Here is a 140,065-nt window from a genome sequence, read left to right on the forward strand (position 1 = left end):
GACCGTAGAGCGAAGCTCCGAGGATCCCATCTCCTGCTGAATTCTGTTTGGCCGCGTGTGTGCTGTTTTCGATTACTACTTGTGAGCTACTGTCTGCTGTAGTGTGCTGTCCTGTGTGTACGTCTCGGCTGTATGTAATTGTCGTCTGTGTATTCGTCCTCTTTTTGTGTTAGTAAATAAACGTCGTTGTTGTTTTCTACTGAGGCTTGCTGATTGTGTTTCCACACCATACACACACTATAAGCGAACCCGGTGAAATCCGTAACTGTATTTTACAGTGTAATCTAGAAATTAATGATTTATGCTTCATATAAAATGCTACTCTAGACATGCTGTGAAGTAATTACAGAACAGGAAATCATCAAACATTTTTAAAAATAAATTCTTATAAATTAAAATAAAATGGTTCATGAAAGATTTCTATTAAAATGAGTGGAATGTACATTCAATGCTAAATATTTTTTATTGCATAGCTAACAATTTAAAATACAAAAACAAGTATGATTTAAAAAAATAGATAATCTGCATTGATATGAGTTTGAATTCAAAACAATTGAAATTGATGAAATAAGGAAGAAAGAATGCAAATTATTGCAGCAAAATTTAAATTATAATATAACATTACTATAATTTTACAAAGATTCACTTTAAATAAATATTGTTTTTTTACACACAATATATTTTTTTTTCAATTGAAATACTAAATGAAAAATTTTACACAATTATTAGATTTTGTAGCAGCAGATTCTGCAATTCTCAAATTTACTAAATAATTGTAGAAAAAGTGTAGAAATCCAGTGGAAAAGAAAAATTATGTTTAAAGAGCAATATTTACACATTCATTCAATTTTCCAATTCTTTTTCAAAATTAATTACAATAATTTCACACTTTTATTAATTACACCATCATATAAAAAATTTACATTATATAAAAAATATTACACATTTGGGAAATTTTTAAAGTTTTGGTAACTTTATTGTGGAGCCAATTTTAACCAAATTAATGATTCCATTTGTAAAAAATAAATAAATAAAAATTTCAAAATGACATAAAATATAAGCTTCTTATTGTCTTTTTATAATGAAATCATAATTATACCATAATAAAAAATAATTAATTAAATTATAATTATATTTGTCATGTTACTAAATTATAATTATCTGAACCATAATCAATAGCTTAATCATGATTTAATATTGTCTATTGATAAGTGAATAAAAATAAATCTATTATCAACATTTATAACCATGTCCTCTGAGTATAATTTTATGCATCACAGAGTTCAGGGATCAAGAAATCCAAAAACTTTACAAACTTAAAATATTTTAAGTAAAACAAAAGTGCCAAAAATGAAATTTCATTTTGTAGCACATATGAAATTATACTAAAGAGTTATTTGAGCTTCATATGAGTCACAGAATGCTGCTTAAGATTGGATTTTGTAGTGAATCTTTTCCCACAAATACTGCATTTGAACGGTTTCTCTCCAGTATGAACTAGCATATGAGTGTGCAAATTTGTTGTTTTGGTAGTGATGTAATCGCAAATCGTACATCTGTGTTGCTTTCCTGGCTTCATCAAAATGCTCTTCTGGCACCACTGAAAAAAAGCTGCAAAATGTTTTTTAAAAAAATTATGAAGCTGTACATGGTCACCTTAAAATATCACAAAAATATCAGAAAATTATTCATGGTGATTTTGATTAATTCATAAATGAAACAAATAATACATAAGAGTTTTATGATTATAATTATACAGAAAAATGAGAATAATAAATTCCAAATGAATAAACTCCAGATTGAATGCTAATGACTTTATTAAAATAGTGCTTTTTACAGTAGAAACAATTTTGACTTTTAAATTAACACTGCACAGATTTTATTTTTGTATATTTAATATTTAATATAAAAGATTTTTTGAATTTATATTAATAGAAAGATATTTTTGTATATTTAATATTAAAGAACGATAATACATAAGTACAAATGATAATTTCCAAGTTAAATGTTTTGCTGCAATTCTTTGAAAATTAAAATTATGAAATTTTTATTTCATAAGTTTTTCTAGAAGTAAAAATATTAAAAACATCCATATCTTTAAAATCTGAAAGATATGAAGACAAAAAAGTAATCAGTGAAATAGATAATTGTTGTTTTCAATTTTAAGCAGATACATGAATAAGAGTTTTAAAACGTCTTATATAGCTATATTACTCTAAGAATTTTGAAACAGAATTTTCAAAAGGCACTATAAAAATGCTTTTTTGCACACAAAAAAAAAAATTCAAATGCAAAAATTTAAAAAAAATAAAAAATACAGTAATAAGCATTAAAAAAATTATATTGTGATGAATACAAAGAATTCAGTAATAAAATAAATAATCTTTTAAAATTGAAAAAAAAATGTAATTACTTTTGCACTCTTGATTACCTTATGACAAAATATAATTCCACTTAAAAATATAGCATTAACAAATAGTCATTCCATTTGGAAAATACTGATACTTATATTTTTCATTTGAATCACAATACTTTGGGATTTTACAATTATGCCATTCTAACTCCAATGTCAAAAAGAACCATTACAATTTGTCTTCATATGTAAGATTTTTTCCACTTTTGTTTTATTCTAATGTGCCACTTATACTCAATACATCTACCAAAGTGTTATTTGGTGTTCCTCAATGCAGAGAAAGAAAGTACTGCAAAATTATGAACTATTGAGCTTAAAATAAGTAAATATTATGCGTCATTTCACAATTATTTTTAATTAATATTTGGAATTCATATACCAAAGCCACTATATTTGATAGCTTTGTCAAACTTTTATTAATAATACTCTTACCGCTCAATAATAAAAAGACATTAATTATTTTCTCTGATGATTCCGACGAAAACTAAATTGAAATCAGCAAAAATGTAATACTCTAATACTTTATTTCCCTTTTAAAGCTACTAGATGTAGTAAATACTGTTGTTCTTTCAGTTATATTGATGGTAGTCATCCAATTGCCACAATTTTGAACATCCTAAAATGTTAATTCCTGATTGAATATTAGTATTAAAAAAAGTACGAAATCCGATATGAATCCTTGTACTACAAATAGATAAATCTAGAAAACAATCTGTCATGTGATGAATAAGCTATTTGTTATTTTACTTTCAAACAAAAAAAGAAGAAAAATAAAAAGAAGATATAAATTTTTCGCACTGAAAATTAGTTATGTAGCTGCAAGCCAACTTCAAAATCACTTCTATGAAATTATAAAAAATTATATTGCAACTTTTTAAAATATTAGTTAATGCATTATACGAATCTTTTGTGCCCGTAAAAAGAATTGTTTCAATATTGAACAAAAAATCATATTTAAGAATAAGTAATTCAGTAAATCTGAATAGTAGTAAAATCTGAACAGTGAAATAGTAGGTTATTTTCCAATTACATATATGTATTTCCGGCATCTTTGTATTTTTGCAAGAAAGAATACAATACAATGAATAAATAACGACAACAATTTTGGTAATAATTCAAATTATAACATTTGTAAGAAAAAAAAAAGATTATTAAGCAATTACAAAAGAGTTACGACTTTCTTTGTTTATAAGTTCTTTATATATATTGCAGATTAATTAACTAATTCATTTAATATGGACAATAGAATGCTGCTTCAAATTTCCTTTGGTAGTGAAGCCTTTCCCACAAATACCACATTGGAAAGGCCTCTCTCCAGTGTGAGTGAACATGTGACACCTAAATGTGCTAGCTTTGAAAGTAACAAATTGGCAAAATGAACATTTGTGTTGTTTCCTGGGTTTCCCCGAAGGTAGAAACTGGAATCTAGATAAGCTTCTTGTAATCGCAATTTGGTTCCGAGAAAGGGGTTCAGAAAGTGACAAAACTAAAAAGTAGAAAATATATATATCAAAACGTTGTAATTGCAAATATTACAAAATCAATGAATAAATCGAGTATTTAGTTGTATAAGACAGAGGAATATCAAATATAATACAGCCAGAATTTTAGATGTTATTTATTTGAAACTGTGTATTAACAAATGCACAGTTTGATATGATAAATAAGAAACAAAAACAAAAACAAAAACCAAGAACGGCCTGTTATAAATTAAAATCTCAAGCAGCTAAATACAGCCAATATGCTCAAAAATACATACAATTGTAATACAATGCTAAAAAAATATTACATCTTCATAAACACATATTAGTAACAAATTTTGATATCGAAATAAAATTTTAAAATATAAACGGAATTTTTATTCTTAGCTAACATACAGAGATGTATAAGTTCTATATATTCAATGAAGTATTTAGATAAAATAGATGGATGCCTATCATGAATTTCACAATTTAAATTTTATAAAAAGATATAATTGTCTGTTTTGTAATAGTAATAATTCTTGTATGATATATTGTTTTAAGAAGGTATACCAAGTATAAAAGATTTTCTTGAAATATGTTATAAGCTTATTATCAGACTTGAAAAAAAAGAAAAGAAACAAACAAAATAATAACAGCAAAAAATAAGATGTGAAAAAATTTACAATTCCATTAAGTATTATAATTGTTTTATGAGTTACTGTAGAAATCCTACACAAGAAAAATCAATGCAATTGAGTAATTAAAGCTAGGTCAAATAATATATTGGAAAAATGAAGAAAAAAATTATTGAAAATACATTTATTTCCACTCTCAATAATTTGACATTCAAGAAAAGAAATTATATCATAAAAAAGAAAAATGGTACCATAGAAATTTTGCATTCCATTACTAATTTACATATTATAAAAAAGTATAAAATATTTTTAATATCTTAATTTTAAACATAAAAGCAAAATTTTTCTAACAAATTATAGTATGAATATGGATAACTTTTTTAAGATAAAAATACTATCAGAAATGACTACTAAAAAATTAAGTAAAGAGAATCAAGTAGAATTCTTAAACTCAGTAAAATGGATGCATTCCCAAAATTATTTTATGCATAGATCTAAAACTGATAAAATTATTAAACTTGTAACACAAGTTAAATATTACTATTTTGTTGTGAATAAATGCTATACTATATTTCTTTATTGCACTAAAAAAATAAATATTTTTTTACTCATTTTCTTATTTAAAGAAAACCCCACATACCGTGGTTTGCATGGGAGAGTGATTAAACTATAATTATATATATGTATATATTTATAGTTTACTAAAACGTTCAATTAAATATTTTATGTAATTGCCTCTTAATGGCTTAGAAACTTTAAGCTTTTCTATTTATTGTGCTATGTATTTTCTAGTTTACATTTTAAAATATGCATTTATATTTGAAAAGGAAGTGATTAAACTATAATTATTACAAAAAAATCTCACTGCAACTATTTAAAAATGGATGTATTTTAAAATTTTCCGACATTTCTTACCAGTGAAATTCTTTTAATTGCAATTATAACAAAATTTCAAAAGATCTATTAAAAGCACACTTTAAATAGACTCATTAAGAAAAATCGCTCACTCTACTCATTAAGGAAAAATATTTGGCAGTCATATTAATGTAGTTAGAAGCTCAGGAAACCATCAATATCTCTCACAAACACATTACATTAAAATCAAATCCTAAAGTAAATATAATTATGTTTAAAATTATAAACATTAAAAATACTTTGTGTCTCCATTCATTAGCATCTGAGATATTGAAATAGGCACAGCTGTAAAAATGTTCAATGAAGCTGTATAAATGGCGATTGTTTACATTTGCGATTGTAGCATATGGCGATTGTTTACATTTAGTTATTGTTTTTCTCCGATATGAAATAAAAGCGATTTCTGAGTTGTATATATTAATATCTCACAAACATAGATAATTATATTGACTGATTTATTAATAGTCTCATGAAGATTATAATCTGATAACAATTTTATTCAGGAAATAAAAATGACTTCTTACTTAAGTAAACCTTCCATTTTATTTACATATTTTTTATGATAGATTGTAGTAAAAACCAACAGATTGAGGTCTGCAATTCTTATTATTTTATATTTATGCTGAATCATTATATTCTCAGTTTGTGGACTAGTTGGAGCTTACTGCTAATATTTTCTTTGAATATGTCTTTTTATTTTGTATTGGATATTGCATTTTTTTTTTCTGTCTATTTGTTTCAATTCGATTTTACTGATTAGTTTTAATTCAAGAGCTCATAAAAATAATATACAGCAAATACCCCACTGCAAGCAAACAAAGGTTAACAAGAGAGAGAATTGTACAGAGATAGGCAAGACAAAGCCAAGAGGTATTAAATAAGATATGAAACATCGTTAATGCAATAAATGGGCACATCTAATATATTTTAAAATCTCAGATTTACATGAAAACTATATTTTATGTTATGCCAATGAATTAAATTATAAGATGCCAACTTTATTTTAGTATCTCTTTAACAATGTTGAATAAAACTACTACAATTACTAATTTATATTCCCCATAAGTATTTAATGAATTATTAAGTCAAAGCACGCAAGCACAGATAGGAAAAGTGAACAGGTGAAAAACACAATCAATTTTTACATGGTATTTTATTTAATCAACAATACTTGAGAATTTATCCCAGATTTATTAAAATTTTCATTTAAAGACACTGTTAATGAAATATTCTCAAACAATATACACATTAGGTTATTTTTAAGCTAAAATGAAATTTCACACAATACAAAGAAATCATTAACAAACTTTTATCCAATAGATTTATTTAGAGTAAAAAACAATGCCAATAAAAAGCAACAAAAAAAAAGACAAAATATAGAAATAATATATAAATAAATAAATTTATGAACTGCAAGATATTGCTATTAATGGAAAAATTATAATAAATTGATTATTTAATATATTTAAGCCACCCAATAATGGCCAAAATATCAAAATAACTAATTATTCAAACTTTCACTTTTCAAGCACATGACAATCCATCTAACTTTGAGACCAGCAGCATTTTCATAATGAAGTACCTTTAAAGAAGAAAGAGGAAAGGCAACCTTTATTATTCTGATATCATTCATCATACATTTGTTAAAAAGGAATGAAATTTAAAATTAGCTCATACATGTAAGTATACATTACACTGGAAACATATCTCAATTAAAAATTCTGAAATGTACAAAAAAAGAATTCCAATTCTAAAATCATGCATGAATTAAGTATCCGTGCATAATCAAAACTACCCATTTTCAAACAATTTCAATGTTGAAGGTTAAGTGATATTCATTACAAAGGAGTGATCTCCCTATTAATACTCCATGTGTTTGCAAATTATACCATGCCTTTGCAAATCAAAAGGCATACCATCGAGGATCAATGGTATGATTTTAAAAGATATTATATTTTGAAAAATAAAGACAATAAAACTCTCAATATATAGCAGAGTCATTTTTAACAGAAAATTTCAGCCAAGATTCAAATACTATAAATGATTAAACCAAATTATGCTTTAAAGCATCAAAGAAAAGGCAGCCATATTAATTATTATTCTTTATTGTTAATTGAAAATCCTGTAATTATATTTCATAGCCATTATATGGATATTTGATTTGGCAATAATTAGTTCAATTAATAGTGCTTTGTTTTTGAAACAATGCAAGTGTAATTTTGGGATGGGTTTATCAATTTGATCTGCAGTCAGTTTATCAAAACAAAATCTGAAAAAGCAATTGCTCTCTGAACTTTGGAAACATAATAGTAGTAGAATGTTTGGCCCTGAGATTAAATATCCAAAAGGCTCATATAATTTGTCTAGGGATAATGAAGATCAGATAGAAAGTCAGTAACACTAATTTTTATCTTTACAACACAGAAAGCTAAAAAAGACTATTTTTTGAAACTAAATATTAAAATTTAATAACAAATTAATCCCTGTTTTGAATAAAAAAAATCAATACTTCCAGAAAGAATCAACTAATACTAAAGGCCAATGATGGATTACTCCATACACGCCAATACTAAATGATTGATGACTCCATATTGATGATTACTCCAATGATTGATTACTCCATACACACTTAGCAATAAGGATTATCTTACAATAACAAAATACTAACATCAAAGGATATTGCGCAAATATATCAGATCCCACATAATTTACTTTCAGTAGATACTATACAAGCAATATCCCAACTTAGTCAGTCATGTGGGAAACTTGATAGGGCCACCAATGAGCAATCCCACCTAGCGCGAAGACATAATCAATAGAATGTCAAAGTAAAAACCAAAATTTATTTATTATATAATAAATTTTGGTTCCTTTCCCACTTTTTGCAGTTACAACATTTTTTTCAAATGAACAAAAATCTAGTGATTTTAAAATAAAAACACAGATATGAAAACTAAGCATCATTAATAAAAAAAAAATTAAGATGGAAAGTTTTTTAGAAAATACTCTATAATTTCTTTCATCAAGATTATAATTAACGAGAATATTTTTATGCATAAATTGAAAGTTAGAAGAATCCAAAAGTGGATCTAACCAGTGAAAGTTTCTGGACCACAACAGCATTGTTCTAAATAACACATAATTCAAGAAATCCTGTTTTATATTATTTATCATAATAAATCTACTAAAAAAACCTTTTTATACATAAAATATTTTATAAAATTAATAAAAAAATATTATAAAATATAATTATATTATATTAATTATAAAATTAATAAAAAGAAAATTTTTATAAAACTTCCTTTTTTCCTGTCTGAAGCTTTAAATTAAGCCTCACATTATCCAAATCTAAAGACAGTGGTTTCAAAATAATATTTCATATTTAATGCTGATATTTTTTCTAATACACAATAATATATTTTATATAATTTTATAAAGCTATATTTTATTTTTCTTTATCCTTTAAGTACAAAAATGCTTCAACAAATTCAAAAAGCACTGAATATTAAAAAAAAATATATTATACTTTTGTTTTAAATTAAATGTCCATAAATTTAATTAAATGTCCATTAATATTAAAAAATTAAAAATAACAGCTTTTAATATAGTTTTATTGATCCGAAATATTTTACAAAATTCATCTATGATTATCATAATTAATACATTTTAAGTTAAAATGAAAAAATAAAATGATCCAATTTATTGTAAAACATAGAAATAAAAAAAAAATTAAAAATTACTTATATTACCTATATATATTTTTTATTATTATTTTTGAAATTATACAAAAATGAGAAATCTATAGATAACTTATATCTATTAATTAATAATTTGTATTGAAATATTTGTAAATATTTATATATATCTTGAAATGATCAAATAAAATACAAATGACAATATAATAATTAAATACACTTACAACTAGAAGAAAAACAATGTTTACAAAATAATAAAATATAAAATATTATTAAATCTTATCTACATAAATAAATACTTGTTGAAAAATTATATTCATAATTTTTAATTTAAAATGATCAATATATAAATATCATGGTGCTTCTTAGGCAGAAGAAATGTAAACAGAAAGAAAATCCTTTAATGAAAGCAACATTTATTCCTATTTTAAACAAATATTTCTATATTTGAAATTATTAAAGTTAATTACTTATCACATAGCTTCTTACTTTGAATCTTTAAAATAAAATAATATATTTTTTTTTTTTAATGCACAGATACATTTTCTGCGTAAGTTTACGTTTTTATACATAAAATAAATTTTTACATGTCCTCATTTTATAATTCTCAAAAAAAGACAAAATAAAGGGTGTTATATAAAAAGTACACCTTTTCCCAAATTAAACTCAGAATTTTCAGTTTAGAAACTCAAAGAAAAGTAAGGGTAAGCTTGAATTAGAAGCTCTTAAGATTTAGTGAAAAAATTAATCTCAGTGCTTGTTCAAATTTACAATTTTTAATTTGATAACATCAAATAATATACTGCCACACAATAATTGATATTACAGCACACTCATATCTAAGAGAACACTAAAATAATGTTAAATAATAACATAAATAAAATATTTTTTATTTCCTATATAAATGTTAAGTTAAAAACATAAAAACATCGAAATTATGTAAAATTTTTCATTATAATTCAATAATAAATTGTTGGTCAGTTATTTAAAGAAAGTAAAGAAAAATTGGTCATTTTTATTTAACACTTTTCACAAATAAATGTCAGGTTTTCTCAGCTACTGCAAAGGTAATTAATTAATCATGACCAAAGATCACTCGCAGAAAGTGTGTGCAAAATACTAAACTAGGCTGGATTATCAACCAGGCAAAAAGACAGGTAGACCTTGATGCCTCAAGATTTATTTTGCAGTATTTTAAGGTAATTTAATTTTATGCTTTCATCTGATTGACAACTTAAATATTCATATTTACTTGAATAAAAAATTGTTTAAATTTCAGAATGCTATTTTTTTCTTTCAAACTGATTTGCAGACCAATGTAGTTCTTAAATGCAGTTGGACGATTGAATTATATGTCAAAGCTAGAATATTAAAAAAATTTTAAATTTTTTTAACATTTTGTTGAAAATTACTTTTAAACAATTTTTTATATGTAATCATTGAATTCAAGGAGATTCACAATTAAAAGTTTTGCTATCTCAATTAGCAATAATAGCTATTGTTTAAAAACTGTTATAATTTTATAAGATTAAACAAAAATCAACAAAAGAAAATTTGGTAATGGAAGCTGAGGAGGGTAAGGGGATCTGCAAAACTTGCATTATTAGAAGCCCCTACATGACCTCATCTGGCAACAGATTTAAGTAAAGCCATTTAGATGATATTTTTCATTGAATGTCAATATTTCATATTTAGACACAGCATGGAATTCTAAATTCCTTTACTTTTATAGGAATGGATAAACAAATATGTAGCCTACTTCCTTTATTCAAAAATGTGTCATTTGTTAAATATGTATATACATAGTATTTTCATAATTAATATTCACTTCGCACTTATTATTTACATATCTTTAAACCTAAAAACTTACAATTTTCATGTTGACAAAGGAGTTCTACATTTTTCCTTTTCAATTGAAAACTTATACTTCTGACTAAAAATAATCATAAAGAAAATAACTTTTAAAAAGAAATATTAATAGAATATGAATAGATACACTATGAAGAAACATGTATACCATTGAATACCAACTGCATAAACAGATAATAATTTACAAAAATATTTCATAATTCAAAAGAATAAACATAAATGCAGAATTTTGTTAAAGATGGGAAGTTCAATGATTCCAACATGGAATTTCCATTTTTACAGATGAACAGTTATCCTTTTTTCCATCAAAGTAATATAATTATATCTTTTATATAATATTATTTTATAATTTATTTCATAAAAAATGACTAATTAGTAACCACAACTGCATCACCAAAACTTTACAGAACATAATTGCAGATACACCACAGATGATAATCTTGACAGCAAATTGACCATGTAAATTCATCAATTTAACTGAGATGGATAATATGGCAAAGAGTAAATTAAATGGATACTTCTTTCAAAATACTATGGCTGGTGATATTTTTGATTTGAATTTTTAAAAGGAAGCTTTAAGTTATGCATTAAAAAGATGTTTAGAAATAAAATTGCTTCTTCCTTTAGGATAGAGCACTCCTACATTATTGTTGTGACATGACAACTATTTTTACCCTCCAGAGTGTGTAGATAGATATATGGAGCCTCAATTCAAGGGCTGCGGCAGAGGTTTGGTAGCACGAGGAAGGACAGCAAGATAAATCAGACAGGGGGGCAAGCATAATTTCTCTAATATGGTTTCAAAATAATTCATTTTTTACATTTAATGAAAGGAAATTAAGTATTATTTAGTTTCTTTTTTTTGTTGTTGTTGTTCAGATACTGGTCCTTCCTTTCATTGTTAAAAAAATTTGTTTCTTTTACTGACCATCAATATTTAAGTATTTTTTTTACGAGAAACTTGCGATTTACTCGTTCTGAGATCTAATTTTGGTAAACAATACAGTATATTTCATTCTAGATTGTAGTACATGAATAAAACATAGATTGCACCAGAATGGCATGAATTTCGGATGCATTTCGAATCTGAGACGAATAAGCACACGTGAGCAGCAAAAATTTACTACAGTCCGGACAAGAGCAATATAGAATGCGAGAAAGATAAAAATATGTTTCCTAAGAAAGTTGGAGAAAATATTTTGCAAATATATGCACACACTTACTATTTTATGTAAGATATCAAAAATGTACTTGTGAAAAATGGGCTAATTAATAATTAGGTTTCCCATGTATTTATTTTCCAATGTATATTTAGGATTAAAAAAAGCGATAACGGTCTCCCCAAAACTTTTTCGTACACTTTCTAATAAACTTGCCATACCAGAGAAAGACTTACATGGAATTCGCGTGTAATAGTTGCGAAATATTAACTTTTGGCATGAATTTAGCATTTTAATTGAATCTATCTTGTCATCCTTGGTGAGTTATTTGGCGATTAATCTCTGACATACGTTAATAGTATCCAAAAATCGAATTTCTTTTTCTATCGAAATTTTTCTTAACCGACTGAATCACATTTCCACTTTTAGTCACAAAATCACATAGCAAATTTGATATAATTAAGTCACCATGTTTTTGAAATATTGAGCTTGCATGTTGAAAGTACATACCGACAGACAGTTAAACCGTGGTTGATTTTGCTGAAAATTTTAAAGGAATTTATATTATAGATGTTAATTTGTGTACTGAGTGTTACCGATCTAGATCTCTTCGTTTTGTAACTATCGTGGTTAACTTAAATTCGAACAGCTGGACCTCTGAGCAAATTTTACTCAAAACTTGATAGAAATCTGGAAATCTGGCGTAAAGACAGTATACTAAATTTCAACTATCTAGCTCAAAGTGATTTTCAGTTATCTTGGTCACAGACAGACAGACGGTTAATTTCTAAAAATGTGTTTTTCGAACTCAGGGAAATCTAAAACGTGGAGATTCATCAAAATCTCGAGTTGAAATTTTTTGACGATTACTATACTTTCTCTATACTGCGTATACGAGATAGTAAAAATTAATGCATTTTATTAAAAAACAATTAAATCTTGAATATGAAATCCTCTACCTCCATGTTTAGGCACATAATATTGCGGTTAAACACTTTTATCCTTCGAAGTCATTACAAGCTAATATTCTTCCTAAAAACATTAATTTTATTTTCCTAGTTACATGCATTGGTTTTTCTCAAACGCTCCGTATACAATGACAAATCTGAATCACATATTGAATCATTAATTTTTTTTTATTTTCAATTAAATGAAAGTATTAAATAATTTAAAATACAAAAATCATTGAAAACGCATCATTATCTCAAATGCCTTTATATTATTCTAAGGATTAAAATAAAATTAATTGTCCCAAATAAGATGTACCATCTAATTAGGAAGTTAATTAAATTCGTATGTGAAGGAGTTAATGTGCTATATATGAATATTCTATGAATAACTTTATCAAAACATATTTATCCAAAGTCTATTAAAAATTTAGAAACACCTGAAATTATATAGATTTTGCCACAAAGAATAATTGAAAGAAAAAAATGGAGAAGAAAATTTTTAAAAATGTGTTTCTCAATAACATAATTGTAATACTGAATGCAGAATCTGAAGAATTTAGGTAGTAATTCATTTAATAAATTTAGTGTATACTTGGATAAGCTCATTAAGTGTAGCTGAAAAGCTACGATACCACATATATTTATTTTTTGTTGTCAATTAAGTAGGTAATATTTCTTTAGCGTAATAATTGCAGCCTGTAAATAAGATTGCGAAAATCAGATATTTTAATGTTAAATAAGCTTAATTCATAGTTATACAAATTACTTATTCCAGTGATTTATAATGAATTCATATAATTTGGCTACAGCAAAGCAACTCATCTTAGCATTGCATATTGCATAAGAGTGTTGGGTGAAAAGAGTGTTTTATAAAATTTAGTTTAACCATTAACAAGATTTCAATCAGAGAATTCTCACAGTGAAATAAATAAAATAAATTTACTAATTCATTACCGAGGAAGTACAAAGCAACTGCCCCTCTTTCCCCCCTGCTACACCGTCTTTGCCTCAATTTGCACATTTTTCAAAAATTAATGGCCTATTGTTTGCTTGAGATGTTTCAAAGGAATCTATATGCATTCTTCAGCCACCTGAGAATAATACCAGTTAATCAGTTGAGAAAAGGAGAATATGGATATTGTTATGAGCCTAACTGACCAAATGGATCTCTTGAAACTCCTGACACAAAAATGAGCAGTAATAATATTTTTCTATTTTACAGCAATAGACATAATGAAAGTAAAATATATTTTATGTTTAAATGTTTTTCTCTTTACTGGTAGTCCTTGGTTGCTAACCTAACTCAAATTCGTCAGCTTTTTCCTTTAAGGATATCTACTTTGATCTATCAGGATATTATGTATCTCAATGATTTTTTATACCTAATTCTTGAAATATCCATTTGTGATATATCAAAAGTAAAATATATTAAAGCATGTTCCTAATTATTACTAGATGATGTTATTACCTGGAAATTACAAAAGATCTCAGGTAGAAACAGGTTCCTCTGCTTTCTTGAAGAGTAAAGTCATATCTTTGAACATGATAAGAGGACATCTCATATATCATGACCTTTTTCTAACTAATTAGAAAATTTCTATCAATGTGAATTATGAAACTTTGACATATAATGTTAAACATTTGAGTAAAAGTTATTTGCAATATATCTAAATTTTGGGAAACTATATATATATATACACATATATACTAGACAACATACATTTCTAGACATCTCAAAGGATTATTTATCTCCTGAATAAAAAATAAAATATTTAAATAACTTGTTTTGTTTTATTTATTTAAAATTATTTATAAAGTTATAAAAAAAATTCAATACTAAAATTCAGATTTCAGTCATGGAATTTCTTTTTTTAATGTTTTATCTTTTCAGAACTATATGTTTTAGATTTTTAAAACAAAAATGAAAGAATTCTTATTTGCTTCAAAAATGGTTTTGAATTCATACATACATAAAAATACTATGCTGCCTCAAAGAAATATGCAGCAATTTCATGTTTTACATTTCATATTTTCTAGAATATTGAAAAGTTCCATCATGCAAATTCTTTATAAGTTCTATTACATTAATAGAAATAAAGGGTTTGAAAATATGATCTTCTATATTTTTTTGAACACTAAAATTCCTTTTTTGATATGGTGTTATAATATCTCACATGCATCATGAGGTCTTTCTTTCAAATGGCCATAAATCATCTTTTACATGCGTTACAGAATGAGCTTGAAGATGAGACTTCTGTCTAAAGGACTTCCCACAAGTATCACAGGGGTACGGCTTCAATCCTGTATGTGTTATTAAATGAGTTTTTAGATTTGATTTCGATGTAAAACACATTTTGCAGATGGTACATTGATATGGTTTCTCACCTGTATGTTTCAACAAATGTTTCTGCAATGAAGTTGTATATAAAGTCATATAGGGGCAAACATTACATTTATGTACTTTTCTTGGTTTTTTAAAACTATTCCACTGATAATAGGTGCTTGAAAAAGCAGGTACTGAAAAATAAAGCAGAAAATTAATATAAATAAAACTTTGCATTTTTCATTTCAAGGATAATATATGAAAAGGAGAACCAGGTAAAAGTTACAATGAATTAAGCCCATATATAAAGAAAATAATACAACTGGAATACAATATATTGATGTAATATAGATCACATCTATCCCAAATAATTTTATGAATAATTCAAACAAAAGAAAAATACTATTATTATTTAAGATGCAATTTTACACATAAGCACATAATTAAAAAAAATACATTGGAGCTTCACAAACATCAAATTTAAAGTTATTGTTTTAAAATAAAAAAAAACGGATACTGTTCAGTTTCTATTCATTATATGTGCTATACAAAAAAAATATTTTGTACTTTAGACCACAATGCTCATACTCAATTTAGATTTTATCAAAATACATTGAAGGAGATAAAATAAACAACATTCCGATATATTGATATTTATTTAATTTTTTAACTTAATTCTTTTTTATCATAACAAGATAAATTTATTTTTTATTCATTAACAAAACTTATAAAGTAAGTCAAGCAAAATTATTTTCAAGAAAGGACTTTAAAATTATTTGATTAATGATTTTATTATAACAATAGGTAAAATTTTTACCATGATATTTAAAGTATATCATCTATAATCTGCTTTTATATTTGAGAAAAACAATAAAAATAAAACCAAGCAAATTAAAAACAATACATGTAATAAAATTTACAAAAACAGGTTTCAAAAATATTTTATTAATGCACTAAAATGTAGAATTTCTTTATTTTAATTATTGTTATCTCTATTAATCTATATCTCTAATAATAATAAAGATGAATGTGCATATATATTGGTGCTCTACAGGCCAAACTATATAATCTAAAGCTACCCAAATTTGGCACATATATATTTTGGAATGTGAAAATGCAAGTACTTTGGAGCAATGCTTTTGAAATTTTTATAAGAATTTTAATTAAAAATTAGCAACATTTTACGTTTTTCCACCATAATTTCAGAAAGTATAACTGTACATCATCTTAAAATTCGAAAAATTACCTTTTTAGTAACATTAATTTGAAAATCATGCAATTTTTCATGAATTTTTAAGATATTTTTTTACTGATTTTGTGATTCTATAATATTTATAATAATGAATTAAAAATTAAAGGCTAAAATGAGTTAATAATTTAAAATGTAGATTTTTTTTATTTGAATTATATATATGTAATTAAATTTGGTTATATTTAACTTCAGTTAAATTGTTCAGATAAATGTTCATGCCTATGATTTCATTGATGCATATGATCTGTTCATTAAGCACATGAATGAAGTCTATAGTATCATAAAAGCTCTAATAAAAACATAAAATTTTCTACCATTAGTGAAAGCTAATAAAGGAAGATTCTGTTAGTTATCTATGCAGTTACAAGATGAATAAAAAAAGTAAAACTACAAAATGTAGAAATTAAAAGAGAAAGAAGGATGTTAGTGTTTTTATTACGGTTATGACATCACAGGATTATTCTCCATTAGAAACATTCATACACTCAATGAACAAATAACATTGCTTTCAGGCCTGACAAGTTAGTAGAATTGTAGGCAATAAAATTTATCTAAAAGATTTAAATGGAGTTAAATATATTCAGATTTAAATATATATAATTAAAATAAAAATACCTACATTTTAAACTATTAATTAGACAAATTTTAAACTCTTAAACTATAACAAAAGACTTTAATTTACAATTTATTATTATAATTATTATGGAATCCCAAAATCGATTTTTCTCATATTTATTATCAGGAGTTATCATGAGTATTACTTTTCAAATTTTCATAAGATTGATCAATTAACTAAAAATTATATTTTTAAAATATTAAAGTAATGCATTTTTAATAAGAACAAGAAAGTATATAATTCAAAGGCTTAAGCATTTCACAGAACTAACAAATCATGAAGTATGTGAAAATCAAAGCAAAAATTCCATTTTTGCAAATATCAAGCAAATAAAGTTAAGTAAAAGAGTTTTATTCTTAAGTAAGTTTTCAGGCTCAGTATGAAACTATGCATAAAATTAATTTAAAATCTATTTATAGGGGGAAAAATAGATTTACAATTTTTTTTATTCTTCATGTCATTGTCAGCAAAATATACAAACAATAGTTAATTAAACAATCAAATGATCCATAATCATCATAAATGTTGAGCATATACTTTGGCTGCTTATTTTTTTTTAGGGTTGACTTGGTTCAGAAAAATTTCCCATAAATGAAAGATTCAAAGGTTTCTTTTTCAGTACGATTCAAGAATGAGCTCTTAAACTTGCTTTTTGAGTAAAGCACTTTTTACAAATAATACATTCATCTCCATCCGTCTTTCTAAGTGTGCAGTTTTGAAAGTAGATTAATCAAACATCACACAGGTGTGTTTTTCTGAGAGAAGAAACTCGGAGATTTTAGCAGCTTGAGAGGAATCTACAATAGAAAAATAGAGAGTAATGAATATAAAACTTAATAATATTTCTATAATTTATACATAAATGAGAACACTGACTTGAACATGATATAAACATGTTCAAAATAATGTTAATGTCTGATACTGCACTTTCTATTCAGCTAGTATTTGATCTTATGGAATTTAGATTCAATACAGCACCAGAAAAATATTAGAATTATGAAAATTTTCATAGGCGTTTTTCTTTCAGATTCTTCAATGCTGGTAAGTAAAACCTGTTGTGAAAAAGTCTCACTTTCAAATATTTCAACCATATCTTTATAATTTTTCTTTAAATATAATTCATAAATGCTTAGTTATCTTCACTTTTCAACATAATGGTAAAATTTTTCTAATGCAAATGACTGTTATGAAAGCTTTTTCCAACAATAATAATATTAAATGATTGCCAATTAAATGTAAGGTACTCAAATGTAGTTCCATCAAAAACATATTAAAATGAAAGATCAACTTTAAATGCAAGTTGGATATTTTTAATACTTAAATCAAATTCATAGTACGAATCTTCAATAAAATGGAACTGATAAAACAATGGAATTTCAACCTGAAGACTGCTTTTTTTCATTCTTTAAAATCAAATTAATATAATATCACTCTGACAAAATTTCATAAACATAAAAAGAAAACATTACAGTTTCACAATGAATTAAAATGGAATTTTCATTGCATATACAAATAGATGTAGAGAATAATAAAATTTATCATCATATTTTAAACTTTGTAAAAATAAATATTCATATTAACTACATATGTGCAGATTTTACTTTTATATGTTAGTAATAAGTTGCCTTTTTTCAACTTAGCCTTATAAAATGCAGTGTTTCAAAATTATTTCCTTGTAAAAATAAAAACACTTTCAAAAAACCCACTTAACAAAGTATATATAATTATACAAAATGCAAAACACTTTTATATACTTGTAATTATAACACTTCTATATATTTTTATACTTTTAAAAATAAATGTGTATTTTTTTCAAGTTTTGAAAAAAAAATACACACATCTTTAAACCAATTAAAGCTAATATTAATGTGAGCAAATTACTATGTATTTCAACAGAAGCATGTCCACATAAATTTAAAATTACTGTGACTAGGTCTAAAATTGAAAATTATTTTAAATTACTAATTTCATAAAAAATAAGCCAAATAACAATAATAATCAGCCTATCTTAAAGAGTCAAAAGCCTCTTGTAAATAAATATTACAATTTAAATCAAAGAACATGACATACAAATATTATATATAAATAATTCCTTAAAAAATTAATCAATAGCCTCAATATAAAAGAAAATAATCACAAGGGAAAAAATTATTTAAAATTTTAACATAGCTTACAGGATTAATATCCAAGGGAAAAGAAGAATTAAAAGCAAATGTCAGAAAAACCATTTGGATTCGATTGCTAATAAGAATAAGGTCCATAAAATTTAATTTCCTTGCTTCTACATTCTGGCTACAACTGTTTATTGTGAAAAGCTTGACAGAAGTGTAATTTATATGTATAATATTCATACTTTTTTTAATGATAAGTGAGCAGTAATACATTTCTTCTTGCCAATACAAATTTTTTAATATTTTAGTAGTATAATCCAATACAATTTTGTTTTGAAATAGCCTATGATTCATTATTTAGAAGAATCTTCTTATATATAAATAAAATAGAGAAACATTTAATTTCCTTCAGAATAAGAAAGAACATCATTAATTTTAATATCCCCTTTTGAACAAAGCATTTCCCACACAATTTACACTGATAAGGTTTTTCTACTGAATGTATCAAAATATGTCTTTGAACATCAATCTTTTTAAAAGGAGTAAATTCTCAAATAGCACATTTCTGAAATTTCATTATTTTTCCTGAAGGATCTGAAAGATACATTGCTGGAAGAAAAAAAAAAAGAATATTGTTAAATTTCAAACTCAAACAAACAAAAAAAAAATGTAGATAACCTATTTAGGTCTATAGGAGTACACAGGTTAAATTTCGTGAAGATTGTACTTATTGTTTCGATTTTCGGGGTGTCCCTGACCTGGAACACTGCGCTGCTAGAGCTCTGAAAAGTGCGACTAAGTGAACATTGCAGTGAAGCGCGGGAATGGGGAAAATCTCTAGAATTTGAATTAAAAAAAACACATTATACTTTTGTAGCAGATTTAGCATGATCGAATTTGCACCACAAGGAGGCAGGCTGAGATACACTACTGGAGGGCAATTTTTGAAGCATTTGTGATGTTTCGAAAAAAATTGATTTCTCCACGCCTTTTTCAATACAATTAATTTACTAAAAAAAATCCATAGTTATATTTAAAATAGAAAATAATTAACTCAAAATAAAGAGCAGGAAACGCTGGACAGCTGTAAGTAAAGATAACCAAGGCCACCGATAAAAAAAAAGAAAGAAAGAAAAAAACATCAAACTTTGGAGACATAATAAGGGTTGGTTATTTCAAAGAATTCTGACTCTCGCAAACACTATTCCTTAAATTGAGTTCATTTTCCATGAAAAAGTGAGAACAGGAAATGAAAAAACAGGTGTTCTCTTTCCAGCATAGTGTTCGGCAGAGTAATTGTATTGGTGCACCAATCCAGCTAAAGGAACATTATCCAATGATCATACGTATGTTTTCTATATAAAAAAAATTAAAAATATATATATAATAAATAGTTTAAGATATTGTCAGCAAAATAACATTGAAATTATTTTCCTAACAATTACTTTTACTGGAAAAAAATTAACAAAACTCCTTGAAAAAAATTAACAAAACTCCTTGAAAAATAGCTTCCTACATAAAGTGCTTTAGCTAAAAATTAGGGATAAGCTTGTTTTAAGTTGGTATCTATTATTAAAAAAAAAGGTTAAAAATGAATCTTAAACATATTTTTTCTATTTATAGTTAATTTAACGATTTTAGAAGTGAACGAAGTTAGGTTTCCATATAGTGGAACACTGAAACACAAAGGATTAATGGCCAGTTAATAACATAAAAAAGATCCCGACATAGTATTTCTAGAGGAAAATGTAACCCAGTTACTTTAAACACTTCATATATGTTCTTTATTAAATGTCGGTTAGAGGACATATCATGAAAAATGGATATTGTTATAATGAAAGAAAATTTTCAGAGACAAGTAAATCTCAAATTCAGCAAATATACAAAAAAGTTTATATTAAAGGGAAGGTGTTTTTTCCTTCTTTATCCAGCACTGCAATAAAGTAAAAAGAAATAAATACAATATAAATGCAAATAAAAATAGTAGTTGAAAACTAAAATGTGGTGCATTACCAAATTTCATAAAACAGAAACAGTGACAGTTAAACAAATTCAGAACTAAATAAATTAGACTCACTAATCTATGGACAAATGGCATGGCCATAAATCCAAATATTTTTTGTTTCTATTTTTTTATATGTGTGCATGATTATGATATGATATATATATTAAAAAAGATTTGCATGAATGTGAATTATAATACAATGATCTAAATACAAATGCTAAAAATTATAGTTTAAAAATTGTTTATGCATTTCAGAATAAAAGAAAATAAAATTTTAAAACCAAATAATAACAAATACTTAAAGAAGGATATTTAAAAAAATGTAACACATAATGTTGGTGCTCAAATAAATATTAATTTGATTTTAAATGGATAACTGATATTAGAATAAAATCTAGAATTATTGCAATTTACAAAAAGAAAATAAAATTGAAAAATACAAAATGTATATAGCAATAATATACTAAGATTTCTTCAATTATATGCTCCTGCTTGGTGATATCAAGAAATGCTACATACATAAGTTTCAGTGATTACAAAAAGACTGAAATAATAGTTTTTGGCAGATTCTTTAGCATACACTGTAATGGGGGAAAAAATGCAGGTAAGATTTCAAATACATCATTAAAACTTTACATAGGTAAAAACATTACAAATGCAAAATATTCTCTAGTTTATTAAAAAAAAAAAAAAAACCATTCCACTATTTTGTATTCCTGCTTACATTAGTGATCAAAAAAATTTCTTTTCATTTACAGATGTAGTCGTAAATTATCATTGCAGTCTAAGTGTAGTTCTGAGAGTTTAAGAATTTCTGCTAAACATAATGTTATATGCCTGCCATTAAAAAAAAAAAAATCTGTTGATGCATATATAACATAAATATTTATCCTTTTTGTAAAATCCGAAGTGAATAAGGGTGAATTAATTAACATGTATTAAAACTCAAATTTTTTAAGGTAAGATTCAAGATCTTCACTAAGAGATTCATTACTACAGGTTAATATATTCGAAAAGTTTCAGATTTTGAAGAGAAATGTAAAATAATTTAATGTATCAAAACTGAAGACAGTTTTGTAGAGATCTAAAATGAATCATTATTTTGACTTTTAGAATAAACTCCAGTGAAAAGAATCTGGATACAGACGAAAGGGGGGGGGGGATCATTTTAGCTGATATTTTCAATCTAATGTAAATGTAAATTTAAAAATATTTCCATTGCCATTTAAAATGCTATAATAATGATATTACAATTTAAAATTGAGAATTTTTAGCTTTGGAATTCTTAAGCAAAAGGTTAAATCAAAATAGTGCAGATGAAGTTTGCGATCATTAACACTCTGGAAGAATAAGCTTCTGTAGAATTCTTGCATGACAATAAATAATTCAGAAAGACAAAATGGTCTTAAATATTTTACTGAAATTTATAAATATCTATGTTCAACCAAATTTACTTCCACCAGTTATTAATTAAAATTTTACATGCTTTGTTTTTGCACATATATATATATATATATATATATATATATATATATATATATATATATATATATATATATATATATATATATATATATATATATATATATATATATATATATATATATTTGAAATAGACCAATTACTTTTGTACATAAATTGGGCTATAAAGAGTTTTTTTTTTTTTTTCTCTCTCATACCCAAAAGGGCACTGCAAATAGTAAAGTGTTATAAACCTGAACTACCTAATATCAATATACACTCTGCTATAAAAAATGTCAAGTCAGTCAGTGAATTTTAATAGTGAGTGAATTTTTATGTATTATAAAGAATTGTTGCTTTTTGAAATTTTCAAAGCTGAAACGAATTACAAATACCTATGATTTATCATAAACTGTAAAGAATATTTACAATAAAAAACCCCTAACAACTTTGTGTACTATATGGTTGATCATCATTAAGTAAAAAAGGACATAAATTTATAATTCAAGACTTGATAGAGGATGCTAACGTGCTTCAACTTAGATTGTTTGACAATTGTATGATTGTAATTGTTTATAGAATATTTAGAATTTCAGACATTTAATCAACTTATCATCCTTGGAAGTTTATTATTTTTAGAAATGGAGAAACATACATAGGGTAAGAGGTATATTTTTGATGATGGACTATGAATTGTTCTTATCTTATTGTGGATGGTCGCCAAGTAGTAAACAAAGCCTGCGATAGCTCACCGACGTCGGTTACCCATTTGTTTCTTCCCTGCGAGTATTACGATGTGTTGATCTGTTATTGTGAAACGTTCGATGATAATCTTGTCGGGGTACCCGTCTTTAGAGCATAGAACTATCTTCTTCATGATAGTGACCGATCATTAGCATGGCTTTTTGTGTGGAATGACTTGAAATAGGTAGAGTCTTGAGGACGCCAACGGCAACGTCGTGATGTTTCGGAGTTCCGCGATGTGACTAAGTGGTCACGAGCAGCTCCACATCATAATTTGGAATAATTACTTTAATTTGTTAGTTTGGGGAGAGTTAAAATTAATTGAAACTAGTTAAGACGAAAGTTCTAACGGCATAAAATTTGGCAACTAATTTTTTTTGATATAATTAATTCATTTAAAATAATATTTAGTTTATTTATGGGGTAAATAGAACTTTAATGGAATTACGTTGTGCGTGCCTTTTGTAAAATATCTTCAATAATTACTATGGATGTGATACGAGAGAACAATTTAATTGCGAATATTTACATAAAAAAGTTTCGAAAGCATATTTACATCGGGAAAACGAAATCTGAATTGATGCGGAGTTGAGGTGCAACTGGTATGACGCTTGCATAATCTCCCATTGTAATGTAATTTTATGGATTACCTGCAATGTACAGTAATTTTTCAGAACTTCTGATTTCCAAGGAATGAAGTCTCTGGAATGGTCTTAATTTCCCCCTTGAGCTGTTCTTACTCTGGCGTCTCTTGAATGTCTATATGCTCCAGGGGGGACTTCAGTTACAATTTCTAAGGGTCAGTGAAGGCGTTTTCCATCAGTTTCAAGGAGAATTATGTCTCCAACATTCAAAGATTCATCTCGGTTGTGACGACCTTTATACACTGACATTGCTAAGTATTCGTTGAGAAATCTCGTTCTTAAATCATGCCGTAGATTTTGAATAAAACGTAATCTTCTATTTTGGCTTTTGCTGTCGATTTCGTCTAAATCAGTTGTATCCCCACTAGGAATGTCTTGCAATAAACAAGCAGGTGGCAATGGCCTTAGACCTTCTGAATCATCTTCAATATATGTGAGAGGCCTGGAATTTATTGTAGCTTCACAGTCACATATAAGATTTTCCAATTCTTCTTAATCAATACCTTTTCTACCCAAAATTCTCCTCCACATTTCTTTTAGCATGCGGATCATCCGCTCCCACCATCCACCCCACCATGCAGCAGTTGGAGGATTAAAATTCCATTTAATTTTCTTGATAGTGGAAAACGACATGATCTTATCCCAATCTAGATTTTTGAAAGCATTACTTGAACCAACCTTGGTGCCTTTATCAGTTTAGATTATGTTAATTCAACCTTTCCTAGCAAAAAATCGTCTTAGAGTCATTATAAAGACTTCCGTGGACAAGGAATAGACTAACTCAAGATGAACAGCCCTATAAATAGCATAGGTAAAAAGGACAATCCATGTTTTTTCTCCAGAATGCAAAAACAATGGGTCAGTCAAATCAATCCATGTGACTTCAAATGCTGCAGCAACTTTTATTCTATTTTTAGGAAGAAGTGCTAAAGCTGGCTCAATAAGTTTGGCTTTAAATCTTTTACAAGTAATACAATGAGAGCTTACTTGTTTTGCTATTTTATTGACAATAATAATCCAGTAATTTTCCCTGAAATTGGAAATGAGAGTTCGAAGTCCGGCATGCTGCAACTCACAATGTTCTTTCATTTTTCTTTAAGGCGACAGATTTAATGAAACGTATTATTCAAGCCAGCATTCTCAAAATCTTCGTATATTTCGAAAAATAAAGTAGATTATCAGTAAGTTTAACTGATTCATGCTCCACATTACTGACTATTGTTTCCCTTTTCTCCGATTCAACTAAATTGTCATCAAAAATTTGTTTCTCATCCAAAGGCCAGAATTCTCGTGACTTTGATAACCATTCTGGTAACCTTCCCAACACTTGCTCTTCAATAAAATCTTTGCATCAATCTCTTGAAGGAGGGTCTGCTGGATTCATATGACCTGGCACGAAATGCCAGTTATCAGAATTGGTATATTTTCTTATTTCAGTTATCCTATTTCTTACAAATGTATTCTAAGAACTATCCCGTTTAATCCAAGTTAAGACAACAGTCGAGTCAGTCCAAAAGTATACCTCATTAAATTTTACCTCAAGTCCATTTGTAACTGGCAATATAATCGGGCTAATATAGGAGCTCCCAATCGAGGAATTGTAATTTCCTTTGTTGGTGACACTCTTGATTTACTTGCTACTAATTGAACTGAAATTTTCCTGTTATATTCAGCAAGTAAGAAAATACATGCGGCATAAGAGGCTTCACTGGCGTCACTGAAACAGTGAAGACTTATCTGACAATCTTTAAAAGGATTTGAAATGAGTCTTCTTAGAATTTTGCAATCTTTTAACATATTTACATGTTTGTACCAGGCTAAAAATTCATTACATACAGGGTGTCTCAAAAACTTTGACCGCGGCATTTATTCCTGAAATATTGATCGTAGACATATACTGTAAGTTACAAAGTTGCGTAAAAAAAAGGTACAAATTGCTATGAAATCAATTAAAGTTTTCAGGGGATTAAAACTTTAAAAAATACAAAATTTAAATTTTTATACTGACCTCGTACAAAAAATTCCTTGTGAGTAAACTGTGCCGCATCCTCTAAAAAGGTCATGTACGAAATTTCATCATCTTATCACAAAAAGTCTCAAAGATATGAAACTTCATAAATGCAGACTTAAACCACTTTTCGATGCCTGGATATGAGTTCGCAAAGAGAAAAAATCATGTCGAATATTCATGTATAAGAGATCGTACACAAATCAACAAAGAAAGTAATGATTGAATAAATAACTAATAATTATACTATTTATTGGTTCAAAAGTATTAAAAATGTGTAAAAGGAAAGATTACATAACTTAAAGGAAATATTACATACGATTTTTTACAAATTCACTGACTGTGCTATTTTTGAGTTATATTCTGTAATTCATGATATAAAATTTTAAAGTATTTTTCACGAAGCATATATTTTAAAATTTGTATTTAAAACTAAAGTTATGAAGCATATTTAATTTTCTTATGATGCATTCCTGGGTTGCGTTATCTGCACTGAAGCTGTAAATATTTGTATTTTAATTTGTGATTGATCCTTCTCCAACTTTGTTTTAACATATTTTTGAGAATTTCCATGATAAAATTCTGAAATTTTGTACATGATCTTATTAGAGGATGGGACACATTTTCTCAATGGGAATATTTTTGTACGGGGTCTGTATAAATATTTAAATTTTGTATTTTTTAGACTTTAATCCCCTGAAAATTTTAATCGATTTCATAACATTTTGCACCTTTTTTTACGCAACTTTGTAATTTACAATATATGTCTACGATCAATATTTAAGGAATAAAAACCGCGGTCAAGGTTTTTAAGATACCCTGTATATCTGGTGGAAGCACATCATAACAATTAATTTTTCTTTTCCATGTTTTTTGTAGAATGATCTTTGGAATAAGAGTAGTTGGACTCGTAAATCCTATTGGGTGGTAAATTCGTTGAGCAATAAATAATAATGTTCGTTTAGTCATATTTTCTTCTGAAATTTTAATAGTACTGTTACAAGAAAGTTCATCATTTTCAGTATCCCAGGAAAGTCCTAGTTTTGGAATATATATCTTTTTTGTTTCTTCTACAATTTTTTCAGAAGTAACCCAACCTCGTAAGTCAAATCTGGCTACAGACATCAGTTCTTCAGAAATAAATTTGGATGCTTCTTCCTTAGTTTCTAAACTAGTTATGCAATTATCTACATAAAAAGATTTTTGAAGTTGATGTGCTGTTTTCTTCCTAACATTTGGAACATTCTCGAGATGATGAGCTTTCGTTGACTCAAGTAAAAATGGGCCAAGAGGAACAACAAATACCACTTGGCAATATCTCAGGGTGATCAATTCCTCTCATCTTGAAAAATCTTATCACCATAAAAACTTAAAATTATCCTTTGGTTTCAGGCTGATTTTTAAGAAGGCCTTTTTTAATATCTGATGTTATACCAATAGCATTTTTACGAAATTGCATTACCAATTTTGGTACTAATTCTAATAAATGTGGACCCTTTTCTAAGCAATTATTCAAGCAATTTCCTTTAGAGTCTTTAGTGGCGCATCGAAAACTAGACGAATCTTTGTAGTTGTATCTACAATCTTTATTACAAGATGATGAGGTAAATAGTATCCTTTATTCTTACCTTCATCAACAATTTCGATAATTCTCTCTCAAATCCACTTATTAAACACATCATCATATCGCTTAAATGTCCTAATCGAATAAGAGATTTTGTAGTTGACATCAAACGCTTAGTGGCTACTTCTTTGTTGCTTTCTAACTCTGGATATCCACTTTTCCACGGCAAACATATTTCATATTTCTTGTCTTCATTTTTCTCAATAGTTTTACGGAAAAATTTAACTGCTTCTTCATCGGCATCCGGCCTTGATTTAATTTCTACAGAATCTCGTATACCGATGGCATATAGCCTCCATAATTCCATCAAATTTAAATTGGTAGCATAAATAATTTTCTTCAAATATTTTGACTGTTTCGCTTGTTTATCTTGAAGTGTTCATCTGAGTTTTGTTTTTATGGCTACTAAATTTTTATCAATGTGTTCAATTGATCCCGTCAGCAATGGACCAAGATAATCTGCTCCTATTAATAAATCTATTTCAGGAATATCTTCCCCTGTATTACTTAATTCTATATTTTTTCTCTTCAAAATGGGAACATTTTTCAAGATTACTTATACGAGGAATAGCACCACATATTTTCTTTTCATCTAAAACGCAAATGCTGTGCCTGAAATTTGAATTGCAATGTAATGTTATACACATTATGGGATTTTTGTTTAGTTTCATTGCACCCCCCAAAAGTCCATGACTTTATATTTCTTGATCTACTGGTTCCAATCCCACTTTATCCCCAATATCCTTTTTTATGAAAGATCTCTGAACACCGGTATCGAATAATCCTCGGATAATTAAAGATCTGTCTTCCTTGATGATTTTCATCAATACCATTGACAATAATGTAGATGAATTCCTTGGTGACAAGAGAATCTTACCATCTAATTCAGGTGATAATTTTATATATACATATATATTTGGACACATAATAGTATGATATTTTTCTTGCATATAATGCACTTCAAATAGGTCATACAAATCTTCGAATTAAGACCTGGTTTCAAACAAATAAAGCATGTACCTTTCTTCTTTAATATTTCTCTTTTCTCTTTCAGTGACATATCAGGAGCTTTAAAACATTCTGTTGTATTATGAAATGACTTAGTACAAAATATGCATTACTTGTTATTTTTATCGGCTTTTTTCTTTTCACTATATACAATGCAAACTGCCGAAAAAATTTTATTTTTCGATTTAATTTTTTGGAACTCTTGGTCCTTTGCAAAATCGAATCGAGCACGTTGTAATCCCTCATCACTTTCAATCGAAAAAATTCTAACAAGTTTCCCAAAATATTCGACTTGACTTTATTTTCAACTCTGCTACGTGTTCGTTCCCACTCTTTTATAAAATCTTCTGGTAGAGCTTACTCTACTAAAGGATACTTCGTACTTTTCAAATGTCACTCCTAATATCTGTAATGCTCTTTACTGGGTTTCTAATTTATCATAAAGAAAAGTGAAATTTTCTCCATTCTTTGCTTGCATTAAAACAAGATTCAAAAGTTCACGAACTTAAATTTGGATCAACAATTAATCTTTAGAAAAACGCGATTTCAACTGTACAATAGCTTTATTATAATTCGCGCCCGAAAGTGAAAAACTTTCTATTAAATCTCTTGCCGATGAACCAATTTCCGTCGTTTGCAAAAGATATTGAAATGTATCATCCGAATCAATGCTATCATCATTGTGAATTTTTTGAAATTGTCGCCAGAATCCGAGCCAGTTCTTTATATCGCCGTCAAGACGTTTTAATTCCAGCCTGGGAAGGCGAAAAGTTCGTTTTGTTTCATTTAATACACCGGACCGCTATTTTCTTCTTTCGTAGCCAAAACAAAATCAACTTTCGTTTCATAGCAATCCACTGATCGCGATAATTTTCCGTTATGTCAAGGACATTAGAAAATTCTTCTTCTTCAATATTTTCCATTTCTGACTGTATTACTCTAATTTTTTTCATCTAATTCAAATAACCTTTCAGCTTTATCACTTAAAATATTAAGTATAGGTATCAATTGAATTTCACTTACCGGTTCCGTTTTTACAGCATTTTCAACTTCTTTCAACGATTTTGTCGCTTGAGTTGTGTTTTCTCCCGTTTTAGATAATCCATAGTCCTATAATGGACGCCAATTTGTAAAATATCTTCAATAATTTCTATGGATATGAGAGAACATTTTAATTGAGAATATTTACATAAAAAAGTTTCGAAAGCATATTTACATCGAGAAAACGAAATCTAAATTGATGCGGAGTTGAGTTGCAACTGGTATGACGCTTACACCTCTTCCACGGGGACTGAATTAGCTATTTGGACTATTTGAGTCTTGAGGAAGATTGTGATAAATATAGTGAAGTTATGCACGAAGCTAGGATTGTGGTTGATCAAAAAAGTGGATGGAGCGATTCGATTGGTTATCACTGGTGTTAAGAGTGCGAGCCCGCGCTGTCGAAAACAAACGGTTACTTGCAATTTTCACTCTGCGTAAATTAAAGTTTTTAGTGATTTTTATAATAAAAGATGACGCTAGTAGTATTAGATATTGACTTTAATTTAACGGGTTAAGTGAGGGAGATAGAAGTCTAGAAATATCTCCCGGTTAGAGGAGGACGTTTAGAGATATGTGATGCGAGAGGATAGAACCTGGACCCTTGTGGTTTGCAGTGCAGTAACTAAACCATTATGCAAAAGCAATTGCCTGTGCAGCGTAGTTGTTAACTGGATTATATGCTATTCACCACAGACTCTCCCTCCAGTGAGTCGGAGGTGAGACGAACGATATGGCTATTGAGTGGTGATGTATTGATAGCTGTTGTCTAATGGGCCTGTACCCAGTTGAGTAGCAAGTGTGTGTGGGTGAGTGGTTGCTGATGCTGCATCACGTGAGTGTGACGACTTTGGGTTGCTGCGACTTTTTTGTATTGCTGCATCCAGTGAGTCTGACGACTTTGGTTTGCTGTGGGTAGATGGCGCCACAACAGCTGTACGAAGATTGAAGGTTCATTGTCCGAGGTCACCAATTTAGCGTTATGTGATTATGATGATGCTATTCACCACAGACGTTTTTAGATCTTTTTTTCTTTATTGCAAAAGTTTGTGGCAAGTTTTTTTTAACGAATTTTTTAAGAGAGGAATAATCGATCGCTTTACGAATTTCGTTATTCGAAAAATAGTTGGGGTCTTTACAGATATTTTTAACAATTTAATTTTGCTGTAGGCCTATTAATTTAAAGTTACTTTTGGCAGCGTACCCCCACACAGGGCAGGCCTAAATAAGTGCTGGACGCAAATAGGCTGTGTAAATAAGTAATTTATTTTCCCCAGTCATTTTGGAGTTCTTGATAGTAGCGGAAAAAATTTTCTTGCTAAATGTCGGAACTTATTTTCGATATAAAGTGTTTCCATGTGAGTTTTCTGTCTAAAACTAAGCCAAGATATTTACAGTTCTGAGACCACGGGATAATTTTATCATGAAGCGTAAGTTGGGGGTATGCGATATTAACAGATGGCTTCGGTTTTATTAACATTGATATCGATTTTCCATTTTTCGAAACAGCCTTCAAGCTTTTTAAGGTGTCGATTAAGGGCAATATGGATCAATTTGGGATTTTTATTTTTAGCGAGTATAGCTGTATCATCGGCAAAAATATATGGCACTGTATTAAATTGTTTTGAATGTCATTAATGAAGATGGAAAACAGAACCGGTCCAATTTTTGAGCCTTGGTCTACACTTGCTAATATATATATATATATATATATTTCATTTTTAATTTTTATTTTAAATGTATGATTTTTTCATGTATGAGATAATTGTTTGAATTAGGTAGTTGGAGATATTATAGTTAACTAATTTCTAAATTAGTCCGTATTGCTATACTCTTTCACATATTGTCATACACCTTTCTGTACATCCAGAAATACTGCAGCCGGTTTTTGTTTATTTTGGAACGCTTCTTCAATAACTTCGGTAACTCTATATAATTCATGTTGATAAGTTTTTTCTAATGCCAAATTGTTCTGGGATAAGAATATTATTTTTTTTGAGGAGAGAATTTAGTCTTTGAAGAATAATTTGTTCAGTTAGTCAGGAGAGGAGAGAGATGAGCCTAAAATTTGTTGGATCTTTGCCAAGTTTTGGGATTTGGACTATAAATGTTGTTTTCCGTTTTGTGGGGAAATAGTCAAAAATTAAAATTTTATAAATTATGAAGGTTATTTCAGAAATAATATTATAGGGAAGATTTTTTAACATTTTATTATTGGTTCCATATATTTTCACAATTTTTTAATCTCTCATTTAATTTTATTAGGGAGGGGGAATCTCTCATTTCTCTAAAAGAATTATGTTTAAAACGAAATAGCGCGATAGCCTCGTTGACAATTTTCTCAATTTCTAAGTCTATGGTTTCATTGTTTATATGTGTGAAGCGGTTCTTATGCAATCGCGTTATCAAATAATTCTTAATTTTTTTTTTCATCGTTGTAATGCGGTTTTGCGCTTCCGCTTTGGCATAAAGTTCCATTTAGTAACGATATTATTAAATAGAATATTAATAAAAATGAATAATAAATTTTCGGTTATATGCTATTTAGTAAATTAATTACTCATGTAACTAAACGTATTTTTTTAAAAATAAATTACTCCCTGTAGTAATAATTAATTTTTTCAAAAATATGTTATTATTTCTTAATGGTGTCAAAAATTTTGTTTATTATATTTTAAATATTTAATATCGTTAGTTTAGTCGCGTTCTATTCCTTAAGATGTATTGAATAATTATTTCCTGAATTATTTTCAAACTTATATTTTTTTATCACAATTAATATTTTCTCACAGAATTAATATTCTCCTTTTGATTATGTATTTTTATGAAAATAAAAAAAAATTCTGTATAAAAAAATTATTAAAATTTTTAATAAATATTATTAATTTTATCAGTAGCATGAACATTTTCAGCATATTGCCAAAGATTTTATACCAATAAAAAGAAGCATTAAATATGGCCTTTTTACAGGATCGTCTAGAAATAATTGTTTGATTAAATCTGTTTTCCTATAAATGCTTAAAATAATTACTAAACGTTTATCATAGAAAAAACATAAAAAGAAAGTTTATTACATAAAAATCAATTAAGATTCCGCAAGAATCGAGCTACTAATGATGCATTAAAAAGTATTTTCAATTATATTTACGAGTCAAAATGTAAAAACTTGTTAACCTGAGTAGTCTCTCTCGATATTTTCAATGCTTTTAACTCAATAAGGTGGATGGATTTAAAACAACTTTTTGAAAAATATGCCATTGCTGGTTCCTTGAGACAACTTTTGGAAGACTTTTTAAATGATAGAACGATATTATTAACAGATGGTAAAAAGTGGAGATATAAAATAGGAGTCCCACAGGATCTAGTTTAGGCCCTGTTCTGTGGTTATTAATCATTAACGAGTTATTGTCAGATAGAGAAATTAATAGTGAATCAGAGATTATGGTACAGGCATATGCAGATGACATTATTATTTTAATGAGAGCTACAGCATCTTATCAATTTACTGAAAAAAGCACAATAGTTATGAAGAAACTGGAAAATTGGGCAAATAAATATAACTTATCTTTTAATAGAAATAAGTCCGTATTTACTATTATAAAAAATAAAAAGGATATTACACACAATCCCGGTATAAAATTATATACTCAAAGGTTGTCCTACTCAAAAGCTATTAATTATTTGGGAATTACTATTGACCCAAACTTATCATTTTTGCCTCATTTGAATGCAATTCAGGATAAAATCATAAAATTGCAAGACAAATTACGCAGAATTGCTCGCCCAACTTGGAGTTTAAAACCAAAAGTTTTAAAACAAATTTATTTGGACGTTATTGAGAAAATTATAACTTATGGAAGCGAATCATGGTATAGGGATATCGTCAAAATAAACAACAAGTTGATCAGTATCCAGATGCAATCTATGTTAATAATAACGAAATGCTACAACACTGTTTCTAACGAAGCTTTACAAGTTTTGAGTGGATGCCCCCCATTGGATATCAAAATTAAATATTCTAATCTGGTATCAGAAATTATAAAAAAACCAAAATCAATCGAACACCTAAATGGAGTTACAAATCTTAATTACGTGACGTTAGTAGCCCCCTTGGAAAGCACAAAAAATAGAATGGACTTATTTTAATGAAATCATGGATGGGACGCAAATATACACCGATGGATCAAAACTTGAAGGACGAGTGGGGTGTGCTATTGTTATTTATCAACAAGGCATTGAGATTGATTATATGAAGCTTAGACTTAATGATAATAGCACAGTTTACAATGCTGAACTCTTGGCCATTATCACTGCAGTTGACTACATTATTCACAAAAAATGGCTAAATGTTTCCATCCTATCGGATTCAAGATCCGTACTAGAAACATTACAAGCGTCTAATGAAGATAGAAGATTAATAAGTGACTTGAAATCAAAAACAGTCAACTCAAATTTAAATATTAACTGAAAGTGGGTGAAAGCCCATAAGGGCATTGTTGGTAACGAAAGAGCTGACATTTTGGCTAAAGAAGCAACAAAGAAAGAAGGAATTTTGGACCTTCAATTACATAATTAAAAACAGAAGTAAAAAAATAAGATAATGGAAAAATGGCAAGTTAGATGGACAGACACCAAGAAAGGTGAATGGACCAAGAAATTTATACAAGTAAGTGTAAACAGATTATATGGAGACTTTTATATTAACCAAATCATTACAGGCCATGGAACTTTTAGAGCTCACCAAGCAAGGCTTTTTGGTAAATCAACTGTTTGTATTTGTGGAAGAGCCTCAAGGACTATATTACATGTGTTAATGCAATATGATCTTTGGAGTGATCTTCGGTGTAAATGGCCAAGAGAATGGAGCACTATGGAACTTGAAATGTTAGTCGAAACTCCATCTTTTCGCTCTAGTGCTTCTCAAATTATTTCTAAACTCCAACAAATGGAAATGTCTAGCCTTGATTGATTTTTATTTGTTCTGTTCATTTGTAAATTACTCTTGTAAATTATACGTTGATTTTTGGGTGTTTTTCACCAATCTTTATCAATTTCATCATTCTTTGGAGTGATATTCGGAGTAAAGGCCAAGAGAATGGAGCACTATGGACACTTTTTATAGACATTTTTTAATCAATTTTGTGTTTTATTACTTTGTAGAATGTATATTCATGTTTCGATTATTAAGTTAGAATTTAATGAGATATCACTGTAATAGTCTATTAGTAACATTAATTATTTGTTGTTTAGAGTATAAGTACTATTAGATATTAATCGGTATTGGAAGACGGTGATAGGAAATTAAATTTATATTCTTCTGGTCTGATGAATAATGAAAGTTATTAAGAGTAAATCCGGCGAAATTGTGCTGGGTGGGGTTGCTTCGCGGCGGCCCATCGTTTTATCCGAATGGCTTCGGCTGGGGCGAACTGTAGGTATGCCTTCCCATAATTGCTCGGCTTCTCCGACCGTCCGTAGGCACACAAAATATTGAATGATCAGAACGGCTCGATAGCATATTGGAAACAATAGTTGAGTTCTAAGAGCCATTACTGGCCCCGGTACAACCCTTCCCATGACAGTATTCTTAGCATCTCTAGAGGTTAGCTGATCTCACATCATTTCTGTACTCAATAAAATGGCGAGAACCAATCATCATGCAGGAAACTTCTCATCTCCGTATTTAAGTGTTACGCATATCATGTCAGTTGTACTGTTTATTTTGAAGTTGTGTTGCGAAATTATTGTAATTAAAGTTCTTTTTTTTTACTAATTATTCAAATTATTTATTGAATGTGGTTTTTTTTAAAAATAATTTTTAATTGTAAGTCATTTAATAAAATTATATTATTTATTCGTTAATTATTATATATTATTTATTCTTACTAATAAATAATTTAAGTTTAATTTTTTCTCTTATTCTTTAAACTAATATAATGTTTAGTCTCTGGTCTCCAACAGGTAATTAGATACACGATTATTTACTAAAAATAATGCCTCATGTTTGTTGCTCTCAGAAATAAAAAACACATTTCATTGTGTAGATTTTTTTTTTTCAGAAAAAATTGTGTGACATTCCTTACAACTCTACACTCTACTATACAACTCTAGAGATAATTTTCTTAGCTACTGAAATAAAGAAAAGTAAAAACAATGCACTACCCATTTTTTTGCTAGTACGATAATCATTGAAATTACTTACTGTCTGTCTCTAATTTTGCATTATATATATATATATATATATATATATATATATATATATATATATATATATATATATATATATATATATATATATATATATATATATATATATATATATATATATATATATAAATTTGCTCTTAACTATACGCCAGCAATAAAGTACTCACAAAACATGATGCATTTAATGTTGTCTAATGCCACACGAGTGCATGTGAATGCCTATACTTAATGAAAAGTCAATTTTGTGAAATAGTGTAATAAACTGGGGATTATTTGTAATCACAGTGGAGATTATACATAATTACAGAATTAATCACGACCATTGTAACATTCATAAAATATTTTGCAAAATTTATTAAAACTAGAAAAAATAATTTCACGGAAATAAAGCTGATATTGATTTTTTTTTCTTATTTCAAAGTAGTAAAAACTGGCTTTCGTTCAGTAGTAAGATTTAAAGTTGCTGTAGAACTTTAAAGTATTAATTCTCTAAGCAAAAATCTAATTGAATTTAAAAAACCTCTCTCAGAGAGCATCTCTAAACGAAGGAATGCCGAATTTGGAACCGGATGTTCTACTCAAAAAAGCGCTTTGAGCGATTTTTTCAGCATGCATTATTATTTCACATTATAATTTGATCACACATGTCACTATTTACAAATAGTATATCAGTGTATAAACACTATCATAATAAAATGAGCTGTTTCTGTTATTTTTAGTTTCAAATCAACACATTTTTGGTACTTGAAAATGAATACTAGTTTTGCTCTCATCGCTCTGCCGGAAGAAACTATATTCTTATATATTTGGCTAACCAGAGGACACTTATTTTTTTTAAATTTCTTGTGGTGCCTGTTATGTTCTGAACTGCATATGTTTCGCCAAGCAGTCTTACGTAAAACTGCTCCAGATAATCACTAAGTATGAAATGGAGTATCATAAATAAGATTTTATGATATTTCGATGATAATGAGAACAGTAAGCATAATAAAAGTATTACATTTATAAAGGAAAATTACATAAATAGGATGAAACAACTAAACGATACATTTAAAAGAATTCGTTATGATTTCACATACATGGCTTGAAAAGCATACATGGTTCGTTGAACTATTAAAAGAAATAAGATTCTGATACATTTACTTCGATGAATTAAATTATATATCAATATTATACGCAGCGCTTATTAAACAACAATTTAAAAGCCTTTGATGAATGGTTGTGTAATTCCATAAGATGTTCTGTACGATATAAAGGAATCCATCAAGTCTAATGTATAATAGTCTTAATGGATTATTTTCATGTAGATGAAATTTTGTATGGAACAAAACTTCATCCCACCCCAGCTTAAAAGTGAGATTTAATCTTCCATTATGACACGGAAAGCTTTCTGGATCATATAAATTATACTACTAACATCAAAAATAGAACATTCCGTTGATTTTCCATAAAAACTGAAAACAATAATTTTTGTGAATTATTTCCGCCTCACATCGCTCCACCAAAAAATCGCTTTCAAGATGAAATCGGGGAAAGCCCAATGCAAAAGGAATTCTCGCTTCTTAGTCCAGTTAGAAAAATAGGTATAAATTTTCCCAAATGCGCGAGTCTCCTGGATCCACAAATTATAAATACTTTTCAGAGTGCCCGACCGAGAAGCGAAGGAAAATGGCGTCGGTTGGATAGTATTTTCTGCGTCTTCAAGAAGTGGAGTCGGAGTCGATTCATCCCACATCTACTTTGTTTCTTTTGTAAATTATATCGTGTGAGCCTATTCAGATGTTCCAAGATAGGTTTGGATGAAAGTAATTCTGCCTATGCAGAAACCTAAATCAGAAACTTTTGATTTATTCTAGACAAACTTAAGTTTAACCCTTTCGCCATCCTCTCCTGTCCGCGAAAATTTCTAATTTTCCTCTGTTTTCCGTCGCATTAGAACAAACAAAAATAAAAACTCAAACAAGTAAACATTTACAAAGCGTTTTAAACGTTTACAATTTTTAAAATGTAGAATAACGTTTGAATGCTAAGGCATCCTGCAACCAATTTTACTTGAACGCGTCACGGACGACGAAGAGGTTAATATAGTATCAAGTTGGCTCACGTTAAGATCAAGTTTCAAGTTGAAATAAAATTGCTTTTTTAATGGATGAATTTTCTGTTTCATTTATTTGGGATTGTATGGAACTTTTTCACACAGGGTCTGTTTAAAGCATACTTTGTCAATGTGATCTTCCCATTTTCAATACTATTTGAAGGCATTAAAAAGAACTGAGAATTTTTTTTTAATGCTGTGACTTAAGAATGCTTTGAAAATATCAATTTTTTGCTCCCATTTCTGCAGCAGTGAATGTCTATTTAATTCTCTTCGTTCTTTTTTTGAAAGATGCTTTTAAAAGATAATAAAATTGACGAAATTATTAACCATCTATCGCTATATCCGCTAATGCACATTTCAAGAGATGGCAATAAAATAAAAAATGCCAACAGGCATTATTAATCGAAATTAATCTGTAAGAAATGTTTCTGCCTTCTTTCTTCTCGTTTATATTATTTAAAAGAGTCCTCAGTATGTCTTAGATGCTTTTGCATGTTCTCGAGAATGCTAAATTCATTGAAATTACAATTCAATTTTTCTCAATCTGAATTTAAAATAGTGAAAGTAAAGGAAAGAGAAAAAAAATTATTTTAAAGAATCATTGTGCGTTTGTCTGCGTGCGTGAGATAAATCCAAATTTTGAATAAATAACCCAATCTGATGGACACAGTAGGATTTCAGTTCCAAATTTTGTGAATCTAGATAAATTAGTTTTTCCTCTAACAGAATAAGTTGCAAATTTTAACATGTGTACGCGCACACACGCATCATGTATAATGAAAGAAAATCTTGTGTATTTTAAATAAAAGTATATGAATAAGCTAGTTCTTTTAAGATTAAGCGCATTAATTTGCTAAATGTAATCTTCAAATTTAGAATAATTTTTGATTAATTATGCTCCTAAAAAGCACTGACAGCAAATTTCTACACAAAACGCTAGCTATATTGATTTTTTTAACAGAATTATCTGGAGGATATAAATTCTTTCTAATTTTTTACAGGGTGTCTGTAAAGGGTGTCTTAAAAAGTGAAAAAAGCTTTTATTTCCATAAATATTGAACTAAAGTATATACTTTCAGTTACAAAGTTTCATTAAATAAGGTGAGAAATTACACGAAAACAGGCTTCTTTTGGGTTGATAGTAAAAAGTTGAAGAAATTAAATTTTTTTTATGTCCCTCCAAGTGTACAAGTATTAATTAACATTTTTATAAGGAACACTTTTCATTATACTTATCTGTGCACACACAAAGTTTAACATTTCCATCTACAAATTTGCAGAGATATGCTCATTTTAAAATGTTGAGGAATTTATCAGAAATTAGGACAGATACATTTATTTTAGAAATGCAAATTTATTCGATGCACAAAAACTGTCATATGCAGATATTTGTCAAATAAATATATCATCGAATCATCATGGCTTAAAACAGATTCGCTAATAATGCATAATGTTGTTCATTTTGAGGTTGTTAGTTGCAAATTCGGCTTTATAAGAAAAAGAGGAACTTTAGAAAGCGAACATTTAAAATGTTCCAGAGAAGTAATGGAATACCGAACAAGAAAATAAAACTTTTCTGTTCGCGTTTGTGCTCTTTCTAAAAGAAGGACATATTTCAATAACAAGGAACATTTAGAAATGCTGACGAATTATGTGGTATTTAATTATAACACTGTCCCAGTTGTAGAAGAATACAAACGTCGTCTTCTGGACCCCCAACATCATCAAAAGAAGTGTGCTTGCAGAATGATAACAAATTACAGGATCCTTGCTTCCCAGAAGAGAAACAAGATGATGAACGTTTAGCAAATGGTACAGAAATGGACAGTTTGGCTTATTTTTCAAACTCCCCTCGTGCTAGGATACGAACAGTGATTTCAGAACTCAAAATTCCAAAAACGGCAGTGTGGAGAATATTTTAATTTAATAATTGGCATCCAAGCATGGAATTCAAGGATTGCTACAACAGTTACATGGACAATTGATGCCCAAAATTTTAATATTAGATAAAATCAATCCTTCTTTCCAGCAAAATGTAATTTGGGTGGAAGAATATCAATTTAAATGAGGAAGAAGCATCAATCTGCAAAAAGATCACTATTAGAAAAGTAAAAAGCTGCTTTCGTACAAGAAGTTTATCATGGTGGCATTTTTTAAATAAATGTGCGAAGTATTTTTAGAAAGTCGTTATTAGTCCCATTTTGTACAACAGTATACTGAGTGGTTACCGATTTATTCAATTAGTTTCCATTTGCACTATGTCTGAATTAAGAGAGATATTAACCTTCAATTAATGTTTCGCACACTGAGTTAACCTTTGGCCCCACTCTCTGTAGATCTTTGCCGAAACATTCAAAAAGCTTGTCTTTAAATCGTAAATAATGAACTCATTCGCATATTCACACATATTGCTAAAAAATAAAATTTTGTATAGATTTAGAAGAATGCGTTATTTTCTGATCCTAATCTTTTAATAATTTTTTGTGATTTATATATTATATGTGAAAATTACAATGAAAAACGTGTTCATATACGGGTTAGAGGTATGGATAAAAGGCCATATTTTGCCATTTAATATCTCAAAATTTTTTACAGATACAAGTATGAAGCTTTGTGTCATTATAGATAAATATAAGAAAACATTTTACTCATCAATACTTTTTTTTCTATGAGAAGAGCATAAAAATGTTTTGTAAGTTTTTATTAGTATCCTCTATTGAAGCAAAAGTATTTTCATACATTTGGGTACCTTGTTTGAGGAAACTCTGGAAATGGAAATATATGTTTTGTTGCAATAGTTAAGGAAATAAAGTTGCTCCGATTTTTGGGGATAACCTGTATATATCAATCCTTAAGGCTATTTTATAATATAATTTTTTATAAGACTTTTATATAAGATGCTTTTTTATAAGATGCATATAGTAAGAGCTTATATGGTTACATGTACTAAAAGAGAATAAGTCGGGACACTTCATTAATATTTGAGATCAATAAACTTTTAGCTTTTCTCCTTTTTATCTACAACTAAATAAGAAAGTAATATAAAAAAATAACTGTATTCGGTGGCCATCAGAGGTTAATAAAAAATAAAAACAAATAACATTGCTGTTGATATTAAAAATTTGGCATTTTAAATTTATAGAGTAATGTGCACATATCTCGACTAGTAATCATTTTGAAATATCTGATGCTTCAAAATCTTCGACATTTGGCAGTCATTATAAACAATACTCAATATATTTAAAACAATGCAAACCTAATTTGCAGTAAAGAAAAAGAAATCTATTCATAGGATAAACTTATCAATAAAATGAAGATACAAAATTTCCAAGCACCAAAAAGGTAAATTTACTATCAGATCTCATTTATAAATAATATGATGAATAATTATAAAACATACAAAATTATACTAAATGGCATATTTTTTGTGATATAATCTTGGAAACTTTCAAAAATGCAATATGTTATCCATTAGATTTCATGAATAAAATTTATCAAACCTTTCACAATGTACAATATATATATAAAAAAATAATAGAGATTTTGAAATTTCTCTCCAGTGTGTCTTTTGCACTCTACACGAAATGTAACTTGCTGAAGTACCTATAATATAATGATTCATCAATAAAAAACATTAAAATAAAACAGTCGGAAATAATAAAAATAAAGAAGCTTAAAGACCTTCAAAATGATTACTGGTTTGTTAATGTATTAAAAAATATTGTATTTTTTCTTGAAAACCTAGAACTCAAAAATCGTAAAAATGAGAGGCGTTTGTAGAAATGTCTGTGAAAAATGGAACTTCAATCACATTCATAACATATTTTAATTTTTAATGAAAGTGCAGGAATTTTCATCTCTATGATAATCATTGAGGTTCAAGACACATTTCGAAATGAAATTTTTGTGAGTGCCTTCATCTCTAAAGGTTTGCTCCCTCTTCCTCAATCCACCCTTTATTTACATTAAAAATGAAAATAGTGATAATTAGATTGATGAAGATGGCTGTAAAATTCAACAAATTATTCTTTAAAAATTATAATGAATACTTTTGCTTAAAAATATGCGCAATAATAATAATAATTTATCCAAATAGAAATGTATTTGAATTGAAAATCAAAATACATTTATTTTCAAGAAACAAACTACAAAAAAGAACACTACTTACAATTCGGTTTTTATTTTGTTACTTATTTTTTTAATCCACTCTTTTTCAAAAAAATGAATGCCTCTCATTCAAGAAATATTTTTAAAAAAAATTTAAATCAAACTTTAAAAAATACTCTGCAATATATTACTGTTGAGTTTATAAAATGAAATATTTCCCATGAACATTATGTTCATAAAAGTTATATTTTATTGGAATGCAATACTCAGCCGTTGCATCAAAATTTGAACTATGCACCAGTTTGCTTATCAATTGATCAGGAAGTTCATTTTTTTTTTTTTTTTTTTGTATTAAGCGCATTGTAAGCATATTTTGTATAAATCTGCCATAGCCACAAAGTCCTCCAAGTCGAGACAATATCACTGGAGGTACTGGATCAGAGGTGATCGTTCTCTGATTCAGATCTAAATTAAGATGTGTGGATGAATGAATGAAATGCACGAATGAAGTCCGCCCAGTGAAAAGGGCTGTAACGCATGAGCAGCTGAGACGTACTCTTGGCCCTAGATTGTACTACTGAAACAAGAGACGCTAAAACTCGGCTTAAAATCGCTGACTTCGTCAGCGGGCTTGTCTATGACAAGTGCCATAAACAACATAACTTATGAGATGCATTAGTGATTTTCAAGCTGTGGCAAATATGGAATGACTTCGGCTTTTAGAATGCTGTGTTAGCGAATTCTTTCCCTATTCGGTACGCTGCGCCGTGCTCTTACCAGTGTTTGGACAGAAAATTGAATCCAATTTGATTATTTCCTAGAAGTTATGAAGAACACAAATCGTTAAAGAACTCTACGTCAGCTTCTTCAAATTATGTTTGATACAAACAAACGCATGCACGCGCGCGCGCACATACAGAAAACTTCTAGAAAAGTTTGATAAGTTCTTTAAATATAAGTTCTTTAAATGAATGCTTTACATTCTTTCGTGGTGTGCAGGCAACAAGTTCAACTTTTAGATGCTTCTTTAAAATTACATTTTAAAACCATGACCACCATTAGAGTAACGCACATAAAGAGCTGAAAGCGGAATAAAAAGAACATGAAAACGTACTCGGAACTTATATAATTCAAATAGGAATAAGCCGAAATTGAGCTGAGCAGACATTTTAATTTAGGCTCGAATACACTCTAAAGAGAATAGCAAAACTGCGCATATCTCAGAAGTTAAAGTGAATTCAAGCATTTAGAAAACAATTAATAGAATAAGCGCACACAAGTAAGAAGAGTACTTTTCTGCATTTTAACCGTACTAAATGTATGAAATTCATTTCTCTTCCACAGTCATTTAAAACAGGAGCACTGGTCCTCAGATGCACAAGATTTCTAACTGTTGTCTGTATCTTTCATTGAATAAGATCCTCAAAATATTATATTGCTTTGCAATTCTTTATTGTTCCTTTTTTATGTGCATTTTAATTCGTTTAGTGGTTTGCGCTCCTTATGCGCTTTTGACTCATGCACTCTGTAAATGGAGTCCATCTCTGTAGTGTGCTTATTTCGAATAAAAATTACGAGAGCCAGTTAAAAAGTTGGTTGCAATGCTTAAGAAAACTAAACCGAATCAAAATTTGGCAGTAACTTTATTTGTATCCTAAAGTCCCATGCAAAATATTCTTTTCGGTGTAATAAACATTTGTCGGGACGTGGTATAGGTTTTTCAATATCTTCTGCAAAGAAATTCCGCCCAATTGCATTCATGCAAGTAGCGATCTCAGAATTGGTTCGGAATTATTGCACGATCTTCCTTCGCGTTCGGCATCGTCAATACATGCACGTTCATTCTCAAATACTATGTTGAACCACTTCGCGATAGCTTGACGAGACATTGCACCTTCATGCAATTGCTAATGAGGTTCAGGGTCACTCGATACAGACAAATGTCGGAAGTGTTGAAATAAAGTTTAATCAGAATAGCATTTCTCCGAGAATTTTTAAAAAGGAGTGCAACTCATTTTTTGATTGACGCGGGCAACATCGAAATATAAATAGCGAATATTATAATTACTTAGTTTTCATCTGCATCCATTTCTGTAATAAAGGCACAAGAAAACTTCCAATTAAAATCTGCATTGGATGATAGACAAGCAGCGGGAATGATATCAAAATAAATCTAGCTTCATTGGCATATAATACTTTAAGAATTGGAAAACCTGAGAAAAAAAAAAAGAATAGTAGAAGGTATAAAATTCATTTTTTATACAGTAACAATATAATAAGCATCAATATTGGCAACTCATGCCGTTTGTCAAAATTGTGAAAATACAAGGTAAGATATGATGAATAGAGAGTAATATGGTCCCCAAGCATTTATTTTAAATCATAAAAAAAAGTAAAGATTGTCATTTTATTGCATAATTTAACTATATAAAAAAGTAAAGAAAATAAATACAAAGTTAATTACATTACATAATCAGAAATGGCAACACAAAATAAATGTAAAAGAAAATACACATATACCCATAAAAATAAAGAAAAATCGATACAAAATTTTAAAAAAATAAACAAATTATTTCATTATAATGAAAGAGAAATGAGAATGTAGAACTGAAAAAAATAGAGATATGAATTAAAATATTAACCTAAAGGTAAAAAAAAGTCAATGCTTTAAAAGAATAAAATTCAATCTATTTGCAACTAGATATTAATGAAATTGAATAAATAATTCACGATTATAATCACAACAATAAAAAACAAATTGAAACAAAATAACTGAGAAAAAAATCGGTGTGTGTGAGTTTTTATCGGTGCGACTTATTGTATTTGATAGAATATTTTTATTCACAATGACTTATCTCAACATATTTCATATTACATAGGAGCACGGCTATTTCAACGAAAATGTGTTATTACAAACCAATTAACATTTTTAGATTTCAGATTCACTATTTTAAATTCATCCACTACTAAATGAATAGCTTGTTACATAAAACGTATCTAATACCATTCAAACTATATAATCGATTGATTATATAACTTATAATCGATTCATAAAAATGGGGTCTATAATAATACGGCATTTCAATTTTCCAAATTATGAATAATGAAAATAATTTTATCGAAGAGTTTCGGCACTCGTTCCTAACCTAAGAGTGCCCATCTGGTCCTCAAGGCATATTGAAAAGTTCCTGGCGTGTCAGGGACACGCCCCCTCCCCTTTCAATCTCTATGATACTGGTTCATACATAACAGTTTTAAGAGACCGCGTACTCACCTAAAGTAAGGGATTTATGGGTGGAACAGTATAAAATGGCTATGACATCTTCTGCAGAAAAGTGTAAAAAGGAAGACGTCGATGCACAAAAGGCTAAGGCAAGGAAAATGAGCTGCAGCAAAACAACTGAAAAAAAAATTTCAACTTCATCAAAAGTGAATAAAAAATTACGATTTTAGGCCAGCTTAAATGAAACAGGGTTTTAAAGTCATTTCATTCATTCATTCATTCAATGTTTCAAGTCATAACATTGCTTTTTTTTTAAGTATGAGTCATGCAAAATAAAGCGATGCCACTTTCCTTAGATAGAAATGAATACACCTACATTACAAATTGGAATTAATTGTAAGACTATAAAATTATAAACCATATTTCATCTATCTAGGTCATTGCGTTTTCAGATACTTCTTTATAGGTAGACAGATAGACTAATATACGTCATTCGACAACTGGATATATAAAATAATGTAGCTTATGGTGAACTGGTCCGAGGACCGTTATCAATTGGTTTCTTAAGTTGTTAGACCTGCGCCTCCGCTCTGGATGGAGTTGCTTTGCGGCGGCCCATCGTTATATCCGAATGGCTTCGGCCGAGACAGAATATTGGTATGCCTACACGTAATTCGGAAAACGATTTTTCTTAAGTTCAGAATTACCATTCACCCATGGTTTAGCCAAAAGATGAAAATTAAACTGTGTTTTTTGGTTAGATAACTTAAAAAAACGCCTTACCGAAAAAGAAAAAAAGAAAAGGAAAAAAAAGCGAGACACAAGAGTTTCCGATAAGTGGATGAAATAATTTAAAGAAACGGATTCAGTGAATGATAATCACATTATTAACGAAACTTCAGCACCTTTAAGGGGAGGAGCGGGGACAATGGGAAAAAGTCTGTGTGTCCGATGCGCTCAGTGTCATTTGCACTCAAGCCTTTAAAAGGTTACTACATTATAATTTTTATCTTTGCATGTAAGATTTGGCGATTTTGCAATGTAAGCCATCTGGTAATCAGTCTCTGTCGGAGTGAGAGAGATGCTCCATGTCCCTGATAACGAAACGAAGCTTCCGTGAGAGAAATGCTGATGATCCTCACCGCGTTTCAGATGAGTGTTGAAAGTAATAAATAGAATGTGGGAAATTTGCTTTAAAAATTTATTATAAATGGACACTTTATAATTTTCCCACACAGAAGACGTTTATAAAAATTATAATTTGATGTACATAATATAAATTTAAACTAATAAAGTGAAGTATAATTTTCAGTTTTATGAGGATTTAATCTTTATATTTCTTGCGGTTTATTTAACAAAAGGAAAAAAAAAACATTAAGTGCTTTAAATTCAAATTTAAATGAATATGTAGTTCTTTCAATATGTATGCATGCATGCATGTATGTGTGCGTGTATATATATATATATTCCACAAGCTGATGCTTGAAATGAGCTAATGTATTTTTGACGTTGAAATGGTTCAAATAAGCTGCACTTTTTTTTTTCTTTTCAAAATTTTAAGCGCTTTGGTTAAAATAAATAAGACAGGAATCATATTAGTAATTTTAAAAATAACTGCTAGTTAATTCTCGGGAAAAAAACAATTTTTTTTTCAATAAGAAAATGTTGATAATTACTGAAATGCCTTCAAATCTGAAATATATTACTAAATTATTTTCTAGTTTATTTACTGTTGGATTTAACTATACATAATCCAATGTGCCAGTAATTGGCATGTAAATCAACATCTACACGTACTACATTAAAATTCTTGATTCTCAAATACAGGATCATGAGCTAAAGTTTTATCCGCAAGTAACTTAGTAGCAATGTAGTTTCTGCCTATTTTCTTAAAAGCACTGCCAATGATTTAATACTCATTTTCAATTTGTCCTAAATCTATGCTCGAAAGAAAGCTAGAAATGAAATATATTACTTTATATTTTATTCGTTTCCCCCCCCCCTTTTTTTTTCTTTTTTTCCTCCCTGAATTTATTGACAAAATACAGATTCATATATGTTGGACCGTTATTGCAATCAAAATTGAAATTAAAATAGTAAATGTTTAAATATTAGGCTGTAAGATGAGACTCATTTCACAGCTATGTAAGAATGGTTTCTGAAATCAATTTTTTTCTCTAAAAAACATTAGGTGGTTGCACTTAGGAATAAGTTCTTTTCCTTTTTTTTACATACATAAAATAATTTCTCTAGACAAACTTCGAATTACAAAATTTCCTTAAATAAGCTAGGCAATTGTACGAAAATGGCAAAAATTAAATTTTTATACATCAATCATAATTTCAAGTGTGAATTATTATTTTATTTTTTGTCTTATTTTCATCTTTACTTACAAAATTTCACATTTCTATCTAGAAAATTTGCATAGATAAGCTTAGTTTTAAATTTCTAAGGACCGGCCACAAATGTGGAAGAAAGCATTTATTTCAGAATGCAACTAGCACATCATCCAGTCATTATCTTTACAAAGGAGCGAAGAGAAACTTGAGGGACTGAACATTTAAGATATCTGAGAGACATACTATGTCTATACTTATAATAAAGCTCAATGTGTGTGTGTGTTGGCGCCTACAGGCTAGACCGTTCGACCTACAGCTACCAAATTTGGCAAAACAAACCCTGTCGATATTGCTTCGTTCAGTGGTGGCGGGGTCCTACCAAATTTGCGAGAAGAAGCTACCAAATTTGGCACGTGTATACCTTGGGGGTCGGAAATGTGCACCTCGGAGCGATTTGTTAAAATTTTTAATTAAAATTTTAATTAATTAAAAATTAAGGGAATTTTTGGCGTTTTCCCGCTATAACTTCCGAAAATATTATAGCACAAAATTGATTTTTACATCATATTGGAGATCAAAAAATTATCTTTTCAATGATACTAATGTTTTAACTAACAAATTAAATTTCTATTTTTGATGAATCTTTAAAAAATATTTTGATCATTTTTTCCAATAATTTATTTCGCATAAAATAAAAATAAAATTTAACTTGCACGTGCAAGTTACGAGTAAAAAGGGAAAAAAATAGCTTTTATCAATATGTTGTCAAATTAAAAAAAAAGCTCAAATTAAAAAAAATAAGTCAAATATTATTGCAAATTAAACATATAAAAATATAATTTTCAGCACGTGTCTGTATGAAATGAAATAAATATGAAATATGATTTTTTTTTTAAATGAAAAGAAAAGTTTTTATGACTTTTAAATCTAAATTATTAATTCAATAAAACAGCTTTATTTAAGACAAATATGGTTTAATATATATATCTTCAATTCAAGGCTCAACGGCTAATTTTTAAAACTTTAATAATATAAATACATTGTTTAAATAAAGTAAACAATTACATAGTATGTAACATGAGTCTATAAATACTTTAATAAATGAAGAATGTTTAGATTTTATCTGTATCCTCTGCTCTCTGAATCATATTTAACAAAATATTTTTCAGACACTAATATTTTAAATAAAGAGTTACACTTCAATCCACCCACTCAGTATCTAAAACTGACTGGTTTATGAATATTTGAACATCGCTATTCAATAAAAACGGGTCATTTTCGACCACTTCATCGAAAATTCCAAAGATGATGCCTAAGATTATAAAAATGTTATAAACTACTCAATTCAAAATTTCATAACTCGATCAAATTTGATGGTAGAAGACAGAAAAGTCCATTTACTTATTTAAAAGTTGAAATATCAAGAATATTTCGCAAAATATGATTCCTCAGGAACAACGACTGTATAAAATTTCATAATTAAGTATATTTATATACCGAAAAAAAAATAGTGTTATTCACGTCATTTAAATCTTTTTGAAAGTAAAACTAAAAACTAAATTTTATGACGAATCTGAGAAATTTTTGTTGAATAATTCTTGAGATATTATATACATTATGAAAATTATTCTACAGTACACATAAGACTCAAATGCTGAACGACTCTGTTTTTAATACTGATATTTGAAAAAGATGAATAGTTTCAGAAAAAAAAATGTTTTTATATTAATTACAGTTTAATCCTTTTCACTTTAATTTAATAATGGAATTTTACGCGAGCTGACAGAAAATGAGAGAGACAGTACATTACGGTTTAAGGCCTTTATAATAGTATGGGTGAATAATATGACTTTGAAGCTTCAAAATAGTTTGAAGAAGCTATTAAAAGACAAGTTACATAAAATATTTAATTGAAAATTTTAACGAGCATTAATATTGGCGAACCGGCTGGTCGCCAAAGGCGACTGGTACTTATAATAAAGCTCAATGTGTGACCAGATCGTAAAGCTCAGTGTGCGTGTGTTAGTGCTCTACAGGTCAGACCATTTGATCTTCAGCTACCAAATATATATATATATATATATATATATATATATATATATATATATATATATATATATAAGACAACAACAAGATACTTTTAGTTATGATGATGATTTATTTTGTACGTAATCGTAATAATTCCCTAGTTCTGGAACAATACAATTTTGTTTCCAGTTAACAACATTTTAATAGGCTGTATGATTTAATGATTAAAGATTGTAAGATCCGTGGTTCAACTGGACAGAAATGGCGGGAATGAAGTGTCATTTATGTAATGAAAAAAAAAAAAAAATGGACATTTTGCTCTATTTTTTAGGTTGCCCTTTTGCTAGATTAGGAACAGGCAGTCCAGAATTCAACATTCCAAAATTAATTGCGTAGAGAATATTTCAACTTTAATAAGTGGCAGTCATACAGAATACAAGATCGGCGTCTAAAATCCAACAAATAAGCCCTTCCTTATGCAAAATCAAAATTTTCTTTTCTGAAAAATGAAATTTGGAGAGACGAATGTTGCTTTGATCTAGATAGAAACATTAATTAAAAAAAAGTTTTCACGTTTGGCAAGGTGAAAACAATTCTTCGTGCAAGAAATTCATCATCACTCTCAGTTTTCTGTTCACATGTTACTTGCTACCGTTTTTAGAAGTTCTTTAGTTTGTCCCATTTTTTACAAAAGTATACTGTATGATACCGATAGATTCAGTTAATTTTTATTGGGATTATATCTGAACTAAGAAATGAATTAACTTTATATCAGTGGATATTTGATAAATCTTTGTTGACTAACTGAAAAAGTCAGTCTTTATGTCACATGAACTCAATCACATATGCCCAAGTATTGTTAAGGTAATGCAATTCTGTATGGGTGTTGAAGGTGTTAATTTGGAACCAATTTTAAGTACTTTAATTAATACAATACCATTCTATTTTTTAAAAAAAATATTAAGGAAAGTTAATAAATATGTTATATGCTTTGGAAAAGGAAAGATAGAATTTAAACCGCTTGAAACTAAGTATATCATTTGAAGTATATTAAGTATATTATGTTATATCATTTTAAAGCAAATTTTATTGATCACAGTTTACAGTATAATTCTTTCAAATACTTTAAAGATAAGGATGGTTATTCTTTTTTTTTTGGGGGGGGGGGGTCTTCCAAAAGGGGCCTACATTGGAATTAAAATTATTTCCTGAATTTGATGGTGAGATCAAGAGGTCTATCGTAGCTCTCAGAAAGCAGTTGTAATTATTATCATTTATTGGAATAGGAAAATAACTAAAGCAAAAAATAATAATGAATATAAAAAGACATCAAACAATAGAAAAACTAAGGTCGTGTGCTTTTATATCTTAAAGAAAAACAAATAAAAAAAAAGAAATGCTACAGTTCATGAAACATCAAATTTGTTTTCAGATTTTATATGCTGATATTAACTTGAAAATCAAAAAGTATTTTGCATTAATGAGCTTAAAGAAATGGGTGATGTCATTTGAGGAACCATTTTCTTTCATTGAACCGATGAAACAACTTTAATAGGCCGTGTTTTATTCTACTTTAAAGTGTATTTCTTGGAAAGTTTATTCCATTTTTAAAGGCAAATAAACTACAAAAAATTTACCACTTCTGCTTTATTGAAATTAGTTTTCAATCAGTTTCCATTAAAAAATATTTAGGTGATACAAAATTTTCTTATTTTTGTTATTTTAAAAATACTCCTTTTAAAGTAAGCCAAAACAAATTAATTTTCTTCTTAACGCAATAAATATAATTCAGAAGGAAACAAAATCTATAGAATGATAATTGTGTGGAACGCGCTAATCATTCTATTTACTGACCAATTACATTAGATTTTTTTTTTTTTTTGCTAATTTATATAGTTGTATCACTAAAACCTGAATTTGAAACCAAAACTTATGTCTTGTCATAATCTAAAAATTCAATTCCCTCTGTATTAGAAGTCTTATTCTATCTAAGAATTTTTAAATTTCGTATGTAAAAATGTCCTTTTTAGACATCTATTTTCTTTATCTTTTTTATAAAATATAATTATCTATCAGACATCATAAGACATTTCTCTGTATAAAAGCAGTATTGATTATATGAATAGAATTAACATAATTTAAAATATTTTTTAAAGAATATTTAATTTAAATGTATGTTGAAATAACCAAAGGTGTTTTTTTCCCCTAACTAATGTATTGAATAAAAAAGGTAAAAGAATTCTTGAAATCTATTATTATTTTTTAGCTTTTGTATATGACCCTATTTCGTCAGTATTTTTTAAGTAACAAAAAATGTAGCATTCAATAATTTAAAACTGGCAGATAATTGTCAGAATCCTATGATCGAAATAATCCCCTTATGCACATTTTATTTTACTTGAATTTCTTTTCCATAGCGAATTTGATTTAAATAAATGTTAAGACAATTTTACTCCTACTAAAACGACGAAAGCTATTGAGATTAACAATTTGTGACACTTTTATATCTAAACAATTATTATTCTAAAAATTTGATATATCTATAGTTTTAGCGCCTCATTTTTCAAACATTATTTCAAATTCTTTTTGGTTGTATTACAAATATTTTACTAATTAAAAACTATTATAGAGGTTTGCTATTCTAAAATTGGATATATCTATAGTTTTTAGCAATAATTTTTCAAAGATTATTTCAAATTCTTTTTGACTATATTACAATCAGGGTAGTCATTAAATGATTTTTTTTTTGTATATTTAGTATAAATTATAGCTCTGCATGGTATAACATCCAAAGAAATCAGGTGGTTAGAAAGGAAAGGTTACAAATGTAATCCTTATATTATTTTCATTGTTAAAAATTCGAATATTGATGATAAGAGACATTACTTGATAACTCTCCTTTTAATTTTTACTAAATATTTCTTAACGTCGATTTGAGCTTCATCCGGCTTACAAGAACGGTGCATGTCAGAGAGAATAAGTTGTCTTTTTTTTCCAGCAGCCCTTTACACTTTTCGTTTATACAGCGCCATGTTACCAAGGCTACAGCAATCCTTTCGATATTGATGTCCATTATATACAACTGATGGCTTTCCTTTTGATGTTTCGAAAACTTCAATACTGGAAAAAATCAAACACACCGCGCACCTAATCTAAAATGAACTTTCAAAAATGCTCCCAGCATTCTTAGAGAGAACTGATCAGTTTTACCGTGAGGAAAAAAAAGTGAATATTTCAAGAAAAGGGACCCTCATTCAGCAATCATTTTCTTATCAATACGAGAAATGTGCATTCTCTATAGCCGCTTTAGAGGCACGCCAAGTTTTCCTGCCAAAGGTAATTAAATCTTAGTAAACCTACAATGTAACCGCAAAAGACACTTTTTACTGAGTTAGCGCAAATGCGACTGAGCGCAAGTTTCACACTTCGGAGAAAAATGGTAAAATCTTTCTACTTGTTGCATTGTCCAAGGTTCACAATTTTAAATAGGGGAAGAAAAATAGCTTTATTAAAGAAAACACGGGAAAGTTTTTGGAAGACCACCAATATTTGTTTTTAAATTGTACACTAAATTTATGGACGGAGTGTGCGCATATTTAAATGAAATATGTATATATATAAAGTATAATCGCATGAGCTTAAAAATAGATACACAAAGGGAATCGAATACCTGTAACAGTTGTTATTATGACAGTTGATAAAGTAAATGCATCTTCATGGTTTGAAAAGGTGTCACAAAATGTGGTGTAAATGATAAGCAGTAGCAAAAAACTGAAAACGAAATTTAAGTTCGTTAAAACCTTGTACATTGTTACATCATATTAAAAAAATGCTTAGATTATATTGATCAATATTAAGGATTTCAAAGCTTACCTTCCTATCACAGATAATAATTTTTTGTGCTTTAATAGATGATAACCAACGGCTATCCTTATAAACTGGCCTAATAAAACAGGAAACACAACAGTTAAACTTAACTGGAATATGACACTCCATATAGGAACATCTCCCGATCCTCTAAACTGAAAATGTTTAAAACATTTTTTTAATTGAGTATAAAGATAATTAATAACTGTAAAGAAAACAATATTTTTAAATATAAACTTCGAGAGGAATAACTGGCTTATTTACCAGCAAGATATTTTTAATGGGTGAAACATGATTCATTTAAGTGCAGGGTAGAATTCATCTTTAAAATAACACTAAATATTTTCAGTAAAATGAACACTGCAAATGCAACATAAGAACCGGCGCTGAGTCGTACGAGTTGCAGGTAGCAATGTAGATGAAATGATAGTTCTCATTACGAGCGCAAACACCTTCTCTTTCAGGATTAGCATCCCATTAGCGGAGAAGGATTGGTTCCTGCACCAGCAAGGGAAGGCGGATTTTTCTCGTACAATTTAATTAGAATACAATGAGTATAAATGTAGTCAATCGAAGAGAACGATATAAAATTCCAATGCTGGAAAAGAATTGGTTTAAAAAAATAAAATTATATTACAGTTTAATTACACGTTTTTTTTTACACAATTCAGATTTGAACTTTCATTACAGAACAAATTAAACATCCGGAAATAAAGAAAAATACACTTTTAATCAATTAATGGTAATCTAGATTAAACTAAACAATAAGCTGGAACTTACAAATAAATAGAGCAGAGCTGGGGTGATGAAAATACCCTGAAAATATAAAAACATTTGAATAATTGAAGATGAGTATTCAGTACAAAAAAATTATATTCCTGAAATAACGTCAATAAAAAAAAGTATATAATATACTAACCAAAAAACTTCCCAAAGCAGAATTAAAAACGGCTGCTGCCTAAAATGCACAAAGGAAAATTAATTATAAAAAATTGCAATTAACATTAAATACAATTGAAAAGTATATAATAAACATTTTGTTGACTTATCTATACTTGAATTTCACAACTAACAGAGTTTCTTTTTATTAATTACAAAATAAGTGTATATATATCTATACTTATAATAAAGCTCAATGTGTGTGTGTGTGTGTGTGTTGGCGCTCTACAGGCCAGACCGTTTGACCTACAGCTACCAAATTTGGTACATGTATACCTTGGAGGTCGGGAATGTGCACCTGGGGTTCCTTTTTTCGAATTTTTAATTAGAATTTTAATTATTAATTAAAAACTAACTTTCCCGCCAAAAAAATCTTCCATTTTCCCCACCGCCAACTTTTCCGCCAAAAAATCTTCCATTTTCTCCACCGCCAAATGACTAAGGCTTCCGTTTTATTTTCTCCCAACAGTAATGAGGCTAGGGTTAATATTTTTCGGCCGATTATTTCAAACGATTCTGTTTATTTTCTTAATGTTTGATGCATTTAAAATTAAACATTTTTAATTAATCCATGTTTCAGATTTATTCTGAAGTACTTTTGAATTAAAATAACACAGAAAAAAAGAAATTAAAAATGTATAATCTGCATAGCGTTACCCCAACTGGCGTAGAAAAATTCACGCATTTGCGTTAACGTAACTGGGGAAGAAAATTCACGCATGTGCACTGTGTTCTGATTGTTGCCATGACAACCGTTATGAATGGATGATTTAAATTATTTTTAGGTTAGTTGCATGCTTTTGTAAGTAAATTGTATTTATGTTAGTTATATATATTTTTTGTATATGCTTATAGTTTTAAGTACATCGTTTTTTAAGTAGTTTTTTTAAACCTGTTTTCAATGATTTAAATTATTTTTAGGTTAGTTGCATGCTTTTTTTTAATTAAATTGTATTTATGTTAGTTATATATATTTTTTGTATATGCTTATAGTTTTAAGTACATCGTTTTTTAAGTAGTTTTTTAAAACCTGTTTTAGACCGATTATTTTAAACGATTCATTTTATTTTCTTAGTGTTTGATGCATTTAAAATGAAACATTGTTAATGAATCGATCTGTTCATGATGAATCTGAGAAAATTTTGTTGACAAATTCTTGAGATATTACATAAATTAAGAAAGATATTCTTTAGTGCCCATAAAGTTTAAACGCTCAGTGATCTATTATCAGTAATCATATTATTAAAAAAAATGCATTGTTTCAGTAAAAAATATTATTATATTAATTGCAGATTAATCATTTACACTTTAATTTAAAGCATAAATTCTACGAGGGGTAACAGAAAATTAAAGAGATATATATCACGTTATGACTAAAGGCCTTTATTATATTATGAGTGAATTATATGACTATCAAAATTTGAAGTTTTAAAACATTTTGCTGAAGAATCTATTAAAGTTGGAATTGCATAAAATATTTAATTATTAAAATTTTAACGAACATTAAGATTGGCGAACCGGCTGGTCGCCAAAGGCGGCTAGTATATATATATATATATATATATATATACTCTTATAGAACTCGGAGGTTCTTTCGCTTTGTTGGTCGATGATGAAACACAATCAACAGTCCTCAGTAACAAACGACGACTTTTATTAAAGACGAAGAATGCGTAGACAACAAATATACAGCCGAGACGAACACAGGCAACACACGGTGGCACACTACAACAAACAGTAGCCCACAAGTAGTAATCGGTAAAAATAACAACTACAGCACACAACGCGGTCAGATAGAATTCAGCAGGAAGAGGGAATCTTCGTAGCTTCTCTCTACGGTCTCTCCAAATACCTGCTGTTTCCTCGCTTTAACGGTATTCAACTACTGACTCACTACTATACGACTGGCCACTCCTGACACGACTCGATATTGCTTTTACAATAAATACCAGGACACGGCACATAGCTCAATTCAGCAATCGCTTGAGCTTTACACAATGTTTGTTCTTCATTGGACTCGACCAACCATTCGCCATTTTACTCTTTCCACGATTGTCTTCAACTTAGACTGCCGTCCTTTTATAGTTCCTAGAGCCGAGTAGGGAAGGTTCTGGAACACTCAGGCATATCTCAGTTCCTATTGGCTCTATCGACAGAATTCTGAAAAATTCATGTATTATCTATTTTCTCACCAAGCCCTGAGATCGCTGATTCGGCATCCGATTGGCATCTACCCAACAGAGCTGAATGTAAAACGGTCTTTCCAGGGATTGAATTAACCGTGCTGGAAAGCAAAATTACAGATTTGTAGCGTATATATATATATATATATATACAAGGTGGTCAAAAAAAACTTCCCCTATATATGAAACCCTAGCGGCCTATCCGCTCAACCAATAGAACCAAAATTTCAGACATGGTCGTTTGAAAGTATGCGCAGGAGATTGTGATGATTTTAAACAACGCAGAGCTCATAGTTACGGTGAGAATATTTTGAAATTTTCGAATGGCAACACTCACTTTTTCCTTGCGCAAATTGATCAGTATATTGAAAAACCACAAATGGCGTTGGAACGATTAGCGTGTGACGAAAATTGCCGGCGTAAAGCATTTGCAAAGAAGAGCATTATAAAGGACTAATGACAACACAGAGAGGAAAGAAAAATAAAGCTTTTATTGGAATGGAAAATTATAATTACAGGTTTTCAAGGTGTTCACCTTCACAGGCTACAATGCATTACATTCGGGAGATTGTGGGCAACAATGCCGAACATAACATGAAAGGAGGAATCTGCATAACTTCACGTGTTATGGCATCTTTCAATTCTGACACATCTCGTGGACCAGGCGTGTACACCTTAGATTTCAGATAACCCCAGAACCAGAAATCCATAGAAGTGAGATAGGGGGATCGCGGTGGCGACGAAACTGCAAAGTTACGAGAGATGACTTTATCACCAAAGTGTTGTTGCAGCACTGGTCGAACACATTGGGCGACGTGTAGAGGAGCCCCATCTGGCATCCATACAATGTCACTAATGACATTTCGTTGCTGCAATTCAGGAATAACGTAATTCTGAAACATTAATTTATACCGAGCACTTGTGACAGAACACGATTTCAAACTTGTGGTAGTGACCTCTTCGAAGAAGTACGAACCGAGAACAAATGTGCTAGCGATGCCGCACCACACAGTCACTTTGGCTTCGTTTAAAGGCACTGGTGCCACATAGTGAGGGTTTTTATCAGCCCAGTAAACACAGTTCTTGGTGTTAACACTTCCATTTAAAGAGAAGTGTGCCTCATCCGTCCATATTATCCGCAGCGGCCATCTGTCATCTTCATCATATCTAATGAAGAAAAAATTTGCGAAGTCCACACACAGTTCCTCATCTCCAGACTGCAACATCTGGACGAGCTGAAACCGATAAGGAACCATCCGCAGAGAGCAGAAGTCTGAGAACTGTCGTTTTCGGTAAATCCAAATTGCGAGTAACACTTCTTGCAGTATGCGATGGACCTGCAGTAATCGTGTTAGGCACTTCCGCAACAACTTCAACTGGAACAGATGGTCGCCCGGATCGAGGTCGATCGCAAGTGCATTCAGTTTCTTCAAATTTTCTTACCAAATCACGTACACTTCTCACGGAACATGGGCCTCGTCTTAGCTTGTGATTTCGCCGATAAATTCGCACTGCTTCGGCAGCATTTTCCCCTTTCAGACAGAGGTGGCGGTAGAGATTTGCCGACTGGGGGGGGGGCAAGACAGATCCGACAGGGGGGCAAGCACAATATCTCTAATTTGGCCTCAAAATAACTCATAATAATTAATTTTACATTTAATTAAAGAAAATCAAGTATTATTTCATTCTTTTTTATTCAGATGCTGATCCTTTTTTTCATTGTTAAAATTTTATAAAGGTATTTGTAAAAAAACAAGTTCTCAGTTATGAGAATTAACAACTGTTTGAATTATATGTGCATCCATGGAAGTGGAAGTATGTAATTTAATTCAAATGTGATGATATTTAAAAACGTGTTGATGATAAATGGATACAAAACATTTGTATGCTTATACAATGTTTAAAAGTCAAATATGATGAAAGGACAAAAACCATGACCATGCACCATTTATACTGGTTAAGACAGAAAGGGACTAAATTATCGCGTTATGTCCTGAGTATTACTTACCCACAGGACACTCTGCCCAGAAGTAATTATATTGTAGTGATACAAACGTGATTACAATTTTTCTTTAGACTGTCCTATATTATCATTTAAGTGTTATTAAGAAATAGAAATTGAAATCAAAATAAGAAAATTTTCTTCCAATATTTAATAAACAGATAAATCAAAAATTTAATTGCTTATCGACGAAATCATTCAACATTTAAATCACGGAAAGGAACTCCTGCATAAAATCAATAAAAATGAAACAATAAAAAACTGACATGGGAAACTGAAATACTCGCCTCATTCCCACCGACTTTTTTCGTTAAAAGCACAGCAGATGAAACTGGCGGCGGCATGCAACTGACAGCCACAAATCCTATGAAGAGGTCAGAATTCGGATATAATTGCCCAAATAGTTCCACAAAAATTTGAACAATGAGTGGTATGAAGATCAAAGAAAAAACTTGGATGAATAGATGGACTCGGAACTGACATGCTGCAGCAACTAACTCCTGTAAACAAAAACACCAAAGAAATCTTTCATTTAATACATGTTTTAATTTGGATACTTTTTTCCGATTTAATGTTTTTTTTTTCAATTAAAAAGTCCAACTGAAATGCCATTTCTATGCCAGGCAGGCCATTTCTAAATTATTAATAAAAAATTAAACATCTAAGAAATAATCGAGGGATTTGGCCTGAGAAAGAGAAACGTGCCTCTCACCCTCTTCTATCACTGGAAAATAATAAAGATAATTAATTTAATAGCGTGCAATGATACATATTATTGCATTCGCTGATTGTATGCCACTTCTTGCATACAGAAGGACTCATTTGTAATGATTAAAAGATGAGGTTTTATTAAAAAGCCATTGCCATGATGATTAATGTAAGGTTACTAGAATTAAATAACAGCTGGCAAACATATATGTCACATTTATTTTGCATTGGTCTTAATATGCTGCATGTCGGGGAAAATATATTGTACAATATCGAAATCCGGTATATCAATATAATAAAAAGGCTTTTATTTTACATTGTTTCAATATTGTAAAACAATATTGTGCGAAATTGTTGTACAAAAATGTACAATATCATGATTAGGGATAGCAATACCGATATACCGAATACCGGTATTTTGAGCCATTTGTACAATTTTGTAATACCGGTATTCACAAGTTTAAATACCGGTTTTTCGATATTTACTAGAAATTTTTAAAATTGTCTCCATTATATGTTCAGCTATCACGAACATAACAAAATAGTATACGTTTTTGTTTTTATGTCTTCCTAACGAGCGAAATTAATTAGCTAATTAATGGCTTAAATCTAAATTAGTGAAACATGGATTATCCCTCAAAGAAAATATTGTATCCATAACGACTGATGGAGCAACAATTATGAAAAAAGTTGGATTGGTGCAAATTGGTGCAAATCAGTAGTTGTGCTATGCACATGGAATTCAATTAGGAGTAACAGATGTATTATACCAAAAAATTAAAGAACAGAAGAATCCAAATACTGCGGATATAGAAACTTCGGATTCCAACTTTGAAAAGAGTAAGAGTGAGAGTGATATTGACAATGAAGATAATGACAATGTAATTGTTGAAGAAGATATTTTGCTAATGAGGATGAAATATTAACCTATCAAGAATTGCATCCTATAATTTATAAAGTTCGAAAAATTGTTAAGATATTTAAACGTTCCCCTAAAAAAATTTATATTGCTTAAATATATACTAACTGAAAATAAAACTGAATATATGTTAATATCAGATTCTAAAAGACGTTGGAAAAGTTTACTCCTAATGATGGAACGATTTTTGAAACTGAGAAATCCAATCCAAAAAGCAATAATCGACTTAAACCTGTAAATTAATTTTTCAGATAGTGAATTCGACTTAATATCCAGAACTGTATCAGCTCTACTTCCAATAAAACTGACTACTGAGGCATTATGTCGGAGAGATTCTAATTTATTAACAGCTAATGCAACAGTAAATGTTGCAGTCACTGTAAGAATAGCACACATCACCATTTGAAGAATTATATATTACATTGAAAAATCGCACAGAAGATAGGCATACCGAAATAAAATGTCTTATGGTATTTACGTAATTATAATGATTTTAAAAATGAAAAAGAAGAAAATAAAATAAAACCAATTCATCTGATTAAGTTTATAGTAAATTTTCTTAAAATTTTTTACCCACAAACCTATCCACATATCCACATTCAGAAGAATTCGGTTCAGTATCGAAGATTATGATGTCACTACTGTCGATAGTGAAAAAGGATTGTCTCTTGAACAAAAATTAGAATTCGCGATAAATAAAAAAAAATTCAACGAAGCAAAATAAAATACAGAAATCAGCTATATTCAAAATCATCCGACGAGAAATCGATTTATTTGAAGATGAGGGATTTAGAGGTAAATACTTGGAAAAAGTATATCGCGCACTGCTAATAGTACCATCAACTAGTGTAGATGCCGAAAGAGCGTTTTCGACAGCTGGTAATTTTTAAACAAAGTTACTTTTCAGGCTTAATGACAGTACAATTGATGCATTATGTTTTTTAAGATCACATTTGAAAAATGTGTAATAGTACCACAGACTGAATAGTGATATTTACACTTTTTCTGGGATTTAAATAAATAAGATGTTTCTTTACTTTTTTGTGATTATATACTGTTATAATTTATAAGTTACAAATTATTTTTTGTGATATTTACTCTCTCTAACAAAACTGGCAAATAAAACAAAGAAACACCTGTGTTTTCTTTCTTTTTCTAAAATTTCTAATACTGGTATTAAAACCGGTATCCCGGTATTAAGATTTTAAAAAATACCGAATACCAGTATTGAAATTTTGGTCCGGTATTGCAATCCCTAATCATGATACTTCGGCATTTCGATGAAAAAATAGAAAGATTGTAAAGTTAAATATAAAAGTTGTTCATATTTTATCAGATTATTTCTATTTTGAATTTGAGGAAATTTTTCTTGTCTCATTTTTCTTCTTATTGGATTTTTATTAGTCACACAGTACAATTTCAATATATATATATATATATTGATAGTGGGTAATTATCTATTAATGATCCCCACACAAATAATATGTTTAAAAATGTCATAACACTCCCTTCCCTATTTAGCAATAAATGCATCCATCATGCAATAAGACAAGAGATACGGACAACAATAAGATCTATAATACAGTAAGACAAGGAAATAATAAGGCTTACAAAGTGATTACAAACTTAACAGATTGACAATGATTGAAAAATGATTGAATCTTAATCATTTACTACATTATTTCATTGAAAAAAAATGAAATATGCTTTTGCAAATTTTAAGTTATCATGTGAGAATTTATTTATTTTGTAATATAAATTTTGATTACCGAGATTACATTTTGAAACCATATTTGATCACACGAAATGCACTAATGACTTGAACTATCCGAAATGTTTTGAACAAAGTAGATTGAGCTTCTTGTTTATATTTTTTGCGCAGAAGTATTTTCAAGAATATGTTTAGAGATACAAGAATAGGGTGGTAATTAAGAATCTGTACTTAAATGTTTGAGATAGTTTTTTTTATATATTTCATGATTTCTAAGTCCAAATTTAAAGTCAATTTTCATAGTCGATTATCTTTGATGATTCATAATCTTTATATGCAAATTTCGTCATTTTTTTTTCTCAATAACACAAACTCCATTCCCAAATCAACATTATGACCTCACATAATAAAAATCAAGGATTCTTCAAGACCATAACATGACATAATTTAGATTTAAAATATGCCAATTATAAATTTAAATCAAATATTTTCACATTAGTAACATTAAAAAGGTGATACTATTTCCATGCCTGTTACTTTTCGATGCTTAAGTGAAATAACTCAGGGCAGTTTTTGTCACTAATAAATCAAAACTTAAAATTGACCCACACACAATGCAAGCTCTATTACCATTAGCAGCGCACAACTATTATTAGATATTAATATCACACAAACTAATTTCCTCCTATTTTGGTTAAATTAAAATTCATTAAAAAAATGTTAATACAGTGAGAATTTCCAACTTTAATTTGATCAAGCGGAAAAATGAAAGAAATCAAAATTTAATTACTTTTAAACAAATTGATTGCAAACAATATAGCATTAAATTATTTTTAATTTATATATTGTTCATAAATATCAATTCTCAAAACTGCTTGTTTCTGTTATTTATTGAAAATCTATTTTTCTCTGCCCTTTCGGCTAATATACTTTTTCAGTGCAAAACTCATTCTTAAAATTTCACCCTTTCTTTTTATTTTAAACCATTTGGTTAATTTTCAATGCCTTTCTTTTCCTTCTCCGTTCCTGTTTAAAAACTGCAATTGCAGTCTTTAACTGTTTTCAATACATTTAAAATGGTATTTTTTGCTTTTAAATTAAAGTTCTACTCCATTGCTCTTTTTCATTTCATCTAAAGCCAAACATTTTGCTACACATCACTGTCCTTCAAGTAAAATGCATTGAGTACAAAACTGCAGTTTTGAAATATTGCCAATTTAAATTTTGGAGTCTTACGAAAAGTAATGACTCCAAATAATATTTTATAAATTTCTTTTTACAATTGGTGTTTTAGACCTGGATTATAATACTAAATAATTCATTGGAAGTTCTATTTCGCTGCAATAGTCTGCCAAATTTTTTTATGAGCTTATTGACTTTTGTCTGCTACAATGCAATTTGCAACTGTGACTTTATCTAAATCAATAATAATTAGTTAACAGAGGCCATTTATTTATCTTTATTTTTATTTATTTTTATATGTACAAATTATATATTAACAAAATTAACACATAAAAATGTATCCTTAATTATAATTTATATTGATATTATAAACCATTACATTATATAAGGGTTGCCCATATGAAAGCTGGACCAGTTGAATGAAAAGAATACCTTTATTGGAAATCAAAAGAAATTTCCAGAGGCGTTGTGACACAGGACTCATCATTTAGGTAGTAAGTCAATGCCTTTTATGTAGAAAGATGGTGATAAATTCGTGAAGAAGTCCAGCACAGTTTCCTTCACTTCGTCGTTCGAATGGAAACGTGTCCGCTGTAATACACCATTAAGTGCCCAAACATATACAAATCACAGGTTGACAAATCCGGACTGTAGGGCGGTGTTCCAACACTTCCTAACTGAATTTTTTTAATGTCGTCTGGGTTTCATGGAAGACGGGCGTCATTGAGAAGGATCTCTTGTTATGTGAGAAAGTCTGGTCGTTTGCTTTCCATAATTTCGTCAGAGTATTGCAGTATTGTGTTGAATTGATCGGGTTTTTTTTTTGGGGGGGGGGGGGCAGGAAATCAATCAAGAATGGTTCACGGCAATCGAAGAACCAGAAACCCCGTACCACCGCACGTTGTTCCAGTCTGAACGCATCCATGTATAGCACAACTTTACTTTCAACCAATGTCTTCTAATATGAAAGGCTTTTACTTTTGAACGCCGATGACAGTGCACATCACCCTTTATATCTTTTGCTCGGTGGAGCTGCTATAGCTGCATTCCTTTTGATGTAATCGCAAGTTTCATTTGGTCAACCCTAATATATTTATTTTAAAGTTGTTTTCGACATTCACCACATAATCAGACCTTATTAACCATTGTAACAACATAAAAAAAAAGATTTTTATGTTAATGTCACCTCTACTATAATTTTAAATACTAGCAGAGATATCTTAGAAATCGAGATGAGTAGCATCCTGTATGACAGCCATTCTCACCATCTTAGTGGGTATAAAAATGGCGGCGCTGCTTTCTGATGGTGGGTCTTCCTTTGATAAGAGGTATTGGTTCATGTGATGCTCGTAATGTGGCCCATTATGAGTCAGCCACAGTGCCCAATATTATGTGCCATAATTGTTTTATCATTGGGTTCACTCTGAATGCTACAGTGAGTGGAAAATCTCTCGTTACAGTTATTATATTCCTAAATGAAACCAATTTAATTTTCTAAATCATTTTCCTAGATTAGTTCTGTATTGAGATATCTACAGGTCTTTGAATTTCAAATAGATTTATACCAAGAATGAAATTCTTGTGGCATTATTTCCTTTTCTACTTATTGACTCACGTCACGTATTTCTGTTGAGAGACTGAAAAGAAAGAAATGAGACTTTGAAAATATACGAGGTTTTAAACTTTCTTGATCACAGGCACAAATTTTTAAATAATTCCTTAAATGCCCGTCAGAAAAATATCGATCCAGGATATGCATTCTCAAAACAGAAACATTTTACCTTCAGCAGTTGACTTTCTTACCTTCATTATGCTTTGCTTTATTCTGTATAAATATAAGAAAAGTTGAAAAATTGCCTTTTATGTAGAAAGATGGTGATAGATTCGTGAAGAAAGCATTTTCCCATACAAAGTATTTTGTTTTGAAAATTTTCATCCAGCTATGCAAAGCATAGATTGATGTGTATTTTTCCTACGATTCAATAGTACTGTGCACACTCCTTCAATGATTTTCCAGAAATTTTTACTATATAATTTCAACGCGAAAAGTTTTAACCAAATACATCAATAAAATTAGTATATTTTGGTACATTATAGTAGCTTTATTGATGGTATATTGAATCATCATATTGATATCAATAAAAATGGTTTCGACTCTTGATGTCCAGCTTCTTAATCCGATTAAATCCAATCCGATTAAAAGGATCACTGCATTCGCTTTGTCAGTCTCTAATCTTGAAACAGTCTAGGGAATCAATATTCATTCACAAATTATAACCTTGGAAATCTCCAACGATCTCAAATCTCGATTGAAACTCTTCCTACTGTATCGTCAATTACTTCTTGTCATTTAGTCACCTTCAAGGACTTCCGAGAGTGATTATCATATTATTTTCAGCAATATTAAGCTCCTCTCTAAGTGATTTATGCAGATTAACAGTAAACCTGCTGAAAATCCCAAAGCAGAGTTGGTGATTTTTATCTTACACTAAAAATGCCAACAGGATTTAGTAAAGGACACCAATTTTTCTCAGCTACAGAAATTCAAAGGATTAGCAACATCCAGATTTTAAAGCATTAATAGGAAAGGACAATAAGGTATAGATCTCAAATCAAAATACTTGAGTTTAGTGATTTTTACTTGAATAAAAACAGTATATTTTAAAAGCTTTTTTCTTTAAATTCCTTTTTAATTATGGTCTGGATATGAAAACTGACAACAGAAATTTTATTATTTTCTACAATTTCTGATAAGACTTTTGATTTCCTAAATATTTTATAAAAATTTACTATACTGATTCTATGATATTCCGAACACATTAAATTCTGTCGAACTGTAAGCTACACTATTCAAAAAGTCGTTAAATTTAACTAAAATAGGATCATATCTTTTTTCTTGTAGTCATAAAAAGAATAACTTTTATCTTGTTAGAATAAAAATGGGTAAGTTTGACCATTCTCATTGAATCCAAATAACTCATATGCCTGACAAATACATAGTTGAGAAGGGATTTATCTAAAATATGAAAGAAGATATATACAAAATTTACATTTCAAATATCTTAGCTGTTTCTTTTCCTTTCTTTTCTTTCTTTTTTTTTTTTTGAAATTGTTTTCTAATTAAAAAATCTTTTTAGATATTTTTAACAGTCCTCAAAGAAACCTGTTCTAATTTTTGCATATGTGTCGGCAAATCTTTGTTTAAAAAAGTAAAGTGCTATTTAGAGTTCTTAAGCCTTTGAGAACTCTAATTTGAATCAAAATTTGAATCAGGGCTTGCTCGAAGATATATATATATATATATATATATATATATTCTGTTCCAAAGATTACATAATTTCGTTTCATGTTCGAAAGTACTATCTGATTGTCCACATTGACAAACTGAAAACTTTCCAAAAAATCGATTTTGATGTGGTTTAAAACACCAGTGACCTGACAGCAGTTGATTCAAGTAAAAGTTTCCTTCAGATCTTTTTGAATCAACTTTAGAAAAGAAGTAATTTATAATAACGCCTTTGGTTATCCTATTACAATTCTCTTGCCAAAGATTTAAAATGTTTTTTTTGGGGGGGAGGGGGGTTTCATTTTTAATCTCCACGTAGGATTTGTTTTAAAGCATGCTTAGCAAGAAAATCGACTCTTTCATTGCCATAAAATCCATCATGTGCCTCGATCCATGTGAAATGCATGTATCCATGTGCATCATGTGAAATAATTTGTATATAAAAAATATGAACTAATAATTTTATCTTTAATATCTAAAATTAATTTTCTTATTTCCTTTAGAGGTTCTAAAGAAAAACAACAGAGTAAAGGACATCAGTCAAGACCATGAATCTGAGATTAAATAATGAAATCAAATGCCCTAGCAATCGCATCGATTTTCATAATAAAAACGATTGTATCATCATTGAACCTGAAAAATAATATTTCCGTTCAATCTCTTTTCATACCAAACCCATATTCCTCGCACTCAATCTGCCATCGTGGAATTATCTATATAAAGGCTATTATCATTTTCCATTCTGTATTCAGAATAATATCATGGGGTTACTTAGTTTCTTATGGGAAAGCTTCCTGTTGGAATTGAAAAATTTTCAAATTATTTGTGTAATCTTTTCTCCTACGTTCTCTAATTCCTTGGTAATTTTGTTTATCTCTTGAATATATATACATGATAATGGATACCCACTAAGTATTATAATTGCTGCTGTTGAAACCGAACTACAGACTTTAGTAATTACTCTAAAACAAATACGCTGGATCTGTAAGACTTTTATTTATTTATTTATATTTTTTGTTTGACGACACACGTTTAAAAGATGTTTGATTTATAAATAATTATATTTTCTAAAACGTTCATATATTATTTCAAAAACTATACAAGGAAAATACTGGTTTGACAACATTCTCAAATAAACATTTTGTGTTGTTGGTGGGATTTTTAAGGCAAACAAAGTCACAAACTTGTTTCCTCTTCTATTTCAAAAAATTCTGGATGAAGATTTCACCTATTTATTAGTGTCTTTTCAAAGGCATGACAACAACAACAAAAATAAAATACTTCTCAATGTCTTGAAATCCATAAAATAAAAATGAAGGATATCCAAGGAATGCTGTGCTTGTACTATATCTATATCATTCATCAAGATTATGATATGATTCGGCACATGCAAATGCGCTCAATTCACTATAAAAAGCACAATCATAATTCAAATAATGACCACACCATTTCATATATGAACTATGAAAGGGATGGGAAGAGAGGTAGGGCCCATATTAAGAACAAACACATCAACAATCAATCACGAACAAGAATCCAGAACACATCAACAGTCAAGAACGAACTGCTAACAAGCGGGGCCTCCGAAAAGAATGCTTTCTCTTGTATGGGCCTGGAACAGCAGAAAAGGGGAAACGACTAGGCGATGGTTACTTTTCGCTTCAGCATGTTGCTTACATCCTTTTTCGTTCAGTTATTTTTTCCTCTTTTCCTTAAATAAATTGTGCAAAATAACTTTAAGAGTAGTTAACAGCATTGAACTTTAACATGAAATTGCCAGAGTCACGACAGCCATCTGATTCGTAAAAAATCAGAATTTCCCAAGAAGACCACGAGGAGGAGTGTTTAGATTTTGCCACTCAAAAGAATTTTTTTTATCCTTCTATAATTTAAATTCTATTATAGATATTCAAACTTTGTTTCCATGAATACAACTAAGATGCATTGATAATATCCAGTTTTATTTATTTATTTATTTATTTATTGCCTTTACTTAATTTTGCGTCACTATTTTTGAGTTTGGAATAATTATTAAAAAATATATTAATAAAAACAGATATAAATTTTTAACAGATAGATAGAAAACAGATAGAATTTTTTTTCCATTCATTTATCCATTTAATGCATTTTTCCAGAAACAGTAGCCAGTAATTAGACACTTTTTCGAAAGGTTTACTATCTTCTTTTAACTTCTCATAACCTTTTCGAGGTCTTTTTATATTTATTATGCTCCACTATTTGTAGATTACTTCAACGAACTCAATCGTTCCACCGTAAGCAGAATCATTCATCCCTCTTTAAAACTTTTTATTTGTTAATCAAATATTTTTAAACATAAACCAACATTTTGCCTCTCAATTTTACTTGGATATAAGGGTTTAAAAGTTAATTTTGGAGCATAACTGGATATTGACTCTTTTTTGTATATTTCTCTTACATTCCCTAAAGATGCATGCATAATTTTACCAAAATTATGCATGCAAATTGAAACTGAAAGGCATTATTTGTTGTTTGCTGGTTTAGGCAGTTATTTCGAATGCACTTGATAATATGCACCGAATCAGATCAAATAAAAAAATTCATTTTAAGATATGAATTTGGTATCCAGGATTTTAATTCTCCTCTACATAGACTGGTGAACATATTTCTGTTTATTTTGTTATTATCTGAAATAACTGATATTATGTGGTTTCATTTCGTTCTTTCGTTTTAGCTGCAGATGTCGCCAAACAGGGAAAATTATTTTATGGCCACCCTGTACAATTCAGTATTTGTTTATTTAACATAAATTGTTACTGATACAAATTTAGACATACGTTTGTAAATACATAGTAAATTCTTATTAATGATCTTAATGTTTGATCAAATGAGACCTTCTACACATGATTATATAGGATGACCAAGAAATAACAGGAGGTGTTCAGGGCCCTGTAGCGTGTTATGTACTGGGCGAAATATAACAAAATTTGGCCACCATATACACATTAGAATATGCGGTTTCGATTTATCAAGTAAAAAAAATTAGTACCAATAAACGCTGATAGGGGAAATCCAGGCGCTGCAAGTGCATAATGTGTGGGAAAAAATACATAACTGCCAATGGAAACAGTAAATAGCAACACACCAAATAACAATGAAAAACGTTAATTATAGCAACTTACAAATTTGGCTCAAGGTGACCACTAACTTGATGTTCCAATAAATGCATGCGGCACACGACGTTTCCGACGGTGGCTCACAGCCTATCGGCATTTATTCGTCTGACATATAACGTCATTTGATCTTTTAAAGCAGCAATATCAGGTGCATGTTCTTAATGCACAACGCCTTTCAAGTAGCCCCACAACCATAAATTGCCAAGATTCAGATCAGCGTTATTAGTTAATGGGTGTTATACGAATAAAATTTCAAGATCTTACGCAATATCTTCTGTACCGTCGAGAAAGGGATATCTATTTGTCGTGATATTGAACATGCACTGCTGGTATCCTGCTTATTAGCTCTCGCCTGATCCATAACAGCAGTTGCAACTTCTTCAACTTGTTCTTGCCTGATACCTTTAGGCCCTCGGCCTAGTTGCACACCAAAATTCCTTTTCTTTCAAATCTTTCAACTATTCTTCGTAAGTTAGTTATGGTCATCGATCCTCTACGTAACTGTTTTAACCTCCAGTATTCACGAAGAGCAGTACTGTATTTTCATCTCACTCATAAAATAGCTTGACTAAGAAGGTGTGTTCACGTAGTGACAACGCAATCAAAGGGCGAATTCTTGAAAAATGACATAAATTCCACAACCCTTCCTTTTATCTTCGACGTCATGTCACGAAGTACCCGTATAAGCAAATTACATGATGCAGTTTTTGATCGCAGCACCAGGGTTTCCCCAATTGACGTTTTTTGGTATTAATTTTTTTCTTCTTGATAAATCGAAACCGCATACTTTAATGTGTATGGTGGCAAAATTTTGTTATATTTTGCCTAGTACATAACACGCTACAGGACTCCGAATACCTCCTGTTATTTCTTGATCGCCCTGTATTTTAGAACCAGATTACGTAATTTGATGTTGTTTGATTTTTAGTAATATTTGCAGTTACTGTTCCTTCATAAATACAAAAGCAAGTTATAACAGTAAAAGACTTTATAAGTTTACATAATCATGGGTATTTTAATAATAAACTTCATTTCATCAAAATATACATAATTTTAAAAAGTTACTTTCATTTTCTTACCTTTCTTTGTAAAGATATACCACTAATAAAAAATATCATAAAAATGGCACCATATTTCACTGTGATTTCTGGTTTCAATATACCTATAAAATTGGAAAATAGTTTTTGCTAAAATACATGATATACACACTACATAAAATTTGAAAAAAACACTATTGATTTAAAATTTCAATTTTTACAAATAAAAATAGAAATCTGTAATCATAAAGTAAAGGGGATGTCGAGGTAATACGCATGTTTATCAGATCAAACTACAATTTTAAGCTACTTTATTTTATTTGTAACAATTTCAAATAGTATACTTTTTGGTTTTGTTCGAAAAAGCCTGAAATGAAATGAAATCTCTAATTTTAAGCAAACACATATAACAGTTTTAACACTATTTATCTTAATACCCACAACGTATAAAAAGATAAATTAAAAATTTTAATTATGTAATCTATACTTATAATAAAGCTCAATGTGTGTGTGTGTGTGTGTGTGTGTGTGTGTGTGTGTGTGTGTGTGTGTGTGTGTGTGTGTGTTGGCGCTCTACAGGTCAGGTCATTTGACATACAGCTACCAAATTTGTCACGTGTATACCTTAGAGGTCGGGAATGTGCACCTGGGGTCCCTTTTTTGAAATTTTAATTAGAATTTTAATTATTAGTTAAAAACTAACTTTCCCCCCAAAAAAATCTTCCATTTTCCCCACCGCCAACTTTTCCGCCAAAAATATCTTCCATTTTCCCCACCGCCAACTTTCAGTTATTTTTTTCTCCCAACAGAATTGAGGCTAGGGTTAACATTTTTCGGCGGATTATTTCAAACGATTCTGTTTATTTTCTTAATGTTTTATGCATTTAAAATTAAACATTGTTCATTAATCCATGTTTCACATTCATTCTGAAGTACTTTTGAATTAAAATAACAAAGAATAAAGGAAATTAAAAATGTATAATCTGCATAGCGTTACCCCAACTGGCGTAGAAAAATTCACGCACTTGCGTTAACGTAACTGGCGAAGAAAATTCACGCATGCGCATTGTTTTCTGACTGTTGGCATGGCAACCAACGGATGATTTAAATTATTTTTAGGTTAGTTGCATGCTTTTTTAAGTAAATTGTATTTATGTTAGTTATATATTTTTTTGTATATGCTTATAGTTTTAAGTACATCGTTTTTTAAGTAGTTTTTTTTAACCTATTTTCAATGATTTAAATTATTTTTAGGTTAATTGGATGCTTTTGTAATTAAATTGTATTTATGTTAGTTATATACTTTTTTGTATATGCTTATAGTTTTAAGTACATCGTTTTTTAAGTATTTTTTTAAACCTGTTTTCGACCGATTATTTTAAACGATTCATTTTATTTTTTTAGTGTTTGATGCATTTAAAATTAAACATTGTTAATGAATCGATCTGTTCATGATGAATCTGAGAAATTTTTGTTGACAAATTCTTGAGATATTACATAAATTAAGAAAGATATTCTTTAGTGCCCATAAAGTCTAAACGCTCAGTGACTCTATTATCAGTAATCATAGTATTAAAAAAATGCTTTGTTTCAGTAAAAAATATTATTATATTAATTGCAGATTAATCATTTACACTTTAATTTAAAGCATAATTTCTACGAGGGGTAACAGAAAATGAGAGAGATACATATCAGGCTATGACTGAAGGCCCTTATAATATTATGAGTGAATTATATGACTATCAAAATATGAAGTTTTAAAATATTCTGCCGAAGAATCTATTAAAGTTGGAATTGCGTAAAATATTTAATGGTACGACCGCAGTTTAACCTCCTGCTTGGAGCAATTTTTAAAAATCGCCAACAACGACCTTGCGAAATGTTCAATTATAGTGCATAATAAAGATTGCCAGCTTTGAAGCGTTATCGCAACTTGGCGAAGAAGGGGGTTAAACTCCGGTTCAACCTATTTCATTATTAAAATTTAAACGAACATTAAGATTGGCGAACCGGCTGGTCGCCAAAGGCGGCTAGTATTCAATAAACAAGGAATCAAAATATTCCATGACATAAAAACATCTATTATTTACAATACCTTTCAAAGTATTGTACATCTTTCCAATTTTGAGAACCTTTTCACTAATAACACGTTATTTTCCTACACATTTTAAAATGAAACAAAAATAGTATATAAAAGCTATCATTGATTCTTTTCAAAGTGGCAGTTGTTAACTTTAAAAATATTTTCACGGCAGCAAAATGAAAGTCCATACAGATGATCATTTCGAATTCTACCAAAGCTGTTAATAAGATTTATATGCAGTGATAAAGAAACGAAAATATCTAAATTGAATGATAATTTGATGCATTGAATTCCCATCTTGGTGTATCTTTATTCACATTTATTCAAAAAACAAACAAACAAAAAATTCTGTACGGAAGAAAGAAATAAAGTAAGTGGCCTTCATATCTTTCAATTCTCTTCTATTATTATTTATATAAAATATTCTTATGAATTTGTAATATTGCTTCTCTACGAAAAAATTCATCTGGATGGAAGGAAGATAATATTTTCTCCAGCTTTCTTAAGGAACATCCTATCTTCGTCATTTTCTGCATTCTGTACTGTTTGAGTCCAAATTATAATAAATTTTCTTTCGTGTACGCGAGCTTATTCGCCTTGAAAGGCATCGGAATTCTCGCTCGTTATTGAACCTTTTATTTGAAAATCATTTCAGGTAGGTGACGGAGCTAAAAAAAAAATTTAAAAAAAAAAATTCGAATTTTGGCGAAACATCGAATTTTTTTCTAATAAATTATTCTGGGTTTCTGAAAAGTTTCTTTTGATGAACTTTTTGAGTACAGTTTTTACATTCACTTTGTATTAGTTCCATGATATAAGAGCATGCATTTGTTCATTTAGCATGACATGTCAATCTAGTGCAATAGATACAAAGTTGAATGCGTTCTTTTCCAAGATTGATTACGCCTAAAAGACACACGTGTGGGAAGCACAACAAAATCAGGTAGCTCCGGTCGTAGAAATAGGAGTGGAGGAAAGGAAGAATCGATGTGAAACTACTTCCCCAAAAGTTCTAGCTTGAAACAAAGGGAGCACTAAAATGTCAACAATAAATGTTACCCCCCCCCCCTCTTTCTTTCTTTCTCAATTGGAAGGGTTTAAAAGAATAAATAAAGGGTTCATTATTTATTTATTTATTTTTTTGCGTCAATAGTGTCTTATGTAGTAATTCATTTCATATAATTATAGATTGTAATAGCATTGTTCATAACTAACCAAAAAAAAAGTATGAATTTTTAGATTTAGTTATTTCATTTTATAAAACGTTATTTTATAATTATCCAATATTAGGCACTTATAAATTACTATAGCCCAATTCGATTAATTCATTTTTGTTATTATTGAAATATTTTATAAGTATTACAAAATATCATCTTCATAAAAAATATCATCTAAAAACCAAACTCAAAGTAGTAAAAAATGCATTCTTTGTAAAAGTCCGACACACATACACACAAATATATATATAGATAGATAGATATGCTTTGGATTTATAGGGTTGCTTCATCTTGGATATATATGTATATGATTAAATAGGCAAAAAAAATTACAATACTTTGTTGCCCTTTGTTTTTATTTTTTACTCTAAACTCTTTTATGAAATAATGTAAAAGAATGAAGTAAAAGTGATTCCTTTCGATCTTTTAAATCGGGTGGGCATAACAGAGTTCAAACATTCGAATTTTATATTAAATAATATATATATATATATATATATATATATATATATATATACATACAGGGTGTTCATTAATTATTGTCGGGGTTTCCGTACCTCATAACTTTCGAATAAAAAATATTTAGCAAAAACCGATTACGTATTCGTAAATTACAACTCAAAGAATTTTACATGGCAACAATACGATCTTAGCGCATTTGCAGTCTGGGTAATTATGACGTCATAAATAAAAATGGTGACCGTGCAAGAAAAAGCAATGTGTATATTGTGGTTTTTCGAAACTAAATCAGTCATAACTACTCAACGTCGCTTCAGGACCACGTACAAGAAGGATCCTCCTTCGGGTAATTCTATCAGACGCTGGTTAACACAATTTCAGGAAACTGGTAGCGTTCTACACCGAAAGGGAACGGGAAGACCGAGCACTTCGCAGGAAACTGTTGATCGCATCCAAGAAATGTTACTCGCAGTCCACGAAAATCAAAGAGACAAGCAACTGAGCAGTGACATATGCCGCATACGACGATATGGAATGTTTTCCATAACCGCCTTCATCTAAATGCCTACAAAATGCAAATTGCGCAAGCTTTACACCCGAATGATAAACCGCGTCGTTTTGAGTTCGCTGAACAAATTTTGACTCGAATTGAGAATGATGAAAATTGCCTTCGGAAATGGTTCTTCAGTGACGAATCCACTTTTCATGTGTCAGAAAAAATGAATAAACATAATTGTAGAATATGGGGCTCGGAGAACCCGCACGATTATCGAGAACTGGAAAGAGATAGCCCAAAGGTGAATGTTTGGTGCGCTTTATCACATACTGAAGTTACTGGACCTTTCTTCTTTGCTGAAACAGTAATAAACTCCGTGACATACCTTGACATGCTGGAGATGTATGCGGTTCCTCAGATGCAGCAACATCAGCCAGATGTGATATTTCAACAGGATGGTGCACACCCACATTGGGCCATGATTGTACGTGACTGTTTAGACGAGAACTTTCCCGACAGGTGGTGTGGAAGAGGTGGACCAATCCCATGGCCTCCGAGATCACCAGATATAACACCGCTAGACTTCTTTCTATGGGGGTTTGTCAAGAACATTGTGTACAAGACCCCTGTGCCCTCCCTTGATGAACTGAAGCGCAGAATTGTTACTGCGATTCAAAATGTTACCCCACAAATGCTGGAGAACACTTGGAGGGAAATCGAATTTCGTCTCGATGTGTTACGAGCCACGAAGGGCACCCATGTGCAAATTCCTTAATATTTTTAATATTATTAATAAAATTCTTGGAGTTGTAATTTACGAATACATAATCGCCTTCAGTTGAATCCCTACAAAGTGCAAATTGTGCAAGCTTTACACTTTAATATCATTAATAAAATTCTTTGAGTTGTAATTTCCGAATTCGTAATCGGTTTTTGCGTAATATTTTTTATTCGAAAGTTATGAGGTACGGAAACCCCGACAATAATTAATGAATATATATATATATATATATATATATATATATATATATATATATATATATACAGGGTGTTGCCGAATTCGACCGACAAATTCAATGGGTGATAGTAGGCATCAAGAGGATAAAGAATCACCATACAACATGGGGTCGTTTAGGGGGTGAAAATCGCAAAAAAAAAGGGAGTCAGCGAATTGTTGGAAACTGTAAAAAAACAAAAAACAAATGGTGTTTCAATTATGAATATTTTTTAAAGTGAAAGCACATTCTTAAAGGTAATATTTCATGTAAGTAATATGCTCATTTGATGAACCAGGGGGTCATAAATTATTGAAAACGAAAAAGTAGTATAGAACCATTATCTGCAAAAATATTAAAACTTTAAGAAAAATAAAAGCTTGAAAATATAAGGAATTTTATACTCTTTAATTTGATATAAGTCTGTAGTGTGAAAATTGAGGAGGTTTTAAGATATTCAAGAAAAACTAATATGGTTTCCGGGAAACATCGCTTCAACATCGGCACCAATGTTTACAGAATGTATTGCAAAATTCTATCGAAAAATTCAGAGGAATAATAGTAGGCATCAAGGCGATAAGAATTTTCAACGAAATATAAAGTCTCAAACGACGGTGAAAATTTATTTGCTGGAATACAGATACAGCATACATTTACAGCACAGAAATTTTAACATAAGAAAGGAGGCGATGAGAAACTTTTATAAAAAATTGCTCAATGTTGCGACCGCGAAGGTAATTACATAACCGACACCGACGTTTAAAGGACCACCGGACGCGCTCAAACATACCAGATGTGCTTGCGATTTCTACAGCAGCGACGACGATCCGTGCTACGAGATCTTTCAATGTATCCAAAGGTGTCTGATAAACAAGAGATTTCATATGTCCCCAAAAGAAGAAATCAAAGGGATTGAAGTCCGGGGAACATGAGACCAATCAACAGATCCACCACATCCAATCCACGTCCCAGGATATATATCATCTAGGTAGTTACGCAAAGAATTCAAAAAATGCGCTGGAGCACCATCCTGGATTAACCACATGTTCCGGCGTGCAATGGCCGGTATTTCCTGCATTAAATCCGTAAGGACGTGCTGCAAGAAAAAAAGGTACTTTGCGCCACTGAGGCGTTCGGGCCCTGCATTTGGCCTCGTTACTTTGAAGGATCCTGTCTCCCGCAACCGTCTATTAATATTTGCAAAGGTGCTGTGGTGTGGACAACGTCCACTTGGATATTACTATTGGTATATTCTTTGTGCTAGCCGTCCATTACCATCCACTCGGTCGTAAATTAAACGCATATCCGCATATTCGGCATTCGTGAAATCTGACATGTTGTTTGCGAATGAAACTTATCGACAATAAATTCTGCACTGCTCTTTAATGAATACAAGCTGCTTTTATATTCCACGAACGCATGGAAAATTTAGATACGAGAAAGCTTCTTCTTCTCGACTACCTTGTTCCAAATACTTGTATTCATAGGGTCATTCTCTTCGCCAGGCTAATTGTCTCTTCGATGTCTGTTTTTGCGATTTTCACAGAATAAACGTCTCCTGCGACCTTATGTTTTTATGATAATTTTTCATCTCCTTAATGCCTACTATCACTTCTCTAAATTTACCTTTCGAATTTGGCATCACCCTCTGTAAACATCGGTACCGATGTTGCAGCGATGTTTCCTAGCAAACATTTTAGTTTTTCTTGAATATCTTAAAACCTCCTCAATTTTCACACTACAGACTTATATCAAATTAAAGAGTATAAAATTCCTTATATTTTCAAGCTTTTATTTTTCTTAAAGTTTTAATATTTTTGCAGATAATGGTTCTAAACTACTTTTTCGTTTTCAATAATTTACGACCCCCTGGTTCATCAAATGAGCATATTACTTACATGAAATATTGCCTTTAAGAATGTGCTTTCACTTTAAAAAAAATTCATAGTTGAAACACCTTTTGCTACATTTTTATTAATTTTTTACGATTTCCAAAAGTTTGCCGACTCCTTATATTTTTGCGATTTTCACCCCCCTAAACGTCGTTTGGGACCCCATGTTGTATGGTGATTCTTTATCCTCCTAATGCCTACTATCACCTCTCTGAATTTGTCGGTCGGATTCGGCAACACCCTGTATAATTATTTAACATATCATTTTTTTCAGGAATTAAATTTTAAAAGAAGAAGCTTATTCAATTTAATTGGCAGGAATAGTTATCCCGAAACTTTCCAACCTACTCGCTAATAAATGTATCCCCTTCCCCCTGTGAAATCGTGGACACTAAGTGCTCATATTTTTGCTTTCAGACACCCGCATATGAGTTTTGTGCTTCATAGTACGACGAAGAGAATCAATTCTGCTAAGTGAATGCCTTTTCTTCAATCGACTGAAATCAAAATTTAACACAGAACTGCAGTTTTAATATCGCGATCACATATCAAATTTCATTTACCCAAGTCGCTGTGTTTCCGCTATCGTGTTCACAGGCATGCAAAAGTACAGACTGTCAGCTCTTTGATAGATTTAATTCAAAATTCGATAAGTATCTAATTTTAAACGCTCAATTTGCATGCCGATTTTATTCGAATAGCTATTTACGTGCACGCTTGTAGCCGAACAGGCAGATTACATTTCAATGGATTTCATTCAAAATTTGATGGAAATCTATAAATTTATTGCAAAGACCACGCAACCAAATTTCAGTTTGTCTACTCAACACGTTTTAGAGCTATTGTGTTCACAGACTTATAGACAGACATAATTCCCAAACTGTGCTTCATGGACTCTGGGAAGTCTGAAATTTTGAGATTGTCAAAATATCGAATTGAATTTTTTGACGATTGCAAAGTTTTCTCTTTGTATATTTCATCCTACTAGTAAGTAAAAATGGGCTTAAGTTCCTAAATCACTAAATATTTTTATGAATTTTAATAAATTTTATTATAAACTGAGGATTATTATGGAAAAATTTTTTATTCTTTCTGAACCTCTAACTGAAATAAATATTGTCATATTCTATAATTTAGCATATTTTCTGATAAAGAAATATTAATTTCAAATGACAAACAAAATTAAATAACATTTCAGAGGGAGTTTCAAAAGTGCATATTGAGTAGCATTAAATTTAAATTTTTGATATGGTAAAAGAAAAGCGAGAAAAAAGTCTGAAAATAAAATTTTACAAACATAGAAACAGATATTGAAAGGCATCAAAATATTTCTTGACTATTTCAGAGAGCAGAAAAAACGATTATTCAACTTGCTTTACAGATTCGGTGTGGCTCTCCGTTAGATTTCAATACGGAGGAAACTAAACAAAAAGCAATAAAAGAATTTTTACTTTAAATATTTAATCATTATTTATAACTTACTGAATTTAGAATGTTTCCATTAATTTAGAAAAAAAATGCAGTCATATTATTCCCATTCATTCCAGTGCTCTGACATTCTTGAAAAAGACAGAGGTGAAAAAATAAATAAATAAAATCCACTCATTATTGGCAACTCCGATTCACGTAGAAAAGAGAAATTGCACTATAACTTTAGAATTTAACGATTGGTTTAAACGATTACTATACGAAATTAATTCTTTTCATTGGATAAACAAAAGATTGACAGATATTCTTTTTATGCGTTTAGCTTAATGCCGAATTTACGCTCGGCCAGTAGACAGCGTGTATGCGGAAAGGCTGAAAAATGCTGTTCAGTCGATGGCAAAAAAAATCGTCACGACGGGACAACAACGCGGTATTGTAGTTTTTTCTTATTGCGCATGCGTTTGTAGAATTTGGCAATGTTTTTTGGCGTGCAAAAATTGATCAATGCGAGGTTGTGTGTGTGTGTGTGTGCATTTTAATAATTTACTTACCATTTTTTTTCTATAGTTCTCCAAATTTAGGTATGTTGACCCGTTTTTTTTACCATGTTTCTTTGAGTAAATATCATCCATCATTTTAATACGATACACAATGAACAAGAAAAATTCAAGGACGCCAAAACGGCAATGTATAACCAAGCGTGGAACGCCTTGTAATGAATCAGCTTCTTCCTGGGTGACCACTGTGACATTCCTTTTTCCCACACTCGATAATGTACATTCCGGGCCATTCTTCATCAACGAAACTCCCACAGTGTTAAGTGCCTCCAGATTGCCAAATGGAAGACCCTCCTTTTAAGTACGGTCATCTGGCCATTTAGTGCTAATCCAGATAAGGAACCACACGTGCGTTTCCCAGGGAAATAAATCGTGTCTTCGAAAGGCGACAGTGTCAAACACTCCAGATGTCCTGCATTTTTCCCATGGTGGAGGGTGAATCATCAATGGACATTTTCCCACGGGCGACCAGAGACGATTCAGGTTGTTCTGAACGGTGATTGGGTAACAGGGAGTCTGAGAGGAAAATAAAAGGTGAGATTTTTCGGAAGAAGACGGAGAGAAGCTTCGTGTGAATCAGAGGGAGAAGCTTCGTGTGAACCAAGGAGGAGAAGCTTCGTGTGAATCGGACTTCTGCGTAGAATTCCACCCGAAGAAAATTCGGTGGATTCCGAGAGCTACCCCCGGAGTAGCCTAAGACGCCAACAGCCTGTTAGCTGTTCTTGTAAAGTTGTTTCCTTCGAAATGGTTCGAGGAACTATTCTTGTGTAATTTTCGTGTTGTAAATAGCATCATTCATTTAACCTAGATTAGAAAGAGTTGTTTTTATGTAATAAAGCTGTAAATAAAAAAATTTGATCATATCGCTACCTGTTTTTGGATCGAGACTTTACAGCTTTAATATTTGGTGGCAGCGGTGGGATAGAACTTTGCGCGGTAAGCTATCATTAGCTAACTGGACTTGCGTTTCAGACTCAGAGATTTCTAGTCTGAGAAAACTTACAATATCTAGGTTAAAGTTACTTTTAAAAAAGTTGCGTGGTAATTGCCAACTTCAAGATCGACGAGTGGAACTCAAAGCGAGGAAGAATCGCTGAGCTGCAAGAGCGTACTGACCCAAGTTAGAAAGGAATTCTCCAGCCGCAAGTTCGACGAGTGGACTCAACTTCGATTGGAATTCCCTCTACCTCCAACCTGGTATCAACCAACCGACGAAGTGTTCCGAGTCTCCTGCACACCGGTGAGTGCTTCCTAACTTTCCTTTCTCCAGAGGCAGTAAATTTATTATAAAGGTAACTGTCGATCACTGAAGTAAAATTTGAAATGTCAGTGTAGCATTTTAGAATTGGCTATTAAAGCAATGCAGTAAAGAAATTTTTAATTAGTTGGGACTAATTATAAAGATTAAAATTTTGGTGTACAAGTTCTGTTAATAAGTTATAGAAGTAATGTTAAATTGTAGATGCTAATTAACTTGTAAATGCTAAATGTAACCACAGGTTTCAGTGGCTGAACCAAATGCATTCGATGAATGATAACTTTGACTTTTTTCGAATGTGTATTAGATGAAAAATTGTGTGACAGTTTGCAGTAATTAGTTGAATAGAAATCTGCTGATTTCAGTAAATTATTCAAAACTGGTGAAATAGTTAATAGAATTTATTTTGTGTATTGTATAAATCAACTGTGTTTTATGTGTATTGTTGATACATAAAGGAGTTCCTTGTATTTAAAATCAGTTGAGTTTTGTGTAGCTTAAAATATTTTTTTTGAGAGTAAGATAGCTAATCAGTTTGTAAGTAGAATTAAATTAAGAAATGGCTTTCTTAAACAGAGCGTTAAAAATAGATTTATTCTCCCTGACGGAAGAATTAGGGATCGAGACTGACCCCTCAAATAAAGTAGTAGATCTGATCAGGAAAATTAAAGAGTTCCCAGATATTGACTTCGTAAAAGATAGATATGAAGTTATAGTGGAAGAACGAAAAACAGAGAAAGAGCGCGTAGAGGCAGAATTACAAGCTGAAAGGCAGCGCGAACGGGAATTTGAGTTGGAGCGTTTAAGAATATCTAATTCCTCGGAAATTAATAGCTCACATTCAAGCCGAAATGAAAATTCTAGACCGCGAAGAGATATTAAGCATTTAATGCCTAAGTTTGATAGTAACCAAACTGATATGTCAATTTATCTGACATTACTAGAGAGGCAATTAAAAACCGCCGAGATTGACGAGGCTGAATGGGTCTCTCAACTACTGTCATTATTGCCGTTAGATTTGGCTCACATCATAGCGAAAGAACCGGAAGACAAAGCTCAGGATTACGAGCATATTAAACAAGTTTTGCTGGAACGATTTAAGATAAAAACTGAGACATATAGGCAGCGTTTCGTGAGCCATCAGAAAAAACCGAACGCATTGTGGAAGGAATTAATTTTTGATCTGGAACATTTCTTAGATGGTTGGCTTTCGGGATCGGGTGTAACGGATTTTACCGGGCTAAAGAAATTGCTAATCACCGACCAGATAAAAAAAACGCGTCCCGAGCCAGATAAGAGACCATTTTCTAGACGTATGGTCGGAGTTCGTGGATCCTTTTGTTCTAGCCGAGAAACTGGACCACTACGAATCGGTGCGGACGAAATCCAACTTTGTAAAATTCCCCGAAAGAAAAATGGTTGCGAGAAACAGACCGTTTTCGCCTAAGAAAGAAGAGAAGTATAAAGCGACGGAAAGAATGGCAAACGCTAAACCCAATGAGAATAAATCGTGGAGGAATTTAGCCCCACAAAGGAATTGGAGGGGAGACAATTTTGATCAGCGGAAACAATTACAATGTTATGAATGTCTGTCTACGACGCATTTAAGGCCAAACTGCCCTCAATTAAAAAGGAATCAACCGACAGAGCAGATAAATCACGTAGGAAGCGCGCACGAAAATGAATTATTTGCTCCCTATATAAGTGAAGGATCCGTTAACGGATCGGAAATTAAAATTCTCCGGGATTCAGGCGCCAGCGTAGATATCGTTACACGAAATTACGTCAGTAATGCAGATTTTACCGGTGAGGTAATTTGGGTGAAACAACCATTGGACTTAGATTTGAGGTGTTTGCCTCTGGCACGTGTAAAGCTCAATAGCCCAGAGTTCGGGGAGGTCGTCACAAAGGCCGCTATTGTTGATTCATCTCTCGATCAAGGAATTTACCTTCTTAGTAACGCCACGGCCGAGTTACTTAACAAACGTATCAGTATTGCCACTGTGAATGCTGTCACTACTCGTTCACAAAAGAAGGGGGAAACGCGAAAGGGGATGGAAACGCAAGGAGAATAGAAAGCGGGACAGGAGGGAAGAATGAGATAGAACCTGAAATGCAACTGAGAGAAGAATCGTTACCACCCATTGAGATAGGGGAAGGAGCTGAAGATTTATTCACTCCGTTCAAGATAACTCAAGAAGAATTTTCAAAGGCTCAAATGGACTGCGGAACCTTGGAAGAATGTAGGGAACGCGTTAACAAAGGACATGAGGGATTTAAAAAGGAAAAGGGATTGTTTTTTAGGGTAACAAAAGATCATTTAGGAAACCCGAGATCTCAATTAATTGTGCCGAAAAAATTCAGACCGGCAATATTAGAGATGTGCCACGAGTCGACGTCGGCACATCTGGGGGTAACTAAAACGAAAGATAGGGCCCTAAAATATTATTTTTGGCCAAATTGTGTAAAGGATATCGAGAATTACGTTCGCTCGTGTGATCCTTGTCAACGAATCGGTAAACCAAGGGAGAAGACAAAGGCCCCTCTCAAATTAGTTCCCGTTATATCGGAAATTTTTAGCAAATTAAATATTGATTGCGTAGGACCATTACCCATTAGTGAGAAAAACAATCGATATTTGTTAACGGCGATGTGTATGTCTTCAAAATATCCGAATGCAATCCCTATAGAAGACCTTACGTCAATCACAGTGATAAATGCTATGTTAAACGTTTTTAGTAGAATGGGGTTCCCCCGTGAGATACAGTGTGATTGGGGTACTTCGTTCACTAGCTATTTAACCACAGAATTTTTTGATAAGTTCGGAATAAAAGTCACTCATTCATCTGTGCGGCATCCCCAGACAAACCCGGTAGAGCGTTTCCACAAAACCATTAAGCGACTTCTAAAGGTACTATGTTTAGAGTCCGGAAAGGATTGGGAGAAAAATCTTCCCGCAACTCTGTTAGCTTTGAGAACGGTTACTCACGAGAGCACAGGATTTAGCCCCGCTGAGTTGGTTCACGGAAAAAACCTAAGGACTCCAGAAGTGCTGTTATACGAGCACTGGGTAGCACCGAAAGAAAACGAAACGGCGGTAGCCAAATACATGTACGACTTAATAAACCGCATGAGACGTTGTCAGGATATAGCAGTAACCAGGATGTTGGAGACGCGAGATAAGAGAAAATTATGGTATGACAAAAATGCTGTCCATCGCCAATATAAATCCGGTGATCAAGTGTTGGTGCTCGCAGCATCTATGCCGAATAAACTATCAGTACAGTGGATAGGGCCAGGCGAAATTCAATCTCAATTGTCGGAAACGAACTATATAGTGAAAATGACAGGAAAGGAGGCCAAGCCCCAAATTTTTCACGTTAATCTGTTGAAACCTTACCATAAAAGATTGGCGGAGGTGAATCTAGTGTTCCACGAGGAAAAAGTGAATGTGGAGACGGAAAATGATTTAGAGATCGCATACCCGACGGGAGACGTAAACGTGTACGATTTCGAGGAAATATCTCGAAGTAGCAACTTAGAAGAGAGGTTAACGACGGAGCAGATTGGGGAACTCAAAGAGTTGTTACATAAACATAAAACAGTTTTTTCAAATAAGCCGGGAAAAACCCATCTAGTTGAGCACGATATAGAACTGATCAGTAATCAGCCGGTTCGGTCGAAGCCATATCGCACATCACAACGCCAAGCCGAAATTTTGAAATCGGAAATAAAGCAGATGTTAGATCTGAAAATAATTGAAATGAGACAATCAGACTATACATCACCAATGCTGTTAGTAGAGGCACCGGGAAAGGCCCCAAGACCTTGTATTGATTACCGAAAATTAAATAGTGTAATTAAAACTGAGTATTTCCCCTTGCCAAATTTAGAAGAGCGAGTAGAAAGAGTCTCCGCCGCAAAATTTATTACGGTACTAGATCTAGAGAAGGGCTACTGGCAAATTCCCATGACGAAGAACGCAAGTCGGTTAGCAGCGTTCGTAACTAATTTCGGGACGTATCTCCCTCTAAGAATGCCATTTGGATTGGTGAATGCGCCATACTTTTTTAGTAAGATGATGGCTGAGATATTAGGGAATTGTGAGAAGTATGCAGTACCTTACTTAGACGATATTGCGATCTATTCCGAAACATGGGAAGAACACTTGAAACATGTTGACGAGGTTCTTAAAAGAATAGGAGCGGCAAATCTAACCGTGAAACCATCAAAATGTCAGCTAGCACAGAGCCGGACGAAATATTTAGGACATATGGTAGGAGATGGCGTTCGAACACCAGCCGAAGCAAAAATCAAAGCAGTGATAGATTTTCCTACCCCCAAAACAAAAACTCAGATACGAGCTTTCCTTGGGCTAGCGGGTTATTACGAACACTATGTGGAAAAATTTTCTGTCATAGCCGCACCTTTAACCAACGCATTGAAAGGTAGGATGACGAAAGAGCAGATTAGATGGACGCCCGAATGCGAACAAGCATTCCAAGAATTAAAAATGAGTTTGACAAAAAAACCCGTCTTGCATGCCCCTGATTATACAAAAAAATTTATAGTCCAAACTGATGCGTCGGATGTAGGGATGGGAGTTGTAATGTCTCAATTAGATTCCGAAGGCAAGGAACATCCTATTTTATATCTAAATAAGAAATTTTCAGACGCGGAAAAGAAATATAGCACTACTGAAATAGAGTGTGCTAGTATAGTATACGCCATAAAGAAGCTTAAATTTTACTTGGATGGCCAGCACTTCACTATTGTCACGGACCACAATCCGTTAGTTTGGCTAAAAACCAATGCGGGTAACAACCCTAGATTGATGAGATGGTCATTGGCTTTACGACCATACAACTATACTGTCACACATAAACCGGGCAGTAAGCACCAGAATGCTGATGGTTTGAGCCGCTGTAACCTTTAAAAAAAGGAAAATCTAGTGATAAATTTTAATGTGTAAACGGTATTTTAATGTGTAAATAGTGTTTTAATGTAAATTGTTTTTTAAAATGTATTTGTATTGTATAATTGCCTCTAAGAAGGGATAGTTGGTTCCACGACCCAGTAGTGACTTTCGTCCAAGACAGGACAAAAGTCCCCTTTCAAAGGGGGGGGGGGAGAGTTGTAATGAATCAGCTTCTTCCTGGGTGACCACTGTGACATTCCTTTTTCCCACACTCGATAATGTACATTGCGGGCCATTCTTCATCAACGAAACTCCCACAGTGTTAAGTGCCTCCAGATTGCCAAATGGAAGACCCTCCTTTTAAGTACGGTCATCTGGCCATTTAGTGCTAATCCAGATAAGGAACCACACGTGCGTTTCCCAGGGAAATAAATCGTGTCTTCGAAAGGCGACAGTGTCAAACACTCCAGATGTCCTGCATTTTTCCCATGGTGGAGGGTGAATCATCAATGGACATTTTCCCACGGGCGACCAGAGACGATTCAGGTTGTTCTGAACGGTGATTGGGTAACAGGGAGTCTGAGAGGAAAATAAAAGGTGAGATTTTTCGGAAGAAGACGGAGAGAAGCTTCGTGTGAATCAGAGGGAGAAGCTTCGTGTGAACCAAGGAGGAGAAGCTTCGTGTGAATCGGACTTCTGCGTAGAATTCTACCCGAAGAAAATTCGGTGGATTCCGAGAGCTACCCCCGGAGTAGCCTAAGACGCCAACAGCCTGTTAGCTGTTCTTGTAAAGTTGTTTCCTTCGAAATGGTTCGAGGAACTATTCTTGTGTAATTTTCGTGTTGTAAATAGCATCATTCATTTAACCTAGATTAGAAAGAGTTGTTTTTATGTAATAAAGCTGTAAATAAAAAAATTTGATCATATCGCTACCTGTTTTTGGATCGAGACTTTACAGCCTGAATCTATCTTATGAAATTGTGGCAAACATAAATCAGTCTCTTTCTGCACATGCGCTACCTACTAGCCGTCTTATAACTGGCCGAATGTAAACTCAGCATAACAAACTAACCGAATACCTATACTAACCTAATTCGGCGACCAGCTGTCCGCCCTTCATATTAAAAGTCATAATTTAACCATTTCAACTACCTATGATAAACTGCATATTACCAAGACAAATGAAATAATATTTTAAAGCATTCTTGCGCAACAAACATAGAGCGTACCGACTCATTAGCTACGCATGCAAAGAGACGAAATTAATTGGCGAGTAAAAGTGACATAATCCAGCGATTCTCAACCTATGGGGCGCGCCCCCCTAGGGAGGCGCGAGCACACAAGAAGGGGGGAGCGAGAATAACCAAGAGAAAATATTATTTAAAAGAGAAAAAGAGAAAATATTATGACTGAAAGGGAAGCACACATACACATAGAAAACAAAATACATTTCGAAACATTTAATAACTTATTGAAGTAAAACAACTTACTTAATCAAAACATACTAAATTAAAAACAAATTTAATAATTATTAGTGACTTCCTTGGGCCTGTCTTGCAGAGCAAAGTTTTTCGAAGGAAGGCTTAATATTAGAAATAGCCAGTCTCAGTTCTCGAATATGTCGACCAAGTACCTCAATTTCATCACAAATAAACTATCGCGAAAATTCTCGGCCTCCTATCTGTTTTCGTCTACTAGGAAATGGCGATTTCTTCTCTTAATTCATAAACAAGCTGCAAAAATGTCCCACGTGATGACCATCTTGCCTCGCAATAAAATAGTAACGCTGAATGTACTGAACCCATGTCTTCACAAAGTGAAGAAAAGATTCTCGATTTCAGGGGTCTCATTTTTATATAATTTACTACGGTTCAACTGTAGTTAACACAATATTCAAACCAGGACTCATTTCTTTCGAAACCAAAGTTTCTCTGTGGATCATGCAATGTGTGTACTGAGGCGATTTTTGTTTTAAAAAAGTGTTTGTATATCTTGGAATCTTTCGGACATTAAACGAGCATCATCGGTGCATATTCTGACGCAATTTTTCCATTCTATGTTTGCTTCGTTCATAAAATCATTTAAAATAGCAAATAATGATGTTTTGAGTTCTATTGGTTTGCAGAAAAGTAGTTCTATTACTGTCATATTACCACAAATTCGAACATGGTAATTAATTACATGAGCATTTTTATTACTATCTGTTGTTTCGTCAAGCTGTATTGAAAACAATTTATCACGCAAATTGTTATGATTGTTATTACTTGTTATATGATTTTAATTTTAATTTGAAGAATTCTCTGGGTTTGTTGACGTACTCACTATGAAGCGTTTCCGAATGTCATTTAAGTTTATTAGGTTTCAAGCTGTCCGCGGCCAACAATTTTGAGCAAAATATACACAGGGGCCTTTTTTCTTCATTTACTTCAGTACTGGTAAACCCAAAATTTAAGTATTCTTGAGAATATTTCTTTGATTTTATTTTCGGAACTACGCTTGTCTGTGTACTTGTTGATGCTTGACTATCGTCTAATGCTTGCTTACTTCCGCTTAAAAATTTATTCATGAGTCTGCATAAATATGCTGCAGTGAATATTTTATATGGTAATTGCAATTAATACGAAAACATATATAACATACAAATTCACAATTGATTCGATAGCGATAAAAGGATCGACTCGAAATGAGACTGGCTGGATATGAAACTTGCGTATCGAATATTTTCCTTCTTCTTATGAGAAAACATTTACTCCGCGCATGCTCGAGACGGCCTCGGTCGTGTGGATTCTCTTGCACAAACATTCCTATTTTTTCCACTTTCGTTTTGTTTTCTTCACGTCTCGTTTTATTTCTTTTATTATTCGAAAAAATGTATTCCCCGTTTCTAAATTTAGCTCACCCCGTCTAGGTTAACTTTCATTGATGAATTTTTCTACTTTCATATTCTTTAACGTTATCTCCCTATTTGGCTTTCATTTCAAATATAATATTTAAATTTTCTCCGCTTTCATTCGCTTCATCTGTTCACTATCCGCTTGTCCAAAATGCAAGATGTGGTTTCTCGCCAACGTTGGCTCGCTTTTACTGTTGTTTTGGCAGTTAATTAAAAATAATTTAAAAACAGAATCCAAAATACTCAATATACATTATTGTTGTATACATTTTAATGTAAGGGGGGGGGCGCGATGAAAGTTATGATTGAAAACTGGGCCACGAATACTGAAAGGTTGAGAAACGCTGTCATAATCTATTTGTTAATGGCTGCGTTATAGTTTTATTTTGCGGTCACTCTAAACATGGGGATGGTTGGACGGGCAAGCGATCAGTGATGACCTATCTAGATCGTGAATTTCCTGTGGGAAGAAATAGACGAAATCTAATGAGGGGTTGAGGTTGAGTGACTCGACAATTTTTTTCCTTATTATTTTAACTATAAATTGCTGATGTAATATTATCGTCTTTTTTTTTTGTCATATATATATATCTTATAAACTTCCTGAATAACACGACTTTCAAAATTATTTCGTTATTATTTTTTTTTTTACGCCGTATTCCCGTCAATGTTTATTCTTCCAGAACTACATTTGGCTTTTTTTCATTTTTTAAAAGAAAATGTAAAAAGTGAAAACTCTGTGAACCAGATCGAAGGGGGGAGTGACTATGGATAAAAACAAATTCCGACTGTTTAGCACTATGATATACATCAAAATAGATTTTGAGGCCCCTTCGGTTCTCGAGGCGACCACCTCCACTGTATTTGCGTAAAATAAAACATTCATATTTGTTACTCAGCCTGTTGGACTTTCCGCCGTACACTTATCTTGTGGACACAGAGATGTCCTGTAACAAGCATATTTATCAGATCTAACTTTCCTTCATCCATTTTTATCTCATAAAATATATTTATAATACACTTTTCTACATTCATTTTCACCTCATAGAATATACTTTTACGTTTGAACCAGCTAGTTTAAACTGAGAAGCTAAGTTTTATTAATTATATTGTGAATTAAGATAAGCAGTATTTTCTAATATAAAAATGAATATTAGGCATGAATTTAATGAAATATTTGAATAAATTTCTTATAATTAGTTAATTAACAATTAGCATTTGCCAATTATAACGAAATACTAAAGATGTAAAATTTGTTATTTTCCAATCATTAATTCATATTGTAATGCACAGAACTTACATCGAATGATGTGATAGTTGGTCGCCATTGGCGACGTCTGCAGAAAGGATTGGCGAGATTCCCCGCCGCCGTTGAGGTTATTGTTTTTTTTTTTAAAGATTTGATTGAGAAGAGTTTGTGTGGCGGAAGCGCAGTGGATGACTATGTTTTAATTTAATTTTAAATTGATATTTCTTAAGAGAAATTTGAGTAATTAGTTTTTTTAGGCGTGTTTTATAAGAATTATAACACGCTCGTGTCATTACAAACTATATTAATCAATAGCTAAAATTTCAGCATTTCTATGAAGTAAAGCAAAATTCTAAGGAGCCAGAGAAAATTAAAAGAATTGGAATGTTCAATGTTTTGATACCTAGTTATAACCATTTGAGCTTAAAAAGAAGTAGCAAAATAAGAAAATGCTGATTTTAACAAAATATTTTTACAAATTATAAAATCAAGACAAATCAGTTTCGTCTGATGTATTTAATCCTTAAACAGATCAAAATTGCTTTTACTGTTCTTGACGTCTAATTTATTAATCTTACTTTATCTGTCCATTTTATTTCCTAAAATTAAACAACTGAAATGCTCTTTTGATTACAAAAGTTGAAAGTATGGTTTAAAGACTTCGGAAGCCTGTTTCTCACAGCTTATTATTCTATAACAATAATTAGTCAATTAAAAATAAATTTGTTTATATTTAAATATAGTCTTAAATACCCATTTGCTGATAATGATGATGTCGTGTCCGCGTTACCACGGAATGGGGATGCAGTAGCTTCTGAGGGTAAAGACCCATGAGAACCCGAGGGCAGAAGTCTGATTCTAGCTCATATGAAGATGAAACTCACACATTCGCTTGCACACCCCTTTTTACAGAGGGGCACATTCACACCCCTCACAGATCGAACACAGATGGAGAACAACCATGCCCGAACCGGGATGCCCAGATCACGGGGAAGATACGCTACCCCTATGCAAGGACGCCGGCAAATACCCATTTACTACATATGACAAATAGTTCCTCTGCTTTTTCGTTATAAAAGAGATAAAAGAATTCTAATTAATTACAAAATTCTTTTTAATTTATATTAACAGCTTATTATTGCAATTAATGAAAATAAACTTTAAAAATAATACAAAAATAGTTTTTCATCCCATAACATTACCTTTAATGTGACAATGGTGTAGCATAGGTAAATGGGTTAAATACATGTTTATTTCATTCCTAGTCATTACTTGAGACATGGTATTTTTTTTTTTTTTTCACTTTCTCTCTCATAAATGCATTTATGTTTTGTCCTTACTGTTTTTCCTAAAATAAATGTCATTGATAGATGATAATATATCGCAAGTTGCAATCTCATCCAAGATTTCAAAATTTGCATGGAAGCTTGTTTTAGATTCATAAATATTTCTAAGCAACAGAAAATCATGTTCACTTAAAAATTTAATCAAAATTATTTAAGTAATGATAAAATAATCTTTCAATTACTTCATCAACTACTATTAATTTTTTCCGAACAGCAAGACTTATTTAAATGGGCTGCAAGCAGAAAGGGTTAAGAAATCCTAATATAAATTGATACACACTCAGTAATAAGTAATAGATAACCATAATATATCTACTTTGGGAGAATAAAACATAATATCCATTAATATGCATACTTCAGATATTTTACAATACTGAGGTAAAGCATTTAATGAATTCACAATTCTATGCATTAATTATTTGATCAATTAATCAGTAACAGACAGCTAGAGAATAAAATAAACAATTTGTTGTATTGTCCAACTATGCTATTATATAAAATAATTAATTAAAACATTAAAAAAAAAAGTTTACACTTTACCTGACTATCTTTTATTATTTTTTATCTTTCACATTTTATTTGTTTCTCACACTTGTATTTTATTTTCTACCTTTCACATTTTATTTTATTTGTTAAATAATTCGATATTTTCTGAAATAACAGATTTTATACTTTCACAGTAACTTATTTAATTATTGTGATGACTGAATTCATTATTTTAACTTACCTCCTCTAGCACCAACTTGTGGATAAAGATAAGCCAAAAATATAGAAGCAAGGACAGATATTAAAAATGGTTTATTTAAAAATTTGATGATAGTTTTCTCCATTCCCATGTTTCATGACATTGTAACTGAAAATACAAAAAGTAAGACTGAAATTATTTTCACAAGAATAGATTCTTCATTTAAAACATAACTCTCAAATAAAATCCCCTAAATCATGATAAATTATTTATTAATTATCATGTTAAAACTGAACAATACTTTTCTGTTTTAGAAATATTTGCCACATACTCTAAATGATGCAGCAAAATGTGACTTTTATACATGTGTGGCAGGTTATCAATACATTACACAAGACATATGTTTGTTCATGTGTCTGGCAAATTTTGTTCATGTGCCTGTTCTTTGGAAAGAGGCACATTCCCGCCTGCTGTCGAATGGAAAAGCATCAAATAGGTTTTAAAGCAAAAATTATAAGAAATATAATATTCTATAAATAATTCTTAATAAATGACCAAATAATAAATAAAGACATATAAAAGTATTTTGACAATTTTATTTATTAAATAATGAATAATACGTACACAAAATATTTCTTGTAAACTGTAACAGAAAGATGCAAATACATAAAAAATTTTTAACAAATATGAAGAAAATATTATATTTTCTCTCAAATAACTTAATGAATTATAACAAAATATATATACAAAACATGCCTTGTACATGCATTTCTCCTTGTACATGCATTTCACAAGTACAAGGAGAATTTAAAATTCTCACATATTCTTATCATTTTATTCATCACATTATACAAATTTATCTATTAATAAATAAAATTTAACAGACTAAATATTTTATGTTTTATTTAAATTTCATACAATTGCATAAGGACTTTTTATTGCACTGCGTTCATTGTGTTACCAAATAATAAAAAGTTGATCATTTATGTTCATGTCATTACTCAAGAATAATTAATTAAAATTAACTACCAGAATAGTTACTCACTTAAACCGAGGATTGAGATCCCAAATGAATTGACATTTGAGAAGAGAAAAATTTCTTCAAAATAAAAATTAAAAGGAATCAAATCAAACATCTTCTATAATGATGTCAAATATTTTAAAAAATACTGTGACATTACAATTATATCTTTTTCCCAATAGGGTTATTAATTTTAGCCACTTCTCAATGAACCAGAATTGAATATTGGATGTTAATTAAGAAAGAGGGTTGGATAAACATCAACATCAGAAGAAATAGAGAGGAATTTCAAAGAGAAAGACAATTTGTTTATATATTGTGAGTATTAATGTTCTACTAGTTAATGATTGAATGGTAAACATAACCTCAGTTTTGTTCCTAGCTGAGTATACCCAAAACTCTATTAAATAACTTGGCTGAATTTATTAAAAACCCTTTGCTTAAGCTTAACAATTGTAGAAACTTTGATTTAGATGATACTATTTAATATAGATAGCATTAAAAATTCAAACAAACTATTATTTGGGGGAAAGAATTTTATATAATTCAATGAGGGGAAAAAAACAGTAAATAATAAAATATATAAAAATACAAATACATTCCTTGATGTCATCTAATGTATTTTCATATATATCTGTAAGTCATAAAAAATATGAAAAAACACTTATTTCAAAAAGATCTCTAAGAAATTAATCTAGAATTTTACGGAAATTCCGTCGGACCCTCTTTGGTCAATGAAATAAACAGTCCTTCAATATGAACAATGACGGCGTTTATTAAAAACGAAGACACTAATACAAAGACAACAAATATACAGTCGAGACGAACACAGCAGCACACAGTTGCCCACGAGTAATAATCGGTAGTAATAACAACCACAGCACTCAGAGCGGCCAAACAGAATTCAGAAGAAGGAGGGAATCTATGTAACTTCACTCTATGGTTTCTCCAAACGTCTGCAATTCACCACTGTCTCCTCACTTTAGATGTATCCAACTGCCGACTCACTACTACATGACTGGCTACTCCACACACGACTCAATGCTCTTCCACAATAAACACCAGGATTCGGCACACAGCTCAATTCGGCAATCGCTTGAGTTCCAGACAATGCTTGCTCTTCTCTGGACTGATCCAACTATTCTGCCATTACATAGCTATCCTCTCAACGACTTGTTTCATGACTACGACCGACTATAGCTTTAGACTCCTTGCCTTTTATAGTTCCGGGGAGGCGGGCAGAGAAGGTTCTGGATCAATCGAGCATATCTCACTTCCTATTGGCTCAACTGCTAAAATTCTGGAAGTTTCCAGTAATATCTATTTTGTCATCAAGCTCTGGGGTCATTCACACGGCACTCGATCAGCATCCAACAGAGCTGATTATAAAACTGTCTTTCCAGTAATAGAACTAACTGTGCTGGGAAGCAACATTACAGATTTGTAATATTACTATATTCCATAAAAAGTTAAGAAATGGAGAGAAATAAATTATGTAGTGATGGTGTTCAGCATATTAAAATATCATACTGAATGGGAATCATGAGATCACTAGAATGAAGTCATTCAGAGAAATACATTACTAATTTTAATTCAGATTCTTCATGCATGTTATAAGAGGAAGAAAAAGAATGAAAAGTTGCAGAGTTTTACAAGACACAAGCACAAAAACATTTGTGATGTAATTATAATGTTACTTAAATTAATACTGACTATAAAAATTTACGTTTATCATTGATTACAATGGAACATACATTAATACTGATTACATATTGACTTCATTAACAGTTATAAGATTATGATATCACATAGTTTAATAGTGACTACATATTGACTGTATTAATACTGTTACGAAATTTCCCGGGGTTCGTTTGGATAGTGGGAGTTATATGGTGCGGAGAACACTCAATCAGCAGGCGGTAGTAGAAAATGAAACAACGACGTTTATTTACACGAAGACACACAGAACAGCACAAAGACGACAACTATATACAGCACAGAAGACGATTATCTTCAGCCGAGACGTGCAGCATACAACAGCATACACAGCAGCATACAAGACTCTACTGCAGACAGTAGCGCACAGCTTAGTTTAGCACTAGCTTGACTTTGTCGCTGCTCCGCTAATCCCTGGAAGACCAGTTCTTCACCGTCGATTCCGACTACTCTTCTCTGTCGCTTCCGACTACTCTCTGTCGCTTCCCACTACTACTCTCTGTCGCTTCCCACTACGACCGACCCTGGCAGCTGAAGTCCACTCGAATGCCAGGTATTCACCTTCGTCGCCAAAGCTTCCGCGGGAATATCTCCGCTTATTCCCGGCTCATTCTCGACGCTTGAGAATTGTCCGCAGCTCTTTACACTGGATCTTCTGAAGAGCGCATCCGTTTTTGCTGGAAGGGTCCTTCTGCGACGACGTAACATGTCCGGATGCACAGGAGATTCCTCGGCACCTACTGCATGACACTCCTTGGAGAATCCATAGCAAAGCCGAATTCTTGGAGGAAATCAAGACCGTGACAACAAGGATCAGCGATTCCAGCCATGCAGTCTTCTTCCATGTCACTATGCCAGGAGATACCAAGAGGCTTGCAGAGAGGCAGTTCCTTTAATCTTTGGAACGAATCCAATCCAAGCAGGGTCGCATCAACTCTTGCATCCATAGGCATCGAGCATGGGTCGCCACCAATAGACCCGTCCGAAGAAAGTCCATCTTCTCCATCCCCAAGTGCCTGCACTTTCGGTTCCACTTCAGGGGAGTCATTCGGAGAAGACTGTTTCAGTTCCGCAATTATTTGACATTCTCCCTGTTCGCTCCTCTCCTCATTAAACCTCGGCTCATCCTCCGGATGGCTAAGCTCCCTTTCGGCGACACCGGTCTCCATTCGATCCTCAGTCTTTTCCTCCACTTGGCTCTCACTGCTTCCTTCCATTTCTTCTGTGATAACTTGGATGTCTTCAGTTTTGTTAACTTTATCTTCTAAAATTTCTTTCCACGACGAAATTTCTTTCTTTAATTCACTTTTCATTTTTTTCATATCCGGCTTTCATTTCTTGCAAAATTCTTTCTTGTCCTGAACGCATCTCTTTCTCCAATCCGGCTTTCATCTCCTGCATTCTTTCTTGACAGGAATGCATCTCTTTCTTCATCACATCTTGTCCTTGCTTCATCTCATCCATAGATTTCTTCATCTCAGCCAACAGAGCCAGTAACTCACCATTACCGCTATCAGCCGTTTTTGCTTGGGATCTCGTCAGCACCATACACTATTAACCACTATCCCACTTCTGACACCAAATGTTACGAAATTTCCCGGGGTTCGTTTGGATAGTGGGAGTTATATGGTGTGGAGAACACTGGATCAACAGGCGGCAGTAGAAAAGGAAACAACGAAGACACACAGGACAGCACAAAGACGACAACTATATACAGCACAGAAGACGATTATCTTCAGTCGAGACGTGCAGCATACAACAAGACTCTACTGCAGACAGTAGCGCACAGCTTAATTCAGCACTAACTTGACTCCGTCGCTGCTTCGCTAATCTCTGGAAGACCAGTTCTTCACCGTCGATTCCGACTACTCTTCTCTGTCGATTCAGACTACGACCGACCCTGGGAGCTGCGGCTTCCTCCTTTTATAGGTCTCAGGAGGCGGGGCTAGAAGCCTCTTAACCAATCAGGAACGTTCGAGGCGTATCTCGGTTCCTACTGGACGGTCGGGAAAATTCTCGATGTTTCGGATATAATCTATTTTGGCCAACTGGTCGCCAAGCTCTGGGACCTCCTATGGAACCAACTATACTGGGAAGCCGCATCACAGATTCGTAATAATACTCAATTTGACACTGGATAACAAGAACAGAAAATATACAAGCATTCTGGCATATTAATTTACATTGTAAATACAGGATAAAATTGAAGATAAAAGAAAAGCATTTCATTTTTTTTTTGAAAGAATCATCTTTAAATTAAGCAAATACCAAGAAACTATAAAAGCAATTTACTGATTATTATCAATGACATAATTTTTGACAGCTTGTATAAATGCATGGAAGGGAGAGGTGGAATTTATATCACTAATTATTCACTAAACAATATTTGAATATCTCAAAAATATGACACAAATATAGAGGTGTTTAAAATCAAAATTAACATGCAACATTTATTCTAATAACATTAAAACAAAAATATTTTAAAAACTTTTATATCAGCAAAAGTTATAAAAGCAATGTAATAGAACAGTGCAATTTTGAAAGATTCTTAGCGAAAATTTTGAAATCATAACTTAATAATTTACTTATTCTTTATACTGAGATAATGAAACAATGCTCTATAAAGTATTTAGCCTAAAAGACAAAGTTCCTATAGTGTTTTTTAAAATGTAACAATGTTTCACTTGGCTGTACTATAGTAAATAATAATTCATATGTTATGATGCTTATATATTTGTTTAAATAGCAATATAATGAGATACTGATAAGTTTCATTTTTAATAATTTTTTTTAACTGCAATGCTTTTTTTTTTTGAATAAGTTGAATACGCTTATATAAAATCAATTGTCTAACTTTATATTGGAAATCATATACATACACATGGCAAAGTCTCTATCATGAAATATAAAACAGCACAAAATGCATTTTGCTATTAAAATATCCAGAATTACAAAATATTAAATATGAAGATACTTTTAATTTTCTATGTGTAGAATGTGCGAGATTAATAAAAAAAGTTTTAAAATAAAATGATCTAAAATTGGATATCTGATTATACTGCAGTTTCATTATCATCAAAAAATGCAGTGTCTTCATTGTTAATACATTGAAAAATTAAAATTTGAATTTACATGAAAATGAGTGACAAAAATTGAATGGGAAAGTAAATCGGATAATTTTTGATAACTGTACACAACTATTTTTAGACAGCTTTGCAAACAAATGAAAAGAAAGCAAGCAGTTTTTTTTAAAATCTGGTTTAGGTTATAAATTCCATTAAGGATATCATAAAGATGACTGACCACGTAAATGATGACTGTAAAACAATTATTCTCAAACATCTATACTTTGAGGCAGAAGGGCACCCTAAACACAGATTTCAATTGTAATTTTAGCAATAAATACGCAACACTCTCATATTATTCAAGAAATTAGATTTTTTTAAAAACTTTTTTTCCAGCTTAATAGCCACTAAAGCCCAGACGAGTGACACTATAAAAAGCTTAAAAATGCAGGGGGGTTTTTTTAAACAATTTTTTTACAAAAAATTCCTATGTTTAAAAAAATTTTGACAAATGATGGGTAACAGAAAAGTGATAGTGAATATTAATATTTATAAATATTTCAAATGTAGTACAAAATATTTTAATTAAAAACCAAACATATTTTTCATTTTTTAAATTTCTTTTTTTTATAAGTATATATGAATTTCTTTTAGGGATAATATTTAGCAATTCTTATTGTAATGTAAATAAAAATATATATTATGAGAAAAATGACTTCAATATATGTATATAAAAAGAATATATAAATATATGTGTGTATAATTTACTTTATTTTTAATATTTTTATTGACAGTAAATGGTGCCATAATGGTAACAGAATTAAAGATAAAACTGAAATTCCAATTAACAATCTAGGTACATAACCTCCACAGTGTGTAATAACAACTTTTTATGTCTTTCTATAACATGCATTACAAATGTCGAGACAAAGTCAATATTATATGACTTAGTATTAATATATGATTGAACAAAGACAATCAAGTACGTAAACACCCATGGATTGATCAGAAGGAAATAAAAATATTGGAATGATAATTTCCCACTATATTGTAGAGTTATATAGGAGCAAATAATAAGCTTCATATTAATACTATTGAAACATTTACTAATACTATGTGAACAGGAATGCGCCTAACATCAACAAGACTGTGCACGTTTTAAAATAAAATTCTGTCTTCATTACCCATAATTAGCATTAAAATAACAAGTTACTAATGGTCATGAAAACATTATTTATAAGTGAACAAAATATAGCAAATCTGCAGCTGAAAGTGGAGATGAAATTTCTACATAATTCAAACACATGGAGGAAAAAAGGCATCATCATGCCAAAAAGTAAATGTAAACTAAACATGCCAAAAACTATAAAATAATTAATACTGATTTTATTTGAATATATACACTTATTATTTAAAATTTTAAGTACAAATATAGAACTTTAATTATTACAGATAAAGCAATTAAAGCAAAAGGTGGCATATACAACCCAATAGATATATAACTTCCAGTGCTTGGTAATAAATAAAAGAAAAAGGATTGATAGAACTTTTCAAGCAAATAATTTAAACTTCTTATAGTACCTTCCAGCACTTTTCCCATTCGTATCAAAGAAACAGATTCAAGATCTGATTTTTTTATCAGTACAGATTTTATAGTTAAAGCTTGAATACCAAAACAATGAAACAACTCATGACTAACAGATGGAAATCCTGTGGCTTGCAACAAACCCATGTGACCCATTGTGTTAAAATTATGCCACCAAATTTCTTATGTTAGAGCTTTCAAAGGATAATAATTGAACCAAGACTGAAATGAGGCAAGTATTTCTTCATGATTGAATAATTCAACAAATGAAAGTGATACAAATTAGGTAATTGACCTTCAATTTTAATATCAACAATGTGAAAAATAATAATTGCTAATTTTAAGATTTATAACTCCTTGTATGAGTCCACTAATACTGTGAAATTCTCACTCCTGATATAATTTGATGTCAAAACACCATGAAAAGCATCCAACCAAGCTTGGAAACCAACATTTCCATGCTGTGTAACAAGAAATATAATGTCTTTACACCATCATGCTTGTCTTCAGAATGCTAGGGCAAGTTCGATCATCAATGCCATCAAAGGTAGTGTTTTCATGCTTACTTTTATAACCACTGTAGGGGGTTGTGATAACTAAAGCTTCAGTGCTGGTCACTTTTGGAGCTCTCCAAAACGGCATACAGATATGGCCTTTAGAAACTGACAACGCATTTATTGGATAATTAATTGTGAAATTATTTTCCTAAGCATCGAGTCCCAGTTGTCGAAACTATCTCAGAATCATTGCTAAAGGCAGAACATTTGAAGGAATAGCAGATACTTAATAAGCATCTAGTAAACGGCTAGAATGCCGCCCGTGGATTAAATTTACAAACAACAAGATCTGGAAGCAGAGCATTTTCAGAAAAATAAGTTTTATTATTGAAAACGTCAGCTGCTAACACTGCAAATCAGACGATATCATAAAACAAAACTAAAAATGATCAGTTTGAATGCTGAATAAGTATGGTAGACATTTTCTTTCTACTTTTTGAATCAGTAAGACGACCCATACCTCAAAATGACATGAATTTGTGACGAATTTTAATTTGTGATAAAAATCTTAGAGTTAATTATTTAATAAAAGCAAATTAACAAATTTACTTAAATCCTTACCAACAATTTTGACGTTAAAGCCGAATCTAAACAACGAAGAGTGTTAACTGCGGTTAATAACTCTTTGACTGTTGAAACTGACTTTGTGCCTTAATATAATTTTAATCCTAAAAAGTAAATTCTTCATATATTTTAATTACTCAATTTAAATTACAACATGAAATTATTTTCTAATTTAAATGAATTTGTTAATTAAATTAATTGTTATTTGGTAAGAATGAAAAAGATTACAGATAAGCCTCGGGCTCTGTATATCTCTAGAAATGAACCAAAATTCACTTCTGATTGACCAATCTCCCGCATTGCTAGATAAAGCCAGGGCTATATGACCAGTATAACGTCAACATTGATTTTTTTTAGTACGTTATGCTGGTGAATTTTGATTCATATCCGGTAGGTCAGGATGTACATATCTAGTGGCAACGTTTTACTCTGATGCGTAAAAATATCACTTCTGAACTTCTACTTTCATCTCTACTCAAGTACAAGTTGTAAATCTGGGTTTATTTATTATACATACGAAGATACCTTTGAAATCGGCGAAATTGTTTATATGCGTAGCAAAATTTAATTAATATTAAGTATTCACTTATTTAAATTATTTTTGAAATGGAATCTTGTATTTAAAGTAAATCTATTATGGAAGAACCTTCAGTGAGTTGTTCTGTTTAGTAAACAATATGCACCCCTTAAATTCGCATTCTTATCATATTAATCCAAAAAAATCTTGTATTTGTGTTTTTCAATTAGTCATTTATCTATTTTTGGAGGGAAAGAGTTGTGAATTGACTGTGCGTTAGTTCCATTGTAATTCATTCAAACATTTTGTAATTTACTTGTAATTAAACATTATTTAAAGTGAAGAGTATTGAACCTAAAGCATTGAACTAATTAATATATTGAAAGTACCCCAGTAAGGTACTGATTTCTGCTGTCAACCTAAATAGAAATTGTGGTGCATTTAAATTTTTGATCATTTAATTGCCAGAAATCCAATCAGTGTGTAAGGTTTATTTTTTAATAATGTAAAGTAGTTACAATGTATTCAAAATAATTTTTAAATGGTTTGATTTTTTTTATATATTTTGTAATTTTTACATTGATATTTTTATCTGCATTATTAAATTACCACATAACTTTTCATCTTAATATTGAAAATCATCACAAATAAAAGTATTAAATAAAGCTTTTATAAATTATTATTTTGTATAAAATGTTACAATTATTGTGTTTTTATAGCAGTTAATTAATATTTGGATATTTATAAATCTGAAATTAATGATAATAATGGATATGACTGAATGTATGATGAGATGAGTATAGTGAAAACATATTTTTCATAGCCAGTTAACAAAAGAAAAAAAACCTTTTTAAAATAAAGTATACTACTGTAAAAATAGTTCAGATGTAAAGTATTTTAGTATAGCAAAATAATATTTGTATTTGTAGTCGAAACTGCTTTATTTTAGCTTAAATTTTGGTTTTAAAAAAAAGTGAAGTCTAAAATTATAACATTGATAGTTAAATAATTTGGTGGACTTTGGTCATTTCACTTTGAACACTGCCTAAGCATATGTCTTTTTTAAGAATAACATTTATTATTAATTGTATAGTGCTCATTTAAATTTTTGGCTAGCAAATATAATATAGTATATAATTCGAATATTATGGAAACTTTATGAAACACTATTATTGATAGTTATGAATGTAACACTAAACACTAAAATTTCTATTGATTTTCTTTTATTCAAGAAATTATAAATTGGATTAGGTTACAAACATTTAATTTTTTATTATTATTACAGACATTTTATTATTAATCAACAAACATTTTAAGGGTAAGTTTGTGGTTTTTATATGAAATTATCTTTTATTATGATTTTAAATATGTTAAGAAAATGACAGTTATGATATTTTTTGTCGATGCTATAATAAATATATTTGAAACTTTTTCATGTAAAATTTAAATTTTTTGTATAAAAATCTGTTTACTTATATATATATATATATTTCCCAGAAAGAAATGAAGGTTGAAACTCCTCTAGTAACTGATTCATCGCCTAAAAAATCTGTTATTATTAGAATCTGGCAGTGGCTTTCAGTAGTAAGTATTTATATGCATCGTTTATTGATAGATCTTCAAATTGGCAGTATACAAAGAGTATCTATTTTATCTATCAGCAATATCTATTTTCTTATAAGAGTTAAATTGTTCTATATATAATCCTTATAAATTTATAATTATTGATATATTTTATCCAGATTTATCTGGAATTCTTATAATTATTAAGTCTGCAATGAAATACTATATTTTAAAATTAAATTTGTATTATACATAAAGTCTTAAGTAGAGCACTCTGTAATTAAGTTGTTCATGGTCGGATAAAATAAATCAAATTGTCAGTACCTTTTATTTTTCTTATTTGAATAACCTGATGTAAAGTATCAATTACTTAATTTACATCTTAATTGTTAATCTCAAAATGAATCTGATGCATACTGTTTTTTATATTTCCAAATGAAAAGTATTTAAACTAACATCTCTTTCATCACATCTACTCTCCAACAGTCGTTACCCCACCACCAGTAGCATTTCTTACCAAGACATTAAACATAATTTAATATCAATAAACTATTGAAAAATTGATATTTCTAAAAAATTTTAATGAGTTCACTTAATTATTTTCAAACATTATTCAAAATTATTTAATAAACATTTATTGTTGATGAAATATATGAGTGAAATAATTTTTAAAAAATGGCAACATGATTTTGTTGATCAAATAAACTAAAACTGTTTTAAAACATTTATAATTTGTTATATTAAATAGAAAACACTTTTATTTTTTTTTAAGTCATCATTATTTAGTTTAACATCATATTTAACTCTCATATTAATTTATGTTAAAGAAAGGGACTCCATTGTTTTTGTATTCATACTGGAACAAAATTCCGTACCCCCCTTCTTTTTAATGAACCTAATAATACTTTTACTGTCCACATTGCTATGTGTAAAGATTTGGGAAAAGGATATTTTCAGCATTTTTGTAGCTTTCTATGTGTGTGTGTGTGTGTTTTGTAGTTTTTCATTGTATATCTGTAATTCTGTTGTCCGTGCCTAATTTCCATAGCTGTTGGAGGGTACACTACATGTTAAACAACTACAGTTGAACTTTTATAAGTCAAACTGAACACAATTGAATTTTTTATATGTGAAAGGTTCTTAGAGAAAATTTAGAAACAGAAATACATATTGCAAATTCTTTATTTTCTTTTTAAAAACTACACAGTTAATTTGTAATGTTTGAGAAGACTTACAAATTAAGTTAAGGAAGTTTATTTTAAATATATGTGATTATATAAATAATTTGTAAATGATATATTAAAAAATTATTATTCCTTTATAATAACACAAAAACTTTTTATTCACTTTGCTTTGAATGGTTTTTTTAGCATCTTTTGAACATAATTTTTAATTAAAGTTTCAAAAGTTAATTTAAATTTGTGTGCATATGTACAAACAGCTGTATTATAATTTTTTATAGATTATTTTGTATTTATTTCTTCATGTTGTACCTTATTTGTTATGGATAAATTCCATTAGCTTTATGAAATTGATGCCCTAATACTTTAATTGGCAAAAATGAGTAAATACAAAAAATAATTTTGCTTTGTATTATTTTTTTAAGTAATCATTATATGATTTACAATTTTTTTTTATTTCACCCGAATCCTTAATTTTGTGTGACTTACAATTAAAGAGCATGAGAGATAATATACTTCCCCACCCCCTGCCTTAATATATAAATTTTATCTTGCTAGATTCTAGATAATAAATGAAAATAAAATTGCCCCCTCCCCTTCCTGTATGTAAACAGGAGCCTTCTTTTAATATGTCATTTCAGAATTAATTGTTGATTCCTTTCCTTGTATTTCCCACCCCTTAAAATCATATTCCATTTTAATTTGCACATAGGTGCTATTTGTACATATATATATCCTTTTAACTAGAGATGAAAAGTGATCATCCTCTTCAAATACTTTTTTTTTTTTTTTTTTTTTTTGCATAATACACACTAGGGTTTGAGTATTAATCCAAACTTTAAGTAAATACAAAAATATTTAAACTACCTGCAGGACATTTACCCTTCCACATCACTAAACAGGTCAGTGCCTGTCATTTCCATATTTAGAGATATTTGTACTATAGAACTAAGAGTATGTAATTTAGTCAACCTGAAACATACAGTGTACCAGAAACGTTATCTGGGCATAAAGCACTTATTTGTTTAATTTATAGACTTACAGAAATTAAAAGAGCTAGTATGAATTCTAAATATTCAACCTTTTTTCATACTGAATGCAATTTTTTTTGTTTGTTTAAGCATTGAAATATCTATTAAACTTTATTTCAGAAATACCAGAGTACTTTAGATGCTTGGACACCATATACATTTTCAAGATGGACTGCCACTGTTATATTATTATTACTGTATTTGGTTAGAGTGTTTTATTTAAAGGTAAATATTTTTGTAACTTATATGATTATTTCACAATTTTATGTCTCTGAATATCTTTTTTTAATTAGAATATATACTTTTTCTGGGGAAATCATGATTTTAGCAATTTAGAATATATTCTAATCAGAAATGATTGCATTTTATTAGTCTTAATATTTTGTTTTTGTTTCTAAAGCTTCATAACTTATAACTCTTTCATAATATTTTTTTTTCTTTCATTTTTGTACATTTCTAATATTAGAATTGCGTAAGAAAATTAAATTGATCAATTATTAAAAGAAAGGCTTTATAATGTGCACTGCCTGTCTTTGGCATTTGCATTCTGATGGATATGGATGGATAAGATTCATTACTTGCCATAACTTTGCTCTTTAAATTGTCCTCAGCATATTATAGACAATATTGCAAGGACAATCCATTGTGAAACAACCTTTAATTGTCAATGAATGTCATAAGCAAAACTGATCATTATAAAACAAAACTCCTTCTCGCCTCCTCATTGATGTACCTTATTGTGCACCATCCTTTCTCATAAATTATCTTGTGAACATCATTAACCAAACTTCTCAGATGTCAAGGTGACTTTAAGCAGGTTATAAATCATCTCTCAGTAATTCTTATATCTCTTAGTAATGCTTGTTCCAGTTCTGCATGGTTTTCTGTGCATTATCTTCATTTGCTGATGCATTTTTTTGAGCTCCAATGGATTCTGTTATTTAAAAAATGCAAAATGCCACGTGGCTCTTCTGTTGTTATAAACATGACCCTGACAAAATGAGCACCAATTGCTTGCCAGATGATGCTGTTGACTGACTAGCAGTGCATACCTCATGGTTCTGTGTGATTACCCAGTACAAGTCCATTCCATAATTGGGGAATCTTTCTAATCTACCATTTTATAATTTTAGTTTTCATCATACTCGCACAAAACACTAAATATTCGCCCCATCATATTCACACAAAACAGCAAATTGTAACATTTTTTTTAATTCTTGCTCATAATTTTTCTTAGATATGATAAATTTTAAAAAAATATGTAGTTATATTTCTTTTTTGTGAAACTCAACATATATCTAATATAAAAACTAATCTTAAATAAAAAAAAATTATAATTACACAGGCTTGCAGTGAAAAAAATACAAGGGAATTGATAGCTGAACTTCATGTATTTTTTGGTGCTGAAAAACAAAAACTAAAAAAAACACTGAAAATTTTTTAGCACGTCACTCTTTCTTGGAAATTTCCATTTTATTAATCTCTTATCCTGATAACATTCCATTGACCATGTGCCTCATTCCTCTTGGGCCTGATGCGCTAATGCCTTTACTTCCAACTGAATTGCCAGTCATCTCTTCAGACTTGGAAAATCTAGAAGTTCAAAGCTCCGATATTGAATATAAGTCCTCTGCAACTGATTAACCTCAACCTTTCTCTCAAGTTGAACTTAATGATTTGACTAGAGATCTGGGCTTTATGAAAGAGGCCGCTGAATTGTTAGGCTCCAAAATGATAGAAAAAAAAATTGTGCCAAAAGCACTTCTTTTTATTGGTACAGGAATTCAGAAAAGGAAAGTAAGTACTTGGAGGAAGAGGAGAACCTGGTCTATTGTTCTGATGTTCCTGAATTGACGCACAAATTTAATATCACTTTCGATAAATAAGAATGGAGGTTGTTTATAGATTAATTGAAAGGGTGTCTTAAAGCTGCCCTTCTTCATCACGGAAGCCTATATGCACATGTACCAGTTGGACACTTGGTGCATTTAAAAGAACACTATGAAAACCTGTATCTCTTCCTCAACCAAATAAAACATGCAATCCCAGTTGGACCATTTGCAGTGATTTGAAAGTTATCTCCGTGCTTCTTGTTTAGCAAGGCGGGTATACATAATTTCCATGTTTCACTTGTGATTGGGACAGCCGTGGTAAGACTCAACATTAGATTTAAAAAAGGGAGAAAAGAGTGGCCAAAAAGACGAAATCTTGAACCAGATACCCAGGAGGTTGTTGGCTTTAAAAAGAAACAGCTTAATTGAACCCAAAAAAAAAGTATTTTTACCTCCTCTTTATTTAAACTTAGGTTTAATGAAGCAGTTTGTCAATGCTATTCCAAAAAATGGCAATTGTTTCAAATACCTTTGCAAATGTTTGCTAATTTTATCTGAAGCCAAGTTGAAAGAGGGAATCTTCATTGGTCCAGATAAACACAAACTAATGAAGGACAAAAAAATTTAAGACTAGCATGACAACAAAGGAAAAAGAAGCTTGGGTTGACTTTAAAGATGTCTGTAAGTTTATAGGTAATTACAAGGATCCTGACTATAAACTGACTGTTGTTATGAAAATACTAGACAAATTTAAATCTTTAGGTTGCTCCGTGAGTGCCAAAATACATTTCCTTCAAACACATGTGGACTTTCACCCTATCAATTTAGAAATAGTAGGTGAAATATTCCATCTAGACAAAAGATATGAAGTGCAAATATCAAGGAAGATTGGGCAAGAATATGTTCTACTGTTGGATGCTAACATGAGATAGCCTGAGATTGAACCTAAAAAAAAGTTTTAAAAAAATTCAAAGGAAAAAAAATATTCCTACTTAAATAGAAACTTTTTGTTTTGTTTTTTGCCGAGTTTAAAATTTGTTTCAAACTTTCATGTACACATACATAATATTTGCTCCTCTGGGCCAATCATTTATTTGATGCAAGTTACCTTAAAAAAACAAATTAAAATAAAGTGTTAGTGATTTTCTTTTAGAAATTACACCATAATTTGATGTAAAAACTTTGAATTCAATGGAAAATTGTTTTTCTCTTAACCAGAGGCATCTCATGCGATCTTGGAACTGTAGTTATCATCCATTTAGATCTATAAAAAAAATTTACCGATTCCTCAAAAATCAATTTGTCTCAACAGGAATTGATTTTATATAGATTTGAATGAATAAAAACCATTGTTACCAGATAGTGCATGTAAAATTGTTTGAGATAATTCTTTTTCAAATAGCATTTCAGCAAATATCAATATCAATTTTACAAAAAAATCCTGATGTGATGGAAAAAAAAATAGAGGTCATTTTGGATATCAGCATACTAAATAACATAAAAATCAAGGATAACTTCTCTTGTATTTTTCATGAACTTCAATTTCGCAGGCTTGTGTTATTATAATTTTAATTCTAAGATGTACCTAGTTTTGTATTGAGTTTCTCCATTTGATAAAATAGTAGATAATGCATTAATTTAGATTTTTTTCAATATTATATTCTTAATAATATTTAATATTATCTTCTTTAACCAATAGTTATTTAGGAAACAATAGGAAACGAATCCTACGACTCACAACACTTAAATAGATTTAAAGAGAAAAATTATGCAACTTAATTAAGTCCACTGTTTGGTATTTACACACAGTTTTATGAATTTATATCTTCCATGTTTTTATTTGAGCAGTTACAAAAGCAGATTTCTTTCCTTTATCTTGATTGGAGACAAAATATGCCAAGTGACTAGAATTTTCTTTTGCAATTAAAACTGCAGTATAACTATGTATTTTGGCAGTTGCAATTCTAATGTGGTGTTTTGGTCAGATGTTTATCCCTGCTATTTGCTATTGTTGATTGATTGAGGAAAATACCTAAAACAGTTTGTTTCAATCTGAAGATTGTGAAGTATCAAAGTCATGATTTTCTCTTTGCATATGTAATTTGATTTAAACATAATATGCCTGAAAAATTATATACAATCATTGTATTTTCCCTCCACTTTTTAGGGTTGGTACATTATCACATATGCCTTAGGTATTTATCATCTGAGCTTGTTTCTTGCATTTTTGTCCCCAAAAATTGATCCTGCCACAGCAGATGATAGTTATGGTAAGAGAAGTCTTATTAAATTAGTGTGTTAAGTTATTTATTTTTTTATAAAATTTCAGATGAAATTGCATAAATTCATTTGCTTTCTTACACATGAAGTACATATAATAGAATTACAAGTAAAAATGTATGAATATTCTTGCTTTCTTTTATATAAAGTATATATGGAGGAAATGTATTTCATCTCAAAATTTTGATATTTGGGATATTTCTGAATATGGGACAAAAAATAAATAAGTACATAAATGAATAAAAAAATTAAAAAAAACATATAAAATCATTGTTGAGAGACAATATTTTATCATAAGAGTTTTGGTGATGAATTAAAGAAAGCAAGCTTTCCAGCAAAAAAAAAGAGGGTATAACTATAATGATTAAAAAAAATGGAAAAATTTAAAATGGAATTATTTAAGATACTGCAGTGCCTAAGAATTTTCTGAGTGAAATTAAAAGAAGGGGAAAAGGAAGACTAACCATGATTTCTTTAAAATAAATGATGATACATAATGCCAACTTATTTTGATTTCAAAAACTTGTTTGAGCTTTGATGTTTGATTGTTATAATTTAGATGATCTGCCAGATTTGCCAACAACAGTTCATGAAGAATTCAGACCTTTCATACGAAGGTTACCAGAATTTAAATTTTGGTGAGTGTCATCATTTTTATAAATTTGCTAAGTTTGAAAATAATAATAATCACTTTATAATAATATTTATCAAAAAACATTATTTATTTGACAGAAAATTTATTACTTGATTCTTTTTTTAGGTATTCAGCAACTCGAGCTATCTTCATCGCCATGTTTTGCACATTTTTCAAATTTTTTAACATACCAGTTTTCTGGCCTATCTTGCTACTCTATTTTATAATGTTATTCTGTGTTACCATGAAAAGACAAATTAAAGTAAGTGCTGTATTCCCTCTCCCCTCCTCCATTTTATGATTGATATTTATTTATTTATCCAAAAATTAGCTTTTTGTAATATTAATTTCTTGAGTCCCCTTATCGTTTATAATATTGTTTACATTAGTTTCTCCTTGTAAGGTTTGAAAGCTCTAAAAAATTGTTTTTTTCTTTTTTGACATAGTCTCTTTTTCTATTTTACCTGTAATGCTATTGAACTATACTTCTTTGTTTTACAAATTAGAGAAGACGGCTGAAAGAAATAGAACTAAATAATTTTTCCTCCCCTTTCAAAAAAAAAAATAGCTAAAATTATGTAAAAATGCATTTTACATGCATTTATATATTACTTGCATATATTAAATATTACCAGCTTAAAAGTTACATATTGGCCCATCTTAATTAATAAATTATTTAAAACAGCTGTTTTAATTGTGAAAGAATCTATAATCCAAGTTTTATTGAGTCTTTAAATATTTTTTTTTTCTGTTCTTCGATATTAAAACTTTGGAAACAAATAAATAATGTTATTTGAATATGTATATATGAAATGTCAATTGCTCTATTTTATAAATTTTACATTTTATGAAGTATAATACTGATTGTTTGGTTTATATACACATTAGGCATATATAATAGCACATGTGTGTTGTGTAATCTGTCTAGGAATTGAGAATCTAAGGACTTTTAGTAAGATAAAGATAGTAATATTATTCATGAACTACATTAAATAAAATAATGGAAAATTATTTACAGCATAAGTAAATATAATTGTTCCCGCTTTAGGTGTTCGTATAAAAATCTTATATGTTTAAAAAGAATATTATGAGAATTTTAAAAGCTCTTGCAAATGCAATTTTTTATTAAATTATTAGTTTATTTTTTAGATGAAAAGTCACTATTGCATTAATGCCCCCTTTCTGTTGATTTTAATAAGTGTCTATCTTTATTAAGTAATTTAAAAATCAAATTTTATATAAATTTATGCAGATATTATTTAATTCCAATTTTCAGTGCTGTACTCCTTTTATTTTTAAATTGTGATGTATCATTTTATTTTTATAGCACATGATTAAATATCGTTATCTACCTTGGACAACTGGTAAAGCAATATATAGAGGAAAAGAAGATACAGGAAAGATTGTTACTACATGATGAACAACAATTTCATATGCTAATAAAACTAATTTGAAAATTTTCAAAATGGCAATGTCATGAAATATTTTAAAACAACCTTATCAAAATGCTTATAAGGTGCTGAAATCAAATTATAACTTTCCAAAAGTTTTTTGTGCTTATCTGACGATTAACTGATATGCTATCTTCTAAAGTGAAACTTGGTTCAGAATTGTAAAATCATTGGCTACATTAAAAAAAAAAAAAAAAAAAAAAAAAAAAACATTAATAAAACTAAAACAAATTTCAAGTAATGAAATATAAACATAGTTCAGTTAGTGATTTTTTTTAATATTTTTTAGTTTCTTTTATATTGTAATTAAAGAAATCCATAAATATGCACGATGTCTGGAAATAATTCATCCTAATTTCACTCGATATTTATTTTCTGCTTCTCAAGAAATTTTTGAACATTCCTTTTCTCCATCAGTAGAATGCAGTTTTAAGTTGCTGAATGTTAAAAAATATCAATTAAAAAAAGTTGCTTTCTAATCACCAGCTCAAATCATCATCTCAATTTTTTTATTATTATTATTATTATTTTGTATTTATTGTCTCTGCAGAAATTTCAAAATAGTTTCTGTATTATTTATTATAGTTTGTAACATTGTATAGAAATGATCAGAAGTTTCTGAGTGTAATTTTATAACTTTCTCTATTTTATTCTTTCTCAATTTTAATTCAAGTTCAATTACTACCTATGTTATTATATTAACTTCTAAAAATAAATTATCCTAAATTTTAATAGTTATGTAATTAGTGCATTTAATTATCAGAAGCTGTTTATAAATCATAAATGTTCATCAAAGTACTCTTTCATATTTATGTGAAGAATTCAGACTCTCTAATAGATAAATAGGTTTTTATAATGATTATATTGATAGTTCATTTCATAATTTAACTGTGTACATAGAGGTGTAAAGCATGTGCTCTTGTGATTATTCTATAAATTTCTTATTTAAATATGGACACTTATCTCTTGTATTTTACAAATCTGCTAATTATCTTAATTCTTACATAACACATTTTTAAAAAAAATGTTCAATAAAAATTATGTTAATTTATATGAATGGATGCAAAAATTGACAGAAATTTAAAAATGTTAATTTCAGCTGAATTATTAATTGAAATTGTTATTTAATTAAAAATAATTTCATTAGAATTTCCATCCTTGGTTATTAAATTATGCAGAATCGATTTGAATAATGGCAAAAACAATGTACAGTCATTAAAGGTTAAAGTGGCGGCTTGGCTTTCCCATATTATTTTTGATATGACAAACATTCTTTATTAGCATGGTTTTTCACTGCTGTTATGTTATTTTTAAAATGATTTATTATTAACTTGTTATATATACTTGGCAAGTTATAATTTGTTTCAGTCTCAAAAAGTGCTATTATAAATCAAGTATATTTTTGAATAATATTTGGAAACATTAATTCACTTAAACTAATGATTGTCAGTCAATGTATTACTGATGAATGATGTCAAGCGTGTGTATAATAAAATCTATTTTGCAATTTTAGTCTGACAATTTTTTTCTCTCTTATTTATGAAATCCTTTTTGATAAAATAATAATAATAATGTGTGAACGAATGTATCATTATTTCAAATCAAATACTTATAAATCCAAGGGCTATTATTGCTGTATAGAATTTGAAAATATGAATTCATTCCATAAAATGCTTTTCAGAACTGGCCAAAAGGTAAAAGTGTAATCTGAAGCACAAATGCTTTATTAAATTTTCTGGAATTTATTAAAAGTTTTTTCATTAAAAATATTCTTTATAATTTAGTTTTGATGCATTTATTCTTATCAAATTTATATCAAAAGATGGTGCTACTTAATAGAATATATTTCGTTTAAAGAACAAAGAATTTTATGTATTAGAAACTTTATTGTTTAGTAATATATGTGCAATTTTGTATTAAATAAGAGTCAAATGTTGATAATTTTTATCTTTTAATATATTGTACTATGGATGATATAAAAGATGCATTGTATAATTAGTGTAAAAAGTGATTTTTTTTTTTCTCATTATAATACTAAACATTAAAATGAAACATGGCATATAAAATATTTCAAGTTGTTATGCAAAAGGGTAATATTTGTCTGTGAGTTTTAGTATTGTGCGATGATGCAGCAGTCAGATTTCTTAAAATTTATATAATTCATATGTTTTTTGTTTTTTTTGAAAGATATATCTGGTAATTTGAAATTTTATTTTTTTTTTTTTTGTTACATAATATATTGTTTTAATGTTAATTTGTTTTCATGCAATATATTCTTGTTTCATTCCACCATATACAAACATTGATCTGAATAAAAAAAATTGTGTGTGTGTTGATATTACTGGCTTTTTCAATTTTATGAATATATTTTTTATATATGATTTGTGTTTTTATTTCCACAATTTATGATTTTAGGATCTTTTGTAAAAAAAAAAATATTGCCTTTGCATATCAAATGCAAATATTTTGTTAGATAGTAATTAGTTAACTTAAATAGTAACTCCAATGAAATTACGAATCCTTTTAGTCTCTTCCATTTGTGTACTCTGTGCATATGTATTCTTTATTGTCCATGCTCATGTTCATTAAATGATTATTAAAATAATTACAATCCACTATTATGTGAAGTGTTCTTATTGCATTTCTTATTTTTGCAATAGACATATCAAAGTTCTTGATTCAAACTAATTTCTAAATTTGTGCATTGAAATTTCACATAAGGTTATTTGTTTTCTTTAATAACTATTTCGGTAAAAATATAAAATATTGTGTGTATTTATAAGGTAAAAGTGTTATAGTAATTAGAAATTAACTTTCCAAACAGCCAAAGATTAATTTTTTTCTCCCCTGCCTTCATATTCTGCTTTAAAATACTAATGCAAATTCTTCATAGATTTTTAAAAAATTCCATGAATTAAAAATAGTGCTTTACACTTAATAAGGTTTTGTTTGCATATCAAAACTAAGAATGCTATAATATCTTGATCCAGACCGATCAAATAAGAGAGTAGTCTTTTATTTCCAACCTTATATATGTACACAAAAACAACTTGTTCTCATCTAGGTAATATTATTTACAAATATCAAATAACAGTTGAGTCGTGAAATAGTTCCTCGTTCAAATCGGAGAATAAGTTACCAGAAAAGCGCTAATAAGCTGTTCGTCTAAATGACTACTCCAGGAATCCACCGATCATTATTTGGTGAAACCCGAATCACACGGAGCTTCTCAAAAACCAGGAAAATTTTTCGGACATCTCCCCGAACTTCAATTCGAAGCCTCTCACTGATGTCCTCTCTCTGACTAAAAACAAAAATGGCGCATTTCCATCAGATATTTGCCTCCGATTTACTCATGGTAAACTTGCGTTCCCAACAGCTGCTTTGCAATGCTTCCTCAAAGGTTTTCAGTCGATCGTGGGAATGTCCGTTAAACATCCATCTTTGTAGCTGACCCCTCTGGAACCCATGTTAATTATAATAAATTCACAGCTAATACCGGCTTAAGTCCGCCTGAGTCGGACAACAACGGTTACTAGGGATTGAACGTTTCTTGATAATTTGATGAATCTTCATTAGGGAAAAAAAAGTTAAGCATCTGGATGTCTTAATTTAAGCATATGAGAAAATCGCCCCCCCCCACACACACACATACGTAACTTGGTATTTTTCTTGCCACAATATTACTTATTTAAACCTATCGTTAAAGATAATTCGTGATTTTTTGAATTATATCATTAACTGTGCAGTCTTTGAAATTTTTAGATTGAAATTTTTTTAAATACTTATACATTATAAAATGTAGGTAATATTACACGATTCTGAATTAGAAACCAGCTGGAATAATCTCCCTCCAAAACTTTTCGCATTTCCTTTAGTAAAATTGTTATATCACGAAACGCTGTGCATGGCACTGGCGTACAGTAGTTAGGAAATATCAACGTTTAGTACTTTTACCGAAGTTATGTGATCCTTGGTGAGATTTTTGACGATTCATTCCTGTCATACGATTAATAATATCTTAAAATGAAATTTGTGTTTTTTAGGCACGTTTTCACTAGGGATGACGAATATTTTCAGAGCGGTTATTACGTAACCAATATCAAAAAGTCACAAATACAAGTGATCAATACTTTTCAAAGAGGGGTGTGATTCAAATCCTTCATACGATCTTACTGATGATATTTCGATTACAGGTTTTGGATCACGATAGAAACTAACAATCGATACGATATCACTGAAATTTGCCGGAGCAGTGACGATACGATCTGTCCAATGGAAGCTCTCGAAAGAAATCTGTGATTGGATTGAAAAGTGAACGGACCGGTTATTGGAATTATCGTATCGTATCATTGAATTGCATATCACTGAAATTTATCGGGGCGGTGATTTCACCGGAAAGTGCGAGGCTTCACTGGAAAGTGCGAAGTCACCGAACCACTTTACGGGAGTGACCGATATTCGTATTTGATGATGCACTATTCCCTACAGATCATTTTTAATTGCTCGTGACATGATTGACTTTGATTACATGTACTCTGTTTACTGCTGGCGCCATCTATTGGTAGAATATAGGACTAAAGTAAACATTTTAAAGAAATGACATATATTTTTAACTCATCTTTTCCAGAAAATGGTTCACTCTAATAAATAAATTAAATAAATAGTTTTGAGAAAAAAAATAAAATTTAAGAAGTAAGTTGAAACAGATAAATTAATTCAATCACACGTTAATTAAATTAGTAAATTAAGTATTAATTACAATTAATAAATTTTATATTTAATATTAAGTAATAATTTTTAATTGATAATATGATTGAAATAACAGATATTTGGAACGCATATTTAAAAATAACAATAGCAATATTATTTGTTATTCAAAAAATCGTGGATTAGGCATCTCTAGTTTTCACAACCGATTGAAACAAAAATTTGACACAAAATTGCTCTTGTAGTTACAAAATCACATATCGAATTTTATATATTCAAATGATTAATTTTTGAGCTATCACTTTTACGTGTTTTTGAAAGTACTGACACATGTTGGATGCGGCTCAAAATTTTATTGTATATGCCATAGAGGTTAAATCTGTGTACCGAATTTTATCTATCTATCTCTCTTCGTTTTATAGTCATTGTCTAACGTATATATGGACAGATTTCCTGTGAATGGATTTTGCTCAAAATTTGATAGAAATCTACACATTTGGTGTAAATACCATATACCAAATTTCATTCGTATAGCTTTAAGCAATTTTTACACAGATGTACATTTTCCAAAATGCGTTTCTCGAACTCATGGGGTACTAAAATGTGGAGATCCGTCGAAATCTATAGTTCGAATTTTTTTGACGATTACAATACTTTCTCTGTACTTCGTAGGAACAAAGCAGGTGAAAAAAAAATGTTTTTTTTTAAATTTATTAAAGTAATACAAGGAATTTGAGGTTAAATGAAGTTTTATTGAGCGGTTCAACTCAATGCGATAAAATTATCAAATTGTCGAATGAAAAAAACGACGTATCAGATCACAACCAATAATTATCGAAAGAGCAAATATTCCACCTCCTTAGGAGACATCCCTAGCATTGAAATGCTCTCTTCCTGGTCCAAGAAATATGCTGTTTCGGCCAGATTAATCAGCAAAACAATTGTAACACCAGGAACGTCATGCATCAATCAGGTGGACTTCATTCGTTTTAACCTCCAAATGAGCCCCTTTGTCATGAATGTAATAGCATTAAGAATATTGAAGACCATAATTCTCTCGTGTAGGGATGACGAATGTTTTACGAACAGTTATATTGTAAGCAATATCAAAAAGTCACAAATACCAGTGATCAAAACCTTGATATGATTTCACTGGTCATACTCCGATTACATGGATCTGGATCACGATAGAAAGTAACGATACGATCTGTCCAATTAAAGCTAATGAGCAAGAATTCAGTCATGGGTAGGGAAAGTGCTTTATATACTGTCACACGTTCCAAGAAAAGATTAAAAGTACTGGTCTGAAAGCACAGTGTTATGAATTGGGGCGATTTCTGCGCAAGCGCAAGGTGTGGAATTAAAAAACTGTATTAATTTTTTTGATATAAAAATTTATTTTTGGAAGAATTGCCAGAAGAATAATTTGTAGGATTATTAGAATTGGAATGAAGTATAATAGTAAAAAAAAAAAAAAATTAAAGGAATATATATATATATAACTATTAATCTGCACCCAGAATCGAACAGAAGACCAGCAAAATATTCTGCACAAGCATGCCACTCAATCCAATACCCACACATTCCTCGAGAACCGTGGAGATATAAGATTGCAAGTTCTATAAAAAATTTAAAAAAAACTATTGTTTGAAATAGGTTGGGTTTCTGGTCTAAAAGCACAATGCTATGAATAGGGACTATTTCTGAGCATGCGCAAGGTGTGGAATTAACTCTAGAGCATCCAGGATTTCGATAACATTTAAACTTTCGCCGGTGTCGTTACCGCGATATAAAATATATAAAATATTTGTAATAACTAAATAATTGCAGAGCAACTGTTCAGTAGGGTTTAATTTTAAGACCTTTTAATATTATTTCATGTAATTATCATATATTCATGCAATCTTATGTCTTCGTCAGAATCTAAATTAGAACAAGACAGCTCACCACCATCCGATTCATCCTCAGAAAGCTCTCAACAAATTAGGAATTTTATCAGGGCAAGTTTCGAGGATCGAATGAAATGTTTTTATGAGGAGATAAGCAAATGCTGTGTAACGAAACACTTAGACACAATAATTTTAGAATAATTGATTAATTTCCGAACCCAATAACACTGCATTCAAGGTTAAACAAATGCGCGATAGTACTTAGGGAAGTTTGTTTTATTCAGTAAACTATCTTTGTTGAACGACAGCTATTTATAATGATAAATTGCCTTGGTGTCGAAATGACACCGGCAGACGTTCTTGGTATATTTAGTTGTAAAATCTCTCCTAAGCAACCTAGAACCATAAAACGTTCCCCTGATGAAATGTGGAAAAGAGAACAAATTAAATAGGCCCCGGTGTACAAGCGACACCGACGGACGTTCTAGTGGAGTGGTAAAAAACTGTGTTAATTCTATTAATATTTTGAGGTAAGAAGTTATATTTGCAGAATTATTAGTAGTATAATTCGTAGGAACTCTAGAATTAGAATAAAGCATAATATTAAAAAAAAATTATATATATATAATGTTCAGGACGGGCATGCTCCTCAATCCAATAGGCTACACATAATTCGGGACGTGCGGAGATTTAAGCTTCTAAATTCGATAAACTTTCTTAAAACAAGAATAATTTTTAAAAAAAATTCTCACCCAGTGTGAGATTCGAACCTACGATACCTAAACTAAAACTTACGCACTGCAATCTAACCCCCTCGGCCACGAATTGTCCTTGCATTTGTGATGCTTATTCGCTTCGTTTGCTCATTCCTATTTGACTTCCCACATTAAAGTCTGAAAATATGCACAATGTACTCCCATGGAAGATTGTCGGAGTTCATTCGAATTTTAATTTCTCGTTATTTATGGGAAATCAGTAGTTTTTTTAGCAAAATTTTTTATTCTTGTTGATTATAATTTTTTTTTTTCAGGGATACATATTATTATAAAAAAAACACAAAAAATTCCGTCCTTAAACGCAATTTACCTTAAATTTCGTCGTTAAACGGCTCAGATTTAGCATTGTGATAAAAGAGTTTAGCGTTGTGGTCAGTGAGTTCAACTGCTTCCGAGTTTAAGCAGGTTCGATACTCTGCCTTACGAATCGTTTTCGCTCCTCTTCTTTTTCATTTTATTTTAGTATTTATTCATTATACCATTAATGAGAAAAGTGTTTTTTTTTTTTTTTTGTTTTTTTTTCCTTTTCAAGAAATGATACTTTTTGCAAGACTTTTAATGTTATCAATCATTTATTTAAATGCCCTGATAAAATTTAGTAAATAAATCGAATAAAGCATTGATTTGTCTCAGGCATTTTTGGCATGCGCAGACTTCCTCTCCGTAATATATACATTGCTTTTATGCAGGGATATATACTCTTAAAGTACTCTTAAAGAATATATACGAAATACTAGATATGTGGCATTGAATTGCGTCGTTGGATCCTCAGATAAGATTGTTATCAAAGAGTTCCGTTGCCACGCAGGTCCGATTCAGTGCTTTAATATATTATTTACATTCATTTTTCATTTTTTTTTTCCGCTAAAATTTTTGTTATTGATAACATTGACATAAAAGTCTTTTTTTTTTCTTTTCATGTAGTGATACTTTTCACAGGACTTTTACCGTTTCCAATCATTTTTTTGAATTAACCTGAACATATTTAGTAAATTAATCGAATAAAACTCTGAATTCTCTCATTAAAAAGAATTTAGGAAAGAAAAAAGAAAATTTTAGGAAAAACAGTGAAAATTTTAGGGAAAAATAGAGAAAAAGTGAAAGAAGGGTAAATGTTAGGGAAACAATAGGAGGAATGCTTAGGAAAAAATACGAAAAATAGCGAAAATGTTAGGGAAAAATATTTTAGAAAATAGGGAAAAATCTTAAAGAAAATAGGTAACATTTTAGGGGAAAAAGCGCAAAATAAAGACAATTTTAGGGGGAGAATAGGAGAAAAATTAAGAGAAAAATACGAAAAACAGGGTAAAATAATGAGCAAAATAAAGAACAATTTTAGGGAAAAAGTGTGAAAAATTTTAATATCAATAGGGAAAAATGGGAAAATCTTTGGAAAAAATAGAGAAAATTTTAAGAAAATATAGGAAAACTTTTATGGAAAATGCGGAAAAATAGAAAAATTTTTTCGAATAAGAGTGAAAATTTTAGAGAAAAAAATAGGGAAAATGTTTGGAGAAAGTAGGGGAAATGTTTAGGGAAAAATATAAAAAATATGGAAACATTTTAGAAAAATATGAACTATTTTAGGGAAAAATGTGAAAATATTTGGGAAAAATCTGGAGAAATCTTAAAAGATATATTGAAAATTTTATAAAATAATAGAGAAATTTTAGGGAAAAAAGCGAAAAATAGGGAATATTTTAGGGAAAAAGTGCGAGAAAGTTTAGGGAAAAATACGAAAACAGGGAACAATTTTTGGAGAAATTGCGAAATATTTTAAGATAAATAGGGATAATTTGAGGGGAAAATAGGAAATATCTTCGGGAAAAAACGGAAAAAATAGAGACAATTGTAGTAGAAAATAGAGGGAAAATTAAAGGAAATATACGGAAACCAGTGTAAAATTATAAGGAAGATAACGAACAATTTTACGGGGAAAAAAACGAAAAATTTTAATATAAATAGTTTAAATTTTATTAAAAGTTAAAAAAAACGTTAGTTAAAAAAAGGGAGAAATCAACAGGGAACGTTTCATGATCAACAGGGAACATTTTAGGAAAAATATTAGTGAGAACTTATGAAAAATAGGAAAAATTTTCGAAAAGCATAGGGAAATTTTAGGAAATATAGTGAAAATTTTAGAGAAAGTTTAGGGAGAAATACGAAAAATAGGAAATTATTTTAGGGAAAGACTGAGAAAAATTTTAATGTAAATAAGGAAAATTTTTAGAGGAAAACTAGAAAAATGGTTAGGAAAAATAAGGAAAATTTTTAGAGGAAAACTAGAAAAATGGTTAGGAAAAATAAGGAAAATTTTAAGGAAAATTATTTTGGAAAAATAAGGAAAATTTAAGGAAAAAACTGTGAAATTTTAGGGAAAAATAGGGAAAATGTGAAAATTTCAGGGAAAAAAGTGAAAAATAGGGACAATTTTCGGGAAAAACAGGGAGAAAATTGAGGGGAAAATACTGAAAATAAGTCAAAATGTTAAGGAAAATGTAGAACAGTTTTAGAGAAAAAATTTAAGATAAATAGTAAAACTTTTAGTGGAAAACGTTAGGGAAAAATTGGAAAAAATCTTAAGAAAAATAGGAAAAATTTTCTTGCTATTTTTTCCTAAAATTTTCTGTATTTTTCCAAAAAACTTTTCCTATTTTTCCCTAGAATTTTAGATATTTTCTCCTAAATTTTTCCTATGTCTCTTAAGATTGCTCCCTATTTTCCCCAACATTTTTCCTATTTTTAACTCAAATGTTAGCTATTTTTCCTTAAAATTATCAATATTTATTTCTATTTTTTGCTAAATTTGTTACTATTTTTTCCTACTTTTCCCTAAAGTTTACCCTCTTCCTATTTGAAAATTCCTCAATATACCGTAAGATTTCGCCCTATTTTCCCCAACATTTTTCCTATTTTTCAGTGAAATTTCCCAATTTTTATTTTTCTAAAAATTTCCCTATTTTCCCCAAAAATTTTCCCTATGTTTTTTAAGATTTCTCCTTATTTTCCGCAACATTTATCCTTTCACTAAATTGTTTCGTGTTTTTTCCTTAACTCTTCTCTATTTCTCTCTGAAATTGTGTTTCTTAATATTTGTCCTTATTTTCCCCAAAATTTTCACTATTTTTTCATATTTTTCTGTAAAATTTCTCGTGTTTCTCCCGGAAATTTCCTTTCTGATTCTTAAGATTTCTACCCCCAATATTCCTATATTTTCCTGTAAATTCCCCTATTTTTTCCTAAAATTTCCAATATTTTTTCCTATTTTCCTTATAGTTTCCCCTATTTCTCCCTGAAATTCTCTCTATGCTTCTTAAGATTCCTCTCTCTTTTCCCCGACATATTTCCTAATTTTTAATAAAATATTCCTTATTTTTTTTCCTAAAAAATTTAATTAGTGTTTCTTAAGATTTCTCCTAATTTTGCCAAACATTTGCCCTATTTTTCACTAAAGTATTTCCTATGTTCCCCTTAAATTTTCACTATTTTTTCCTAGAATTCCCTAAAATTTCCCTAAAACTTTTCCTATGTTTCTTAAGATTTCTCACAATTTTCCGCATTTTCAATATATTTTCCTAAAATGTTTCCTATTATTCCCTAAAATTTTCACTATTTTTTCTTATTTTTCCCTAAAATTTCTCCCATTTCTGCCTGAAATTTCCTCTGTTTCTAAGATTTCTCCCTACTTTCCTTAATATTTTCCCCTGTATCTGCGGCAACTACCATCGCGTCATCTGTACGAAAAAATAGTTTGTTATTAAAACAATACGTGCAGCGTTGAGCAGCTGAGAAGACATGTGTGTACCATCGTCTCGCGTCTAATTAATTACTGAGATTAAAAGTGAATTTCAGTCCGCTTTATGGGCCTCTATTTAATGGGTGTGAGTTCTTTTTATGAACGTCGAGTACTATTTCACTATTTTTCCCTAAACTTTTCACTTTTTTTTTTCCTATTTTTCCCTAAAATTTCCTCCATTTCACCCTGAAATTTCCTCTATGTTTCTTAAGATTTCTCCCTGATTTCCTTAATATTTTTTCATTTTTCTATGCATCTGCAGCAACTACCGTCGCGCCACCTGTACGAAAGAAGAGTTTGTTGCTAAAACAGAGTGTTGAGCGTCAAACAGCCGGGAAGAGATGTGTGTACCATCGGCTATCGTCGAATTAATTACTGAGATTAAGAGTGAATTACAGTTGGCTAAATGAGCCTTTATTTAATGAGTGTGAGTTCTTTTTATGAGCGTCGATGACATTCCATAGAATTTTCCTTATTTTTGCCTAAAATTTCCCCTATTTTTAACTAAAATTTTCACTATTTTTTCCTAAAATTGTCCCTATGGTTCTTAAGATGTCTCTATTTTCCCTAACATTTTTCCTATTTTTCCCTGTATCTGCGGCAACTACTATCGCGTCATCTGTATGAAAAAAGAGTTTGTTATTAAAAAAGTGCTTGCAGCGTTGAGCAGCTGGGAAGACATATGTGTACCATCGGCTCTCGTCAAATTAATTACTGGGATTAAAAGTGAATTTCAGTCCGCTATATGGGCCTCTATTTAATGAGTGCGAGTTATTTTTTATGAACGTCGAGGATATTAACATTTTAATTATTTTTCCCTTCTTCTTAAGAGTTTTCCCTATTTTACCTATTTTTGCCTAAAATTTTTCCTATCTTTTACTAAAATTTGCCCTCTTTTTCTCTGAAATGTTCACTTTTTTTTCATATTTTTCCCTAGAATTTTTCGTACTTCTCCCTGAAATTTCTTTATTTCTTAATATTTCTCACTATTACCCCCAACATTTTTTCTATTTTTACCCTAAAAATTTCCTCCTTTTTTTCCCCACTTAAATCTCCACTATTTCTCAGTATTTTCCCCTAATATTTCCTCTATTTTTCCTTAAAATTTTCCCTACGTTTCTTAAGATATGTCTCAATTTTCCCTATTTTTCACTTAAATTTTCCTTATGATTTTCCTTTTAAGATTTTATCCTATATTCACTAACATTTTCCCTTTTTTCCACTGTATCTGCGCATTCCCTGTATCTGAAAATAGGGGAATTTTATGACAAAAAATAGCAGAAAACTTAAGAAACTTAGAGAAAAGTAGTGGAAATTTTAATTACATATAGGGAAACTTTTTGGGAAAAATAGTGAAAATTTTATGGAATATTTTCGACGCTCATAAAAGGAACTCATTTCACATTTGTCCTATTCATAAAAAATATGAGAACAGTGTGTTTAGAGGCAATTGTTTTAAAATAAACGACATGAATTCGCTTTCAAAGGTACACAGAAATTCTTCTATAGAATACATTGTGCATATTTGTAAAGATTAATCCTGCCTGTCGAATGATAAGAAAATGATGAGAGAATCTTGCTTCAATAACAAAATGTGAACCTGTGGTGCAGGCGATATAAGCGTCGGCTGCCGCTAATGCTTTGGAAATTTAAGGTTCGAATCCCTCTTGCGGGGAAAACATTCTTTCTTACTTTTTTTAGTTAATTTTACGGAAAAAGGAAAAATTCTTATTTCTCATTTGTTCAATTCATGATACATATAAGTAACACAGGTATTCTGCAGTAGGAATACATTGTGCATAGGGATTGCAATACCGGGATACCGAATACCGGTATTTTGAGCCATTTTACAATTTCGTAATACCGGTATTCACAAGTTTAAATACCGGTTTTTCGGTATTTACTAGAAATTTTTTAAATTGTCTCCAATATATGTTCAGGGATCGCCAACATAGCAAAATAGTATACGTTTTAGTTTTTATGTCTCCCTAACGGGCGAAATTAATTAGCTAATTAATGGCTTAATTAATTGCTTAAATCTAAATTAGCGAAACATGGATTATCCATGAAAGAAGATATTGTATCCATAACGACTAATGGTGACACAGTAATGAAAAAATTTGGAAAGTTGATTGGTGCAAATCAGCAATTGTGCTATGCTCATGGAATTGAATTAGGAGTAATAGATATATTATACCAAAAAAATAAAGAACAGTAGAATCCAAATATTGTGGATATAGAAACTTCGGATTCCGACATTGAAGAGAGTAAGAGTGAAAGTGATATTGACAATGAAGATAATGACAATGTAATTGTTGAAGATATTGCTAGTGAGGATGAAATATTAACCTATCAAGAATTGCTTCCTATAATTTATAAAGTTCGAAAAATTGTTAAGATATTTCAACTTTCCCCTACAAAAAATGCCATATTACAAAAATATATACTAACTGAAAATAAAACAGAATATATGTTAATAATAGATTCTAAGACACGTTGGAACAGTTTACTCCTAATGATGGAACGGTTTTTGAAATTTAGAAATCCAATCCAAAAAGCAATAATCGACTTAAACCTGCAAATTAATTTTTCAGACAGTGAATTCGACTTAATATCCAGAACTATATCAGCTCTACTTCCAATAAAACTGATTATAGAGGCATTATGTCGGTGAGATTTTAATTTATTAACAGCTAATGCAACAATACATTTCATGTTGCAATCATGAAAGAACAGCACAAATCACTATTTGAAGAATTATATATTACATTGAAAAATCGCACAGAAGAAAAGCATACCGAAATAGAAAATGTCTTATGGTATTTACATAATTACAATGATTTTAAAAATGAAAATGAAAAAGAAGAAAAGAAAATAATCAATTCAAATATGATTAAGTTTATAGTAAATTTTCTTACAATTTTTTACCCACAAACCTATCCACATTCAGAAGAATTCGGTTCAGTTATCGAAGATTATGATGACACTAATGTCGATAGTGAAAAGGAATTGTTTCTTGAACAAAAATTAGAATTAGCGATAAATAAAAAAAAAATTCAACGAACCAAAATACAATACAAAAATCAGCTATATCCAAAACCATCCGACGAGAAATTGATTTATTTGAAGATGAGGGATTTAGAGGTAAATACTTGGAAAAAGTATATACCATCAAAAACATAACTTGTAAAAAAAACCAAGTCTCGCAGCTCATTTCTTCTATCGTAAAAAGTTGTGAGATCCATGTAATACCAAGTCGGTCAATTTATTCAGTCCCTACTTAAGGGTCCTTCTGTCTTAAGTTATTACGTAATTAGCTACCTTAACAACATCGTATAGTAACCATATCAATATTAAAAATCTTTTATGGTTAAAATAAATAGATTAACTTGGCCATCGCATAGATTGACTTGGCTTCTCGGTGAACTTCGGGATGAGACACCATCGCATGAAATCACAATGTATCTATACATTAAATTAGATTACATTAACATATTATATTAAATTAGATTGTTTGGTGCGATTGCCAAGTCAATCTATTTATTTTAACCATAAAAGATTTTTAATATTGATATGGTTACTATACGATGTTGTTAAGTTAGCTAATTATGTAATAACTTAAGACAGAAGGACCCTTAAGTAGGGACTGAATAAATTGACCGACTTGGTATTACATGGATCTCACAACTTTTTACGATAGAAGAAATGAGCTGCGAGACTTGGTTTTTTTTACAAGTTATGTTTTTGATGGTATCTCATTTCTTTTTGTATGTAGTCTTCCTCTTTTTCTTTTCCGTTACTACTTCTTGAGCTTCAGCTACATTTTTTCTTAAAGCCCACTCCCTGTCTCTATGAGTTTTTCTCGTAAACTTTGATGTCACAATTTTTGACAAGTCTGGACGGTAAATGCTTCTTAGTCTGTTGTATTCACAAATTGAGGATTCCTGCGCTTTAATGCTTCCAAAGTCGCCATTAATTAGATGTAAGCCATCCAAACTTGTAACTCTCGAAAGTGCCACATAAGCTTGACCGGATGTGAATACTGCAGAACCTATATCCATCAGTGCATTATTTAGACTTAGGCCTTGACTTTTGTGTATGGTTATAGCATAGGCTATACATATGGGAAACTGTTCGCGATGAACATAAGCTCTATTAATAATTTCAAATTTAGTTTTGACCGGACTAAGCTCGTAAACATGTTCTTTATTAAATGTGATGTATATTTTCTTAATTATTTTTGTATTTTCCGGATCAACCTTTACTCTTTGCACTATACCGATAGAACCATTAACTAAACCAAGACTCACGTCAATATTTCGCCTTAACATGACTTTTGCTCCTATTTTTATAATTATGTTCTCTTCGAGGCCTGCAGTCATAGAAGCATCGTCTTCATATTTTTTTATGCATTCACGAGCTCTTTTTGTTAGGTATCTGGGGCAATCTATGCTATCTACAGCTGCAAGTTTTATTTCGGGATGTGGAAGAGATTTAAGCATTGCAGTATTTAATTGTTGACACATGTTTTTTGTAGGTAATAAGCAAACGGTATCATCAGGAAATTTCGAGAGGTGTTCAATTATTTCAAGTAATCTGTTTTCATTTGAATTGGATTTGAGAGTTATTAATCTAGTCAAGAGTAAGTCGCGGTCTTTTTCTGTAGTTACATCTAATCTTATTCTATTTAGCATTTCAACAAAGTTAGAATCATTGAGCCGTCGCATGTTAATAGTAAGTTCATCGTATATGAACAGTTCAATCCACAGATTCGGTATAGTGAGGGAACCTAATAACTTGTTAGTTTCAGCAGTTGATAGTTTTTCAAAAGGTGACTTTTCTCTTACCGGCGGAAGCTGTAAGAGATCTCCGAAAACTACAAGATGTTTTTTTCCAAACCACCCATTCTGATCGTCGTTTGTGTCGAATATTTCAGATAAGCGTAAATGAATATATGTTAAAGTAACATTGGATATCATCGACACTTCGTCTATGATAAACAACACTACTTCTTTCAAATCTGATCTCAGAACTTGGAGCACTTCATCAGAAAGTGGCTTGTATTTCGGTGTTTGCTTGTGTTCTACAGGCAGCTGCAATAGTCTATGTATAGTCAATCCATTCACGTTGAATGCAGCTATTCCTGTTGGAGCACTAACTGCCACTTTTTTGTTTAAATAAGTCTTAACCCAAACTTTCAGAGTTTGTATTAAAAAGCTCTTTCCAGTGCCACCAGTTCCACTCACAAAACAGCGTAAAACGTCAGCGTTAGTATCAGGTGTGTCCATTTTATTTGTGATCATATCGAAGACTCTTTTTTGATCGCCATTAAGTTTTGCAATCATTCTTTGAAGATCAGTTTGCTCTTCTTCTACCAGATTGATTCTCTGAAAGTCACTCATTGCGTTTGCAGCTTCCACAGCTTCAAAGTCTAAAGGATTTTCAGGACCATCGTCATCATCAACAATTTCCCGTTCTTCGTTTATCTCAGCAACTTTAGATTCTATCATTTCAAATGCTTTTTGTATCTTGTATCTTGACTCTATCATTGAATTACCATAATTGACTCCTTCTTTTAAATCTTCTTTCTCCAAATTAAAGGCCTCCGTGTAAGTATCACACCCCATTTTGAGTTCATCTAAGGAACGCCATGGCTTGAATAAAAGAAGTAAAGAGAAGATGCATTTCTCTGGTACTTGTTCGCCGTCGTAGAAATAGTGATTGATCAAATATGGGTTAGCTCTTCTTTTCAGAAACTTTTTACCGTTATTTATCTCGTAGCACTCGACTTTAGAGCAGACTGGGCGTGTTTTAACAATATCGTAATTTTGAGCGAAACTGTACAAGTTAGTAGTCTCCAACTCTTTAGGCCGTTTAGGATAGTGGTCATCAATCCAAGACTCGTAATAAATATCGGTGGACTCCGGTTCTAGCATCATCATATCAGATTTAGATTTAACGCGCCGGTTGCGAAAAATGTTGACGTCCAGCCATCGAATTGTTGTGGTAGGATCTGTACCGTACAAAGGAATACCAAGTAGAGTGTCACTGGCTTCCAAAGAGCCGCACTCTCTACTAGATAAAACTCTAAGGCCAATGTTAAACAGGCGGCTTCTTAAAGGTTTTGTAGAGTTTATGTCTTGAAACATATCAGCAACGTGAGTTTTCTCACTTTTGGTGGTATATTTAGTGACGTAATAATTTAAAATAGCTGTTTTTTCGCCTACATATTGAATGTCTGTGTTGCCATTCCATGCCAACAAAACCGCGGGATTATAATCATTAACCATAACCCATTCTTTTTTGCGTACAATATAGTAAAGTCTACTATTAGGCGACAATGTTTTTCTTGCAGCTATTGATTCTGTTATATCTCTAATAGTAAGTACTTCTGTGACAGGGCGGGGGAATCCGAAACGACAAACTTTTACGAAACCTCTTCTAGTTTTCTTTTGTCGCATGCAATATTTATTATGTTTATGAGTCTTATATGACATAACTCGTTGATAGAGTGTTGGTGAAATATTCTTGTCAGGTATAGCACAAGTTATGTATTTTGAAATGAATGATGCAAATTCATCAAGTGAGGACTCGCGAAGTATGGGGGCGTCTTTTACCCATAACATTAAATGAAAATGTTGCACGCCACGTGATTGATACTCTCGTCTCCAAAAGTAATGTATTACTTTTCCAAGTGGCTCATTGGATGACATAAGGAAGTCCAACATAGCTTTAAACTTGTTATCAATAAATCGAGAAGTGGAGACAGGATCTAGTGCAACTAATTCTCTTATGCTCTTGTTCGCCATTTCGGGACTATTAACTTCCTTAAGGTACTCACCTAAATCATCCCACATCCATTCTGAAGGACTCATGGTGAGAAACCAGGTTGCTGGCCCGTAGTGTTGTGTCATACAGTTGACATCATTTCTCGGTTTTTTCCAAAACTGTTCCGTATTTCTTAACCTACCAAATATCGCTGTTAAGTCACCTTCTAACTCATCTTTATTAAGCATCTCAAAATACTGTTCAGCTGTAATTTTTTGTTTTTGATTTACGCAATTCATTTTATAAAATATGCCTGAATTTATTTGACGTATATTAACATCATTAAGTAGAAAAAATAAATATTGTTGATTTAGGCGGAATTGAGAGTGTTTTGACATTAGTCTTGCTTTAATATATTCACTAGATGTTAACTTTTGCTGCCGAGCATAAAACTGTCCATATTTACCTTCAACATAAAGATCAGGAAAGCACTTTACATCCAAATCTTTATCTCTAGAATCAATTGGAGCAGCGTTGACTTTGAGCATTTGGTAGAGTTCTGAAATAGGAGCGTTTCTCCTTCTTTCATGCAAGGGGTAAATAGTGTATTGTTCATAGTCAGCCATTTTTTCTGATGTAACTTGTGTTAGTAGCCCATCGTTTCCTTCTACAACGTTATCTACTTGAGATTCTAATTGGTCAACTATATGATGGATATTGTCCTCTTCGTTAATATAATCGATCAGTTGTTGAGGTGAGTATGGAAGTAGTATTTGAGAGTAAAGCGCATTTACACTTTTTAAATATTGTAAGGCTTTGTAAACCTTACTGACATCTACAATATTCTCCCACACTATTTTTGATTTTGTTGGCGTACCTCGTACCATAATATACATTTCAGGCTTAGTAATCGGGTGTTCTGGTCTAGGCAGCTTTTTCAAAGTTTCTTCAAGAGGCAAAGGAAGGTGGAAAGTTCTGCCTTTTACTTTTTTCACCATATGCCTATTAGGTAAATGTTTGTTTGCAACGGGATTCATTTGCATTACTACCTGAAATGCTTTGGCGCGTTGAATTAATATCTTTTCATAGTCATTTAACTCGGTTATCTGAGGTGGGACAGTACTAACGTGTAGATCATTTAGAAAACAGGCTGCTGGCAGTTGATTTGCTCTAATTTTTTGTAAACACAAGTGACAAATATATGGACTGTGATCTAGATTGTTCGTTTTATAATAATTGAGAAGATTTTTCCAAATACTGGTGTCTATAGCTTTTCTTAATCTGTTTAGGAATGAAATATCTCTTGAATAACAAAGTTTTATACAGGACATGCATTCAAGCTTTGGAGTATCAAGACACTTTAGTTTTAGAGATTTAAACGCAGCCTTATGCTTATCTATGACCTCATCCTCTATAATTTCATGTGACTCTTCACTTTCCACAACAATACTGCAAACTTTTTGTTGTTTTCCGTGTTTTTTAATTCTTTCTTCGTCAGATTTTTCTAATGATTCATCAATATCTTTTAAAATGTTAAAAATACTCTGCACTTGATATATTTCTCTTGAAATTGTCCTTAGACGAGGAAAATGCGCTTTGTAAATGTTAATATAATTTAAATACTCTAATATTTTTTTCTTTTTCAATTAATGTGTAGTACTGAGCTGCACTTTTGTTCACCAAGCTTTCGAAAATGTTTTTTAATTGTATGATTACATTCTCATTAAGTGCACACAGATCATTACAAGACCAAACTAAACTATGGCCATGTTTTTTTACATTCCCAAAGACCGCTTTTCCTGTATCGTCAATTTCGATGGCTTTGTTCTTGTTTTCACATAAATTGTAAGCTTCTTCTGCGTAATATGGCTCCTGGTTACTTCTATGCTCTGAGTTTCCAAGAAAACATTCTAACTTGTCATTTAAAGAACTATCTGGAGGGCACGAACTTAATTTTTCTAACGATACTTTAAATTTATCTTTCAATTTATCAATAGTTTTATTAAAGTTTCCTAATGTTTGCTGCCTGTTATGAACTGTCCATTTAATTAGTTTCTCCGCTTCTAATCTGTTTTTAATTTTATTTGTTAGCGCTTGAGTAATTTTTTCTAAATTGTTTAGTTGAAATTGTAATTTTTTGTTTGATCTTTTCCTTTGGACAGATTTAAGATTTAGCTCAGGGTGTAAATCCTTATAACGTGCCACAGCTTCTCGGTGAACTTCGGGATGAGAAGCAGTATAACGTGACACTGCTTCTCGGTGAGTTTCGGGATGAGACACAGTATAACGTGACACTGCTTCTCGGTGAACTTCGGGATGAGATGCAGTGTAACGAGCTACAGCTTCTCGGTGAACTTTGGAATGAGATGCAGTGTAACGAGCTACAGCTTCTCGGTGAACTTTGGGATGAGAAGCAGTATAACGTGACACTGCTTCTCGGTGAACTTCGGGATGACACGCAGTGTAACAAGCTACAGCTGCTCTGTGAGCTTCCGGACATGAAGAACTGTAACGATTTAATGTCTTCTTACGTTTTTCGGGGTTGTTCTTGCGATAACGAGCCGCTGCTTCTGAGATTTGTTGAGAACGGGATAGCACAGAAGTTTTAGGTCTTCCTTTATTAATCTTTTTAGGTCTTCCGCCCTTTTTAGGTAGGTTTATATTATTTTTATTCGAATTTTCATCATTTGGAGGCATTTCTTGAAGGAGTACTTCATAATGACCGCCTAAGAAACTTCCAGAAAATCGTAAACGTTTCACCGGATTACCAGAATCACCACCGAATGATCCTCTCAAAATGCCGTTTTCGTAAACCTCGAAAGCATACGGATACAAAGCGGCGGCCGCCATAAGTTCAGACACGGAACCATAGGTAGTAGTTTTTACCATTGCCGTCCTGTACAAATCAGCGTTAATGTAAGGGTTTCCGCGCTCGTCACAAGTATACAGTTGTAACTCATCCCAATGCGCTTCCACATACTCGGCTATAGCAAGTCTAATCTCATACGACGACTCAATATTCTTATACATAGAGAATGACAAAGAATGAAATAAACACGAACCATCGCCAGGTATAAGGACAATCCAGTGTGGGCAAGGATGGTCATTCACATACAGTATTTCCGAATCCATTGCGACTTCTAGTACTGGGACGCAAGAGTTTTTTTGTGTAAGAATACGGTTAATAGATAAACGTGACTTTAAGTACTTAAAACGTATTAATATATTTTAAAATCATCCAAACAACGTCCAAATCGTAAGCAAATAATATCAGTAAACTAATGAGTAAGCCTTTCAGTCGTCAAACAAATATAGCAATTGAAATTATGAACGAAAATCGCAAATTTATAAGTAAGATTTCTAGACAAATTCAAAAGCAAGAGGTCGCTCGCGCGTATGAGCGTGGTTGCTCGGGCGCATTCACTTCTACGCGCCCCGCGCTCGCATTCACGTTTGCGCGAGCGCGGCTATTTACAACCTTACTTAAGCACATATGAATACGCACGTACGTAACTGGCATGGCAACACTCATTAAACATTCATATAAGTATGCATTATATATATGCATGTATTCATAATAATAAGCGCATATATATATATATACTTATTATTTCATTATTATTATTTATACATATACTGGTACACTGAGTCATTCACTGCAAATGTAACTTTGTAATCTGGGGGCATGGCATCCTATATATTATATATATTTATATGGGATTGCAAAGTTATTTATGCAGTTGGTGTATCTAGAAAACTAGACGAAATTGCTAAATATTTTAGTTTTTCCTTGATTTATACACTAAACACTAATTGTATTCTAAATTTGAAGCTTCTATACGTCTTAACCCAAACTTTCAGAGATTTTGTTAAAAAGCTCTTTCCAGTGCCACCAGTTCCACTCACAAAACAGCGTAAAACGTCAGCGTTATTATCAGTTGTGTCCATTTTATTTGTGATCATATCGACTTTTTTTTAATCGGCATTAAGTTTTGCGATCATACTTTGAAGATCAGTTTGCTCTTCTTCTACCAGATTGATTCTCTGAAAGTCACCAGTTGCGTTTGCAGTTTCTACAGCTTCAAATTGAATTATTTCAAATTTGATATTGTTACAAACCTGTAATTTTCCTTCCCAGCACAAATAGTGTCATCATAAGAAAGACCGTTTTACAGTAATCTGAATTGGATGCTGTCGGATGCCGAGCCAGTGATACGAGAGCTTGGTGACAAACTTGGCGACCATTTGGCGACTTGGCGACGAATTTGCCGACAAAATGGATAATGCTCGAAACTTCGAAAAATTTATCGATCCGTCCATTATTACATGGATATTTTAGTTTTTCCTTGATTTATACACTAAACACTAATTGTATTCTAAATTTGAAGCTTCTATGTCTGCTAGAAGTGCCTTAGAGTTTTGATGATCTGTCAGTCAGTCAGTCAGTCAGTCAGTGACAAAATTCACAAACTTTGACTAGTTATAATTCTTAAACTACTGGTTCAAATTTGATGAAATTTGAAATATACCGTGTTTATATAATGCCTGCTTGGTTACTGAAAATTCAGGCTTCTAGTGTTATCCACAACGAAGTTATAGAGGGTTGAAAATGGCCTGAACTGCTTCGAGAAAAGGATAGTACGGCCGTGCCGCTTGTTTTTTTTGCTCGACTTGGTGGGGGCACTGCCGTGCCCCCAGATCGCGTATTGCTAACAGTATCACCAACTAGCGTAGATGCCGAAAGAGCGTTTTCGATAGCTGGTAATTTTTACACAATTATTTTTCATCTTTAATGACAGTACAATTGATGCATCATGTTTTTTAAGATCACATTTCAAAAATTTGTAATAGTACCACAGACTGAATGGTGATATGTACACTTTTTTTGTGATTTAAATAAATAAGTTGTTCCTTTGCTTTTTTGTGATTCTTTATTTACTGTTATAATTCATAAGTTCCATATTATTTTTTGTGATATTTACACTCTCTTATAAAAATGGCAAATAAAACAAAGAAACACCTTGTTTTCTTTCTTTTTCTAAAATTTCTAATACCGGTATTAAAACCGGTATCCCGGTATTAAGATCTAAAAAATACCGAATACCGGTATTGAAATTTTGGTCCGGTATTGCAATCCCTAATTGTGCATATTTGCCAAGATTTCTCTTACATGTCAGATAATAAGAAGGGAATGATGAGAGAATCTTGCTTCAACATTAGCATGTGAACCAGTGGTAAGGTGATAAGTGATAATGTGATAAAAGTTTCGGTTGCCAACGATAGTTTGTAAATTTTAGTTTCGATTCCCACTTGTGGGAGAATTAATTTTCTTTTTTTAGTTAACTTTACAGAAAAAGGGAAAATTCTTAATTCTTATTTGTCCAATTCATAAAAAATGTAAAGACAGTTTGTTTGGAGTCTATTTTTTTAAAAAATAAACGATAGGAATTCGCTTTCAAAAATACACATAAATTCTTCTAAAGCAGCGATTCTCAACCTGTGGGGTGCCCCCGCCTAGGGGGGCGCGAGCACACAAAAGGGGGGGGGCGAGAATATCCAAGAGAAAATATTATTTTAAAAAATTGATTAACTGACTGAAAGTAAAACACACATACGCATAGAAAACAAAATACACTTCAACATATTTAATAACTTATTGAAGTAAAACAACTTACTAAATCAAAACTTACTTAATCAAAACATTCTAAATTAAAATCAAATTTAATAATTATTAGCAACTTCCTTGGGTCTGTTTTGCAGAGCAAAGTTTTTCGAAAGAAGGATTAATATTAGAAAAAGCCACTCTCAGTTCTGTTTCTATATTTTGTCTTCAAAGAAGCCACAGAAGAAAATCCAGTTTCACAAAGGTAGGATGTTGAATGGTAATAGAATGTGAAATGCCCTTGTTTTTAGTGCAGAAAAATCATCCTTACTCCTGCCTAAAATTCAAATAGTGATTTATTACTAAATTGCTATTTAGTTTCGCCACTTGTCTTGAAGTCTATGAATTTTTCTTCCTCATCAATTGAGAGTCCTTCGGGAGTCTTATGAAATGGATCACTAACCCACTCGTAACTTGCTACCAGTTTATCGTCAACATGAAAATACTTTTTAAAATTCTTTTCCAGCATGGAAAAAGGATTTTCAATGGTTACAAAAACAACTTTTACATGTTCTTCTTCAGCCTTGTAAGTTTGAGTACAATCATCCACATTTGCAAACATTGTTAGGTTTTTTGCTTTAAATTTCGGCTCCACAATTCCAATTTTCTACAAAAAGCATTAACTTTATCACTCGTATCCAACATATGAGTATTTGCTCCTTAGAGTTGAAGATTCAAGTTATTTAATTTCTAAAATATGTCAACCAAGTACCTCAATTTCATCACAAATGAACCACCGCGAAAATTCTCGGCCTCCGGTCTGTTTTCTTCTTCTAGGAAAATGGCGCTTTCTTCTCTTAATTCATAAACACGTTGCAAAAATTTCCCACATGATGACCATCTTGCCTCGCAATGAAATAGTAACGCTGAATGTACTGAACCCATGCCTTTACAAAGTACGGAAAAGATTCTCGATTTCAGGGGTCTCATTTTTATATAATTTACTACGGTTACAATCGTAGTTAACACAATATTCAGACCAGGACTCATTTCTTTCGAAGCCAAGGCTTCTCTGTGGATCATGCAATGTGTACACTGATGCGATTTTTGTTTTACAAGTGCTTGTATACCTCGGAATCTTCCGGGTATTGAAAGAGCACCATCGGTCCATATTCCGACGCAATTTTTTCATTCTATGTTTGCCTCGTTCAGAAAATCATTTAAAATAGCAAATAATGCGAGCGCTGTTGTTTTGAGTTCTATTATTTTGCAGAAAAGTAGTTCTTCTACTACTAACATATTATCACAAATTCGAACATAGGAAATTAAATGAGCATCTTTATTACTATCTCTTGCTTCGTCAAGCTGTATTGAAAACAATTTGTCACACAACTTCGAGAAAAGCTGACACTGTACATCTTCAGCTATATCGCCAATTCGACGAGCAACAGTATCCTTTGAAAGAGGTATGGACTGCAATTGTTTTAAAAAATTATCTTCAAACATAGTTTCTACAATCTCAAATGCTGCTGGCAAAATAATTCCCCAATGGTGTGAGGTTTTTTACATCTGGCCTTTTTATATGAACTTTGAAAGATGCCATTAAAGCTTTTTTATTCACAGACAAAGTTTCTTTAAAAAATGATTTTTGCTTTTCATATGATTTTAATTTTAATTCGAAGAATTCTCTGGGTTTGTTTACGTACTCACTATGAAGCGTTTCCAAATGTCGTTTAAGTTTATTAGGTTTCATGCTGTCTGCGACCAACATTTTTCAGCAAATGATACACAGGGGCCTTTCTTCTTCATATTTTTCAGTAAACTCAAAATTTAAGTATTCTTGAGAATATTTTCTCAATTTTATTTTCGGAACCACGCTCGTTTGTGTACTTGTTGATGTTTGACTATCGTCTAATGCTTGCTTACTTCCGCTTAAAAATTTATCCATGAGTCTGCATAAATCTGTTGTCGTGAATATTTAATATGGCGAATTGCAATTAACACGAAAACATATATAACATACACATTCACGATATATTCGATAAAAGAATCGACTCGAATGAGACTGGCTGGAATTGAAACTTGCGTTATCGAACATTTTCCTTCCTATGAGAAAACATTTAATCCGATCATGCTCGAGACGGCATAGATCGTATGGATTCCCTTCCACAGACATTGCTCATTTTTCTCGTTTTTGTTTAGTCATGCTTCTGTTTTATTTCTTTTATTATTTTATTCGAAAAAATGTATTCCCAGTTTCTAAATTTAGCTCACCCCATCTAGGTTAACTTTCTTTAAGTATTTTTCTACTTTCATATTCTTTTAACGTTATCCGCCTGTTTGGCTTTCATTTCAAATATAATATTTAAATTTTCCCCGTTTTTTTTCGCTTCATCTGTTTACCGTCCTCTTGTTCAAAATGCAAGATATGGTTTCTCGCCAACGGTGGCTCGCTTTTACTCTTGTTTTGGCAGTTAATTAAAAATAATTTAAAAACAGAATCCAAAATACTCAATATACATTATTGTTGTATATATTTTATTGTAAGGGGGGGGGGAGGCGCGTTGAAAATTATGATTGAAAACTGAGCCGTGAATACTGAAAGGTTGAGATACGCTGTTCTAAAGGAATACATTGTGCATACTTGCCAAGATCCATCTTGCATGTCCGATGGTAATAAGGGAATGATGAGGGATTCTTTCTTCAATATCACCACGTGAACCGGTGGTATATGAGGAAAAACCTTCGGTTGCCGACGATGGTTTGGAAATTTTAGGTTCGAATCCCACTTATGGCAAAAACAGTTTTTTTTTTTTCATCTTTTTTTAGTTAATTTTATTGAAAATGGAAAAATTCTCATTTTCAATTGTTCAATCCATAAAACATATAAAGACAATGTGTTGGGAGACTTGGGCTGCCGGCATTGGTTTGGAAATTTTAGGTTCGAATCTTACTTGTCGAAAAAATATTTTTTATTTTATTTTTTACTTAATTTTAAAGAAAAATGAAAAATTCTTATTTCTTATTTGTTCAATTCATGAAACATATTAAGACAGTGTGTTTGGAGACTATTGATTTAAAATAAACAACAAGAATCCCGGGGCCTGGTGCATAGCATCCGCCGCATCTCCCAGATGGCCGGCCCTGGTCAGAGACTTACAAGAACTTGTACCGGGACAATTGTTTGGATCACAGATCCCTTAGATGGAAGGATAAATGTAAGCATGCTGTTTATCTTACTTGGTAGAAACTTAGAAGTATCGTTTGGCACAATAGTTTTCATTTTCTGAACTACTACACTCACAAGATGCATCGCATGTCTCATTTCTAATTGAGATGACAAGATCACCAAGTCTATCCCAAGATAAGACCAGAAATAGAGGAATAGTGCGATTCCCAAATAAGATTAATTTGTAACTGAGGGAGGAAATGCAATAATTGTGAATATTATACATAAAGTTTGTTCTATTGTGGCAACATTATGTGTTATGGACACAGACAAGGTGCTTGTTGATAATATTTCTGGCAGCTAAAAGTGCGAGTTCGCAGCAAAGGATACCTACGTGCTCTGATTGGTTTAAGCCTTGGCATCTTTTTAGCAATGTTTTGCCAAAAAGATGCCATACAGAAATATATTTTTATAAAAATAAATAAAATTTGTGATTTATCCCCCCCCCCTCTATTTTTTACAGTTTACATGTAATATTAATCTGGAACACATATACAGTAGAAAAGATCAAATCCTGAAACCTAAATTCAAGAAATATAAAAATTACAATTTATGAAAAATATTTTTTGTGTATGTTTCTTCTTAATATTATTTTGATATAACTAAAAAAATTAGCTACGAAATCACATATTCTGTTAAAGCTTACATTTATTGGCATAAATTATCCAATAAAGGCACGAAAATCATAGAAAAATAAGAATTATTTAATTGCTGCATCATATGTTGAGTAATTACTTTCATTTAGTTTTAATACTTCTGTGCATAAAAAAACATTAGTTACGCGAGTTCGCAAATTGTACAGACTAAGTCTATGGCAAAGGATACCGACGTGCTCTGATTGGTTTAAGCCTTGGCATCTTTTTGGCAATGTTTTGCCAAAAAAAAATGCCATACCGAAATATAATTTTATAAAAATAATTAAAAAATGTGAATTTATCCCTCCCCCCTTATTTTTTACGGTTTACATTAATATTAATCTGGCAGACATATACAGCAGAAAAGATCAAATCCTGAAACCTAAATTCAGGAAATATAAAAATTACAATTTATTAAAAATATTTTTTGTGTTCGTTTCTTTTTAATATTATTTTGATATAACTAAAAACATTAGCTACGAAATCACATATTCCGTTAAAGCTTACATATTTATACGTTTTGGGCATTAAGTAATCATCTCCCCATATGTAGTTGATGGGAAAGTAACAAACGTTCAGCAACAAGTTTAAATGACTGCATAAATTATCTAATAAAGGCACGAAAAACATAAAATAATAAGAATTATTTAATTGCTACATCATATGTTGAGTAATTACTTTCATTTAGTTTTTATACTTCTGTTCATAAACAACATGAATTACTTGTATTACTAGTATTATTAGTAATATTTGTTGTTACTATTATTATTATTAATTAGTATTAGTAGTATTACTAGTAATACTTAGAGAAAACAATTATATTGTTACAAAAATTTTCTTCTGCTACAAATACCGCCACTCAATTGTAATGACACAGCGCATTTAATTGCTATAGTTCAGCAGCTTTCTTGCTGTCTCATCCTCTAATTTCTCTTATTTGTCAGCGACTCCGACTCCTCTCACACACACACAACTTTTGACGATCCACACAACTTCTTCCGATACACACGACGACTTCGTAGCTTGATGGTTGGGTTGACAGGGCGCCTAGCCCCGGCAGGGGCTTATCCCCGGTAAGGAGAGACTTCATAGTGCTTTGCTGTCTATACTTTGCCGTGGCCGTCTTCGACGAAATTTGGAGATGACGAGTGTCAGGACTCATTGTGATTGTCTGATATTAGGGTGAGGGTGGGGGGGGGGGTACGCTGCCGTTGGGCTTAGTAAGTTTTTAATGCTTGTGAGCTAGCATTGGCTGACGA

At 30.7% G+C, this 140,065-nt stretch overlaps 3 protein-coding genes across 13 annotated transcripts; 1 reads left to right on the forward strand and 2 right to left on the reverse strand.

Moving 5' to 3' along the window:
- Nucleotides 1-779: 779 nt before the first annotated feature.
- On the reverse strand, nucleotides 780-100,971 carry LOC129968441 (sodium/bile acid cotransporter 7-like). 9 transcript variants are annotated; one of them, XR_008784403.1, is made up of 18 exons: nucleotides 100,910-100,971; nucleotides 92,447-92,572; nucleotides 70,971-71,053; nucleotides 59,218-59,430; nucleotides 54,726-54,764; nucleotides 54,587-54,622; nucleotides 53,813-53,961; nucleotides 53,610-53,710; nucleotides 45,624-45,749; nucleotides 44,418-44,562; nucleotides 29,920-30,006; nucleotides 17,829-18,088; nucleotides 15,486-15,617; nucleotides 15,275-15,401; nucleotides 14,569-14,682; nucleotides 10,992-11,054; nucleotides 6,948-7,008; nucleotides 780-3,899 (listed from the first exon to the last, which is right to left on the reverse strand). XR_008784403.1 is itself a non-coding variant. In XM_056082302.1 (11 exons), the coding sequence occupies exons 2-11, from the start codon at nucleotides 92,553-92,555 to the stop codon at nucleotides 40,298-40,300; spliced, it is 1,029 nt and encodes a 342-aa protein (XP_055938277.1). In that variant the 5' UTR covers nucleotides 92,556-92,572; nucleotides 100,910-100,971; the 3' UTR covers nucleotides 37,233-40,297. The 9 variants fall into 9 exon arrangements, 2 of the variants coding, with proteins under 2 accessions (XP_055938277.1, XP_055938276.1); XR_008784404.1 differs by lacking the exon at nucleotides 10,992-11,054; XR_008784405.1 differs by lacking the exon at nucleotides 780-3,899 and having other exon boundaries at nucleotides 6,731-7,008; nucleotides 14,569-14,678.
- On the reverse strand, nucleotides 98,972-100,934 carry LOC129968412 (glycosylphosphatidylinositol anchor attachment 1 protein-like). The gene is given in 4 exon segments (XM_056082269.1): nucleotides 98,972-99,973; nucleotides 100,009-100,013; nucleotides 100,146-100,349; nucleotides 100,351-100,934. Coding segments are annotated over 4 exon segments (648 nt in total). The 5' UTR covers nucleotides 100,434-100,934; the 3' UTR covers nucleotides 98,972-99,617.
- Nucleotides 100,972-101,260: 289 nt separating the features above from the next.
- LOC129968442 (protein RER1-like) lies at nucleotides 101,261-111,611 on the forward strand. 3 transcript variants are annotated; one of them, XM_056082303.1, is made up of 7 exons: nucleotides 101,261-101,302; nucleotides 102,927-103,013; nucleotides 105,325-105,429; nucleotides 109,204-109,306; nucleotides 109,876-109,954; nucleotides 110,077-110,212; nucleotides 111,278-111,611. In XM_056082303.1, the coding sequence occupies exons 1-7, from the start codon at nucleotides 101,276-101,278 to the stop codon at nucleotides 111,365-111,367; spliced, it is 627 nt and encodes a 208-aa protein (XP_055938278.1). In that variant the 5' UTR covers nucleotides 101,261-101,275; the 3' UTR covers nucleotides 111,368-111,611. The 3 variants fall into 3 exon arrangements, with proteins under 3 accessions (XP_055938278.1, XP_055938280.1, XP_055938279.1); XM_056082305.1 differs by lacking the exon at nucleotides 101,261-101,302 and adding an exon at nucleotides 101,356-101,563 and having other exon boundaries at nucleotides 102,931-103,013; XM_056082304.1 differs by lacking the exon at nucleotides 101,261-101,302 and adding an exon at nucleotides 101,357-101,563.
- The last annotated feature ends 28,454 nt before the right edge of the window (nucleotides 111,612-140,065 follow it).

This window comes from Argiope bruennichi, chromosome 5, assembly GCF_947563725.1.
Source record: "Argiope bruennichi chromosome 5, qqArgBrue1.1, whole genome shotgun sequence".
Taxonomy (NCBI): Eukaryota; Metazoa; Arthropoda; class Arachnida; order Araneae; family Araneidae; genus Argiope; species Argiope bruennichi.

Coding starts and splice junctions, on each gene's coding strand:
- LOC129968441 (XM_056082302.1), bottom strand. CDS start 92,555: ATGGGAATGGAGAAAACTATCATCAAATTTTTAAATAAACCATTTTTA. Junction 53,962..54,586: donor CAGCTCTGCTCTATTTATTT/GTAAGTTCCAGC, acceptor AAACATTTTCAG/TTTAGAGGATCGGGAGATGT. Junction 44,563..45,623: donor CCATAAATCCCTTACTTTAG/GTGAGTACGCGG, acceptor TTTTTTTCTCAG/GTTTTCCAATTCTTAAAGTA.
- LOC129968442 (XM_056082303.1), top strand. CDS start 101,276: ATGCTGGTGAATTTTGATTCATATCCG. Junction 109,307..109,875: donor CACAGCAGATGATAGTTATG/GTAAGAGAAGTC, acceptor GTTATAATTTAG/ATGATCTGCCAGATTTGCCA. Junction 110,213..111,277: donor CCATGAAAAGACAAATTAAA/GTAAGTGCTGTA, acceptor TTATTTTTATAG/CACATGATTAAATATCGTTA.